The sequence below is a fragment of the Microcaecilia unicolor genome, chromosome 4 (genome assembly GCF_901765095.1).
Source record: "Microcaecilia unicolor chromosome 4, aMicUni1.1, whole genome shotgun sequence".
In the NCBI taxonomy this organism is placed as follows: domain Eukaryota; kingdom Metazoa; phylum Chordata; class Amphibia; order Gymnophiona; family Siphonopidae; genus Microcaecilia; species Microcaecilia unicolor.
In genome coordinates, this window is record NC_044034.1 from 5,038,691 (window position 1) to 5,168,542 (window position 129,852).

The following is a 129,852-nucleotide window of genomic DNA, read 5'->3' on the forward strand; positions in this document are numbered from 1 at the left end:
GGCAATGGAGGAATAGGCTGCATGGCTTGCTTCTGTTGGAATTACAGTATGCACGTTTGACGTTTAAACGAGGGAAATTGTTCCTGGAAGTATGGGATAAATATATCCAATCCCTGCCCCACAGAGCCCGCAGCCTTGTGTTGAACTCCTTTTCAGGATGAAGACGGAGATAATACTATGGATATAATACAACTTCAGAGGTCTGGGATTAACACGCCCTGGGGGGGGGGTCGAGACTGTTCGTGCGCCTAGGACGCACAGAGTCAAGGAGGTGAAAAGGGGGGAGGGGGGCAAAAAGGAGGCTTGATTTATGATAAAGGATAATGAAAGTGTTGTCTACAAAACTGACAAGTTTAACGGCCAATTAGACGGACCAGTAACAAGGCAACAAAGAACACAAAAAAGAGGGGGGACTGGGGGGGGGGGGAAGGGGGGGCTCAAAGGGTAGAGACATCCCGGAATACAAGGGGGAGGGAAGGAGGGGAGGGGGGAAAAGGAAAAACCTATTGATGACTGTTTAGTGCATGATAATGTATGAACAACATTTGTACCACTACACATTTGGATATTGTATGGTTTGTTCTGTTTTATTACCTTCATCAATAAAATTGTTGAAACATAAGTGGGAGCCAGTGTAGTTTTTCTCATAGGGGTTTAGCGCTTTCATATTTTGTTTTTCCGAATATGAGTCTGGCTGCAGTGTTCTGGGCTGTCTGAAGTTTCTTGATTATTTGTTCTTTGCAGCCAGCATAGAGTGTGTTGCAATAGGCTAGATGGCTGAGCACCATTGACTGTACTAGGTTATGGAAGACGGTTTTTGGGAAGAAAGGTCTTACTCTTTTTAATTTCCACATTGAGTGAAACATCTTCTTGGTTGGGTTTTTTGCATGATTCTCAAGTGTGAGGTGTCGATCAATAGTGACTCCAATAATTTTTAGGGTGTTTGAAATTGGAAGGTTCAGATTTGGTGTGTTAATGATGGTGAATTTGTGTTGTATTGAGAGGCGAGTACTAGGCACTGGGTTTTTTCTGCATTAAGTTTCAGCTTAAATGCATCCGCCCATGAATGCATGATATGGAGGCTTTGGTTAATGTCATTGGAAATTTCCTTTAAATCTTGTTTGAATGGGATGTAGATCGTTACATCGTCTGCATATATGTATGGGTTGAGGTTTTGGTTTGATAGTAGTTTGGCTAAGGGTATCATCATTAAGTTGAATAGAGTCGATGAGAGGGGGGATCCCTGTGGCACTCCGCATTCAAGTATCCATGTGGTTGAAGTAGTCGAGTTAGATGTCACTTGGTATGATCATGTGGTTAGGAAACCCTTAAACCAATTAAGAACGTTACCTCCAATTCTGAAGTACTCAAGGATATGTAGTAATATTCCATGATTAACCATGTCGAAGGCGCTCGACATGTTGAATTGTAGGAGTAGTATGTTTTTTCCAGTTGCAATCGTTTGTTTGAATTTAGTCATAAATGTAGTTAGTACTGTTTCAGTACTATGGTTAGACCTAAATCCTGACTGGGAGTCGTGGAGTATTGAGAATTTATTTAAATAGTTTGTGAGTTGTTTGGTCACCATTCCTTCCTTTAGTTTGGTTAATAAGGGAATGGATGCTACTGGTCTGTAGTTGGTTAGTTCACTGGCGTTTTTCTTTGGGTCTTTGGGTATGGGGGTGAGTAGAATGTTTCCTTTCTCCTTCGGGAAGATTCCATTTTGTAACATCTAATTCAGGTGTTTCGTTATGTCTATTATAAATTGTTGGGGAGCAGATGTCATAAGGTTGTTTGGACATATGTCTAGTTTGCAATGAGATTTGGCAAATCTTTTGAGCGTTTGAGAGATGATATCCTCTGATAGTGCTTCGAAGTTAGTCCATGTTCTGTCTGCTGGGTATATGCCAGGGTCTGGGTCTAGACAGTCAAGGAGTTCAGCATAGTCAATACTACTGGCAGGTATCTTAAGTCGCAATTGTACGATTTTCTCATTGAAGTATTTCGCAAGATTGTCTGCTCCTGGTGTGTCTTTGCTGTTAGTTGTGATTGGTGTAATATCTATTAGTTTATTCACAAGCTGGAAGAGTTTATGTGTGTCCTTGTAGTTTGGTCCAATTACAGATTTGTAATATAGTCTTTTAGTTTGTCTTATGGTATATTTGTATTTCCTTTGGAGTTGTTTCCAGGTGTTAAGTGTGGGTTCATCTTTCTTTTTATTCCATGCACGTTCTAACCTTCTGACTTGTGTTTTAAGTTTTTTCAGTTCTTCATTGAACCATGGTATTGAATTCTTTCTGTGTGAGGTTCTAGTTTGGGTTGGAGCAATATTGTCTAATATGGATCTGCATCTCTCATCCCATTCTAGGAGGAATTGGTTTGTATCTGTTTTTATTGTCCATCCGTTATAGTAGATCTGTTGCCAGAATATTACTGGGTCTATTTTTCCTCTCATGCTATAGGTTTTTCGTTCTAGTTTGTTCGTTGAGTTTTTCGTTCGCCATTGGAGGGAAATGTTTGCTTTGTAGTGGTCAGACCACGGTGCGGGTGTCCATTTTGTGTCTGTTAGTGTAAGGTTTGAATTGAGATCGAATTTGTATGTGACTATGTCTAGTGTGTGTCCTTTGATGTGAGTTGGTTCCGTGTTTGTCCTGTGAAGATCCCATAGTTGTAGGAACTCTTATTCCTAATTCTAACATTTCTTTAACCTGTTTAATAATTTCTACTACTACTACTACTACTTAACATTTCTAGAGCGCTACTAGGGTTACGCAGCGCTGTACAAATTAACAAATAAGGACGGTCCCTGCTCAGAAGAGCTTACAATCTAAAGGACGAAATGTCAAGTTGGGGTAGTTGAGATTTCCTGAGAAGAGGTGTAGTGATTAGGTGCCGAAGGCGACATTGAAGAGGTGGGCTTTGAGCAATGATTTGAAGATGGGTAGGGAGGGGGCCCGGCGTATGGGCTCAGGGAGTTTGTTCTAAGCATGGGGTGAGGCGAGGCAGAAAGGGCGAAGCCTAGAGTTGGCGGTGGTGGAGAAGGGTACTGAAAGGAGGGATTTGTCTTGAGAGCGGAGGTTACGGGTAGGGACGTAAGGGGAGATGAGGGTAGAGAGGTAAGGAGGGGCTGCAGATCGAGTGCATTTGTAGGTGAGTAGGAGAAGCTTCAACTGTATTCGGTATCTGACCGGAAGCCAGTGAAGTGATTTGAGGAGAGGGGTGATATGAGTATATTGGTTAAGGCGGAAGATAAGACGTGCGGCAGAGTTCTGAATGGACTGAAGGGGGGATAGATGGCTAAGTGGGAGGCCGGTGAGGAGTAGGTTGCAGTAGTCAAGGCGAGAGGTAATGAGAGAGTGGATGAGAGTTCGGGTGGTGTGCTTGGAGAGGAAGGGGCGAATTTTGCTAATGTTATAGAGGAAGAAGCGACAGGTCTTGGCTATCTGCTGGATATGCGCAGAGAAGGAGAGGGAGGAGTCGAAGATGACACCGAGGTTGCGGGCAGATGAAACGGGGTATCCTCACTGGTATCCGGTAGGGCTGTTGCCTGACTCTTTTCCCTGGCTCAGTAAGAATGTCGTGGGTGAATATATGTGTTTCCCCGGGCCTAGGGTTTAGGACATGCGGGAACTCCTCTAGTAAGCGCTCTACCAACCTCCTCTGCTCAGGCCTTAGGTCCTTCCCAATCACTGGTCGCCCTACCTCTAGTACCTCACTCACCTGGGGTCCCAACTCTTCCTCCAGGGTTACTGTCAGCCCCTTCCGTTCTATCCACGGACGCAGAACGCTTATATGGTAGGTCTGTACCCTCCCATTCTCGTGTTTCACTCTATATGACCAAGGACAGTGGTGTGCTGGAGCCGGCTCGCACCGGCTCGCAAGAGCCGCTTGTTAAATTTTGACAGCTCTTGTGAGCCGTTTGTTGTTGGGGGCGAGCCGGCTCCATTGCGGGAGGTAAGCATGGCAGGAGGGCGCCATCACAGGCCATGCTTACCTCCCCTGCCGCTCCGAAGCATGTACAACCATGTCCTTCGCCCCCACCCTCCCCTCCCGCTCCCCTCCGTCTTTTTTTAATTACCTCCGTCGAAGCGCCGCCATTTAAAGCCCTGCTGCGTGCTGGCCGTCTCCAGGCTTCCCCTGCTTGCTTCGGATGATGTTCATGCCTTAGTCCCGCCTTCATTCTGACGTCATTTCCTTTTTTCGCGAAGGCGGGACTAAGGCACGAACATCATCCGAAGCAAGCAGGGGAAGCCTGGAGACGGCGAGCACGCAGCAGGGCTTTAAATGGCGCGCGCTTCGACGGAGGTAATTAAAAAAGACGGAGGGGATGGTGGGAGCGAAGGACATCTTTGGACATGCTTCAGAGCGGCAGGGGAGGGAGGAGAATCGCTGGATGAGTAGAGGGGGGGCAGGGGAGAGACCTGCTGGGCATGGGTGGGTAGAGGGGGGCAGGGGAGAGACTTGCTGAGCATGGGTGGGTAGAGGGGGGCAGGGAAGAGGCCTGCTGGGCATGGGTGGGTACAGGGGGCAGGGGAGAGGCCTGCTGGGCATGGGTGCGTAGAGGGGGGCAGGGGAGAGACCTGCTGGGCATGGGTGGGTAGAGGGAGGCAGGGGAGAGAACTGCTGGGCATGGATGGGCAGAGGGGGGCAGGGGAGAAAACTGCTGGGCATGGATGGGCAGAGGGAGGCAAGGGAGGAGAACAGCTGGGCATGGATGGGCAGAGGGAGGTAGGGGAGAGAATTGCTGGCCATGGATGGGCAGAGGGAAGCAGGGGAGAGAATTGCTGGGCATGGATGGGCAGAGGAGAGAATTGTTGGGCAGAGTGGGCAGGGGAGAGAAGAGAATTGCTGGGTATGGATGGATAGAGAGGGGCAGGGGAGAGAGGAGAGTTTCAGGACATGGATGGCGGGGAGAGCAAGAGAAATTCTGGACATGGATGGAGGGGAGGGAAGGTAGAGAGAAGAAATGCTGGACATGGAGGGAAGATAGAGGAAGGAGATTAGATGAGGGAAAAGGAAGTGAGGAGAGAAACTGCACATGGATGGAGAAAATAGGCAGAAGCTGGATCCACTGTACAGTCAAGTATGCGGAGGACCAGAAATGAAGAAAGGAAGAAAGAAAAGAAATAAATGGAAAGGAAGCCCTGGAAACAGAGTCAAGGGAACAGATAGAGAGCAGCAGAATCAGATACTGGACCTGCATGATCACAGAAACAAAGTCACCAGACAACAAAGGTAGAAAAAAAATAATTTTATTTTCATTATAGTGTTTGGAATATGTCCACTTTGAGAATCAGGTGCTGAACGTTAAAAGTTTATGTTTATTTACTTATTTATGGCATTTTATCCCATATTAAACATGAATTAGATTGGAACTTGGGATCATTTAATTTTTTTTTCCTGGAGAGAGTAATGTGTTGCCCCCCCCCCCCCCCCCCCCCGGGTATAGCCAGCTCTGCAATTTTTTTTTTTTTTGGGGGTGGGGCGCAGGGGTGGACGGGGGCGCAGAGGTGGATGGGGGGGCGCCGAGGTGGACGGGGGGGGGGGGGGGGGGGGGGCGCTGAGGTGGACCGGGGAGAGAGCCTGTTAAAAATTTACCAGCACACCACTGACCAAGGACCCACCTTACCTATGATTTCACAGGGTCCCTTCCACTGGGAGGAGAATTTATGAGGATCTGAGGGCATGTTTGAAAATATAAGTGAGATTAAATAAAAATGCCACCAAGAATAAAGAATGACAAGGAGGATGCAGCAGCTCATATTTGCTTTGTTTTGAGAGTACAAGGTTGATGGCTGAGTGGGGGAAGGGAAACAGATTAACCTAATTGGCTTCAATGTTTTGACGTCATCCCATGTCCTGAGTCAAATCTATGAGGCAGGAAGGTGATAATAGCCAATAGCAGAGCTCTTTGTCATAGAAAAAGTGATTGACTGAAGAACCAGCAAATGAGGATTAGAGGCAGGAGCAGCCAATGAAGGTTAGAGCTGGGTATGTGAGGAGCCAATGAGGGTTAGCGGTGGGTGTGTGATAAGCTAATGAGATGTCTTTGCTCATGTTTATTAATGTGTCTCCTCTCTGCAGTAAATGTGACTCTGGATCCTGAAACTGCTGATTCTATTCTCGTTCTGTCTGAAGATGGGAAAAGTGTCAGATGGAGAAACACAGGACAGATTGTGCCGGACACTCCTCAGAGATTTGATTATGATCCCTGTGTGCTGGGGAGTGAGGGCTTCACCTCAGGGAGACATTACTGGGAGGTGGAGGTGGGGGGTGTGAGTTACTGGATATTGGGAGTGTGTAAAGACTCTGTGAGGAGGAAGGGGAAGATCAAACTGTCACCTGGGGAAGGATTCTGGACAGTGGGGCTGTGGTATGAACAGAGATGCTGGGCCCTCACCTCCCCTCAGACCCAGCTCCCCCTGAGTGAGTTCCCCCGGGCAGTGGGGATTCTGCTGGACTATGAGGCAGGAAAGGTCTCATTTTATGATGCAGATAATAAATCTCATCTCTTCACCTTCACTGACTCCTTCACAGGGAAACTCCGACCTCTCTTCAGAACTATTTCTGAAATTCCTTTGAGAATCCGCCAGGTACCAGCCTGGAATTAAACAGCAGGACTCAGGATTAACATTCCCAGACTCGCTCTCTCTCTCTGCTGCTCTTCCTTATGATTTCATAAAATCTAGCTTCTGTCCTGATTTATTTCCTGAGGGCCCCTTTTTACTAAGCTGCGTAAGCGTCTACGCACGCACTACGTGCACCAAAATGGACTTACCACCCAACTACCGTGTGGCGCTTGCAGTAATTTCATTTTTGGCATGCAGCAGTTTTGATTTTTTTCTTCTTGCGCAGATTAGTAAAAGGACCCCTTAATCTGAAGTCTCTGGCAGGATTGTGAGAGGTGGAAGATTTCTCAGATTTGTGTTAAACATGTTCAAATCGATCACTGCCACAGAAATATTAAAGTTTGAGGATTTCTTTCTTTCCTGTAACGGTGGAAACCAGAAAACTTTCACAGTTTAAAACATGAAATTACCTATATAATAATTTGTACCTCAAGATTCTCTGGCTATCTGGGTTCGTAACATCCTGACATTAGCTCTCCTCCAGCGTTCCCTTCCCTCTCACGGTCCCACCCTTGCACAAAGACAAAATGACATCAGAGGAGGGTGGGACACTAAGAGGGAACGCTGAAGGCGAGCTAACGTCAGGATGTTACGAACCCAAGTGAAGGCAACAGAACGCTGGAGGCGACATGAGCCCAACCTGCCTGCAGGGAACGCTGGAGGCGACACGAAACCAACCTGCCTGCCGCCGCTGCGATCTGAGGTAAGATGGACGGCTTACAGGCAGGGCAGCAGGAAGGACAGAGTCACTGGATATGCAGGGGAGGGCAGGGTAGAAGCGAATCGCTGGATATCAATGGGATGGGAGGCGAGGGGAGAATCACGTGGGAGGGGAGGGCAGGGGAGAGGAGATTCACTGGACATGGAGGGGAGGCCAAAATCACAGGACACGGAGAGGAGGGCAGGGCAGAGGAGAGTCGCTGCACATAGATGGGAGGGGAGGGAAGAATTGCTGGATATGGAGGGAAGGGCAGGGGAGAGAGGAGAAGAAGAGGGACAGTCCAATGCACTGTACATCACAAGCGATGAGAGGACAGGGCAGAGGCAAATCGCTGGATATCGATGAGATGGCAGGCAAGGGGAGAATCACGGATGGGAGGTCAGGGCAGAGGAGAATCACTGGACACAGATGGGATGGGAAGGGAGGGAAAAATCACTGGATATGCAGGGGAGGACAGGGGACAGATGAGAAGCAGAGGGACACTCCAACGTACTGTACATCACAAAAAAAAAACCCACTTCCAACACCATAGAGAAAACAATCCACATCCCCTACCCACACATCATATTCCTCATTCTACACCATTCCCAATTATTCCTTATCATCATAACACATTTGTCCTAACGGTTCCCTTAAAAACATAATCGCCATTACATGATAACCTTGCTAGTGCCCGTTTCATTTTTATGAAACGAGCTTTGTTGCACTAGTAGTATAATATGAGGGACAGAGATTGGATCAGAACCTGTGAATGTGAGGTTTCAATTTAACAGTGAGAGTGACAGAGATGGGATTAGAGCTCATGAATGCGAGAAGAGACCTCAGTGGCACAGTGAGAGTGACAGAGATGGGATTAGAGCTCATGAATGCGAGGAGAGACCTCAGTGGCACAGTGAGACTGGCAGAGATGGGTTTAGAGCCTATAAATGTAAAGAGGGGTTTCAGTGACATAGTGAAAGCAACAGATGGAATAAGTTACTGTGAATAAATAGTGAATAACATGAAAACCTACAGCTGGGGAATCAATAATCATGAGGTATATTAAGTAAGACAGTAAGCTACTACTACTACTACTATTTAGCATTTCTATAGCGCTACAAGGCGTACGTAGCGCTGCACAAACATATAGTAGGTATTTGGTGGGTTTTGGAGTGATCACACTTTCCACAACAACAGAGGGATATGGGCCTGGGTCCCCTTCTCTACTCCTGTTCTAATAGGACTGGCCATAACATCTGTCATAGAGGCTGGTATGTACTGTTTCTTTCACATCTTTGTGGGATGGGATGGGAGGGGGTCAGTTGCCACTGGGGGAGTAAGAGGGGGTGTCATTCCTTTATTCCTTCTTCACATCTTTGTGGGATGGGAGAGGATCAGTTGCCACTGGGAGAGTAAGGGGGGGGGGGGTCATTCCTTTATTCCTCCAGTGGTAATCTGGTCATTTAGGGGACTTTTTTGTGGCTTGTTCATTCTAAAAACAGGTCTAGCTCCAAACATCTTAGTCCTGGAGGTTTTTGTTTTGTTCCATTATGGCTGAAAAACATCCAAGTCTTAGGGAAAGCTCAAATCCCGCCCCTAACACCCCCCCCCCCCCAATACGCCCACTTGAGATTTTGACACACTTCAGGTGAACAGCATAGGAAAACGTCTGGAAAATGCGTTTTGAAAATACTGATTTGGATATTTTTATGAGAAAAACATCTAAATGCTGCTTTATGGCATTTTTTAGATGTTTTTTTTTTTTTTTTTAAATGAGCCCCAAAGTGTCCATCTCAAAGCACATGTTCCAGTGCATTTTCACCCTTCCTCTGCCCATGGCAATGGTGGGGCCAGATAAAATGACCGGTATTGTACCTTTTAGAGCATGGGAACCTTTACTCACAAGAAGGTCAATTTTTATCCTTGTAAAATCTTTTGAAAACGGATCCCTTAGGGACTACAGATACCAGAACCTACCGAGGACTCACTGAGGCCAGCGTTGTAATCTGTAAATGCCGACCTGTCACCATTATCCCTTGTGCTTCCTCATAATCCACAGAACCTGTGACCTCTCCCACCCTATTCAGACCAGTCTCTTCTCCACATGCACAGAAACAAAATGATTGAAATTCCCCTTTACTAGACACAGTAGAGGATTTGCTGAATTCTGGGGGTGCTCAAGAATCCACTGCACCCACAGTTGGCACCTATGAAGCAATGCAGCTCTACCCCCCCCCCCCCCACCCCCAGTACCTGCCTGAGACCCTTCCTATAAATGCCATTGTCAAAAACTTATTTTTTGTGTCACCATCACCACCTCAAACCAACACCCACATAGCCCCCGATGTGCCCCTTGCTAGCCACGGTCATAAGCTGTAGCACAGTGGTAATTTTATTTATATAAAAATGTACCGGGGAGGGACAGCAGTGACTTCCATCTCCCACTACAGCTGCATTGTTGGGGAAAAGGAAAGAAGTTAAAAAAAATCCAGGTTGATGTAACTTGCCATAACCTGGCAGAAATCACCACTGCTGAAATGGTCTCTGTGGCACCCCCCTCTCCCCCCCCCATCTCATGCCATCCTATAGAATTCCCTCTGTTATTTGAATCTGCCACATCGTGACACAGCCTAACTCTGCACAGACTTGATCTTCCCAGGGCCAGTGCAAGAGTACCAGGTGCCCGAGACAAACCTTCAGCCTTGTGTCCTCTTCAATTAGCTTTAAGCTTCTTACCCCTGTCCCCCAAGAACAATCATGACATTGGCATTTCAGCCCCTTCTCCAGCTCACACACCTAAGTGCCCTCCTCACACATATTGGATCCAGAGGCGTAGCCAGGTTTTGATCCCAGGGGGAGCAGACTTTTATAAAATAGGCACCATTTGGTATCAGCTAGACAGCAGTGTCTGTGTTGTTGTTCAGGGGCTGTAGCAGGCAATGATTAATAAATTTTGTTTGATTAGAACTCCATAGAAAATAATGGCAAATTACAATTTCCCCAAAATTTTACTATCAAAACTTTAACCAAACAAGACCAAATTTTCCATGTGCTCCCAAGACTGTTTTCAGATTTTAAAATTCCTATATTTAAACAGCGTAATTTAATGTTTCTCAAATAAACTCAATTTAAAATCCCAAACTTTCCCAAAATCTTTACAGAAAATTAAAGCACATTTTCCCCGAACACATTCTATCAAATATATTAAAAATAGACCATCCCAGACCCTCAAAATCCCCTAAAACATGAACTTTTGGTTTCACTACTTTAAACATTTTTTTTAAAACAAAATCACCCCCCCCCCCCAGCTCACCTAAAGAGGTTCTCAGGACCCCATAACCAAAAATAGAATTTAAATTAAATTAACCCCTTAGGTCCCAGCGAAAACACTCCAAAAAGCATAATTTAAAAACAAGCAAACCATTATTTAAGATCAGCAAATCCCTTACCTATGTCCTCAGAGGCTCCCCATGCGGCGACCACCTTTTGTCCGTGTTATAAATAGCCCCCAGATAACCTGAGAACTTATACAAAAAGAACTCATGAAACCAGATTTGGTGAAACAAGTCTTAATTAATTTATTATTTCAAAATACTACTACTACTTAACATTTCTAAAGCGCTACTAGGGTTACGCAGCGCTGTACAGTTTAACAGAGAAGGACAGTCCCTGCTCAAGGAGCTTACAATCTAAAGGACAAGTGTACAGTCAGTCAAGTAGGGGCAGTCTAGATTTCCTGAATAGTAGAGGCATAAGGGTTAGGTGCCGAAGGCGACATTGAAGAGGTGGGCTTTGAGCAAAGATTTGAAGATGGGTGTTTCTAGAAGCAATAGGCATATCCCTCCTTAATGTTTACAGGTTTTATACCCTTTCTTTTTGGTTACATTAAGTATCTGCCCCTAAGTTTCTCATTGGATATTGATCACATTTACCAACCCCTAATACATCATTGTTAATTATCATATGACAGTCCTCTAAAAATTTTCCATCAGGCAAGCAGCTGAGCCTCTATCCATTGTTAGTTCTGGTTGGTTTGCATTTTCTTATCTTTAAACCTTTATGTGAGAGCTTTGCATGTTTCACCTCCCCCTTTGTCAATAGTTTCACAGTTTCATGGTCTCAAGCTTAGATACATTGTTGTTTCAGCTCTTTGGGCTTCTTACCCCCTTTCTTCTCTCTCTCCCTGTCTCAGCACTTTTATCACTTTGCACACATTACTTTAAACCAACAGAGGTCCTTTTGTTAATGATTTGAGAAAGCTATAATATGGTGATTTCTGTTAGAAAGGGCCTACGGTAGTTATACTTCCATCCCTAAAGAGTTCCTTTCTACCAGGTCATAAGTTATTTTTGCAATTATGTTAAATGAAAAAGCCATATACCTGTATTTACACCTTTCTCACAGTCCGGTTCCGAACGGACCCCCGACGACTCGAAACAGCCCAAAACTCCTAGAACTCTAGCTGGGCAGCTAAAAAATCAAGTTCCCGGCTTTGTTTGGGCCTACTTTTGCTGGCTCCGCTGGTATTTTGCGTGTGAGAGGTGGAAGATTTTACAGATTTGTGATAAACGTGTTCAAAGAAATCATTCTTACAGAAATATTAAACTTTTAGGATTTCTTTCTTTGCTTTATAGAAATGAAGCTTATTTCTTTCTATCCCAGTGGATTAATATAGAAGCCAAAACACTTTCACAGTTTCAAACATGAGAGTATAATACAGTGGCGTACCTAGGGTAGTTGACACCCGGGGCCGGTCATTTTTTAACCCCCCCCCCCCCCCCCAAATCCAGTACTAGGCATGCCGAGAATACAAAACACTCAGGACCTATAGAGCAATTCTACCATACCATAAGCAGTCATTTCTATGAGTTACACAAGGAAAAGGAAAGCATCTTAAACACTACAGTGAGCACTAGAAGATCAATTCACCTATTGTAAAACGAAACCAGACAGAATAGTACAGATCGTAGATCCTGCACAGTCAATGCCAACTGAAAGCCATGTCTTTTTCACAAACACAGATACACCCTAATCCACTATAGAACAAGTAATCATAAACTTTCTATTTAGACAAAAACTGAACCCCCGATGCCAGACTCTGCAGACAATGCAACACCACAGAAACAGAAACTGTCCCCTAGTACTGTGCAAAATATAAAGATAGCAGATGTAAATTTGAAAAAAACTAACAAGTACCAATCACCACTTTACAAATTAACAAATAGAAATAAAACAAATACAGAAAATAAAATAATACCATTGTATTGGACTAATACATTTAGCTTTCAGAGGCCAAAACCTCCGTCCTCGGGTCAGTACAGTACAGTGCTGTTACAGTATCCTATCCTGACCTGAGGAAGGGGGTTTTGTTCTCCGAAAGTTAGTCAAAATGTATTAAAATTAGTCCAATAAAAAGATTACCTTATTTACATGTTCTATTATAAACATTTAACATATCTACAATACTTTATCCTAAAGCAAAAAAAATAAAAAAATATATTTTATTTACAGTTTGTTGTCTCTGGTTTCTGCTTTCCTCATCTTCTTTCCATCCAGCATCTGTCTTCACTCTCTCTCTCTCTCTCTGCCATCCAGTGTCTGCCCTCTCTGCCGTCCCTTCCATCCACCATTTGCCCTCCCTCTCCCATCCATCCAGGGTCTGCCCTCCCTCTCGCTCCCCCTTCCATCTAGGATCTGTCCCCTCTCTCTCTCTGCCCCTTTTTTCAGCCCCCAGTTCCAGTCCCCTTCTCCCCTCCCCTTCTCCTGTCTGAGACCCCCACCACAGTCCCCTTCTCCCCTCCCCTGTCTGAGACCCCCACCCCAGTCCCCTTCTCCCCTCTGAACACCCCTACCTGAGTCCCTTTTGCCCCTCTCCTTCCCCACCTCAGTTCCGTTAAAACCGGCGAAGCAGCGTCGCAGGCAGCGCCTCGTGCCCTGCTTGTAAAAAAAAAAACAAATCTCCTTCCTTCTCCTCGTCTTGACGTCGACTCGGGCCTTCCAATCAAATTGATTGGAAGGCCTGAGTCGACGTCAAGACGAGGAGGAGAAGGAGGGGAAGGAGATTTGATTTTTTTTTTACAAGCAGGGCACGAGGCGCTGCCTGCGACGCTGCTTCGCCGGTTTTTTAAATGTGCGGCGCCGTGGGAACGGCCACGGGAGGCGGCGGGAGCGGAGCACCCCCACCCACTGGCACCCGGGGCGGACTGCCCCCACCGCCCCCCCCCTTGGTACGCCACTGGTATAATATGAGGAACAGAGATGGAGTCAGAGTCTGTGAATGTGAGGAGAGGTCTCAGTTTAACAGTGATAAAAGTAAAGGAGCCTTCAAAAGCGGGACAAATCCTTTAAGTGTCTTGTACATCAATCTTTTTTTTGTTGTTGTTGTTGTTACATTTGTACCCCGCGGTTTCCCACTCATAGTAGGTTCTATGCGGCTTACATATTATATACAGGTACTTATTTGTACTTGGGGCAATGGAGGGTTAAGTGACTTGACCAGAGTCACAAGGAGCTGCCTGTGCCTGCAGTGGGAATCGAACCCAGTTCCCCAAGACCAAGGTCCACCACTCTAACCACTAGGCCACTCAATGTGGCCACGCAGGCTTCTGTTTCTGTGAGTCTGATGTCCTGCACGTATGTGCAGGACGTCAGACTCACAGAAACAGAAGCCTACGCAGCTGATCTGCAAGGGCAGGCTTCTACATGGAATGTTGCTAGTGGAATGTCAAATAGTAGCAACAGAATCTCCAATAGTAGCAACATTCCATGTTGTTGTTACATTTGTAACCTGCACTTTCCCACCCAGTTCCCCAGGACCAAAGTCCACCACACTAACCACTAGGCCACTCCCGACATGGGCCGTGTTTCGGCGTAAAGCTCCTGCGTCAGGGGTTGTTCAATTGTGACTGAAGTCCTGAGGTCACCCGCTAACAATCCCCCAGCTTTCCTTTTAAATAATAACAATCAAAGGACCCCTGACGCAGGCGTTTTGTGCTGAAACATGGCCCGTGTTGGGTCAGTGGTACAGGATTGATGTACAAGACACTTGTCATGCAATTAAAGGGTTTGTCCCGCTTGTGAAGGCTCCTAGTACTTTTTCTGCTTTTCGGACTTTGATTTGTGCTTTGAATCCTCTCTTTGTTGAGCCTATGACGGTAAAGAGGGGTTTCAGTGTCGTGGAGGGGCATAATCAAACGTGGGCGGCCATTTCTAAGGGCGACCATCTCTAACGACGGTGCCGCATATTATCGAAACAAGACGGGCAGTCTCAGTTTTTGGCGATAATGAAAACCGAGTAGGCCCATCTCAAAATCGACCAAATCCAAGGCATTTGGTCATAGGAGGAGCCAACATTCGTAGTGCTCTGGTCCACCTCACATGCCAGGACACCAACTGGGCACCCTAGGGGGTACTGCAGTACATAAGTAAGTACATAAGTAATGCCATACTGGGAAAAGACCAATGGTCCATCGAGCCCAGCATCCTGTCCACGACAGTGGCCAATCCAGGCCAAGGGCACCTGGCAAGCTTCCCAAACGTACAAACATTCTATACATGTTATTCCTGGAATTTTGGAGTTTTCCAAGTCGGTTTAGTAGCGGTTTATGGACTTGTCCTTTAGGAAACCGTCCAACCCCTTTTTAAACTCTGCTAAGCTAACCGCCTTCACCACTTTCTCCGGCAACGAATTCCAGAGTTTAATTACACGTTGGGTGAAGAAAAATTTTCTCCGATTTGTTTTAAATTTACTACACAGTAGTTTCATCGCATGCCCCCTAGTCCTAGTATTTTTGGAAAGCGTGAACAGACGCTTCACATCCACCTGTTCCACTCCACTCATTATTTTATATACCTCTATCATGTCTCCCCTCAGCCGTCTCTTCTCCAAGCTGTATAGCCCTAGCCTCCTTAGTCTTTCTTCATAGGGAAGTCGTCCCATCCCCGCTATCATTTTAGTCGCCCTTCGCTGCACCTTTTCCAATTCTACTATATCTTTCTTGAGATGCGGCGACCAGAATTGAACACAATACTCAAGGTGCGGTCGCACCATGGAGCGATACAACGGCATTATAACATCCTCACACCTGTGGACTTCAAAAATTGCTCCCAAGTCCATAGCTCCCTTCCCTTGTGTGCTGAGCTTCCCCAAACCCCCCAAAACCCACTCCCCCCACAACTGTACAACACTACCATAGCCCTTATGGGTGAAGGGGGGCACCTACATGTGGGTACAGTAGGTTTTGGGGGAGTTTGGAGGCCTCAACATTTACCACCACAAGTGTAACAGGTAGGGGGGATGGGGATGGGCCTGGGTCTGCCTGCCTGAAGTCCACTGCACCCACTAAAAACTGCTCCAGGGACCTGCATATTGCTGTGATAGAGCTGGGTATGACATTTGAGGCTGGCAAAAAATGTTTTTAAACTTTTCTTTTTCGGTGGGAGGGGGATGGTGACCACTGGGGGAGTAAGGGGAGGTGATCCTCGATTCCCTCCGGTGGTGAAAAGATTGACCTCTTATTCCCCAGAGTGCTTACGACAATAATCAGAAGGAGACTGCGAGTATGAGAAATCAGCTCTCAATCTTTATTGATACTCACCAAAAGCAGTTCTTACAAGATTATCGAGAAGCGCATTCAAAGGACTGGAGTCATTTCATTTCTCATAGGGAGGTCAGTCAGTGTTCTAAACAGATGTCACTGTTACTGAGATCTCTGAAAGACTGTCCTAAGCTTGCCAGTGTTTTATAACCCTTTATGGAACATTAATATCTGTTACTCTTGTCATTTCTTAGATACATGCAGTTTCGGCCCACAATTAGCAAATGCATCTAGCAGTTATTAGTTTCGACCACAATGACAATTCTTGTCCTTAAAGCTTTGGCCAGCCCCTTCCATAGTTCTGTTTTTCTGCACCCGGTCGGTCAACTGTTGATCTATCTTTTGCAAAACATCTCTGACCGCAGGTTCTCTTCATGGCCCTGTCCAGCTGTTATTTCTACACCAGCTCAGCTACTTTTTGCACCCATGCCAAGTTTCACTTGCAAGCTGTCACAATTTCTGTGTTGTTGCAATTCTGTGAAATTCTGGGTCAGAGTTAGTTTTATGATTTTAGAGGCCTAGTTGTCAGCTATGAGCCTCTTGACCTGTATTTCACTGAAGGCAAGTGATAGCAGTCATCTGGTCAGTTCGGAACTTCGGGCACCTTTTTGAGGCTTGGTCCTGAAAATAAATGGACCAAGTAAAATCAGCCAAATGCTCGTCAGGGCCGCCCTTCGCTGTCTTCGCACTATTTAACTGGCCAGGAGCCCTTCTTGGCTCCTTAAATAGCACTTTCATGTCAGCCAGACTGTCTTTTATGATCTGTCGTAAATACTACATATAGTGAATTACATGTAAGTCTACAGCTCTAAACTCTGGAGAAGCTTTAACCATGAGGTATATTAAATGAGACTGTAAGCTCAGTAGGGCAGGGACTCATTATGCTTCTAAGTAATTTCTGTTAAATCTCATAAGCACATAAGCACCGCCACGCTGGGAAAAGACCAAAGGTCCATCAAGCCCAGCACTCTGTCTCTGACAGCGGCCAATCCAGGCCCCAAGAACCTGGCAAAAAAACCCAAAATGTAATAACGATCAATGGACTTTTCTTTCAGAAATCTGTCCAGACCCCCTTTAAACTCAGCAAGGCCAGCTGCCATCACTGTCGTTTATTATTATTATTTATTTATTATTATTTATTGCATTTGTACCCCACATTATCCCACCTTTTTGCAGGCTCAATATGGCTTACAGAGTGAGGTTATGTTAAAATCAATACATGTTTTAAATACAGTTGATCATAAGCTGATGTAAAAGAGGTAGTAGATGGGCGGATGTTGGGTAGGTTGTGTGCGAAGTATTTTAGGTGTGTTCAGGTGATTTGGGAATGAATTGTATCATTGAGGGTGACTTTTGTAGGCTTTGTTAAACAGGTGTGTTTTCAGAGCTTTGCGGAAGCTGGTTAGATTGGGTAGCGCATTCCAGAACTGTGTGCTTTTGTATGCAAAGGTCGTAGCATAAGCCTGTTTGTATTTCACTCCTTTGCAGCTGGGGAAATTCAGATTAAGGAATTTGCGGGCTGATCTTACATTCTTAAACAGTGACAATATGAATATTCAAAATAAAAGCTATTTTCCATTTGATTTTCTGTTTGCCGCTTTTTTATACTTCCACAGATTTTTCCTGGGAGTTCATCCCACAGTTTAGAGCGACTGAATATCGGGCAGATAGATTTTAAGCTCTTTTGGTCAGGGATTGATTGTACTTTTGGAGGTAACTTCTATGGGGTCTGCAAGCTAACTTTCAAAAGAAAACTTCTGATAGACTTTCCATATTCATCAACAGGCCTCCCAGTGCCCAGGAAGTCCAAGTGAGGGGAGCAGGGTTGGCTTTGGTGGGATCTGGGAACTAATCTGATGATGCAGCCAGCCTGCCTGTGTCCCCCCTCCCCCCAGGGTCGGTGGGATAAACACTGTCTTTTACCTTCCTCTTCCCCACAGCCAGATGAGAAAGAGATCACTGCAGAGCACAAAGTTTATTGAATGCCCGGATGCCCCTGCCTACGACCATCTTCATTTTCCACTCTATCAAACTTAGTTTAATAATAAGTTATCATCTATTAATCTGAAATCAGACCATAAACTATTCTCAAAAGGAGCCGAATCAGCAATCAACTAATGTGATACTTTGAAGCAGGCAACCTGCACCTTTCATGCAAAGTAATTGGCTAAGAAAACCAGCCTAAACAAGGCATCACTACCCATCGTAGAAGGATCTTGGGCCAGATCTTGTACAATGCTAAAATGTTCATGTGAGCGGTTTATAGAATTTAGCAGCCACTGGGAATAAAACAGCTTTCCCTTGCCTCCAGAAAGAATAATAGGAGCAAGTCATAGAACTTCTCAAGACCACACTGATAATGACTCAATAATCGGAGAATCCTTCAACTCTGGTATTATAAACACAAGATCTGATGTCTGGCTCGTCTCATGACTTGGGACCTGGACAGTTTGATGGAACCCTAATAAGGACAACGCAAATAGGAAACAGCCTGTTTTTCCATGTGGGACATATTATAAACCGCTTCGAATTTCAATGAGAAATTGTACTAATTTAGTTATCAAAGTTATATAAAACAACATTTAATTATCTTGAGCTATGTTGATGTTACTAACATTTTAGCGTTACTACCTAGCGATTTTTGCAAGTTAAAAATGTTTGAGATAAAACACAGTAAACAATACAAATACATTCAAACAATAGAATTAACGGTCTGTCAGAATTTTGCAGTCAGATTGACATATTTTCTTCACAGTGCTGAGCTTCTGGTTCTTGAGATGATTCGCAGCCATTATCGCCTTTGCCCTGAAGCTTAGTTCACACAGAGGGGCATAATCGAAAGGGACGCCCAAGTTTTCCTGGGGACATCCTCACAGGAAGGGGTGGGGAAACCCGTATTATCAATATTTATTTATTTTATTTATTTCATTTGTATCCCACATTTTCCCACCTTTTTGCGGGTTCAGTGTGGCTTACAATATGATATAAATGATGGAAATACAATTTGTTACAACTTGGTTATGGATTACATTGTGTAGAGTTAAGCGAGACAGTCGAAGTAGCGTTAAGGAATATAACAATGGAACACAGACATTGAAACATTGGAAGGGGACAATGGGAGTCTTAAAGGGCAATATTAAGGCATGAAGACATATGGTATACTTATTTCTCTGAGTGGAGGTATGAGTGATGTGAGATTACGGGGGTAAGATTGTAGAATTGGATGTATGATGCATTAGTGAACAGTGAGTATGGACTTTATGTGTTTTGGCTCTTTCCGTATATTTTTTCAAAAAGATGGGTCTTCAATAATTTGCGGAAGGAAGCTTGTTCGTGGATCATTCTTAAGTTGCGCGGCAGTGTATTCCAAAACTGCGTGCTTATGTGAGAGAAGGTTGACGTGTGTAGCGTCTTGTATTTCAGGCCCTTGCAGTTGGGGAAGTGAAGGTTGAGGAAAGTTCGAGATGATCTTTTGGTGTTCCTGGGTGGTAGGTCTATTAGCTCAGACATGTAGGCTGGGGCTTCGCCGTGAATGATTTTGTGGACTAATGTGCATACTTTGAAAGTGACGCGTTCCTTGAGTGGTAGCCAGTGTAGTTTCTCTCTTAATGGCTTTGCACTTTCATATTTTGGTTTTCCGAAGATGAGTCTGGCTGCTGTATTCTGGGCTGCTTGAAGTTTCCTCAGTATTTGCTCTTTGCAACCTGCGTATAGTGAGTTGCAGTAATCCAGACGGCTGATTACGAGGGATTGCACTAGGCTGCGAAAGACGGATCTTGGGAAGAATGGTCTTATCCTTTTCAATTTCCACATGCAGTAGAACATCTTTTTAGTTATGTTGTTTGTGTGAATTTCGAGTGTTAGGTGGCGGTTGATAGTGACTCCCAAAGATGGGCGTCCATCTTTCGTTTCAATAATATGGTCGGGGATGCCCAAATCTTGAAATTTAGGTCGACCTTAGAGATGGTCGTCCCTAGACTTGGTCATTTCTGATTTTCGGCAATAATGGAAACAGAGGGCACCCATCTCAGAAACGACCAAATCCAAGCCATTTGGTTGTGGGAGGAGCCAGCATTTGTAGTGCACTGGTCCCCCTGACATGCCAGGACACCAACCGGGCACCCTAGGGGGCACTGCAGTGGACTTCACAAATTACTCCCAAGTGCATAGCTCCCTTACCTTGTGTGCTGAGCCCCCTAAAACCCACTCCCCACAGCTGTACACCACTACCATAGTACAGTGGGTTTCTGGTGGGGTTTGGAGTGTAACAGGTAGGGGGGATGGGCCTGGGTCCGTCTTCCTGAAGTGCACTGCACCCACTAAAACTGCTCCAGGGACCTGCATACTGCTGTGATGGACCTGAGTATGACATTTGAGGCTGGCACAAAATATTTTTAAAGTTGTTTTTTGAGGGTGGGAGGGGGTTAGTGACCATTGGGGGAGTAAGGGGAGGTCATCCCTGATTCCCTCTGGTGGTCATCTGGTCAGTTCAGGCACCTTTTTGAGGCTTGGTCGTAAGAAAAAAGGGACCAAGTAAAGTCGGCCAAGTGCTCGTCAGGGACGCCCTTCTTTTTTTCCATTATGGGTCGAGGATGCCCATGTGTTAGGCACGCCCAAGTCCCGCCTTCGCTATGCCTCCGACACGCCCCCAGGATCTTTGGTCGTCCCCGCGACGGAAAGCAGTTGGGGACGCCCAAAATCAGCTTTCGATTATGCCGATTTAGGGAACCCTGTGAGAATGATGCCCATCTTCCGATTTGTGTCAAAAGATGGGCGCCTTTCTCTTTCGAAAATAAGCCTCACAGTGTCTGGATTCTCATTTTGTCCGCTACCGACACCTTGCCTGTGATTGCCAATCTGAAATGTTTTTAAAGAAATTATCTGTAACTTATCTTATTATCAAATATAAATTATTCAAATTCAAAAATACAAATTATTCAAATTTAAATGATTGTTTACAAAATTGTACAGCACTATGATATCATTAACAGTAAGCTGGTACCCTGGGGGAGGGGGTTTCCAAATAAAGCGAGGTTACTAACCTGTAGCAGGTATTCTCCGAGGACAGCAGGCTGATTGTTCTCACGATTGGGTGATGTCCACGGCAGCCCCAGGATCGGAAGATCTTCCTAGCAACAGAAGTTTGCTAGCTCTCGCATGTCCCGCGCGAATTGTGCATGCGCGACCGTCTTCCCGCCAGTAACACGAGCGTGCTCCTCAGTCAAGTAGAAAGCAAAGACAAGGGAAGACACAACTCCAAAGGGGAGGTGGGCGGGTTTGTGAGAACAATCAGCCTGTTCTCCTCGGAGAATACCTGCTACAGGTTAGTAACCTCGCTTTCTCTGAGGACAAGCAGGCTGCTTGTTCTCACGATTGGGGTATCCCTAGCCCCCAGGCTTACTCAAAACAACAAACATTGGTCAATTGGGCCTCGCAACGGCGAGGACATAACTGAGATTGACCTAAACAAGTACAAGTAACTGAGAGTGCAGCCTGGAACAGAATAAAAATAGGCCTAGGGGGGGTGGAGTTGGATTCTAAACCCCAAACAGATTCTGCAGCACTGACTGCCCGAACCGACTATCATGTCGGGTGTCCTGCTGTAGGCAGTAATGAGATGTGAATGTGTGGACTGATGACCACGTTGCAGCCTTGCAAATCTCCTCAATAGTGGCTGACTTCGTGGGCCACTGACGCTGCCATGTCTCGAACACTATGAGCCGTGACATGGCCCTCAAGAGTCAGCCCAGCTTGGGCAAAAGTGAAGGAAATGCAATCTGCTAGCCAATTTGAGATGGTACGTTTCCCGACAGCCACTCCCCTTCTATTGGGGTCAAAAGAAACAAACAATTGGGCGGACTGTCTGTGTGGGCTTGTCCGTGGAATCTTTCCTGGAAGCAAGCAAGACTCGGGAGACACCCTGAGAAAGACCCAAGGAGGCAAAGACTACGCTCTCAACATCCAGGCCGTGAGAGCCAGGGACTGGAGGTTGGGATGCAGAAGCGCCCCCTCATTCTGAGTGATGAGGGTTGGAAAACACTCCAATCTCCATGGCTCTTCGGAGGACAACTCCAGAAGAAGAGGGAACCAGATCTGGCGCGATCAGAATGGAACGATCAGAATCATGTTTCCACGGTCCTGCTTGAGTTTCAGCAAAGTCCTCCCTACCAAGGGTATGGGAGGATACGCATACAGGAGGCCATTCCCCCAATGTAGGAGAAAGGCATCCAACGCTAGTCTACAGTGGGTCTGAAGTCTGGGACAGAACTGAGGGACCTTGTGATTGGTTTGAGTGGCAAAAAGATCTATCAAGGGGGTGCCCCACGCTTGGAAGATCTTGCGGACAACCCTCGAGTTGAGGGACCACTCGTGAGGTTGCATAATCCTGCTTAACCTGTCGGCCAGACTGTTGTTTACGCCTGCCAGATACGTGGCTTGGTACCGAAGAGGACGACGTGGAATCCAGATGTCTCCTCGGGGCCGGGTCCGAAGGTGGTCGGTCCCAGGGGGGGGGGGGTCTGTACCGCAGGAGCCCTTGAGGCAGGTGGAGACCCACTCAATGGCTCACTGCTACCAGCATGGGACCTCTGGACAGCCATCACCTGTGCTCCGGACGTCGATGCACCCTCTGATGCCGACATCGATACCGGCAATGACCTCGGTACGCTGGCTCCGTCGACATCTAAGGACCGGACGAGGCTCCGAATAGAATGTTCCACTGAGCCAATCTCGCTGCCTGGGTCCTCTTCTTGAGCTGGAGGCACAAAGTACAGGCGTTAGGGCGATGACCCGCCCCGAGACACTGAAGACACGAAACGTGCTTTTCAGTGAGTGAGATTGTCCGGTTGCACCGTGTGCACTTGTTGAAGCCGCTGGAAGGCTTCGATGACATGGGCGGAAAAATCGCGCCGGCGAGGTCAAACATGATGATGCCGAAAAAAGGGCACCAAAAAGGGGGAAAAGACCTGTACGGGCGGCGAAAAAGCCGCTCACGCCAAAGAAAGGAAACTTACGGGAAACTTCTACGAAAGTAAACGGAAACAAACAAAAACTTTCTTTTTTTAAAGAAACACACAAGAGTGAGAAGAAACAAGCTGAAAAGGCGAAAAAACACAGCGAAGAACGCAGCGAGGGCCTCTCTGAACCGCAGAAAAAGAGAGACTGAGGAGCACGCTCGTGTTACGGGTGGGAAGACGGTCGCGCATGCGTGATTTGCACAGGACATGCAAGAGCTAGCAAACTTCTGTTGCTAGGAAGATCTTCCGATCCTGGGGCTGCCGTGGACGTCACCTAATCGTGAGAACAAGCAACCTGCTTGTCCTCGGAGAATGGTAGTTTTACAGTGCAAACATTGTTGAATGCAGGAAGGGAGGTGGGGAGAAAGAGAGAGGAGGACATGAAATAATGCTGGGATCTGCGAGGAAAGGAGGAAGAAAAAGATATAGTGAACCTATGAGATGCGAGGTCGGGGGCAGGAGAGAGAGGGACCTTTGCTGAATTTCTGGGGAGGAAGGCATGAGGAAGAGGCAAAAGAAGGAGAGATGCTGAACATGAGGAGGGATAGAGACACAGAGGGATGATGTGGGCAGGTGGAGGTAGGGGGATAGGGATACAAAGGGATGATGAGGCGATTGGGATACAGAAGGGTGATACTGGGTAGGGCAAGAATACAGACACAGAGAAGAGGAATACTTAACATGGTGGGGGCAGGGCCGTGCCAAGGGTCTGTGTCGCCCCCCTGCAAGGGATCGGGTGGCGCCCCCCCCCCCCCCGCAGGGGATCGGGTGCCGCGCCCCCCCCCTCATGAAGATGATCGCTGCCCTCTTCTCCCCCCAACAAAATCTCTTTTAAATTTACCTCTGTCCGGCTGGCAGGGCAGCGAAGGCGCAGCGTCAGTGAAGGAGACGGTGCTCCCGACGTCTCTACTAGTCTTCCCTTCGCTCAATGTCCCGCCTTCTTCTGACATCAAAGAAGAGGACGGGCAGTTGGGACATGGGAGCGGGAGGGCGAGGCAAGCATGGCGCGGCCCCCCCTGCCACGCTTACCTCGCTTACCGCATTGGCACGGCCCTGGGTGGGAGGATAGGAGCAGGGACACAGGGGAAATAGTAGACAGGGCGATAGTGACACAGAAGAAAGATGGATGGAGACATCGAGAGAGAAGAAATGCCAAATGGACCCAAGAGGCCTTGAGAAGAGAGTTCAGAGAAGACAGAGGAAAGCAGAAACCAGAGACTGGGACCAGCATGATGAGAAAAATGAAATGACCAGACAACAAAGGTAGAAAAAAAGAATTTTATTTTCTATTTCTTGTTTATATTTAATCTTGGTTTGTTGATTCTTTCCTAAGTCCCAATACATCCATTCATCCAAACAGTAATCACACAATAACAGAACACATTATATCAAAATCCTAAAGACACCGTTTTTTTTTTATCCAGTTGATTGCATAATGTTAAATAACTTGGTGTATCTTCCTTTAGAGTATTAATGTTAAAGTTAGAAGAAATACAATGTTTTAATTGGATCCACTGTATATATATATAGTCAGAGTAAATTGACCTTTTGTTAACTGTTATTGTCATTGGTACTAATTTACAATATGTTACAAAATCAATAAAAACTGATTGAACAAAAAAAAAAAAATCCTAAAGACACTGTGTCTACCCAACATTCTTAAATTTGTAGCTAGTATTTATATATCGAAATATTCATATATTAATGAGATGGAGTCAATAGTCCAGCAGCGAGAGGGGTGCTACCCAGTCTTTTGCACAGAGTGTCGCATGTATGATTATCTCCCAGTTGGTGTGAAGTCATATGTGTGTGCCCGGTGCAAAGAGCTCCTAGCTCTCAGAGAACAGGTCCGTTCTCTCGAGGCTAGAGTACAAGACTTGGTAGAGTTGAGGGAGATAGAACAGTACATAGATGAGACCTACAGGGATGTTGTAGAGAGGTCCCACCTCCAGTCAGGTAGCCCCTGTGCTACTTTGGAGGAGAGAGGTCTCCTAGAAGGAGAGCATTGCCCTGGTGAAGTAGGAAGTACTCCTGTAGCCAGGACCTGCCCACCAGAGAATGTATTATTCTCTCGCACTGAGGATATGTCTCCGATTACAGCCCACAGGGGAAAAGATAGGACTGCTGTTGTAGTTGGCGACTCAATCATTAGGCATGTAGATAGCTGGGTGGCTGGTGGACGTGAGGATCGCCTGGTGACTTGCCTGCCTGGTGCGAAGGTGGCGGACCTTAGGCGGCACCTAGACAAGATTATAGATAGTGCTGGGGAGGAGCCGGCCGTCTTGGTATACGTGGGTACCAACGATGTAGGAAAATGTGGGAGAGACATTCTGGAAGCTAAATTTAGGCTTTTAGGAAGGAAGCTCAAAGCCAGATCCTCTAGGGTAGCATTTTCTGAAATACTACCTGTTCCACGCACAGGGCCCAAGCGACAGGCAGAGATCCGGAGTCTCAATGCGTGGATGAGCTGATGGTGTGGGGAGGAGGGTTTTGGATTTGTCAGGAACTGGTCAGCATTCTGGGGAAGGGAGAGCCTATTCCGATCTGATGGGCTTCACCTTAACCAGGGTGGGACCAGGCTGCTGGCATCAACTTTTAAAAAGGAAATAGAGCAGCTTTTAAACTAGAAACGGGGGGGGGGGGGGGGGGGGGGGGGGGGGGGGGGAGAGAGGCCGACAGCTGCTCAAAAGCGCATGGTTCGGAAGAAGGTATCTTTTGAGGATATCACCCAGATAGGGAAGAAAGAGTTACTTGTGAGTAAGGACGACAAAGAAATCATATAGGATCAGATGGACTTAAATAAAATTAATAATGACCAGACGGAAGACAACATATTAATAATGCCATCTATTAAACGTAATAAAAATCAGAACAACAAGCATACATTGAAATGTCTATACGCAAATGCCAGGAGCCTGAGGCATAAGATGTGAGAGCTGGAGTACATTGCACACAATGAAAAACTGGATATTATAGGCATCTCTGAGACCTGGTGGAAGGAAGATAACCAATGGGACACAGTCATACAGGGCTACAAATTATATCGCAGCAATAAGGTGGATAGGATTGGAGGAGGGGTAGCACTGTATGTAAATGAGAACCTTGACTCAGATAGGCTGCAAATATTGCAGGAGACAAAACCCCAATTGGAATCCTTGTGGATCAAAATTCCACGTGAAAAGAGAAAAGGGATGGTGATAGGAGTGTACTACCGTCCGCCTGGCCAAGACGAGCAGACGGACGCAGCAATGTCAAGGGAAATTAGGGAAGCGAATAAAAAGGGCAATGTAATATTAATGGGTGACTTAAATTATCCGGATATAGACTGGGTGAATGAAGCATCGGTACACGCAAGGGAGGTGAAATTTCTTGATGAAATCAAGGACGGCTTCATGGAACAGCTGGTTCAGGAGCCGACGAGAGAAGGGAAAATACTAGACTTAATCATTAGTGGGGCTCATGATCTAGTTCGGGGGGTAACGGTGCAAGGGCCGCTTGATAACAGTGATCATAATATGATCGGTTTTGATATTGGCTACGAAGTAAGTGAACTCAGGAAATCAAATACACTAGCGTTTAACTTTAAAAAAGGAGACTATGATAAAATGAGGAGAATGGTGAAAAAAAGACTGAAGGGAGTGGCTGAAAGGGTAAAAAAAATTGAATCAGGCGTGGATGCTGTTCAAAAACACCATCCTAGAAGTACAGGACAAATATATTCCGCGTATTAGAAAAAAAGGAAAAAAGACCAAACGTCAGTCGGCATGGCTAAATGGTAAGGTAAAGGAAGCTATTAGAGCCAAAAAAACAATCCTTCAGAAAATGGAGAAGGGAACCGACTGAAGACAATAAGGTAAAGCATAAGGAATGTCAAGCCAAATGCAAAAAGGAGATAAGGAGGGCTAAGGAGGACTTTGAAAAAAAGTTAGCGTTAGAAGCAAAAACACATAGCAAAAATTTTTTTAGGTATATTAAAAGCAGAAAGCCGGCTAACGAATCGGTAGGGCCGCTGGACGACGGTGGTGTTAAAGGGGCGATCAGGGAAGACAAAGCTGTAGCAGAGAAATTAAATGAATTCTTTGCTTCGGTCTTCACCGAGGAGGATTTGGGAGGAATACCGGTGCCGGAAAAGGTATTTGAAGCGGACGAGTCAGAAAGACTAAATGATTTCTCTGTAAACTTGGAGGATGTAATGGGGCAGTTCTGCAAACTAAAAAGTAGTAAATCACCGGGACCGGATGGTATTCATCCCAGAGTATTAATAGAGCTGAAAAATGAACTTGTGGAGCTGCTGTTAGTAATATGCAATTTATCCCTAAAATCAGGTGTGGTACCGGAAGATTGGAGGGTGGCCAATGTAACGCCGATTTTTTTAAAGGGTTCCAGAGGAGATCCGGGAAATTATAGACCGGTGAGTCTGACGTCGGTGCCGGGAAAAATGGTGGAGGCTATTATTAAGAATAAAATTACAGAGCACATACAAAAGCATGGGCTACTGAGACAAAGTCAGCACGGATTTAGTGAAGGGAAGTCTTGCCTCAAATCTACTGCATTTTTTCGACGGGGTGAACAAACGTGGACAAAGGGGAGCCGGTGGATATTGTATATCTAGATTTTCAGAAGGCGTTTGACAAAGTGCCTCATGAAAGACTCCAAAGGAAACTGGAGAGTCATGGGATCAGAGGCAGTGTATTATTATGGATTAAGAGCTGGTTAAAAGATAGGAAGCAGAGAGTAGGGTTGAATGGTCATTATTCTCGATGGAGAAGGGTAGTTAGTGGGGTCTCTCAGGGGTCTGTGCTGGGACTGCTGCTTTTTAACATATTTATAAATGACCTTGAGATGGGAGTAACTAGTGAGGTAATTAAATTCGCAGATTACACAAAGTTATCCAGGGTCGTCTCGTCGCAGGAGGAGTATGAAAGATTATAAGATGTCGCGTTCTCGAGGGCCTTGGCATACTGTCAGGTCCTCAAGACAGCACTGGGAATCGTGAGTACTTGGGCCCCTGCCGCGGAGCGGCAGAGGCAGGCAAGACCGTCTTGGAACTGGACGTCCGGAAGGACCGGACCGGAAACTCTGGACTGGAAGTAGGCAACTGAACCGGCAGAACAGGAACCGCTTCACCTGTACTTAGCCACCTTTCCGCTAGAGTTGAGCTCTAGCGTGCAGGCGGCTGACAGGACTTGTAGGGCAAGGCCGGAACTGAAGATCCAGAGGACCCACCTCGGGTCTAGGAAACACAGGGGAACAATACTAGACTGCACTAAGCGCTGCACGCAGCCGCTAAGCCAGGCACACCAGACAGACTAGACAGACAGAAGCTTATCAGGAGCAGGGACTAGGGCAGACATGCAAGCAAGGAAAAAGGGGAGACTGGGAATACCCCCTGGGCAAACCCACTAGCTAGGTCGAGGCAGGTAACAGGATAAATCCCCCAGAAGATACACGCTAGCTAGACAGATACAGGAATCAGGATACATAAGCAGGGATCCGGATAAGCACACAGGATATACAAGCAAGGTACAAAAGGTAGACACATGGGACAGAAGGTAGCTAGGCAGAGCGGGAAACCGGATAACACTAGCTAGCCAAAACCAGGACTCAGGATGAACAAGCAGGGACCAGGATGTGCACACAGGATATACAAGGTTCAGGATGTGCACACAGAATATACAAGCAAGGAGTGGGTCAGGCTGCCAACACAGACGGGGAAACCAGGGCTGAACAGCAGGCTCTAAACACAGACTAAAGGCAGAAGGCTAGCAGCCAGGATGTGCACACAGGATATACAAGGTTCAAGATGTGCACACAGAATATACAAGCAAGGAGTGGGTCAGGCTGCCAACACAGACGGGGAAACCAGGGCTGAACAGCAGGCTCTAAACACAGACTAAAGGCAGAAGGGCTAGCAGCCAGGATGTGCAGACAGGATATACAAGGTTCAGGATGTACACACAGAATATACAAGCAAGGAGTAGGGCCGGCTGTAAACACAGACGGGGAAACCAGGGCTGAACAGCAGGCTCTAAACACAGACTAAAGGCAGAAGGCTAGCAGCCCACGCAGAAGGGCAAGCAGCCCACAGGTACTGGGAACCGAAGGGCACTAGCCCACACAGAAGGGCAAAAAGCCCACAGGTACTAAGCAGAAGGGCAAGCCCACACAGAAGGGCAAGAAGCCCACAGGTACTAAGCAGAAGGGCAAGCCCACACAGAAGGGCAAAAGCCCACACAGAAGACAGGCTTAGAAGCAGCGCAGCAACACACTAACTAACCTGTCGGCCTCTGGGCATGACACCAGACAATGACACCATGCGAAGGCCCTGACTGCAAGCACAGGCCTTCCTTATAAAGGAACTCACTGATGAGTCACCACCAGCAGGACAGAAGCAGGAAGTTCCTTGCCTCCAAACAGAGGCTTGACACACAGAGGAAGTGAGCCCACAGGAAGGACAAGCAGGAGCCAACTTGGATACTGGCATAGAGGAGGAGGCGGCAGCCATCTTGGAAGAGGCATAGCCCACACAGGTGAGGTCCAGTAAGGCAATCAGCACACAGAGCCAGAGAGAAACTAAGACAGACACAGACACAGAGACAAGCAGAAGCCAGCACAGCCACTGACTCCCAGAAACAGGGTAAGTCTGAGGGTGGTCACGGCCACAGACGTGACACAAGAGGACCTCGTGAGACTGGGGGATTGGGCGTCCAAATGGCAGATTTATTTATTTTAGTTTATTTTATTGCATTTGTAACCCACATTATCCCACCTCTTTGCAGGCTCAATGTGGCTTACAATTCATTGTGGATATTGGAAATAGAAAATAGAAAATATACATTTGGTTTATAGAGAGTTTGGGTTACATGGTGGTGAAGTACATGGTTGTATTACAGCAAAATACTTTATAAGACATTCCTATCTATATTAGAGATTGTGCAGTTACACGTGTTGATCTTAGTGATATATCTTTTCGAAGAGATAGGTTTTCAGTAGTTTGCGGAAATTGGCCAGTTCATGGACCGTTTTCAGGTTGCGTAGTAGGGCGTTCCATAGCTGCGTGCCCATATAGGAGAAGGTGGATGCATGCAACAATTTGTATTTCAAACCTTTACAATTGGGAGGATGAAGATTGAGGAATGTGCGAGAAGATTTTATTGCGTTCTTGTGAGGCAGGTCTATTAGGTCTGACATGTAGGCTGGGGCTTCTCCATGGATAATCTTGTGGACTAGGGTACAAAATTTGAACGTGATGCGTTCTTTGAGTGGGAGCCAGTGTAGTTTTTCTCGTAGTGGTGTCGCGCATTCATATATTGGTTTACCGAATATTAATCTGGCTGCTGTGTTCTGGGCTGTCTGGAGTTTTTAAAGTATTTGCTCTTTGCAACCAGCGTATAATGAATTACAGTAGTCCAGATGACTGAGTGATTGTACCAGATTGCGGAAGACGGACCTTGGAAAAAATAGTTTAATTCTTTTTAGCTTCCACATTGAGTGAAACATCTTCTTGGTTATGTTTGTAGCATGATTCTCAAGTGTTAGGTGTCGATCTATGGTGACTCCAAGAATTTTTAGGGTGTCCGATACTGGTAGGTTTAGATCAGTTGTGTTGATGGTGGTGAATTTATTCTTATTGTGTTGCGAAGTGAGTACAAGGCATTGGGTTTTTTCTGCGTTAAGTTTCAGCTGGAATGCATCTGCCCAGGAGTTCATGATGTGTAGGCTTTGCTTGATTTCCTTGGAGATTTCCCTTAGATCTTGTTTGAATGGGATGAAGATTGTTACATCATCAGCATATATATATGTGGGTTCAAGTTCTGATTAGATAGTAGTCTGGCCAAGGGTGTCATCATAAGGTTGAATATGGTTGGCGAGAGAGGGGATCCTTGTGGAACACCACATTCGGGTGTCCATGTAGCTGATGTAGCCGAATTTGAAGTCACTTGATAAGAGCGTGTAGTTAGGAACCCCTTAAACCAGTTGAGAACGTTGCCTCCAATGCCGAAGTATTCGAGGATGTCTAATAAAATAAGATGAAGTTCATCGTTGACAAGTGCAAAGTGATGCACGTGGGAAGGAGAAACTCGAATTACGGCTATGTCATGCAAGGTTCTGCTTTAGGAGTTACGGACCAAGAAAGGGATCTGGGAGTCATTGTGGATAGGACGTTGAAATCTTCCACTCAATGTGCTGTGGCGGCTAAGAAGGCGAACAGAATGTTGAATATTATTAGAAAAGGGATGGAAAACAAGCATGAGGATGTTATAATGCCATTATATCACTCCATGGTGCGACCGCACCTGGAGTATAGTGTTCAGTTCTGGTCGCCTCATCTCAAAAAAGATACAAAGGAATTGGAGAAGGTGCAGAGAAGGGCGACGAAAATTATAAAAGGGATGGGACGACTACCTTATGAGGAGAGGTTAAGAAGGCTAGGACTCTTTAGCCTGGAGAAAAGGCGGCTGAGGGGTGATATGATAGAGGTCTACAAAATAATGAGTGGGGTAGAGCGGACAGATGTGAAGCGTTTATTTATGCTTTCTAACAATAATAGAACTAGGGGACACAAGATTAAATTAGAATGTGGTAGGTTTAAAACAAATTGGAGAAAGTTTTTCTTTACTCAGCGCGTGGTTAGACTCTGGAACTCATTGCCGGAGAAGGTAGTGACGGCAGCTGGCCTTGCTGAGTTTAAAGGGGGTCTGGACAGATTCCTGAAGGAAAAGTCCATTGATCGTTATTAAATTTTGGGTTTTTGCCAGGTTCTTGGGACCTGGATTGGCCGTTGTCGGAGACGGAGTACTGGCCTTGATGGACCTTTGGTCTTTTCCCAGCGTGGCAGTGCTTATGTACTTATGTATCATCAATGGAATTCTTTTCAATGTTCTACTTGTCCAGAAAGGGGGGGGGGGGGGGGGTAGGGAAAAGAGGTTGCACTCTTCTGCCCTCATTTACAGTCCCTATCTTAATTTCCCAACAAATATACTCCCCCAAGGTGTTAAATCCAGAAATATATTATGTATCCACCCCCCTCTACAATATTTGCAGAGAAGAACCAGGACATTACCCGAAAGAGCCAGTTCCAGAAACCCACAATGCTGAAGCCCAGAGAGCGACTGGAATTCAATTTCTGGGCATAACACCAGCACCAGTCAGCAAAAGGCTGAGAGGAGTCGACTGAATATTGACCCCCCTTGTTTCTTCCTTTGTTTTCTGACCATTTTATTTCTCTGGTTGTGTTGGATCGAGATTGTGGTTTCTGGTTTCATTTGTCTTCTCTTAACTATCTTTCCAGAGTCACTTCTCTTCCAACCTTTACTTCCTCCCCCACTTCCATTTCTAGTATTGATCTTTTCCTTTCAGTTTTCTATCATTCATTTTCTGCTTCTTTCTTCAGATTTCACTCCTCATTCTTACCAAGCGGTCCTCAGTCTCCTTTTTTTCCCAACAACTCCTCTCTCTCCTCCCTCCCTGGGTCCAGCACCACCTTTCTCTTTCTGCCCTATCATCCAATGTCTTACGTCCAACAAACCCCTCTTTGTCTCCCATGTTAAGCATCCTCCCTCCTGTCTCTCTAGTCCTCCAGCATTTCTCATCTGTTTCCCTGTTACTTGTGGTCCAATATTGCCCCTACCTGTGTCCTTTTTCTACCTCCATCCAACCCTATCATGTCGAGCATCTTCCATTTATGACCCTAGTCCCCTTTCCCCAGGTGTTTCCCTATTCTCCATCCTATAGCCCTACTATGCTCAGCATACCACTTCCAAATCCTCACCTTCCTCTCAAGTCCAACATCTAACCATCTGTGTCCTTTTCACAGCCCCATCATGTCCAGCATATTTCCCTAACCCCTAAAGTCCAAGATATCTCCATCTATGTTCCCATTCCCCCTGACAAGTTCAATATCTCCCCTAATGGTTCCATCATGACCAGCATTGCCCCCTTCCTTAAGTCCATCATGTCCTTTGCTATAACCTCACTCACTCTTCTCCCTTATGGTCCAGAACTTCACCCCATCTTCATGAATCCTTCTCTATGGACCATCTCCTCACCTCCTGTTCATATTTTCACTTTCCCTGAACACTCCCTCCCCGCCATCTTGTATCTCACTATCTCTTCATAACCCCTCAAGGTCACCTCCACCTCATCTTCTCTTCACACTCCTATTATCCTGCACCTCACCCTCATTTCACATCCTCCCTCCACATGGTCCAGACCCTCACTCTCTTTTCATACCACTCCCTCTGTGCTCCAGCCCCTCATCCTCTCTTCCCACCCTCCCATAGGTGTAGGGAATGGAAGATGCAACAAGTCGTGGTGATAGTAAAATGCTGCTATGACTGCAGAAGTTTGGCAGCGTCAGCAGTGGCTGAAGAAGGTGGATGATGGAATTTGGCAGAAAACGAAGCTTCTCATCTTTCCCCCTAAGCCTACCTCTTCTCTCCCCCCCTTTCTCTATTTCTGTGGATGGCACTCTCATTCTCCCTGTCTCATCAGCTCGTAACCTTGGGGTCATCTTCGACTCCTCTCTCTCTCCATCTCTGCTCATATTCAGCAGATTGCCAAAACCTGTCGCTTCTTTCTCTATAACATCAGCAAAATCTGTCCCTTCCTCTCTGAGCACTCTACCAAAACCCTTATCCACACTCTTATCACCTCTCGCCTAGACTATCTAGATTGTAAGCTGTTTGAGCAGGGACTGTCTTTTCATGTATAGTGTACAGCGCTGCGTATGCCTTGTAGCGCTATAGAAGTGATAAGTAGTAGTAGTAAAATCAACACTAGCATTGGCTGGTTGACAACCCTACGGATATTATGTTTTCTCTGATAGAGGGTTAACACTCTCGCTACATTTTTAACACATCACTTGCTTTTTTGACAGTGTTTGGTATTATAATCCCTCCGAAGGGACTTTAATGCTTTACTCACATCCTCCCTAGGTCTGGTGCCTCTGTTCACACTGAAAGGGGTAGGGATTAAATGGGTCTCAGGGTAATTGCCCTTCCTCTGCCCCACTTTTGCAAAAGCTGCCTTCAGGCTCCAGGTTACACACAGGAAACGTCATGGGAAGAGGTCACTGCTGTTGTCCCTGCAGCTCCCAGACCCCTGGGTCTCTGTAGCTGGCAAAAAAAGGGAGGAACTAGGAGACAGGAAGGAGGGCAGACATGCATACCTCCTACCCACCCTCCCACCCTGTCAGACTGTCAAAGTAATGCTTGGATGTCTCACTTATATATACTATCTGCTACCACATTTGCTTATTTCCGATCTGACGAAGAAGGGCAACCTTCAAAAGCTAATCAAGAAATGTATTAAGTTACTAGTAAAAAAGCCCCGTTTCTGATGCAAATGAAACGGGGGCTAGCAATGTTTTCTTCTGTGTGTATGTGGGAGTGTGTGTGTCCGTGCCCTCTGGCCTCTCTCCCCTCCCCCCTCTGAGTCCTTCACTGTTACAGAGCCAGCGATTTGATTTCGTGCTCTGCTGTTTTCCTTCACTGACTGTGTTACAGAGAGGGCGGGGCAGACACTCATAGGGAAACCGGATATCTCGCCCCCTTCACACTTCCGGCTGGAGGCTTCATAGTGAGGCAGCCATGGAAATAATTATATATAAGAAATCATATTAAGTGTTAAGTCTGTTAAAATCTGGGGTTTAAAAGTGGTGTTTGAATTCCTATTTCAAAATCAGCTTTTTACCTTGCAAGCAGAGCAAAGGAATGCCAGATGGTTTATATTATTTGAAAGTCTTGCCGGGCTGGGTCAGAAAGGTCAGAAAGACCCTTGTGATTGACGGATTGTTAAATGCTGGCACAGCTGTAAACTATTATGAATGAACAAAGGAATGAGCCGGCAAGCAGGCAGTTTGTTTAGGATTAAATTGAACATTGCTTAGAAGGAAATAGTTAGAGTCTAAATAATTCTAGATATAAATGAGTTAGAATTTAGAAGTTCTTGATATGTAGAATATGTTTTATAAGAATGCTTACTTTAGAATATGTTGTATTCTGTGTAAATTAATAAGTTTTGTGTCTGTGTAGAATGTCTTTCTAAATTCTGTATTACTCTTTGTCTGCTGTGAAGGGGGGCCAACATGTGTTTTGACTTATCTGCAGTTCTGGCTGGTTCAATGTATAAGCTGATAGGTGAAAAAGGTCAGGGCTAGTCAGCTCTCTTCTCCTTGATTAATTATAGCTAAGTGTAGGACTGGCCTCCTGAAAGTAATAACCTGATATGTATGCTATTAAGTAAGACTGGCCTTTGACCTCTTTAATGAATGCCAGAGTTTAGTTAGCAGTTAGTACTAGGAATATGAGAAATCAATCATAATAACATGTAAGAGACTGGAGCCCAAATGTCTGGCTTGAGGGGCCCCAGGTTAGAGGTCAGTTTAGGATGTCTGGAACCTATGTAACTGATATTTGTATGGAGCTGATTGGTTGAGGCAAGGTAGCCAATCAATGTCTTAACCAATTGGGAGTAAAGGGGGCTAGGCTAGGAGGAGGGCTTAGGACCCTATTTAAGTAGGAGCAGAAGCAGTTTACGTCAGAAGAAAGGAAGGAGCTCAGAAGAAAGAGAAGGACAGAAGGAACAGACAGAAGAAGGAGAAAGACACAGAGAGCTGAGACAAAAGCCATAATATACAGAGAGCTGAGACAGAGGAGAAGAGAGCTAGAACTGATGTCCTGCTTTGTTTGCTGGCAAATAAAGAAGATTACTCTCTCATTCTGGTGTGTGCTGTCTGACTCCTGAAGTATCACAAATTCCTATCTCAATTCCTGCAACAATTCTTGGTGGCAGCGGTGGGATAAATCCTGCATTAATCCCAGCACCCAACTGACTGGAGAACATTCGCCGGGTATGTATTTTGTATTCTGTATTCTGTATTGTAATCCTAGCTAGGAAGTTGTAAACCAGCCCCTCAAGAAGGAGGGAAGGAGAATCTGATCAATTCTCAGCGAAGGCCCTAGTACCTTCTAGTCGCGGGGACTAGAAGCGAAAACGCTTGAGCTTATCTGTATCTGAGAAATCTGAAATTGTTGGGTGGGATTTTCTGTATGGAATGTGTGATGCTTGAATGTTAAAAGAGTGGAGACTCCTTACTGCATTCTCAAAAATTCCCTCCCTTTTTGTGTGTTGTAACTGTAAGCATTATGGGTGGGACATCATCTAGACAAATTGCTACCCCCCTAGACTGTATGCTTAAGAACTTTAAAAAAGGATTTTTAATTAATGACTATGGACAGACTTTAAGCTCAAGTACTTTAAGAACCTTGTGTGAAGTTGAGTGGCCATCTATGGGAGTGGGGTGGCCCCCTAGTGGCAGCTTAGATATTGAAGTAATCCGGAAGGTCTACAGCATAGTAGTAGGAGAATCAGAATATTCTGAACAACTCCCTTATATAGATTCCTGGGACAGCCTTGTGACTGACCCTCCCTCTTGGTTGAAAACTTATATGGGATCCCCAGTAAAATTCATGTTAGGCCGTGTTCAAAGAAAGATTAGAAAATCTAAACTAGAAGAGGGAAAGAGCCCTAGGAAGCCTACCACCCAATCGGTGGCTTCCGCCCCTACCCTGTCTGAGAAACCCATACTCTCTGATGACCCCTCAGATCTTGAGCCACCACCTTATGGCCCATTGTTGGGGTTCCGTGCCGCCCCTAGAGATCCACGCCGCCCAGCTCAAGCCTCTCCAGTACAGGCTTCTCCGGATAGTTCTTCCCCTCCTGTGCAGACCCCACCACATCCTAGGTTGGACTTTTCACCTGGCCTCTACCCTTCTGTGCCAAATCCTCTCCTGTTAACCTCTGAAGACCCGTTTTGGGTTCCACTCCCTGACTCCTCAACTCCCGACAGCCCAGCCTCTCCTTCTAATACCCCTACCCACTCATTAGGGGCCCGGCATCCCTTTCAATGGACTGACTCACCTGTGACCACCTCTCAGTCTATGAGTACCCCTCCCCATCCCTCAGGATTTCAACCTACCTCCACTGAATGGGTTAGACCCGCTGCAATCACTTTTGAGCATGATAGGAGGGTAGCTCCTAGCTCTACCTCAGGTTCCATTCCCACCTCCTCGAGAGTTCTGCCACTTCGTCAGGTAACTACCACTCGACCGGATCCTAATAATCAGGGTCAGGTTATACAGGCACAGGCCTATCAGTATGTACCCTTCACAACCACTGATCTCCTGAATTGGAAGACGCATTACCCCTCTTATACTGAAAAGCCTCAGGCAGTGGTGGACCTAGTGACTAGCATTATGGCCACCCATAACCCAACCTGGACTGATTGTCAACAACTTCTCCTGACCCTCTTCACAACTGAGGAGAGGCGGAAGATTTTGCAAAATGCTGAGGCCATCACGCGAGAGCGTGTCCCCGGGGGGACACAGGACCCAGAGGGATGGGTTAGAGCTCGGTTTCCTCGCGCAGCTCCAGCTTGGGATCCAAATGATGGGCAGCACTATGAACTGTTGTCTGGCTATTGCCGGGACTTGCTGGAAGGTATGAGGAAAGGCATAAAGAGGCCCATTAATCTGGCAAAGGTCTCTGAAATTCTCCAAGGGGCAACTGAATCCCCTGGGGCCTTTCTAGAGCGACTAATTGAAGCCTACAGAACATACACCCCATTTGACCCTGAAGCCCAAGAAAACCAGAGAATGGTGAATAGCGCATTGGTGGCCCAGAGTATGCCAGATATCCGGAAGAAGTTGCAGCGTCAGGAGGGATTCGCAGGGATGAATACCACCCAGCTAATTGAGATCGCAACCAAGGTTTTCATTAATAGAGATCAGGAGGTGCGCCGAGAGGCTGACCGGAAGATGCAGAAGAAGGCCGACCTTTTAGCGGCAGCCATTACTAATTCCACCCTTAATCGAGGTCGACCTCTAGCTAATGGGAAGCCAAAGTGGGACCCCGGACCACCAGCCAGGCCCCGAGATTCCTTCAATCAATCCCGGCCAAGGGGGGAGAATCCCAGACCAAGATTGGAGAGGGACCAGTGTGCCTATTGTAAGGAAAGAGGGCACTGGAAAGATGAATGCCCCCAGAGGCGCCAGGGACTGAGAAGGGGACCAGGAGATCGAGGAAGCCGAGGCCGAGTTCGAGAGGGAAGATATGAGCCTGCTGAATCTGACATCATCGGGATAGCCGAGATGGCAGAATGGGACGAATAGGACAGACCGGGTTCCTACAAACTGGGCTCCCAGGAACCTATGGTCAAGCTAACTATAGGGAGCCGCTCAATTCCATTCATGATTGATACAGGAGCTGAACATTCTGTTGTGACAGAGCGATTAGCGCCTGTGTCTGGAAAAACTGTCCGAGTGGTGGGAGCCACGGGGGTGCAGAACCGGAGGCCTTCCCTGACAACCCGTAGATGCCAATTAGGCTCACACATAGTCACTCATGAATTCTTGTATATGCCAGACTGTCCAATCCCTTTGTTAGGTCGAGACCTGCTGTCCAAGCTTAGGGCCCAAATTTCCTTTGACTCTGATGGCCAGACTTCAGTCTCCTTTCGGCCCCCAGCATCCAGCCCTAAGGGTATATTGAGTTTCTGCTGCCCTCTTGAAGAAGAATGGCGGCTGCATCAGTCGCATGGCCAAGTTGACCTACCCCTGGCAGACAGCTTTCAGGTCAGTGGGGTATGGGCAGAAGATAATCCCCCAGGGTTGGCCCGAAATATTCCTCCTGTCCATGTAGATTTACTTCCAAGTGCCCGGCCAATCCATCTTCGTCAATACCCAATTCCCAGAAAGGCTCTGGAAGGGATTCAAGCACATTTGAATCGTCTGTTATCCCATGGAATTATTCGTCCTTGCCAGTCTCCATGGAATACGCCACTATTGCCAGTTCAGAAGCCAGGGACTGAGGATTACCGGCCAGTCCAAGACTTACGAGTGGTCAACAAATCCACTATCTCATTACACCCTGTAGTGCCTAATCCATATGTCCTGTTAGGATTGATACCTTCTGGAGCTACCCATTTCACGACCCTAGACCTAAAAGATGCCTTCTTTTGTATTCGGGTGGCCCCAGCCAGTCAATTGCTTTTTGCCTTTCAATGGGAAAACCCAGTAACAGGAAGGAAGCTTCAGTATACATGGACCCGCCTGCCACAGGGGTTCAAGAATTCCCCCACTATTTTTGGGACAGCCCTAGGGCAAGACCTTAAGACTTTTAAATCTGAGCCTTCCAGGCGAGTTTTACTCCAGTATGTAGATGACCTCCTGATTGCAGCAGTGACTCAGGAAGAGTGTTTTGAGGCTACTAGAGAATTGCTGGAGCTACTCTTGGATGCAGGCTATAAGGTCTCACGCTCAAAGGCCCAACTCTGTCAGTCAGAAGTGAAGTATCTGGGCTTTTGCATTTCCCAGGGAAGTAGGAGACTGGATGCTAGTAGGAAGCAAGCGGTAGCTGCAATCCCCCAACCCAAGTCCAGAAGGGAAGTTAGGGAATTTCTGGGAGCAGCCGGATTTTGCAGAATTTGGATTCCAAATTTTGCATTGATGGCGAAACCCCTTTACCAAGCCACAAAGGGGGGTGAAAAGGAACCATTTGAATGGGGACCTACAGCTCAACAATCCTTCATTGCCATAAAGAAAGCCCTACTCCAAGCCCCTGCGTTAGGCCTTCCTGATGTGGAGAAACCTTTCTCATTGTATGTCCATGAGCGACAGGGGGTTGCTCTGGGTGTGCTGACCCAGATGATGGGATCCTGGCAGAGGCCTGTTGCATACCTGTCTAAACAGCTGGATGGAGTGGCTAAAGGATGGCCAGCCTGCATGAGGGCCATTGCAGCAACAGCCTTACTGGTCCAGGAAGCTGATAAGTTGACCTTGGGGCAAGAACTGGTTGTTAAAGTCCCCCACGCAGTTCTTACCCTCATGGAGTATAAGGGCAACCACTGGTTTACAAATAACCGCATGGTTAAGTACCAAGCTAGCTTGTGTGAGAATCCACGGATACACCTGGAAACAGTGGCTACATTCAATCCTGCCACTCTTTTGCCAGCATCTGAGGGACCACCGGATCATGACTGTATCCAAACCATGGATGAAGTGTACTCTAGTCGACCAGATCTTAAAGATGTTCCATGGAGGGACCCAGATGTAATTTATTTCACAGATGGAAGCAGTTATGTGGAGAACTCCAAGCGATTGGCAGGCTATGCTGTGGTGACAGAGGACAAGGTGATAGAAGCAAGAGCCCTGCCCCAAGGAACTTCAGCCCAGAAAGCAGAACTTGTGGCCCTCATACGAGCTCTGGAGTTAGCAGCAGGACTGGTGACCAACATTTATACTGATTCCAAGTATGCCTTCACAATTCTACATGCTCATGGAGCTTTGTATAAGGAAAAGGGACTCATAAATGCTGCAGGCCAACCTGTTAAGTATGGACCTGAAATACTTCAGCTGCTAGAGGCTGTGTGGGCCCCTAAGAAGGTAGCTGTCATTCACTGTAGGGGACACCAAAGAATAGATACTCCAGTGGCCCGAGGGAATCGCCATGCTGATCGGGTGGCCAAGGAAGCTGCTCGAGGACCCCCAGCAAGTACTGTGACTCCCCTGTTCCAAATCCGACTGCAAGAATGGACACCTATGTATACCCAAATGGAAGAGAAATGGGCTCAAGAAGAAGGTGCAGTAAGGAGACCTGATGGCTGGTTACATCTCCCTGATACCAGAGTTCTGGTGCCACGCCACCTAGCTTGGCCTGTAGTGTCTCAAGCTCATGACCTATCACACTTAGGGAAAACAGCACTAGCCCGTCTACTCAATCGAGTAGTGGTGCTGGAAGGATTGGATAGTCTGGTTGCCACTGCCTCTGCCCGATGTACTCTCTGTGCCCAGAATAATGCTCGTCAGGGACCCCGTATTCCACCAGGAGTTCAGTCTAGAGGACTAACACCCTTTGAGTCCCTAGTTATAGACTTCACAGAAATGCCCAGGAGCGGTAGGTTCCGATACCTCTTAGTTATGGTCTGTACCTTTTCTGGGTGGGTGGAAGCATATCCTACAGTCACTGAGAAAGCCACAGAAGTAGCTCGAGCCCTCCTTAGGGATGTCATCCCCAGGTATGGACTGCCCCTTGCCATAGGTTCAGATAATGGTCCCGCCTTTGTTGAAGCTACACTTCAGGCCCTGTCCCGCGCATTGCGCATTACCTGGAAATTGCATTGTGCCTATCGTCCCCAGAGTTCAGGGCAGGTTGAGCGAGCAAACAGAACCTTGAAAAATAGCCTAGCAAAGATTTGTCAGGAAACCCAACTGAAATGGCCACAGGCATTGCCACTAGCCCTCTTCCGCCTCCGATGTACCCCAACTAAAGGAACAGCCCTCTCTCCCTTTGAAATTGTGTATGGGAAGCCCCCAGCCATTTTACAGGGAATTAAGGGAGACATAGGGATTTTAGGGTCTGCCCAGGTGCAGGAGCAGGTAGCCCTCCTGGGTAAGATAATTTCTGAGCTTCAGTCTTATGTGAGAGAAATAAACCCTGTCCCCTTCCAGGCTCAGGTACATTCCTTCCTGCCAGGGGATAGAGTTTGGGTGAAAGACTGGAGGCTCCAGCCTTTGGGGCCCCGGTGGAAAGGACCTTTTACTGTTTTGCTTTCTACCCCTGCAGCTGTGAAGGTCGCAGGGATTACTCCATGGGTCCATTGGTCTCGAATTAAGTCTGCTGACCAGACTGAGCCCAGCACGGATCAGACGGAGCCTAGACAGTGGAGAGCAGAAAGTGATCCAGCGGAGCCATTGAAGTTGCGCCTGACCCGAACCAAAGAATCTACCAGCTGAAAAGAAGGGTCAACTGTATACTGCAGGAGCGGCTGAACTTCGGCTTCACACTGAGACTCTTTCTTGCCTGATTCTGGCTTTCCTGGAATTTGAGAGCTTGATCCTTGTCAGTTGAGGGTCTATCCCAACTGGTATAAGAACTGAAAGACTGAGAACACTATATGAGAGTAATCTGTGATTAGCACAGACTGTTGAAATATTATTGCTTAATTAGTTTGCTGTATTTGTTTTAGATTAGGAAGAAAGAAAATGTTAGTAGTTTGGATGCTTTTGTTGTTTTCTACTCCTTGCCTCCTTGTTCCTAATACCCCAACTCGCTCCAACCTCTGGTTACACTCTGTCCAGGAACTAATTAGCCAGGCAAAGATTACTTCCCCTTGTATTGTGTGTTCCCGATTTTCTCCTTATACCACAGATGTCCCATATGTTCCTGTGCAACTCCCAGCTCTTATACCTCCCTACTTTTCGAGTTCAGGTCCTTGGAGCCAGGATTATACTTGGTGGTCCTTTTATAATGCTACTTCCCCCTCTGAATCTTCTCTAAGGCCAGTTTTTACGTCTCCCTATCCAGCCTCTGGAGTGTTTTGTTTAACAAGAAGCATCTCAACTGTTCTTCCCATTCCCTGTAACTATACTAATGTTCTTCCAGAAAAAGGAGAATCTGTGTGGGTAGTTTCTCCAGGTACTCCTATGTGCCCTGCTACCATACCTGTAGATTATGACCCAGGTGATTATCTGGCTCCTAAGCGTACCACTGAGAAGACTATAGTGTCCAAGCTTATTTTCTACTTTCATAAGTCCCCGGGGTATGAAGAGTTACTAACAAATGAGCAGCCTGTCACAATTGGGGATTGGCGCCTATGGTGTGCAAAGTCTCCATTTCGTCTTCGTTCCCCCTGGGATAGGGGCTCGCATTATGGGCATCCTAAGTACCCTGTCCAGCCTGAGCCAACATTTATTGGGAACTTTCCTCACCCTCTCCTTGGTCATTACTGGCTCTGTGATAATGTCCTCCACATGATTCTTCCCTCCACATATGATTTTTGTGTATTGGTAACCTTGAATTATTTTCCTAAAGTTATTCCTCTCAAGCCACTATCCCCGCACCGCTCTAAGCGAGAGGCTTTGTCCTTACCTTCCTCCGTTGCCACAGAGGATGAGGCGATTGAATTAGCCCTCCAATATATCAATTCTACTTATCCTCTGACTAAAAAGAGACTTGTAGCCCTTTCTGCCACGGCCTGGATTCCAATTGGGGGCCCGGTAGTGGGTATTACTGAACTAGGTATGGCTACCCGGAGACTTCAGTCCCTACTCCATGTTTTAGTTCATGAGCTGAACGTGGTAGTCAATGCATTGCAGGATCAAATTAATGAATTAAGTATAGTTTCTAGATATAACCGTATGGGTCTTGACTATCTCTTTGCAGCCCAGGGTGGTCTCTGCACAGTGCTAAATTCTTCAGAGTGCTGTACTATTGTCATAAATAGGACGCATGTAGTTAGGCATGCCATGGATAAAGTCCTACAGTTGGCCAGCCTTAATGTGGAGGATTACCGAGGAGGATTAGACCTTACCTCCTGGTGGTGGTCATTGACCTCCTGGATACGTCCCTTGTTCATTTCCCTAATAGTCTTAGTTTTAGCAGGGTTGTTGTTTTGTTTCCTGGCCTCATGTGCTTCGGCAGTATGCCGTCGAACCTTAACAAGTAGGGTAATGGTGATTCACAAGTCTATTCCTAGTTAGGATCACTATAGTCTCCAGAGTTTGAGATGTGAGACTTATCTCTGCATAAGCTGATTTTAGTCTCAAAGGGGGGAATGAGGCAGCCATGGAAATAATTATATATAAGAAATCATATTAAGTGTTAAGTCTGTTAAAATCTGGGGTTTAAAAGTGGTGTTTGAATTCCTATTTCAAAATCAGCTTTTTACCTTGCAAGCAGAGCAAAGGAATGCCAGATGGTTTATATTATTTGAAAGTCTTGCCGGGCTGGGTCAGAAAGGTCAGAAAGACCCTTGTGATTGACGGATTGTTAAATGCTGGCACAGCTGTAAACTATTATGAATGAACAAAGGAATGAGCCGGCAAGCAGGCAGTTTGTTTAGGATTAAATTGAACATTGCTTAGAAGGAAATAGTTAGAGTCTAAATAATTCTAGATATAAATGAGTTAGAATTTAGAAGTTCTTGATATGTAGAATATGTTTTATAAGAATGCTTACTTTAGAATATGTTGTATTCTGTGTAAATTAATAAGTTTTGTGTCTGTGTAGAATGTCTTTCTAAATTCTGTATTACTCTTTGTCTGCTGTGAAGGGGGGCCAACATGTGTTTTGACTTATCTGCAGTTCTGGCTGGTTCAATGTATAAGCTGATAGGTGAAAAAGGTCAGGGCTAGTCAGCTCTCTTCTCCTTGATTAATTATAGCTAAGTGTAGGACTGGCCTCCTGAAAGTAATAACCTGATATGTATGCTATTAAGTAAGACTGGCCTTTGACCTCTTTAATGAATGCCAGAGTTTAGTTAGCAGTTAGTACTAGGAATATGAGAAATCAATCATAATAACATGTAAGAGACTGGAGCCCAAATGTCTGGCTTGAGGGGCCCCAGGTTAGAGGTCAGTTTAGGATGTCTGGAACCTATGTAACTGATATTTGTATGGAGCTGATTGGTTGAGGCAAGGTAGCCAATCAATGTCTTAACCAATTGGGAGTAAAGGGGGCTAGGCTAGGAGGAGGGCTTAGGACCCTATTTAAGTAGGAGCAGAAGCAGTTTACGTCAGAAGAAAGGAAGGAGCTCAGAAGAAAGAGAAGGACAGAAGGAACAGACAGAAGAAGGAGAAAGACACAGAGAGCTGAGACAAAAGCCATAATATACAGAGAGCTGAGACAGAGGAGAAGAGAGCTAGAACTGATGTCCTGCTTTGTTTGCTGGCAAATAAAGAAGATTACTCTCTCATTCTGGTGTGTGCTGTCTGACTCCTGAAGTATCACAAATTCCTATCTCAATTCCTGCAACAATAGAACGTTGGTGTTGCCTTTTATATAGAGAGATGTCCAATAAAAAAGGTATCATCTTATTTTCTTTTCCATGTTTTATTTTGTTTGATTTCTATTGATAACCTTTAAGACTGGACTAACACGGTTACCACACCTCTCTATTCAAATTACACAAAGCCCTTGACAAAGATCCTGTTCCACAGAGCCACTCCTTATTTTCAAACTTACTACAAGTTATAATGTGAAACAGAAACTGAATTCCATTTCCTGTAAGAAGCATGGCTGCTGCAAACCCTGCTGAGAGTCTGCGAGATTAAGCTTCTTGTTCTATCTGTCTGGATTATTTTACAGATCCAGTGACTACTGACTGTGGACACAACTTCTGTGGCTCCTGTATTACTCAGAGCTGGGAGGGGAGAGACACAGACTTCCTCTGTCCCCAGTGCAGAAAAAGATCCAGGCAGAGGAATCTCAGACCAAACAGGCAGCTGGCAAATATGACGGAGAAAAAGCGCAGTCAGACTTCAGCGAGAGCCAAAGAGGAGAATCTGTGTGAGGAACATGAAGAGAAACTGAAGCTGTTTTGTCAACAGGATCAGAAACTTATCTGCCTGATTTGTAGAGAGTCCAGAGATCACAAATCTCATACCGTGATCCCAATAAAGGAGGCTGTGCAGGAATACAAGGTCTGTATCAGTAGCTTTATTATCACAGTGTGACCTGGGGTCACAGATATCACTCTGTGATCCCCATAGTGGAGGAGTAAGATTTGTGCTGGCTATATTTGTGGCTTTTCCTACCCTAGAACTGTGGTTTTTTTTTTGCACATCTCTACCTACTATCCTTGTCTGTCTGTGTCCCTGCAGATATATTTTCCTAAAAAGATTAAAAAAAAAAAAAAAAAAAAAAAAAAGCCCTGTTTGATCTGATTGTATAATCTGACTGTGTTTCAAACTGGTTTATTGATATCTGTGAATCTGAAAACTAGATTTCTGATTTCAAACTGCCAGCAAGTATTAGAAATCTTTCTTTTGCCAAGTTTCTGAGCTCCTTCCTTCCCCCACCCCATCTATCTCAGTTCACCTTTTTTTTTTTTTTTTCTGCAGCCATTTTATGTTTCAACGTTTTTTATTGATGACATTTCAAACAGAAATCACATTCCATTACTGAGTATAGAAAGATACATTTCAATTCCAGTAAACATGTGAATCAGTATGTTACTAACAGTCGTCAAATTTTTTATTAATCATTTTATCTCCCCCCCTCCCCTCCCCTCCCTCTATGTGTATTGCAACTGTTTATTGAACAAGTGTTATTGAACATACATTAAAATAATGCAACCATTAACTCGTGTCTAGTGTTCAGTCTCCAAAGTTTCCCTTTATCTATAAGTACTATTTTTCATGGTATTGATGTTAGCACTGTCTATTACATTTATGATCCAGTTCAAAGCTCACACCTGCTTAGTGTTGCACTGCCTATAACGGTCCCAATCTGTTAAGCACTGCGCTCCTAGCCTTGTGGGAAATATGTTGTAAATAACTTGACCATATCTTAACAAATATTTTCCTTTTCTTCGGAGCGCTATATGCCTCTCTGGCTTCCCATAACATTAACTCATGTAATCTGCTTCTCCAGTGCCAAAAGGATGGGGGTTCAGCCTGCAACCAGTGTTTAAGTATACATTTTTTCCCCACTGCATAGGCCTTGCATAAAAATAGCTCCTGATCTTTATCAGAAATCCCAAACGCATTTCTTTTATTCAAAAGCACTCCCCTCCATGAGGGTAACAATCTATGTCCCAGGAGTTGTTCAAAGTATGTCTGTAACATTTTCCAAAAGTGTTGTATACTAGCACATTTCCAAAATGCATGGAAAAATGTGTTGTTGTCTTCATGACACTTTGGGCATTGTACCTCTGTTATCCATCCTGCTTTTACTGCTTGTGATTGCGATATGTATCCCCTGTAAATTACCCTGTATTGACTCTCTTGTAGTTCCGCCCCACCCACTTGCCCCGGGATATCTTTTATCAATTTTGCAAAATCTATTCCTGTCAACTCATATCCTAGATCTTTACTCCATGACTTTTCAAGTGACTCATATATACGGGGGGGGGGGGGGGGGGGGGGGGGGGGGGGGCTAAGGGTCTCCCACGCTTTATGCAAACTCGATACAGACACCTGCCCATGCTCATCCCCTTTCAAAAAATCACGAATCTTGGATCCCAGCTTTGTACCCAAAGCAGTTTGGTCCATGCTGAACCAATAGTGATGTAATTGCCTATATTTATAATGGTCTTTAGCGTTTAGAGATAATCTCTGCTTCTGCAGCCATTTTAAAAGCACAAGTGTGTTTTCTGTGGAGAGCTGTGTTGCTGGTCTCTGGCTGGGAGAAACTCAGATAAGACTTGTGTTGGCTATATTTGTGACTTTTCCTACCCTAGAACTGTGGTTTTTTTTTGCACATCTCTACCTACTATCCTTGTCTTCCCCTTGTCCCAATCAGCATTGTAGAAAAGAGGCTTAATACAGGCCTAAGATAGGTTTTACAGCAAACACATTCCACAAGTTTAGGTTTATACCCACCCACCCCAAGACTGACACTTCCTAAATCCCTATTCTAACTATACTACTTATCACAACTTAACTCCACCCGAATTACAACTCTCTCAAATTGCTGAGGAGTAAAGTTAATCTTGTATACTGTCAAGCCTCATCATAAAATACCTATTCATACCCATTCAACAAATCAACAGCACTTTTAGCTGACACTTTGGAATTTATAATCCCACCCCAAGATTTTCCACACATTTATAGACAAACCAAACCTCATTAACTTTACTCAATCATACACAGGCAGTCTTGCAGGCTGTTACTCCAACATAGTACACCTGTTCATACCCATTTCAACCAATCAGGATGACTTTTCTTCTCTGCAATAATTGTGATGCTTTAGTTTCAAGGCCATCTGGAGACTTAAAGCTTGTCCTATCTGTGTTCAGCTATCTACTTTAAAACAAGAGCTCTGTAAAGTAATGCAAGAATTAGAAGCAATTAAAGCAACTTATAGGACTGTGCAGAATCATAACTTCTCACCACTGCCTCAAAGAATAAAACCACATAAGAACAGATGGTTCACAGTAGGCTCGGGCAGACTTCATCATGTGACACAGAAGCATCCGCCCACACAAGTGTTGCCACTACAAAATTCTTTTGCTCCACTACAGCACTCTGATATTCCTGAAAATAAAACTGAAGCAGAAAAAGAAGAAAAAGCAAGGAAGGGGGAACAAAAATATGAGAAGGTACCCAAAGAGAAAACACCCTCACAAATCACTAAAACCAAAACACATACTAGGAAATGTACATGGAAAGCAATGACCACAAATGCTCACAGTCTAAGCAATAAAATTCATGACCTTCAAGCCCTGATTTTGGAGGCTGACTTGGACATAGTTGCAGTCACAGAGACATGGCTCAATGGTTCCCACGAATGGGATGTAAACATACCAGGCTATAATCTTTTTAGGAAGGATAGAGCGGGACGTATAGGTGGAGGAGTAGCTCTGTATGTGAGAAATGATATCGCAGCGACTGAAATGACAGGGAACTGGGGAAAGGAAGAAGCGATATGGATCACCTTAAAAAGAGAGGATAGAACCTTGGTCCACGTGGGTGTTGTCTATAGACCCCCGACACAATTGGAAGAACTAGATAAAGATCTGATCGCTGATATTCAAAAGTTGGGGAAGAAAAGAGAGGTGCTGTTGTTGGGAGATTTTAATCTGCCGGATGTAGATTGGAAGGTTCCGTCTGCAAAATCGGAAAGAAGTAGAGATATTGTGGATGCTTTCCAAAGTGCTCTGCTCAGACAAATGGTGAACGAACCCACGAGGGAGGGAGCCACGTTGGATCTGGTGCTCACGAATGGGGATAGTGTGTCAAATGTCCAAGTGGCTGCACACCTGGGAAACAGTGACCATCAAACGGTTTGTTTTGATGTAACGGCTCATGTGGATGGCGGCCACTCTAAACTCAAAGTCCTGGATTTCAAGCGAGCTGACTTTAACAAAATGGGAGAATACCTGAGGAAGGAGCTGATGGGCTGGGAGGACATACGAGAAGTGGAAGGACAGTGGTCCAGGCTAAAAGAAGTAATAAACAGGGCCACAGACCTTTATGTAAGGAGAGTAAATAAAAGCAAGAGAAAAAGGAAACCGATATGGTTCTCAAAGCAAGTGGCTGAGAAAATAAAGATTAAAGAGTTAGCGTTCCAGAAATATAGAAAATCTCAAGAGGAGGAACATGGGGAGGAATACCGGATGAAACTGAAAGAAGCCAAGAGAGAGGTACGTCTGGCGAAGGCGCAAGCGGAAGAACAAATGGCTAGAAATGTAAGGAGGGGAGACAAAAACTTCTTCAGGTATATTAGTGAAAGGAGAAAGACTATAAAGGGAATTGTGAGACTAAAAGATACAACAAAACGCTATGTAGAAAATGATGAAGAAAAAGCCAATTTGCTAAATAGATACTTTTGTTCTGTTTTCACTAAAGAAAACCCTGGGGAAGGACCGAGAGGGACTAGCAAAAGTACACCTGAGAATGAGGTGGATAGAGCGCCGTTCACAGAAGAGTGTGTATCAACAACTTGGAAAGCTAAAGGTGGACAAAGCCATGGGGCCAGACGGGATCCACCCCAGAATACTGAGGGAGCTCAGAGAGGTTCTGGCGGGTCCTCTTAAAGACTTGTTTAATAAATCCTTGGAGACGGGAGAGGTTCAGAGGGATTGGAGAACGGCGGAGGTGGTCCCTCTTCACAAAAGTGGGGATAGGGAAGAAGCTGGAAACTACAGGCCAGTAAGCCTCACTTCGGTTATTGGAAAAGTAATGGAAGCCATGCTGAAGGAAAGGATAGTGAATTTCCTGGAAGCCAATAAGTTGCAAGATCCGAGACAACATGGTTTCACCAAAGGGAAATCGTGCCAAATGAATCTCATTGAATTCTTTGACTGGGTGACAGGAGAATTAAATCAAGGACGTGCTATGGACGTCATCTGCTTAGATTTCAGCAAGGCTTTCGACACGGTTCCCCACAGGAGGCTCTTAAATAAACTAGATGGCCTGAAGATAGGACCCGAAGTGGTGAACTGGATTAGGAACTGGTTGACGGACAGACGCCAGAGGGTGGTGGTGAATGGAGTTCGCTCGGAGGAGGGAAAGGTGAGTAGTGGAGTGCCTCAGGGATCGGTGCTGGGGCCGATTCTGTTCAATATATTTGTGAGTGACATTGCCGAAGGGTTACAAGGTAAAGTTTGCCTTTTTGCGGATGACACCAATATTTCCAACAGAGTGGACACCCCGGAGGGTGTGGAAAACATGAAAAAAGATCTGAAGAAGCTAGAAGAATGGTCTAACGTTGGCAATTAAAATTCAATGCGAAGAAATGCAAAGTGATGCACTTAGGGAGTAGAAATCCAAGGGAGACGTATGTGTTAGGCGGGGAGAGTCTGATAGGCACTGGACGGGGAGAGGGATCTTGGGGTGATAGTATCTGAGGACCTGAAGGCGACGAAACAGTGCGACAAGGCGGTGGCAGTAGCTAGAAGATTGCTAGGCTGTATAGAGAGAGGAGTGACCAGCAGAAGAAAGGAGGTTTTAATGTCCCTTTATAAGACGTTGGTGAGGCCCCACCTGGAGTATTGTGTTCAGTTTTGGAGGCCGTATCTTGCGAAGGATGTTAAAAAAATGGAAGCGGTGCAAAGAAAAGCTACGAGGATGGTATGGGATTTACGTTCCAAGACGTATGAAGAGAGGCTTGCTGACCTGAACATGTACACCCTGGAGGAAAGGAGGAACAGGGGTGATATGATACAGACGTTCAAATATTTGAAAGGTATTAAGCCGCAAACGAATCTTTTCCGGAGATGGGAAGGCGGTAGAACGAGAGGACATGAAATGAGATTGAAGGGGGGCAGACTCAGGAAAGATGTCAGGAAGTATTTTTTCACGGAGAGGGTGGTGGACGCTTGGAATGCCCTCCCGCGGGAGGTGGTGGAGATGAAAACGGTAACGGAGTTCAAACATGCGTGGGATATGCATAGAGGAATCCTGTGCAGAAGGAATGGATCCTCAGAAGCTTAGCTGAAATTGGGTGGCGGAGCAGTTGGGGGGAAGAGGGGGTGGTGGTTGGGAGGCGAGGATAGGGGAGGGCAGACTTATACGGTCTGTACCAGAGCCGCTGATGGGAGGCGGGACTGGTGGTTGGGAGGCGGGAAACACTGCTGGGCAGACTTATATGGTCTGTGCCCTGAAAAGGACAGGTACAAATTCAAGGTAAGGTATACACCTATGAGTTTGTCTTGGGCAGACTAGATGGACCATGCAGGTCTTTTTCTGCCGTCATCTACTATGTTACTATGAGTAGCCTAGTGGTTAGTGTTGCGGACTTTGATCCTGCGGAATTGGGTTTGATTCCCATTGCAGCTCTGTGACCCTGGGCAAGTCACCTAACCCTCATTGATGAATTTTAATTAGGATGGTTAGATGTTATTAGCACGGTATATTATTATTATTTATTGCATTTGTATCCCACCTTTTTCCCACCTATTTGCAGGCTCAAAGTGGCTTGCATAGTTTTGTTAGCACAATTGTTCTTGGATGTCAGGTACAATTATTGTTGTACAGAGATTAGTTAAGGGAAGAAGTAGAGAGTAGAAGGGAGACATTTATTAGGTATAGTGAACGGTAGGTTCTCAGCAGTGGATTAGTAAGGTTCTAGGTTTTCATTGTATGATTTGTTGAAGAGATATGTCTTGAGGGATTTACGAAAGATAGTTGTTTCGTTGATTGTTTTCAGGTTTCTAGGTAATGCGTTCCACAACTTTGTGCCCATGTATGAGAAGGTGGTATCATGCATCAGCTTGTATTTTAGTCCTTTGCAGCTGGGGAAGTACAGGTCGAGAAATTTTCGAGATGATTTTGTGGCGTTTCTGGGAGGTAGGTCCACAAGGTTTGACATGTAAGTTGGGGAGTCTGCATGGATGATTTTGTGTACCAGTGTGCAGATCTTAAATGTAATACGTTCCTTAAGTGGGAGCCAGTGGAGTTTCTCTCTTAAGGGTTTTGCACTTTCATATTTAGGTTTTCCAAATATGAGTCTGGCTGCAGTACTCTGGGCAGTTTGGAGTTTCTTGATGTTTCCCCTCTTTGCAGCCTGCGTACAGTGCATTGCAGTAATCAATATGACTTATTACCATTGACTGTACCAGGGAACGGAATACGTATCTCGGGAAGAAAGGTTGAAAGGTTTTACTCTTTTGAGTTTCCACATGGAGTAGAACATCTTTTTTGTCGTGTTTTTCACGTGGTCGTCGAGAGTAAGGTTTCGATCAATGGTGACTCTTAGAATCTTCAAGTTTTGGGAGACAGGCAGAGAACAGTATGGTGTGGTTATGGTGGAGACGTTTTTTGTGTTATGTTTTGAGGTGAGAACAAGACATTGTGTTTTTTCTGCGTTTAGTTTCAGCTGGAATGCATCTGCCCAGGAGTGCATTATTTCGAGGCTTTGGTTGATCTCGTTGGTGATTTCCTTTAAGTCATGTCTGAACGGGATAGAAATTGTGACGTCATCTGCATATATGTAGGGGTTGAGGTTTTGAGTTGCTAGTAGTTTAGCCAAAGGTATCATCATCAAGTAGAATAAAGTTGGTGAGAGGGGGGATCCGGTGTCCATGGGGGTGATCTGTCCACGTTCATTGTTACTTGGTACGATCTTGTGGTCAGGAATCCTTTGAACCATTTGAGAACTGTGCCTCCTATTCCGAAGTATTCTAGTATATGTAATAGTATTTCATGGTCTCCCATGTTAAAGGTGCTGGACATATTGAATTGTAAGAGGAGTACGTTGTTGCCCGTTGCAATTGCTTGTTTAAATGAGTTCATTGCAGACACTAGAACAGTTTCGGTGCTGTGATTTGATCAAAATCCTGATTGAGATTCGTGGAGAATTGAGTGTTTATTTAGGTATTCAGTAAGTTGTTTCGTCACTATGCCTTCCATGAGTTTGGTTATGAGTGGGATAGATGCTACTGGTCGATAGTTGGTTAGATCCATTGTGCTTTTTTTAGCATCTTTCGGTAACGGAGTAAGTAGGATGTTTCCTCTGTCCGTGGGAAAGAGTCCATTTTGAAGTCTGTGATTTACGTGATTCGTGATGTCTTTTTTGAATTGCTTGGGTGCTGATCTTATTAAACTGCTAGGGCAAATGTCTAATTTACATTGCGATTTGGCGTATTTTCCAAGCCAATGTGAGATTTCATTTGATGAGAGTGTGTCGAAGTCGGTCCATGATCGATCTGCTGGGTATTCCCCTGGTTTTGGGTCTAGACATTCAAGGACATTTGTGTAGTTTGTTTTATGGTGGGTATCATGAGTCGAAGCTTTATGATTTTTTCCTTGAAGTAGTTTGCAAGGTTAGTTGCTGATGGGGTGTCTGTATTGTTAGAGGTGACCGTAGTAGTATTTAGGAGGTGGTTTACGAGTGTAAATAGTTTGTGTGTATCCTTATAGTTGGGCCCTATTTTGGTTTTGTAATACATCCTTTTGGTTTGTCTGATAGTATATTTGTATTTCCGTTGTAGTTGTTTCCAGTCTTTGAGTGCGTTTTCATCTTTTTTTCTTGTTCCATGCTCTTTCTAATCTTCTGACCTGTGTTTTTAATTCTTTTAGTTCTTCGTTGAACCATGGAATTGAGTTCTTTCTATGTGAGATTCTGGTTTGAAGTGGTGCTATGTTGTCTAATACTGTTCTGCATCTGTTATCCCATTCTTGGAGGAATTGGGGTGAGTCAGTGGGTATTGTCCATTCATCGGTGTATAGTTGTTGCCAAAATATTAGTGGGTCTATTTTGCCTCTCGTAGTGTAGGTTTGTTGTTTTTGTTGTATCTTTTTTGTTCTCCAGTGAAGGGAAAGGTTTGCACTGTAGTGGTCGGACCATGGCTTGGGTGTCCATTTTGTGTCAATTAGTGTGAGGTTTGATTCTGATGAGAATTTGTGAGTGATGATGTCTAGTGTATGTCCTTTTTTATGTGTGGGTTGTGTATTTGGCCAGTGTAGTTCCCATAGTTGGAGGAAGTCTTTGCATTCACGTACATTGTTTGAATTAGTGTCTTCAAGGTGAAGGTTGATGTCTCCTGCTATAAGAAGGTTCTGGGCGGACACACAAGTATTCGATATGAAGGCCAGGAAGTGCGATTGTGAATCTTGCCAATTACCCGGGGGTCTGTAAAATAGGATTAGGTTCAAATGATCATGTAAGTTGGGGTGATTAATTCTGACTGAGGCTATCTCAAGTTGGGGAAGAATAGATTCTGCTATTGTTGTGACTGTGAATTGAGATTTATAGATTATTGCTATGCCTCCTCCTCTTTTTCCTTCTCTTGTCCAGTGAGTAATTTTGTAACCTGGAGGACAGAGATCTAGAATAATTGGATCTTTGGGATCATGTATCCAGGTTTCGTTAGTAAGTAGGAGGTCGAGATTGTCAGTTGTAATCCAATCTGTCAGAATCGTGGTTTTGCTGACTGCCGATCTGGTGTTGATGTATCCTATTTGTATCTTTTGGTGGTGTTCAGTTAAGTTTGATGGCTGTGTTTTGAGTGAACGGCGACGGCTGAGCGGGGGAGTGGAAACAGAGATTCATCAAATGTCTTCCTTATTTACAGTGGACTAGATAGAGAGTGGAGTGGAAGTGAGCCTATTTACCGAAGTCGCAGCAACAAACCGGCGGGCGGTGGCAGTAAAGGCAGCAAGTAGGCAGGTTCAGCTCCGTCCTTCGCTTCCCTGCCCTCTCAGCGTCCCGCCCGCCCGCACGGAAAGGAAATGACATCAGAAGAAGGCGGGATGCTGAGAGGGCAGGGAAGCGAAGGACAGAGGCGAGCCTGCCTGCCTGCTTGCTGCCTTTACTGCCGCCAGTTCGCTGCTGCGACTTCGGTAAATAGAATATTTTGTAGGGGCAGAACGGAATGTAGGGGAGCTGCCGGCCCTCAGAAAAAAAGGTGCCCGTATGCCGTACCGGTGCGTACCGGCACAAAAAAAGCACTGGTTATATCACTTTTAATTTTAACCTCTCAGAATTCAATTATCTTAAAGAAATGATCTAAAGTGGAAGGAACATCTCACATTTACTGTTGAGTCTGAAATTGTGGTTATAAAATAATCACATGCTAATCAAGGATGCTTTAATACTCACAGGAAAAGCTTAAAATGCACCTGAAGCCTGTGAAAAAGAATCTGGAAAATCTGGAGAAGTTTAAATCTACTGAAGAGAAGAAAGCTGAAAAGCTGAGGGTGAGTGTCTGTATCTCCTTCTGAGCCAGTTTCTGCAGGGGTTTTGTTCCTGTCACTACATCAATCCCCTGAATCACCTGAATAAGAGAATAATAGAATTCAATCTGCCTCGTTACTAATAGTATGTTTTCAGCCAATAAGGAACAAAAAAATAGTTTCCATATAGCGAATGCTACATACCTGTAGAAGGTATTCTCCGAGGACAGCAGGCTGATTGTTCTCACTGATGGGGTGACGTCCACGGCAGCCCCTCCAATCGGAAACTTCACTAGCAAAGTCCTTTGCTAGCCCTCGCGCGCCCGCGCGCACCGCGCATGCGCGGCCGTCTTCCCGCCCGAAACCGGCTCGAGCCGGCCAGTCCAGTATGTAGCAAGACAATACACTTCAAGGGAAGACACAACTCCAAAGGGGAGGCGGGCGGGTTTGTGAGAACAATCAGCCTGCTGTCCTCGGAGAATACCTTCTACAGGTATGTAGCATTCGCTTTCTCCGAGGACAAGCAGGCTGCTTGTTCTCACTGATGGGGTATCCCTAGCCCCCAGGCTCACTCAAAACAACAACATTGGTCAATTGGGCCTCGCAACGGCGAGGACATAACTGAGATTGACCTAAAAAATTTACCAACTAACTGAGAGTGTAGCCTGGAACAGAACAAACAGGGCCCTCGGGGGTGGAGTTGGATCCTAAAGCCCAAACAGGTTCTGAAGAACTGACTGCCCGAACCGACTGTCACGTCGGGTATCCTGCTGCAGGCAGTAATGAGATGTGAATGTGTGGACAGATGACCACGTCGCAGCTTTGCAAATTTCCTCCATGGTGGCTGACTTCAAGTGGGCTACCGACGCTGCCATGGCTCTAACATTATGAGCCGTGACATGACCCTCAAGAGCCAGCCCAGCCTGGGCGTAAGTGAAGGAAATGCAATCTGCTAGCCAATTGGATATGGTGCGTTTCCCTACAGCCACTCCCCTCTTGTTGGGATCAAAAGAAACAAACAATTGGGCGGACTGTCTGTGGGGCTGTGTCCGCTCCAGATAGAAGGCCAATGCTCTCTTGCAGTCCAATGTGTGCAGCTGACGTTCAGCAGGGCAGGAATGAGGACGGGGAAAGAATGTTGGCAAGACAATTGACTGGTTCAGATGGAACTCCGACACAACCTTTGGCAGAAACTTAGGGTGAGTGCGGAGGACTACTCTGTTGTGATGAAATTTGGTGTAAGGGGCCTGGGCTACCAGGGCCTGAAGCTCACTGACTCTACGAGCCGAGGTAACTGCCACCAAGAAAATGACCTTCCAGGTCAAGTACTTCGGATGGCAGGAATTCAGTGGCTCGAAAGGAGGTTTCATCAGCTGGGTGAGAACGACATTGAGATCCCATGACACTGTAGGAGGCTTGACAGGGGGCTTTGACAAAAGCAAACCTCTCATGAAGCGAACAACTAAAGGCTGTCCTGAGATCGGCTTACCTTCCACTTGGTAATGGTATGCACTGATTGCACTAAGGTGAACCCTTACGGAGTTGGTCTTCAGACCAGACTCCGACAAGTGGAGAAGGTATTCAAGCAGGGTCTGTGTAGGACAAGAGCGAGGATCTAGGGCCTTGCTGTCACACCAGACGGCAAACCTCCTCCAATGAAAGAAGTAACTTCTCTTAGTGGAGTCTTTCCTGGAAGCAAGCAAGATGCGGGAGACACCCTCTGGCAGACCCAAAGAGGCAAAGTCTACGCCCTCAACATCCAGGCCGTGAGAGCCAGGGACTGGAGGTTGGGATGCAGCAGAGCCCCTTCGTCCTGCGTGATGAGGGTCGGAAAACACTCCAATCTCCACGGTTCTTCGGAGGATAACTCCAGAAGAAGAGGGAACCAGATCTGACGCGGCCAAAAGGGAGCAATCAGAATCATGGTGCCTCGGTCTTGCTTGAGTTTCAACAAAGTCTTCCCCACCAGAGGAATGGGAGGATAAGCATACAGCAGACCTTCCCCCCAATCCAGGAGGAAGGCATCCGACGCCAGTCTGCCGTGGGCCTGAAGCCTGGAACAGAACTGAGGGACCTTGTGGTTCACTTGAGATGCGAAGAGATCTACCAGGGGGTGCCCCACGCCCGGAAGATCTGTCGCACCACACGGGAATTGAGCGACCACTCGTGAGGTTGCATAATCCTGCTCAACCTGTCGGCCAGACTGTTGTTTACGCCTGCCAGATATGTGGCTTGGAGCACCATGCCTTGACGGCGAGCCCAGAGCCACATGCTGACGGCTTCCTGACACAGGGGGCGAGATCCGGTGCCCCCCTGCTTGTTGACATAGTACATGGCAACCTGATTGTCTGTCTGAATTTGGATAATTTGGTGGGACAGCCGATCTCTGAAAGCCTTCAGAGCGTTCCAGATCGCTCGCAACTCCAGAAGATTGATCTGTAGATCGCTTTCTTGGAGGGACCACCTTCCTTGGGTGTGAAGCCCATCGACATGAGCTCCCCATCCCAGGAGAGACGCATCCGTGGTCAGCACTTTTTGAGGCTGAGGAATTTGGAAGGGACGTCCCAGAGTCAAATTGGAGCAAATCGTCCACCAATACAGGGATTCGAGAAAACTCGTGGACAGGTGGATCACGTCCTCTAGACCCCCGGCGGCCTGATACCACTGGGAGGCTAGGGTCCATTGAGCAGATCTCATGTGAAGGCGGGCCATGGGAGTCACATGAACTGTGGAAGCCATGTGGCCCAGCAATCTCAACATCTGCCGAGCTGTGATCTGCTGGGACGCTCGCACCCGCGAGACGAGGGACAACAAGTTGTTGGCCCTCGCCTCTGGGAGATAGGCGCGAGCCGTCCGAGAATCCAGCAGGGCTCCGATGAATTCGAGTTTCTGCACTGGGAGAAGATGGGACTTTGGGTAATTTATCACAAACCCCAGTAGCTCCAGGAGGCGAATAGTCATCTGCATGGACTGCAGGGCTCCTGCCTCGGATGTGTTCTTCACCAGCCAATCGTCGAGATATGGGAACACGTGCACCCCCAGCCTGCGAAGCGCCGCTGCTACCACAGCTAGGCACTTTGTGAACACCCTGGGCGCAGAGGCGAGCCCAAAGGGTAGCACACAGTACTGGAAGTGGCGTGCGCCCAGCTGAAATCGCAGATACTGTCTGTGAGCTGGCAGTATCGGGATGTGTGTGTAGGCATCCTTCAAGTCCAGAGAGCATAGCCAATCGTTTTGCTGAATCATGGGGAGAAGGGTGCCCAGGGAAAGCATCCTGAACTTTTCTTTTACGAGATATTTGTTCAGGGCCCTTAGGTCTAGGATGGGACGCATCCCCCCTGTTTTCTTTTCCACAAGGAAGTACCTGGAATAGAACCCCAGCCCTTCTTGCCCGGATGGCACGGGCTCGACCGCATTGGCGCTGAGAAGGGCGGAGAGTTCCTCTGCAAGTACCTGCTTGTGCTGGAAGCTGTAGGACTGAGCTCCCGGTGGACAATTTGGAGGTTGAGAGGCCAAATTGAGGGTGTATCCTTGCCGGACTATTTGGAGAACCCACTGATCGGAGGTTATAAGAGGCCACCTTTGGTGAAAAGCTTTCAACCTCCCTCCGACAGGCAGGTCGCCCGGCACTGACACTTGGATGTCGGCTATGCTCTGCTGGAGCCAGTCAAAAGCTCGCCCCTTGCTTTTGCTGGGGAGCCGCGGGGCCTTGCTGATTCGCACGCTGCTGACGAGAGCGAGCGCGCTGGGGCTTAGCCTGGGCCGCAGGCTGTCGGGAAGGAGGATTGTACCTACGCTTGCCAGAAGTATAGGGAACAGTCTTCCTTCCCCCGAAAAATCGTCTACCTGTAGAGGTAGAAGCTGAAGGCTGCCGGCGGGCGAACTTGTCGAATGCGGTGTCCCGCTGGTGGAGAGACTCTACCACCTGCTCGACTTTTTCGCCAAAAATGTTATCCGCACGGCAAGGCAAGTCCGTAATCCGCTGCTGGACTCTATTCTCCAGGTCGGCGGCACGCAGCCATGAGAGCCTGCGCATCACCACACCTTGAGCAGCGGCCATGGACGCAACATCAAAAGTGTCATAAACTCCTCTGGCCAGGAATTTTCTGCACGCCTTCAGCTGCCTGACCACCTCCTGAAAAGGCTTGGCTTGCTCAGGGGGAAGAGCATCAACCAAGCCCGCCAACTGCCGCACATTATTCCGCATGTGTATGCTCGTGTAGAGCTGGTAAGACTGGATCTTGGACACGAGCATAGAGGAATGGTAGGCCTTCCTCCCAAAGGAGTCTAAGGTTCTAGCGTCCTTGCCCGGGGGCGCCGAAGCATGTTCCCTAGAACTCTTAGCCTTCTTTAGGGCCAAATCCACAACTCCAGAGTCATGAGGCAACTGAGTGCGCATCAGCTCTGGGTCCCCATGGATCCGGTACTGGGACTCGATCTTCTTGGGAATGTGGGGATTAGTTAATGGTTTGGTCCAGTTCGCAAGCAATGTCTTCTTCAGGACATGGTGCAAGGGAACAGTGGACGCTTCCTTAGGTGGAGAAGGATAGTCCAGGAGCTCAAACATTTCAGCCCTGGGCTCGTCCTCCACAACCACCGGGAAGGGGATGGCCGTAGACATCTCCCGGACAAAGGAGGCAAAAGACAGACTCTCGGGAGGAGAAAGCTGTCTCTCAGGAGAGGGAGTGGGATCAGACGGAAGACCCCCAGACTCCTCGTCAGAGAAATATCTGGGATCTTCCTCTTCCTCCCACGAGGCCTCACCCTCGGTGTCAGACACAAGTTCACGGACCTGTGTCTGCAACCTCGCCCTGCTCGACTCCGTGGAACCCTGTCCACGATGGGGGCGTCGAGAGGTAGACTCCCTCGCCCGCATCGGCGAAGCTCCCTCCGCCGACGTAGTCGGGGAGCCTTCCTGGGAGGTGGCCGCGGTCGGTACCGCACGCGGTACCGACGTCGGGGACCTCAACCTGGGCGATGGGCCAGCCGGCGCCACGCTCGACGGTACCGGTGGCGCAAGCACCGCCGGTACCGGAGGGGTAGGGCGCAACAGCTCTCCCAGAATCTCTGGAAGAACGGCCCGGAGGCTCTCGTTTAGAGCGGCTGCAGAGAAAGGCTGAGAGGTCGATGCAGGCGTCGACGTCAGTACCTGTTCCGGGCGTGGAGGCTGTTCCGGGCTGTCCAGAGCGGAGCGCATCGACACCTCCTGAACAGAGGGTGAGCGGTCCTCTCGGTGCCGATGCCTGCTGGGTGCCGAATCCCTCGGCGACCCAGAGCTCTCGGTGCCGACACGGGGAGGAGACCGGTGTCGATGCTTCTTCGATTTCTTCCGAAGCATGTCACCGGAGCTCCCCGGCACCGACGAGGAGGACGTCGAATCCACCCGTCGCTTCCTCGGGGCCGAGACTGAAGAAGGTCGATCTCGGGGGGGCTGTACCGCAGGAGCCCTCAGGGTAGGCGGAGACCCACCCGAGGGCTCACCGCCACCAGCAGGGGAATGGACAGCCCTCACCTGCACTCCACCCGATGCACCACCGTCCGACGACATCAGCAGACGAGGTCCTGGTACCACCGACGTCGATGCAGCTATCCGATGTCTCGGCGCCGATGCAGAGGCCCGATGCCTCGATGCACTCGATGCAGGGGCGGCCGAGGAAGATGGTCTGGACGCTGACGACGTCGATGCACTCGAAGATCCCGGTGCCGATGCCGACGAAGAGCCCGAGAACAACACGTTCCACTGGGCTAGTCTCGCTACCTGAGTCCGCCTTTGAAGCAGGGAACACAGACTGCAGTTCTGAGGGCGGTGCTCGGCCCCCAGACACTGAAGACACGACGAGTGTCGATCAGTGAGCGAGATAACCCGGGCGCACTGGGTGCACTTCTTGAAGCCGCTGGAAGGCTTCGATGTCATGGGCGGAAAAATCACGCCGGCGAAATCAAAAGCCGAAATGGCGAAATTCGAAGCACCAAATTTAGAGGGAGAAAAAATCTCGACCGAGGCCGAAAAAAGGCCTACCCCGACGACGAAAGAAAACTTACCGGGGCAAAAAAGCTGGAAGTACGGGGAGGATTTACACGAAACCCGGCGGGGGGTTTCCGGAGCACTTCCCGACTAGGACAAAGCTTTCCCGAAGGAAAAAAACACGTTCAAACAAATTGGACGCGCGAGGTCGACTTTCCGGGGCTCGACACGGCGAAAACACGACCGTACCGAGTGCGGACAAAAGAAGACTGGCCGGCTCGAGCCGGTTTCGGGCGGGAAGACGGCCGCGCATGCGCGGTGCGCGCGGGCGCGCGAGGGCTAGCAAAGGACTTTGCTAGTGAAGTTTCCGATTGGAGGGGCTGCCGTGGACGTCACCCCATCAGTGAGAACAAGCAGCCTGCTTGTCCTCGGAGAATATAAGTATCGCTACCTTATTCGCTGAGAACAGGCAGATTCTGAATCCGTATGTGGAACAAAGGAAAATTGTAACATTGCATTTCTTGCAGAGAGGTAGTGTTTTGTGGGCTGCAAAATGGGAAAGGAGAACTGGGCTCAGGCTTGATCCAGTCCAGCAGTGTAGAGTGGGGGTCTTTGGGGCTGTTGTGGTGCCAGGAAGGATGGCTGCAGGGCTGAGTGCACCAGGGCCTGTTAGGGGGCAGGAATTGGAGCAGTAGCATGGTCGTGAGAACTGGACGAGTCTCTGGTGTGGGGAAGCAAAGCGAGACGTAGGCAGGAGCCTGAAAAAGAGTTCTAGGCCCACTGGGGAAAATATTGTCCCGATTCAGGGCTGTGCTGGGCTCCAAAGTGTGGCAGCTGGCTGGCCATGTTGGAGTGAGCCTGGGAAACCAACTTGAGCACCAGTGGGCCCAAAGCAGGAGCCCTGACAAACCCAGAAGTGTGATGCATACATATTCATGGGATCACAGGTCCACACAGAGCCCATAAGGAAAGTGGAGCTTGGTGTGGAACAGAACTAGGACTCAGTGGGGAGGTGAGAAGTGAGAGTGGAGGAAGAGAGGAGCAACAGCGGAGGTCTTTTAATGATTCTGAGTTGGTCAGTGAAGGAAGGTTGTGAGAGCTGAGTTATCCTCCACCCGATAATACTTCAAAAAGTTAAAGATGAGTATTTTATATACATTTATGTAAAAAAAAATTTAAAAGACAGTTAAAGGTGTTAGTTAAAGATGTTATATTAGTGCTTTTGAATATTTTGTCCTACAGTAGAGTTTTGCCAGGTGTGACGTGAAATTTTCAGACTTTTCAGCTGCTGGAGTTGTTGCCCTCAAAGCCCACTCCAGCCCATCTAGATCTGTCTTTCTGTAATTCAGACAGAGATCGTAGAAATTGGCCCTATTTTGTCATATTTGGGACACAGACCATAGAAGTCTGCCTAGCACTGGCCTTCCTTCCCTACTACTGGATTTGCTGTCTAAGCATTGCTAAGTTTTGTTTTTATGTCATCCTTTTTCCATACAGTGATCTTTTTGTGTTTATCCCATCACCATGTTTGTCTCCACCACCTCTCCCAGAAGGTTGCTCCAGGAATCCCCCACCCTCTTTGTGATAAAGTACTTCTTAACGTTACTCCTAAGTCAACCACCTTGTAACCTCAATTCATGTCGTCTAAGTCTACCACTTCTCCGTCTCTGGAAAAGATTTGTTTGCATATTAATACCTTTCAAGAATTTAAATGTCTGTATTATATCTCCTCTCTCCTCTCTCCCTCCTTTCCTCTAAGGTAAACTTATTTAGTTCATCAGAACTAGAGTAAATGAATTGAGGTTACAGGGTGTTCGACTTAGGAGTAACATCAGGAAGTACTTTTTCACAGCAGGGGCGCAGCCAGACACCCAATTTTGGGTGGGCCTGGGCCCAAAATGGGTGGGCAGAAGAACCTCGCCTCGTCCCACAGGTGATTTGGTCTCTCCTTCTCTCGCCTGCATGCCATATGGTCTCTCAAACATCCCCCCTGTCCCGTATACCTTTTAAATAGCAGATTTTCACCAGCAGCAAGCAGCAACTAATACACACTGCTCATGTTGGCTCCACACCCTTCCCTCTGATGCAACTTCCTGTTTCCACCTAGGCAGAATTACAACAGAGGGGCCGGTGCGAGCAGTATGCATCAGTCGCTGCTCGCTGCAGGCAAAGATCTGCTACTTACAAGGTATGCAGGAGGGACACTTGTTGGGAGTTTTCGGCTGGTGGGGCTTGGGGATCCCTGCCAGCCACATCATAGGTATGCTGCTACTGGGTGAGCCTGAGCCCAAAGTGGGTGGGCCTGGGCCCACCCAAGCCCACCCTTGGCTACGCCACTGATTCACAGTGAGGGTGGCGGAGACAAAAAAATGGTAATAAACTAAAAAGAGTTGAGTTAGGATCTCAACGATATCAAATCAGTTATAAACACTCAAAATGTAAATAGTCTTTCAACACTGAGTCATAATGAAGTATGTTTCAGTGTCTTGTTCAAGACTCTTCCCTGATGGAGTCTATCAAAACACTGACCACTGTCGGAAATTCGTTTGATGCATCTGCACCGCTAAGATAAGTGTTGACACACAGACACACACGATATAGATAAAAATTCCTTTTTTAGTGTATGGCAAGTATTCTGAGGCTTATTACTTCCTTTTTATCTTGGAGCTATTACATTTTGAGAGGGTATAATTGATAGGAGTCAAAAATGGTGACTAGAATTCAAAAATGGAGGCTGCTTGTGGTAAGGGGTAAGAATAGCAAAGGAGGGAGACGTCTCTTCTGCTCACTTAGAAACAATATGGGGACAACAGTGGTACTGGGATAGGTACATTGCACATGGGGAGAGAGGCAGAGGGAGTTGCTGGGCAGGGGATGAAGGAGATTGTGAAAGGGGGATATGCTTCTGAGTATGGTGAGAGAGGAAGGCTGGGAAAAGAGTGGGTGGTGAGAGGATGAAGGCTGTGCTGGAGTCACCACTGTTAAATGAGGAAGTGCTGTACCAGAGCCACCATTTATAAGAGGGTAATGGAGACACTGGAACTCTGGAATATGGGTTTGAGTGGGAGAAGGTACAAGTCTTGATTAATCTAGGGTGCTCAGTACACTTTTACTGGCCCTGCTGACAACAAAAGAGATTTCTTATTCATTGAAAGACTGAATCCAGAGCTCTGTGCAACAAAATCACTCTAGTGTTACTGAGAATTATCTCTCCATGTTTAATCCAGAGTGACACAGAGAGGAAAAGAGAAATAGTTGAGTCCGAGTTTGAAGAGTTGCACCAGTTTCTGAATAAGAAGAAGCAGGTCCTTCTCTCGAGACTGGAGGAGGAAGAGAAGAAGATTCTCCAGATAATCACGGAAAATGTGACCCAGCTAGAAAAGCAAAGTTCCTCCCTCATGCAGCTGATCTCCGAAATAGAGGAGAAGAGTCAGCAGCCAGCCAACGAGTTACTGAAGGTGAGATTAGCAAATATATTTCTAAGGAAGATACAGATCTGCCAGGAGGAATCATGGAATTTAAGTTGCAGATCAAAATATCTTAAAATAATGAGGGCTGATTTTTCAAAGCTGCACATACCACATCAGAGTGTCATGATTGTGGTCGTGACCCTTGTTTGACTCACCTTATTTCCAGATGGTCAGCTTCTGAGCTGGCTCCTGTCTGTTCTTTCCCATTTGCTGTATGTTCCAAGCCTCACTTTGTTGTTCAGTGTATTTCCTGCCTGTGTCCTGTAGTGTTTTCCACTTCCTGTGTGTTTCAAGTCTCACTTTGGTGTTCAGTGTATTTCCTGCCTCTGTCCTGTAGTTGTGACATCATTAGTGAGGGCCTTTATAAGGAAGTGGTGGACTTTCATTCAGGGCCTTTGCAGTGCCAAAGGTCTCCAGGTTAGTTTATGTGCAGTGTGGCACTTCTGCCTTGTTCATAGTCTGTGTGCCTGTGGGCACTTCTGTCTTGATTTCTTGTTGCCTTGTTCATAGTCTGTGTGCCTGTGGGCACTTGTCTTGATTTCTTGTTGCTTTAGTCATAGCCTGTGTGTGCTCGTGGGCACTTCTGTTTTGATTCCTTGTTTAGGGTGCCTGTGGGCACTTCTGCTTCTGTTCTTCTCGGTCTGTTTGTGTGCTAGGTTCAGCCTTCAGCCATAGTTCTGTTGTTTGTGTGGCAAACAAAAAAAGCAAACACTGGGCCTTCAGGATTGAGAAAAATGTAGTCCTTTAATATCACAAAGACCCGACATGTGCCGTGTTTTGGGCTTACAACCGCCTGCATCAGGGGTCTGACATGAAGACACATAAAAATAAATTAAAACCATAAATTAATTAAACAATATCAGTAAACCATAATTTCAGTCATATGCACATAATTATCACAACTTAAAACCATATGCATATACACATATATTCACTACACTGTATATACACCACGCACAGATATATACCGTATTTTTCGGACTATAAGACGCACCGGACCATAAGACGCACCTAGGTTTTAGAGGAGGGAAAGAGGAAAAAAAAAAATTTCCTCTTTCCCTCCTCTAAAACCTAGGTGCTCCGGTGCGTCTTGTCCGAATTTTTGACCTCCGTTTTGTACTTACAGGATTCCGTGTTCCCTGGTGGTCTAGTGACGTCGGGGCAGGAAAGAGCCCCCTCTTTCCTGCCCATCGCGCTGCTCTCCCTGCTTCTCAATGGTTTCCGACGGTCTCGGCGAGATTCAAAATGGCCGCCGAGAATCTCGGCGGCCATTTTGAATATCGCCGAGACCGCCGGAAATCATTGAGAAGCAGGGAGAGCAGCGCGATGGGCAGGAAAGAGGGGGCTCTTTCCTGCCCCGACGTCACTAGACCACCAGGGAACACGGAATCCTGTAAGTACAAAACGGAGGTCAAAAACCGCTACCTTCGGACTATAAGACGCACCCCCCATTTTCCTCCCAAATTTTGGGGGAAAAAAGTGCGTCTTATAGTCCGAAAAATACGGTATGTGTAGATATTAAAAAACTTTTAAACATTTAAAAACATATATTTCTAGATGATACCTATACAGTGGTGGAAATAAGTATTTGATCCCTTGCTGATTTTGTAAGTTTGCCCACTGACAAAGACATGAGCAGCCCATAATTGAAGGGTAGGTTATTGGTAACAGTGAGAGATAGCACATCACAAATTAAATCCGGAAAATCACATTGTGGAAAGTATATGAATTTATTTGCATTCTGCAGAGGGAAATAAGTATTTGATCCCCCACCAACCAGTAAGAGATCTGGCCCCTACAGACCAGGTAGATGCTCCAAATCAACTCGTTACCTGCATGACAGACAGCTGTCGGCAATGGTCACCTGTATGAAAGACACCTGTCCACAGACTCAGTGAATCAGTCAGACTCTAACCTCTACAAAATGGCCAAGAGCAAGGAGCTGTCTAAGGATGTCAGGGACAAGATCATACACCTGCACAAGGCTGGAATGGGCTACAAAACCATCAGTAAGACGCTGGGCGAGAAGGAGACAACTGTTGGTGCCATAGTAAGAAAATGGAAGAAGTACAAAATGACTGTCAATCGACAAAGATCTGGGGCTCCACGCAATATCTCACCTCGTGGGGTATCCTTGATCATGAGGAAGGTTAGAAATCAGCCTACAACTACAAGGGGGGAACTTGTCAATGATCTCAAGGCAGCTGGGACCACTGTCACCACGAAAACCATTGGTAACACATTACGACATAACGGATTGCAATCCTGCAGTGCCCGCAAGGTCCCCCTGCTCCGGAAGGCACATGTGACGGCCCGTCTGAAGTTTGCCAGTGAACACCTGGATGATGCCGAGAGTGATTGGGAGAAGGTGCTGTGGTCAGATGAGACAAAAATTGAGCTCTTTGGCATGAACTCAACTCGCCGTGTTTGGAGGAAGAGAAATGCTGCCTATGACCCAAAGAACACCGTCCCCACTGTCAAGCATGGAGGTGGAAATGTTATGTTTTGGGGGTGTTTCTCTGCTAAGGGCACAGGACTACTTCACCGCATCAATGGGAGAATGGATGGGGCCATGTACCGTACAATTCTGAGTGACAACCTCCTTCCCTCCGCCAGGGCCTTAAAAATGGGTCGTGGCTGGGTCTTCCAGCACGACAATGACCCAAAACATACAGCCAAGGCAACAAAGGAGTGGCTCAGGAAGAAGCACATTAGGGTCATGGAGTGGCCTACCCAGTCACCAGACCTTAATCCCATTGAAAACTTATGGAGGGAGCTGAAGCTGCGAGTTGCCAAGCGACAGCCCAGAACTCTTAATGATTTAGAGATGATCTGCAAAGAGGAGTGGACCAAAATTCCTCCTGACATGTGTGCAAACCTCATCATCAACTACAGAAGACGTCTGACCGCTGTGCTTGCCAACAAGGGTTTTGCCACCAAGTATTAGGTCTTGTTTGCCAGAGGGATCAAATACTTATTTCCCTCTGCAGAATGCAAATAAATTCATATACTTTCCACAATGTGATTTTCCGGATTTAATTTGTGATGTGCTATCTCTCACTGTTACCAATAACCTACCCTTCAATTATGGGCTGCTCATGTCTTTGTCAGTGGGCAAACTTACAAAATCAGCAAGGGATCAAATACTTATTTCCACCACTGTATATGCCCACCAATACATACATCTATAAGCACACATATCCACACACACATATATATATGTGTATATTTTCTTAAATAAACCCTTACATATACATATATGTAAATTCACACACACAGTCATACCATATCACGTATTTCTAAATAAAGCATTACCAGAGCATACTAAATACTATAAAATCCCTCGAGGGGAGGCAAAGCAGTCCCTATTGGGGTTTAATATAGAGAATACTGTTCAATCGGCAGCTGCATATAAGCATTTGTAATTTGAAGGCTTTTAGGGCTCTTTCGATTTAGAGATGCTGAATATGGCCTCATCATAATGAATTTTAGCTAATATACTGTTTATGAAGTAAGGGGTTTTTTTTTTTTTTACGAAATAGGGGGCGTCGTCTTCATTGCTTGAAGTACTTATTGCTTATTATGTGGCCACCATTAGATGATTGATTATGAACATCCTATTCTTGCTTTCTCATATTAGGAGTTCTACCCCGATTGTTTCACTTACTTCTTGCGCCATAGTTTGCAAGTTGACCGATAGGAGTTTATTGGTAAGACATGGTTATTCAATATTTGTGATTTTATAGTGTTTAGTATGCTCTGGTAATGCTTTATTTAGAAATACGTGACATGGTATGACTGTATGTGTGAATTTACATCTATGTATATGTAAGGGTTTATTTAAGAAAATATACACACATATATATATATGTGTGTGTGGATATGTGTGCTTATAGATGTATGTATTGGTGGGCATATATAGGTATCATCTAGAAATATATGTTTTTAAATGTTGTTTAAAAGTTTTTTAATATCTATACATATATATCTGTGCGTGGTGTATATACAGTGTAGTGAATATATGTGTACAGTGGGGGAAATAAGTATTTGATCCCTTGCTGATTTTGTAAGTTTGCCCACTGACAAAGACATGAGCAGCCCATAATTGAAGGGTAGGTTATTGGTAACAGTGAGAGATAGCACATCACAAATTAAATCCGGAAAATCACATTGTGGAAAGTATATGAATTTATTTGCATTCTGCAGAGGGAAATAAGTATTTAATCCCTCTGGCAAACAAGACCTAATACTTGGTGGCAAAACCCTTGTTGGCAAGCACAGCGGTCAGACGTCTTCTGTAGTTGATGATGAGGTTTGCACACATGTCAGGAGGAATTTTGGTCCACTCCTCTTTGCAGATCATCTCTAAATCATTAAGAGTTCTGGGCTGTCGCTTGGCAACTCGCAGCTTCAGCTCCCTCCATAAGTTTTCAATGGCATTAAGGTCTGGTGACTGGCTAGGCCACTCCATGACCCTAATGTGCTTCTTCCTGAGCCACTCCTTTGTTGCCTTGGCTGTATGTTTTGGGTCATTGTCGTGCTGGAAGACCCAGCCACGACCCATTTTTAAGGCCCTGGCGGAGGGAAGGAGGTTGTCACTCAGAATTGTACGGTACATGGCCCCATCCATTCTCCCATTGATGCGGTGAAGTAGTCCTGTGCCCTTAGCAGAGAAACACCCCCAAAACATAACATTTCCACCTCCATGCTTGACAGTGGGGACGGTGTTCTTTGGGTCATAGGCAGCATTTCTCTTCCTCCAAACACGGCGAGTTGAGTTCATGCCAAAGAGCTCAATTTTTGTCTCATCTGACCACAGCACCTTCTCCCAATCACTCTCGGCATCATCCAGGTGTTCACTGGCAAACTTCAGACGGGCCGTCACATATGCCTTCCGGAGCAGGGGGACCTTGCGGGCACTGCAGGATTGCAATCCGTTATGTCGTAATGTGTTACCAATGGTTTTCGTGGTGACAGTGGTCCCAGCTGCCTTGAGATCATTGACAAGTTCCCCCCTTGTAGTTGTAGGCTGATTTCTAACCTTCCTCATGATCAAGGATACCCCACGAGGTGAGATTTTGCGTGGAGCCCCAGATCTTTGTCGATTGACAGTCATTTTGTACTTCTTCCATTTTCTTACTATGGCACCAACAGTTGTCTCCTTCTCGCCCAGCGTCTTACTGATGGTTTTGTAGCCCATTCCAGCCTTGTGCAGGTGTATGATCTTGTCCCTGACATCCTTAGACAGCTCCTTGCTCTTGGCCATTTTGTAGAGGTTAGAGTCTGACTGATTCACTGAGTCTGTGGACAGGTGTCTTTCATACAGGTGACCATTGCCGACAGCTGTCTGTCATGCAGGTAACGAGTTGATTTGGAGCATCTACCTGGTCTGTAGGGGCCAGATCTCTTACTGGTTGGTGGGGGATCAAATACTTATTTCCCTCTGCAGAATGCAAATAAATTCATATACTTTCCACAATGTGATTTTCCGGATTTAATTTGTGATGTGCTATCTCTCACTGTTACCAATAACCTACCCTTCAATTATGGGCTGCTCATGTCTTTGTCAGTGGGCAAACTTACAAAATCAGCAAGGGATCAAATACTTATTTCCCCCACTGTATATGCATATGGTTTTAAGTTGTGATAATTATGTGCATATGACTGAAATTATGGTTTACTGATATTGTTTAATTAATTTATGGTTTTAATTTATTTTTATGTGTCTTCATGTCAGACCCCTGATGCAGGCGGTTGTACGCCGAAACACGGCCCGTGTCGGGTCTTTGTGATATTAAAGGACTACATTTTTCTCAATCCTGAAGGCCCAGTGTTTGCTTTTTTTTGTTTGTCTATTTGTATGCTGTTTTCCCTCTCTTTTGTGACTGTTTGTCTGTGTGGGTCAGCTTTGTATCCTTCTTGTGTCTGCCCTGTTTGTCTTCAGCTCCATTTCTCGTCCTGCTTGTGTCTGCCCTGTTTGCTTTTAGCTTCCATTCCAGCCTAGCTTGTTTGAGAATCCTGAATCCTGTTCCAGTCAAGCTTGTTTTATTTATTTATTTATAGTTTCAATAAATTTACAAGAAATACTTGTACAGAAAAGGAGTATTATCATAGTATTCAGGAAAATATTTTATAAACAATATCTATTAAATGATAATCACTGCTAAAGTCCACAGTGTAGGCAAGGCACTATTCAAAAAATTGGTTAACATAGGAAAACATGAGAACTTATTCCCACTTATCCTATTATGGAGTAGATACTAATGGAGGAAGCGCCAGAGAGTTTACGGCCGGCTCTTGTCTGGAGTCCAGGAATTTTACTAATTGGAGTGGAGGAGTGGCCTAGTGGTTAGGGTGGTGGACTTTGGTCCTGGGGAACTGAGGAACTGAGTTGATTCTAACTGAAGCTATTTCAAGTTGGGGAAGTATAGATTCGGCTGTCGTTGTGACGGTGAATTGGGATTTATAGATTATAGCTATGTCTCCTCATCTTTTTCCATTCCTTGTCCAGTGGGTGATTTTGTAACCTGGAGGGCATAGTTTTAAAATTATGGGATCTTTAAGGTCATGGATCCAGGTTTCACTAATAAGTAGGAAATCAAGGTTGTCTGTTGTGATCCAATCGGTTAATGTCGTAGTTTTATTAACTGTGGATCTGGCATTTAGATAGCCCAATTGTATTAGTTGGTGGGTTTCAGTTGGGTTTGAAGTTGTGATGATTTTGTGTCTGTCCTCTTGGTATTTGAGTTTGTTGTGTCCTTTCTTTCCTTTCTGTTGGTTGTGTTCGAAGGAGATAGGTTTTCCATTCCATTTTTTCATCTTTTGGGTGGGTGAGTTGTTTTTGGGTTGTGTGGATGGTTTAAGTACTGTGGGTAAATTATTGTGTGTGCTAGGGGTTGTTTGTGTGTGGAGGGTTAGGGAGAGACAGTAGATGATTAGGAGTAGTTTGTTAGTGTTCATGTTGGTGATAATTCATGTAATGTGTCTGGAGCGGGTGTGAGTTAGTATTCAGCTGTGCCAAACAACGGTGATTGACTATAAATTTATAATCAGTCGTGTGGTTCATTGTATGTATTTACAGTCCGTGGTGCAGTTCAGTGTGTTGCAGAATGGAGTAGCTGAGGTAGTTAGGGTCTGTTCTAGCTGCTTACAATTCCATACAGTATAATGCTATGAGGTGCCTGACTAGCATTTAAAAAGTAAGTCAAACAGTTAAAGTCATCAAACAGTTCAGTGATACAGTAGGTCAACGATTGTACCCTACAAAAATTAGAAAAAATACTGGGCTAGAAAATATTGAATTAGAAAGTCATCAAATAGTTCAGTGATAGAGTAAATCAACGATTGTACCCTACATAAATTAGAAAAAATACTGAGCTGAAAACATATCTCAAGTAGTCAGTCAGCATGCAGCAAAGCAAAGGAGTTAACTTGTATAGCGATTTTAATTACCCTCCAAAGTTAGGTTTAGTCGGCGCTTAGCTGGAACGCTTTCGGTTCCCGTCCTTGTTTTTCTCAACAGTTCAGCTCAAGCGCATACAGTAGGCTGAGTGCCCAGCCTGCGTGGTCATAAGTACATAAGTAATGCCACACTGGGAAAAGACCAAGGGTCCATCAAGCACAGCATCCTGTCCATAACAGCGGCCAATCCAGCCGAAGGGCACCTGGCAAGCTTCCCACACGTACAAACATTCTATACATGTTATTCCCGGAATTGTGGATTTTTCCCAAGTCCATTTAGTAGCAGTTTATGGACTTGTCCTTTAGGAAACCGTCTGGCAGCGTGATCAGCCTGGTTGAGAGTGGCGTCGTGTCTCGGTGTCGGTATTCCTGCTGGGGAGGATCTCCGAAATCTCAACCAGTCTGGCACATTTAGGTTCCCAAGTCAATTGAAGATATGGTTAAATAACCTCTGAGAAAGGACCCCTAATGCAGGATCCTCAACGTTGCCATGTTGGTTTTCTCCTTGTGCTTTGCTCGTTTTCAGCGTTGTCGGCTATCCCCATTTACTGTGCGGGGCTGTCAGCACCGTAGGCGGCAGCCCATGCATGGTCCGTCTTTGTCTCTGGTCAGTTTCAGTTGTCCTCGGCGGTGGCACGGGCTGTTTTCTTCCACTGTCCTCCGCGCGCTGTGCGGGGCAGTGCCGTCTGGACACGAGCCAAGACAACCGGCTCCCCAGCACTATCTAAAATCCGATCTAGGTGACGCGTGAGGGTCTGTAGTGTGTGGGAGGGGGCAGCAATTTCAGCGGTGGGGGGCTATGATGTGCATGAGGGAGGTGGTGGGAGCAGTGGCTGGGGGTGCCCTGATGACCCTTACTACCCAGGGATCTCGACCACTGTCAGTCTGCCCTTCTCCTATTAATTCCAAATTAACAGGGGATTTCATAAATAACAGACATGAAGGCTATAAATATTTGGAGGATTAAATTGGGCAACTTTCATTTTCGAATGTTTTGTAGGGTCAGTAGAGAGGGACTATGCAACTTTTTCACAACGTTGATGTTTCATGTTCTACAGCCTAAAAACTGTGAGGTATGTGATTTCTGGGGTTAATTACTTTTTTTTAATTGATAAACATTTCTCATTTTTTAAAGATGTAGTTAGTCCATGCCTGAGGTTAAAATTTTGCAGGATTATACAGTTGATATCCCTCTGTTAGAAATAAGTCACTTACCCCACTTTTCACTCAGTGGTTCACAACTCCACCTCTGCCCAAACCAGGCCCTTGAGAATGTCTACCTGCAGATCATAGATCAGAGCCACTAAGGAGGTTTCAGTACTGTTCCCCATCCAAAAGTCTGATTCATTGCCATGAAAGGACGTGTGTTTTATCTAAATTCTTGAAAAGTTGCCCAAGTATCAATTTCTCTACAACTTAGGAGAAAAATGGCAGGTTTGAAACAGGCTGATACACTGGACAACATGATTTTTATTTCCATAATGAGACTGGGCGTTTCTTATAGATTTTTGGATTCTGATCATAGAAATGGCATCAAAATTTTGTAGCTGTTATGTGATTGAGCAGAGCTGTGAGTAGAGTATGCTAATGTATAATGTGTTCTCATAAACTGTGAAATCTAACTAGAAATATTCTCTTTCTCATTTCCCTCTAGGATGTGAAGGAAGCCCTGAGCAGGTACAAGTTAGTTTTCTGCCCTTTTCTATGTGGCTGGATGGATTTTGAGTGAGGAAAAGGGAATTAATCGATTGGTGAGAATTGAGATTGAGAATGGGAGAGAGGGAGGTGGGATTGAGTGAGGAGAGGGAGAGTTAAGGTGTGGAGGGAGGAAGCACTGAGAAATGAAGGGGAAAAGATGGAGGACGGGAGGAGAATTACAGACCTACCCTCCCTTCCCCCTGACTCTCCCTTTTTCATCTCTACTGCCAGAACTTCTCTCCCACCAACCTTCCTGATATCTCCTCTCTTCCTGTCCTCACCTATTTGGCTCTCCCAGAATCCTCTCTTCATTCCCCACCAATGAATCTTCTTTCCACCTCTACCCTGTCAGTTGTGCTGCCCCTCAACCCTAGTGCAGAAGGAGGTGCTGGTGAAAGTCTCTCCTCTGACACTGTCCATAAGAGAGTAATTCTATAAAAATGTGTTTATATTTCTTTGAAGGGTGAATAAACACGTGGATAACAGTTTCTATTGTTTATCTGGATTTTCAGAAGACATTTGATAAAGTACCCCAGTATCCCTTGAATTTCTCCTGAAGAAACTGAAAAGTCATGGGATTGGAGACAGTGTCTGATTGTGGATTAATAACTGGTTAAACGATGGAAAACAGAGTAGGGTTAAATGGTCAATATTCTCAATGGAGAAGGGTAATTAATGGGGTTCCTCAGGGTCTGTGCTGGGATCGCTACTTTTTAACTTAGTCACAAATGATTTAGAAATGGGACTAATGAGTGAGGTGATTAAATTTTTGCTGAGGACATAAGTTATTCAAAGTTCTTAAAACACAAGAGGAGACTTCTGGTTGGGTCATGGAGGAGTGAGGACGTGAGGGTTCACCACTCCTGAGTGACCGCTATAATCTACATTGTAGAGCCTTTTTCCATCCCGGGATTTGACAAACCACAGCTGTCGGGTGAGTCGGAGACAGACTAGAGTGCTCTGGGGCCAACTACGAGGCACAGATGACGACTAAAAGTGCAAGGAGAGAGGTTAAAGAGAAAAGCTGAACACATGAGACAAAGATGGCGGACACAGGCATACCGCCTTCTCCGAAGCCGTTGCCAAGCTCGGTATGGACAGCAGAAATCACAGCCGAAGTGACAACGGCTGTGGAATACTTGATAGGAAGCTGCAGTTAATTTTAGATCAAGCTGGATGGCATGGAAGAACGTTATATGACCTTGGCGGCAGAGTTACAGACAGTCCAGCATAGGGTGGAGAACATCGAGGGCACCATTCAGCAGGTATGGGTGGAGCAACCGTGGCTCATAACGCACATTTCAGAGCTCAAAATGAAAGTAGAAGACCTAGAGAATAGGTCTCGCCGCAATAATCTGCGCTTGGTCGGGCTCCCCAAAACCCTCCCTGAAAGAGACCTGCGCACATTTTTGGAATCGTGGCTTCCACAAGTGCTGCAGCTGAAAGACCAGGATGGTCCCCTTCGGGTGGAGAGAGCCCATAGAATGGGGCAACGAAAGAAGGGGATACTAGGCCCCGAGTAGTAATCTTTAAAGTGTTAAACTATGTGCATAAGGTGGCGATACTGCAGGCCCTGAGAGCGGGAACGCAGATGGAGTATCAGGGCCCGCGAGTATTGTGTTTCCAGGACTATTCCGCTAAGGTGTCGGGGGCCCGCAGAGCATTTGCCCCGCTGTGCTCCAAGCCGTTTGGTATGAAAATTTGTTTCAGCCTCCTCTACCCAGCTAAACTTAAAATCGTGGACAATGGGCAAGTTCGTCTGTTTAACACAGTTGCTGAAGTTCGGCCATATGTGGAAGGATTACAAGCAGCTTTAAGGAAGCGTAGACCTCCAGTTCTTGCAAATGGTTCATATGTGGCTTAGTGCGTAGTTTGGAATTACTCTCTGGTTAAGCCTGGTTTGTTATCAATGAGTTGGGAAGAGCACGTGGAGTAGTGCGTTTCACCCGTAGGTGAAGCCATGGAAGACTTGCCCAGCAGCAGCATAATAATTTATTATTTTTTTCTCTCTAATATTTACTCGGGACTGCTGGATCGTATGCTTGATTGACTGTGATAGTCCAGACAAGGAGGGGCAGTATATGTATATTAAGAGTATTGTTGTTGAGATCTTCTGGAAAAGCAGCTGCCAGGCTGGTGGGCTTGTGGAGGATGTTTACACAATCTATCCCTGGTGGCTTGTGGGCTCCCAGGGGTTTGGGCAGCTGCACAATTGCCTGCAGCCTGGTGGTGCGAGAATGAATGAGACTTAAGGTGGGAGGTGTTGCGCATGGAGAGACGGGTATCCTCTCTTCGTCAGCAATATGGGAGAAGTCACTCCGTAAGAGTAAGGAAATTATTGTTCGAGGGCCAACAGGCATTAAACGAGTTATCGCATAGGCGAGCAGTGAAGTCCCAAGAACACTACAAATACAAATTGTATAGATTCGCAAACAAAAGTGGTAGACTCTTGACCAGGTTGGTCCATGGGAATTCGGGGTCAGGCAAGATAGCTGCATTGCGAGATGCGGCAGGAAGCCTGGTGCATAGTGATGATAAGATTAATGCAGTTTTGAAGGAGCTTTTTGGTCATCTCTATGGGCCGCAGATGTCAGTGCCTCTGGAGGGGGAGGTTTATTTGTCAAGCCTGGATCTACCAGGGGTGACGGCTCAGAATTTGGCAGAGCTTAATGCACCTATTACGGCGGAGGAGGTGGAGTGGGTGATTGGTCAGAGACCTTTGGGAAAGGCGCCAGGGCCTGATGGGTGGCGTAATGAGTTTTATAAGCTTTTACATCTTGAAGTGGGGCTGATACTGGTGGAAGTGTTCATTGACTCCATACAGAAAGGACAGTTGCCCAGACATATAAATACGGCCCAAATTATTGTCATTCCTAAGCTGGGTAAGCCGCTGGATCAGGCGGATTCATACCGTCCTATATCCTTGTTGAACACGTAAGCTAAATATATGGCCAAGATTCTGGCGAATAGGCTGGCGAGGGTGTTGCCATCGCTGATCCTGGAGCCGCAGGTAGGGTTCACCTGTGGGAGAATGGTGGTGAACAACATGAGGCGAATTTTAGCTGCGCTAGAAAGGGTGCGTTCGGAGGATATCCCCGCTCTTTTGATCAGTTTTGATGCCAAAAAGGCTTTTGATCATGTGGAGTGGGGATATCTCTTCGATGTGCTGAGAGCATATGGGATCAGCGGTTTTTTTTAGTAGGCCGTCCAAATATTGTGTTGGGATCCAAGAGCGCAAGTGTTTGCAAATGAGGTTTCCTCTGACTGGTTCCCAATCACTAGGGGAACCAGGCAGGGATGCCCCTTGTCTCCGTTGTTGTTTGTGTTGTCTTTGGACCCGTTGCTTAGGGAGATACAAGGTAACGCAGGAATTAGGGGAGTGAAGATTGGAGAGCAGATGATCAAATCACAGCATTTGCAGATCTTTTGCTGCTTATTTTGGATCCGGAGTGCTCATTACCCCACCTAATGGAAAGCTTGGAGGAATATGGTGACTTCTCTGGTTTCAGGATTAACCTAGCCAAGTCAGAGGCACAGACCAGTTTGGAGAAGGTCAGGCGACTCTGGGGTAATACCTTCCCATTGAGATGGGCCCAGGACTTGTTCAGATACTTGGGTATACAGCTTTCAATGAATCCAAAGCACCTATATGACCTTAATATTACCAAATTACTGGAGGATACTAGGCAGAGGCTGGCTCTTTGGATGACACTTCCCCTGACCCTCATGGGCAGGATTCAGCTCTATCGCATGATAATCTTCCCCAAATGGCTGTATGTGCTACAGTCTCTCCCTATTCGTGTTTTGCGTCGGGAATTGGATTCCTTCTGGAAAATATTGTTGAAATTTTGCTTGGGGGGGGGGAGGGGTGGAAGCCCAAACTGCAATGGAGATTCTTAGTGGGTCTGCAGACTCAAGGAGGATTGGGTATCCCAGATATGGGTAGATACAACCAGGCTTGTCTATTGAGGCACCTGCGAGACTGGCGCTTGGGTACTAACACATACACAGATGTGGACTTAGAGAGAGCTTATTTCCACCCCTGGCATTTGAATTATCTGCTCCATACCCCTCGTGGTCGCCTGCCCAAGGAGGCTGGGGGAAGCATACTGTTGATGCCATTGTGGTCTCTTTGGCGTTCAGTACTTGCCTTGTGGAGGCAGGAGCCCACTAGTAGCGTATTTTTGCCATTGGGGGGGGAACACAGAGTTCTTGCCAGGCAGTGAGAGTCGGATTCTGTGAAACTTGAAAGCGAAAGGGGTGCTATTCCTAAAAGACGTAGTTAGGGAGGATGGGACCCTGAAATCTGCCCAAGAACTTTTTCCTCTGGAGGAGAGGGGTCCTGCGGTGGTTCTGGCCTATTTTCAGCCATCGCACTATGTGAGAGCCTTACCAGGCAGTCGGCAGCCTGTCAGCAGGTTTTGGCCAATAGCGAGGGGGATGCGCAGGATCAGGTTTCGGTATCTTGGCTTTGTAAAGAATTGGGAAATCATTCATGTACGACGAGCTTGCAGATGATGGCTGACCAGTGGGAGCAGGTTGTGGGTAGGTCAGTTGAGGCAAAGTTATTGTTGGCAACTCTGAAAGTGGGCCCACGACTGGTGCATAGCGCAGAACTGCAAGAGTGCCAGTTTCGTACACTACATAGAGCATACTTCTCTCCTCAGCAGGCTAGCCATGCGGGGGTAGTGGATACGGGACAATGTCGGAAATGTGGAACGATAGGGGCTTCTTTATATCATGGACTGTGGCAGTGTGGATACATAAGAGCATTTTGGTCAGCTACACCGGGATTCTTATGTTTGGTATTTGGACGTAGGGTGTGCCTCATATTCGAAAAAGCGATTTTCTGGTTAGGCTGGTGGGGGTCAGGAAAGTTGGGTGATAAGTTATTTCTAGGCAAAGCTTGTATTCTGGGCAAGAAATGTATTTTTAACTATTGGATCCAGGATCATCCCCCCTCTGTATGGTATTGGAGGAATAAATTACATCAATTCATGATATGGGAATCTGAGGATGCCCATTTGTCTCTGGCGATCTGGGGGGGCTTATTTGACTAGAGTTTCTCCTGCAGCTTGGAGTCAAATTTTGAACAGATTTTCGCTGGGCCATTGAGGGCGGCTGGGTGGAGGGACCAAGCATCACAGGGATGGGTTAGGGGGTTGGAGATTAGGGGATAGAGAATATAGGTCGGACTAGAAGGGCAAAGGTCAAGCCTACACATGTGGAACCACTGTTCGTGGGTAGGGTTAGTGGAAGGAGGGATTTGGGGAGTGGGTTGGGGGGATAGGAGGTATAGGGAGAGATGTGAGGACACGGGGGTATAATGGTCTTTTGGAGGTAATTGTTGTTGATATGTTGGGATGCTTAGGATCTGTTTTCAGAGTCTATGCAGGAGTATGTTATTTGCTCTTGAGAAGTTTTTTCAATTAGACTGTTTCTAGTTAAACACACAGAATATAACACAATAGGGACAGAAGCTTTATGTAGTAGGAGACTTACCTGCTTATTTTCGAAGGAGAAGGGCGGCCATCTTCCAACACAAATCGGGAGATGGGCGCCCTTCTCCTAATGGCGGCCAAGTCGGTATAATCAAAAGCCGATTTTGGCCGCCCTCAACTGCTTTCCGTCGCAGGGACGGCCAAAGTTCAAGGGGGCGTGTCAGCAGTGTACCGAAGGTGGGACGGGGGCGTGGTTAAGAGATGGCCGGCCTTGGCCGATAATGGAAAAAAGAAGGCCGGCCCTGATGAGCACTTGGCCGAGTTTACTTGGTCCATTTATTTTCAGGACCAAGCCTCAAAAAGGTGCCCAAACTGACTGGAGGGAATCGGGGATGACCTCCCCATACTCCCTCAGTGGTCACCAACCCCCTCCCACCCAAAAAAAAAAACTTTTAAAATATTTTTTTGCCAGCCTCTATGCCAGCTTCAAATGTCATACACAGCTCCATCACAGCAGTATGCAGGTCCCTGGAGCAGTTTTTAGTGGGTGCAGTGCACTTCAGGCAGGCAGACCCAGGTCCATCCCCCCCTACCTGTTACACTTGTGGTGGTAAATGGGAGCCCTCCAAGACCCACCCGAAACCCACTGTATATGGGCTATGGTAGTGGTGTACAGTTGTGGGGAGTGGGCTTTGGGGGGATTTGGGGGGGCTCAGCACCCAAGGGAAGGGAGCTTTGTACCTGTGAGCAATTTATGAAGTCCACTGCAGTGGCCCCTAGGGTGACCGGTTGGTGTCCTGGCATGTAAGGGGGACCAGTGCACTACAAATGCTGGCTCCTCCCATGACCCAATTGCTTGCATTTGGCCGGGTTTGAGATGGCCGGCCTCGGTTTCCATTATTGGCGAAAGCCAATGCCGGCCATCTCTAAGGGCGGCTATCTCTGGGGTCGACCCAAATGTTGAGATTTGGCCGGCCCCGACCGTATTATCGAAACGAAAGATGGCCGCCCATCTTGTTTCGCTAATATGGTCGGGGACGCCTCTTTACGGTGCCGGCCTTAGAGATGGCCGCCCTTATAGATGGGCGCCCCCGTTCGATTATGCCCCGGAAGGTTTAAAGTTCCTTAATTAAGTTCTCTGTAGCTGGGAATTGATGAGGGTCTGTGTTTAGTGTTATATATAGCATAAAGGTGCAGGGTGGGGATGCACTGTTTAACAAAAAAGAAAGAAAGGGGAAAGAAAAAAAGGAAAAAAAAAAAAAAAAGAAATTTGAAGGACTGTAATAGCTTTTGACTCGTAACCACTTGTAACCACTCGCCTCCACCTACCCTCCTCTCTTCCTTCCCGTTCACATTAATTGATTTGATTTGCTTACTTTATTTTTTGTCTATTAGATTGTAAGCTCTTTGAGCAGGGACTGTCTTTCTTCTATGTTTGTACAGCGCTGCGTACGCCTTGTAGCGCTATAGAAATGCTAAATAGCAGTAGTAGTAGTCTCTTGTAACCAGAGCTAATATTGTGATGTCATAATGCCTCAGTCCACCAATAAGAGCCAACCTCATCAGTGATGTCACAATGGCTTGATTGTCCTATACTTGGCTCACTTTTATTACATAGCTCTGAGCAGGGACTGTCTTTCTTCTATGTTTGTACAGCGCTGCGTACGCTTTGTAGCGCTATAGAAATGCTAAATAGTAGTAGTAGTAGTAGTAGCTTGCCCAGACTACGTACTTCTTGTTACTTAAGTCTGTATGTAATGCTACTGTGGGCGTGTCTCTTCTGTATTGACCTCAATTAAAAATTGGTGAATATAAAGGGGGTTTGGGAAGGTGGAGGGGGGGGGGGGTAGAAATGATGAAAATTTGATGACGGACTTTGCGATACATGAGCGCTTACCACGAGACCATTCTGCATGTGTGCTAGGCGCTTTCTCTACTGAACTACACTCAGACTTTATATGCTGTTCCATGTTTGGTAAGTTCAGCTGTAGTTATAAACACACATGGCTGTTAACTACGGCTTTTGACCATCGGGCCACCTCTAACGCTGCTTTTGACTCCTAACCACTACTCACTTGCCCTGTACCCTTTTATCCCCACCTCTTTAATTCCCTTACCTCTTAGTTGTTCTGTCTGTCTACCTGTCCTATTTAGATTGTAAGCTCTTTGAGCAGGGACTGTCTTTTCATGTATGGTGTACAGCGCTGTGTATGCCTTGTAGCGCTATAGAAGTGATAAGTAGTAGTAGTAGTAGATTCTGTTGCTACTATTTAAGGTTCTACATGGAATGTTGCTACTATTTGAGATTCTACATGGAATGTTGCTACTATTGAGATTCTAAAAGCCCACCTCTTTAACGCTGCTTTTGACTCCTAACCACTACTCACTTGCCCTGTACCCTTTTATCCCCACCTCTTTAATTCCCTTACCTCTTAGTTGTTCTGTCTGTCTACCTGTCCTATTTAGATTGTAAGCTCTTTGAGCAGGGACTGTCTTTTCATGTATGGTGTACAGCGCTGCGTATGCCTTGTAGCGCTATAGAAGTGATAAGTAGTAGTAGTAGTAGTAGTAGTAGATTCTGTTGCTACTATTTAAGGTTCTACATGGAATGTTGCTACTATTTGAGATTCTACATGGAATGTTGCTACTATTGAGATTCTAAAAGCCCACCTCTTTAACGCTGCTTTTGACTCCTAACCACTACTCACTTGCCCTGTACCCTTTTATCCCCACCTCTTTAATTCCCTTACCTCTTAGTTGTTCTGTCTGTCTACCTGTCCTATTTAGATTGTAAGCTCTTTAAGCAGGGACTGTCTTTTCATGTATGGTGTACAGCGCTGCGTATGCCTTGTAGGGCTATAGAAGTGATAAGTAGTAGTAGTAGTAGTATCTTTAGCCCTGGACATTTTTGTTTTGTTTTATTGTGGCAGAAAAGCATCTGAGAGTTAGGAATGCCTCAGTCCTGCCCTTATCAAACCCCCTTGTGATTTGAATGTAGTGCCGATGAACTGCATAGCAAAATCTTTAAAAAAATGGGTTTCAAAATAGTGATTTAGGCATTTTGGCAAGCAAAATGTCCAAATGCCACTTTGTGCCGTTTTTTTGAATGTTTTCCTGTTTCAAAAATGAGTCCCATAATCACAGAGTCCCATATTTTTTTCCTTCCACTGTTCACATCTCTGTCCCCTGGGTGTGAACATCTCCCAGAATAATCACTGTTACTCTCTAACTCATAGGTGTCAGAAAATGAAGTTTCCAGTACCAGAGGCTGTTTCCACTGATCTGAAAATGGGTTTTCAATTGAGCTTCCCTCAGCAGCTGAAGAAATGGATTACAAAATTTGAAGGTGAGGAATTGATCTCTTTAATTTGGTTTGTCTTCTTTACACCGGGAGGCCATTCCACGCCTCCGCCACCCTTTCTGTGAAATAATACTTCCTTAGGTTACTCCTAAGCCTATTCCCTCTCAACATTGTCATATGCCCCCTCATTCCAGAGCTCTCATTCATTTGAAAAAGGCTCTCTTCCTGTACATAAATGCCCTTGAGATATTTAAACGTTTCTATCATGTCTCCTCTCTCCCTCCTCTCGTCCAGCATATACATGTTGAGGTTCATAAGTCTGTCCCTATAATTTTTGCATTCAAGACAGCTTACTAATTTCATAGCCGCCCTCTGGACCGACTCCATCCTGTTTATATCTTTCCGTAGGTGCAGTCTCCAGAACTGTAGGCAGTACTCCAGATGAGGCCTCACCAGACACTTATACAACGGCACTATCACCTCCTTTTTCCTGCTGGTCATGCCTCTCTTTATGCACCCAAGCATCCTTCTGGCTTTGGCCGTCGTTTTTTCTACCTGTTTGAAAGCTTTAAGGTCATCAGACACTATCACCCCCAAGTCCCGCTCTTCCTTCGCACACTGAAGCACTTCACCCCCTATACCGTACCGTTCCCTCGGATTTTTCCGACCCAAGTGCATGACCCTGCATTTTTTGGGATTAAACCTTAGTTGGCAAATATCGGTCCATTCCTCCAGCTTCACTAGGTCCTTCCTCATGTCATTCACACCCTCCAGGGTGTCCACCCTGCTGCAGAGTTTAGTATCATCCGCAAAGAGACAAACCTTACCAGACAGCCCTTCCGCAATATTGCTCACAAAGAGGTTAAAAAGAGTCGGCCCTAGGACAGATCCCTGCGGTACTCCACTGACTACATCCTTTTCTTCAGATCAAGCTCCATTTACCACCACCCTCTGTCTCCTACCATTCAACCAATTTTTAACCTAATCTGTTACTCTAGGTCCCATACCAAGGGCACTTAATTTATTTATCAGTCGCCTGTGCGGAACCATGTCAAAGGCTTTGCTGAAATCCAAGTATATCACATCAAGTGCCCCTCCCACATCCAACTGTTTGGTCACCCAGTCGAAGAAGACAGTCAGATTCGTCTGACACGACCTGCCACTAGTGAAACCATGCTGCCTCGGGTCCTGTATTCCATGTAGTGCAAGAAAACTCACAGTCCTCCTCTTTAGAAGCATTTCCATTAGCTTATTCACCACCGAGGTCAAACTGATAGGTCTGTAATTCCCAACCTCCTCTTTTCTTCCACTCTTGTGCAAAGGAACCACATCCGCCTTTCTCCAGTCCACCAGGATCACTCCAGTTTCTAAGGAAGCATTGAAGAGGTCCGTCAGCGGAGCCAACAGAACTTCTCCGAGTTCCTTAAGCACCCTCGGGTGTATCCCATCAGGCCCCATCGCTCTGTCTATTTTTAGTTTGGCAAGCTCCTCACAAACACATTCCTCCGTAATAAAAGATAAAAACAAACTTTGATGCATTTTTTGAATTGGACAATGATAATGTCTTGCAAACAAAAACACCTAAAATATATATAAGGCACATATATAGAAATAAAAAGAGCATCTAAATACCTCTTGTATCAAATAAGATCATTCACTTGAAATATCTAATCAGAAGATATGACAAAAGTCTGATTTGTGAGAGAGTAATTGTCCTAATATATATGGGGTAATTTTCCTAAAGAAACTCTGAAGTGTCTCTTGAACGTAATGACATTTTGTGAACAGGCAACAGATGAAAGGAAAACAGTATATACTGCATCAATAAAATATAAACCTAAATGAAAATTGTACATAAACTATTATGTGGATTTCGGAAGAACCTACTGAAAAAGGCATACTGTAAATTTGTAGGAGTATCTTTTAACGGAGGGTTTCTGTATAACAAAATAATAATGCTTAGTCTGCTTGTATACACATCTATCTCTCCTACTGTCATCCCGTTTATCTGTCATATCCTCAATCTTTCATTGTCCACTGTGACTGTTCCCGATGCCTTCAAACATGCCGTAGTCACACCACTCCTTAAAAAACCTTCATTGGACCCTACCTGTCCTTCCAACTATCGCCCCATCTCCCTCCTCCCTTTCCTATCCAAGATAATTGAATGTGCTGTTCACTGCCGTTGCCTTGACTTTCTTTCATCTCAAGCTATTCTTGATCCACTTCAATCTGGCTTTCGCTCCCTTCATTCAACTGAAACAGCGCTTGCTAAAGTCTCCAATGATCTGTTCCTAGCCAGATCCAAAGGTCTCTATTCTATCCTCACCCTTCTCGATCTATCTGCTGCTTTTGACACTGTTGATCACAGCCTACTCTTGCATACGCTGTCCTCACTTGGATTTCAGGGCTCTGTTCTTTCCTGGTTTTCTTCTTATCTCTCCCAGCATAGTTTTAGTGTATACTCTAGTGGATCCTCTTCTACTTCTATCCCACTGTCAGTTGGTGTACCTCAGGGATCTGTCCTGGGACCTCTTCTCTTTTCCATCTATATTCCTTCCCTTGGTACTCTGATCTTATCCCATGGTTTTCAGTATCATCTTTACGCTGATGACTCCCAGATCTACCTCTCCACACCAGAAATCTCAGTCGAAATCCAGGCCAAAGTATCAGCCTGCCTGTCTGACATTGCTGCCTGGATGTCTCAGCGCCATCTGAAACTAAACATGACCAAGACTGAGCTTCTTATCTTTCCCCCTAAATCAACCTCTCTTCCTCCCCCATTTTCTATTTCTGTGGATAACACTCTCATCCACGCTCTTATCACTTCTCACTTAGACTATTGCAACTTGCTTCTCACAGGTCTCCCACTTAGCCATCTCTCTCCTCTTCAATATGTTCAAAATTCTGCTGCACGACTAATATTCCGCCAGGGTCGTTATACTCATATTAGCCCTCTCCTCAAGTCACTTCACTGGCTTCCTATCCGTTTCCACATACAGTTCAAACTGCTCTTATTGACCTATAAGTGCATTCACTCTGCAGCTCCTCAGTACCTCTCCACTCTCATCTCTCCCTACATTCCTCCCCGGGAACTCCGTTCACTGGGTAAATCCCTCTTATCTGCACCCTTCTCCTCCACTGCTAACTCCAGACTCCGTTCCTTTTATCTTGCTGCACCATATGCCTGGAATAGACTTCCTGAGCCGGTACGTCAAGCTCCATCTCTGACTGTCTTCAAATCTAAGCTAAAAGCCTACCTTTTTGATGCTTCTTTTAACTCCTAACCCTTGTTCACTTGTTCAGAACTCTTATTTTATCATCCTCACTTTAATATTCCCTTATCTGTTGTTTGTCCTATTTGTCTGTCCTAATTAGATTGTAAGTTCTGTCGAGCAGGGACTGTCTCTTCATGTTCAAGTGTACAGCGCTGCATACGTATAGTAGCGCTATAGAAATGATAAGTAGTGGTAGACTGTCTCTCTCTATGTTGGATGTTCAGCGCTGTGTGCGTCTGGTAGCGCTATACAAATATTAATAATAATAATAATAATAACTTAAAGGGTCTATCCCCAACACAGCTCAGGTCTGCCTTCAACTGCTGCTTGTGCTCTACACTAGCACCCTCCTCCCACCAACTGGGTCACAACCTTCTCTGGGTGAGTCTCCCGCTCTCAGGGTATCCCTAGTGATTTATAGGTTACTTGGGGCCACACTCCCAGAAAGCACTCACAGACCCAACACACAAACCACTAGTAGCACTCACAGACCGAACACACAAACCACTAGTATTCTTTATCAGTCTAGACAAACAGGGCAAACAAACAATTATGTTTATTCTCTTTAAAATATTGAACAGTAGAACAAAATAGTGCAAATAGCAAACAATAACAGGCAACTGAATATGGATCAATTATAACACTAACTAAACATTTGTATAGTGCGTAGGACATATAATTCACTGCCTCAGCAAAGAGGCCTGTCTCTCTTTTCTCTTGGGCTAAGACTAAAGCAACAGCGAGCAACAACTGCTGGGTAATTTCAAACTCCAGGCCAATCAGAGCCCAGTCAACAAGTTTGAAAAGTATACTGTTGCTTGCTTCTGGCTTGTGTTAAAGAAAAAGAATATTAATTTCCCTATAACAGCTTTACAGCAAAGATACACCACCTGCTGGCCAAAGCTAACAAATAGAAACAAATATGCCCATTGTATATAACAACTTAAATAAAACAATAAATTGGTGTCTTGTCCCACCAATTTGAGCACCGAGTGGAAATAAGTATAAAGTGTGTATAAATAAATAAAATGCACTACCTGAGCAACATCATTAGTAATATCAACACAGCCAACGGCTTATAAAAACTAAGCAGACTATCACGTGAACTACATAAAAAGAGGAATGAAAAACAAAACGAAAAATAAATGGAATGTAAAACAATTCAAAAATTACACCAAAAGAAAACATACTCTCCCTCCAACACTTAAACTAGAAAGGAACATCTGGGAAGGGAACGCTGCTATTTTGAAAAAAAATGGACAAATGGGAAAAGAGCAGCACCCGTCACGTAATAAATAATGCGTAAGGCTGATGTCACATAATGAACAAAATATTGCATATAAAAATACAAAAAACTAGCGTATTTTCCAGTCAATATCACACTAATTATGCAGTCTTTTTCTCATTATTATGGTAGCTTAAAGGGGGGGGGGGGGAGTGAAAAAGGGAATGGTTTGGGGTGGGAACATGGTTGTTGTTTATATGACTGGATTCATATGTTTTTGTGGATTTTGCATTAAAATTAATAAAAAATGATTTAAACATAAAAAATGCTGACTGCTGTGGGCTGAATATGGACTGAATGATGTCATGTTCTTACTTTATAGCAGCTGTACCATCAGTTCTGTCCAAAGCAACAATGAGTTTATCTTGTTGGGCAGACTGGATGGACCGTGCAGGTCTTTTTCTGCCGTCATCTACTACTACTACTACTTGACATTTCTAAAGCGCTACTAGGGTTACGCAGCGCTGTACAATTTAACATAGAAGGACAGTCCCTGCTCAAAGGAGCTTACAATCTAAAGGACAAATGTACAGTCAATAAATAGGGGCAGTCTAGATTTCCTGAAAGGTATAAAGGTTAGGTGCCGAAAGCAACATTGAAGAGGGGGGCTTTGAGCAAAGATTTGAAGATGGGTAGGGAGGGGGCTTGGCGTAAGGGCTCAGGAAGTTTATTCCAAGCATAGGGTGAGGCGAGGCAGAATGAGCAGAGCCTGGAGTTGGCGGTGGTGGAGAAGGGTACTGAGAGGAGGGATCTGTCCTGTGAGCGGAGGTTACGGGCGGGAATGTAAGGGGAAATGAGGGTAGAGAGGTAATGAGGGGCTGCATCTACTATGCATCTACTATGTTACTCACGTTACTATGACCTTGCATTGTCTATTGTCACTCCTATTTGAGTGTAACCTGAAGAAGGAATGGGTGATAAGGCAAAGCTTGTTTTATTTTGTTGCATTACAACCTGGAAGTCATGTGTTTACTATGTCATAAGCTTATTCCTGGGATAAGCGGCAGAAAATGTGTTTTATTCTTTTGGGATCTTGCCAGGTACTTGTGACCTGGATTCACCACTGTTGGAAACAGGATACTAGGCTTGATGGACCTTTAGTCTTTCCCTGGATGGCAGTTCTTATGTATGAATGTAATTATAAGATCATTGAAGGACATTTTGATAATTCAGAATCTCTAACATTTCTCTCTCTTCTTATTGTTTTATTCAGTTAGAAACATATATATTTTAGGGGTGGGCAATTAACACATACCATGTTTTGTGATGCTGACCTACCCCTCCCCCACGCTTACTTCTACAGCAGGACTCAGGATTTTTTCTCCTTCCTCGGAGCTGCCTCAAACTTCCTTCTCTCCCCCTACATAGTGCAGAAAGTTGGGGAAGGTCTCTTGAGACTTGAAACCGCGAGACTTCCTCAACTTCCTGCACTGTGTGACTCGTATCTGCAGAGCCCGATCGCTGTGCAGGGGGAGACAAGGAGTTTCAGGTAATGCTGAGCACGAGCCCTGTACAAGTAAATGCAGGTTGTGGTGAAAACTGTTTCAAACCTTATTCTTTAATGATTAAGAGCACTTAATTGCATGATTACAATTTTGAATCACATGATTAATCGCAATTAAAATTTTTAATCACTGTCCATCCCTAATATATTTTTTATATCATTGTACTTATTTCTCTTCTCTGAGATCTGATCATTGTTCATCTTTATTTTAATGCAGATTGGTGGATGGAATTTGGCAGATATACAGGTAACTGAATCTGATATATAACTAATTATACCAAACCATCAAATCCACTAATGTGTCCTTTGACTGTGATTTTGCTATACAGACACCTACAGCCAGTGTTAGGGATCATTTTTACCCTGTGATAGAGAAGACAATGTGTGTTTCCCCTGATCAGGGTCAGGGAGTGATCCCTCGGGTTCAGACCTGGCAAGTTTCCCACATTCATTGGGGAGACTCTCGTTTTCTCAGGTCATCTCTGAAACTTCCACAAGGGAGTGAATGACTCCCACTCAGCAGTCTGTGACAGTCCCAGGACTTTTCACCAAATAATACAGTACAGTTTGCTTCTGGAACAGGCTCATTTTCGAAAGAGATGGATGTCCAAAAAGTGGCGTCAATTGGCACTTGGATGTCCTTCTCACAGAGATGTCCAAATCGGTATAGTCGAAACCTGATTTTGGATGTCTTTGTCAGAAATCCGTCGCAAGGATGTCCAAATCTCAAGGGGGCGTATCGGAGGCTTGTTCAAGGCGGGACTTGGGCATTCCTAAGACTTGGATGTTTTCATCCGGACCTGTTTTTTTTTACGAATAAGGCACAAAAAGGTGCCCGAAATGACCTGATGACCACTGGAGGGAATCGGGGATGACCTCCCCTTACTCCCCCAGTGGTCACTAACCCCCTCTCACCCTCAAAACACATCTTTAAAAATATTACTTGCCAGTCTCTATGCCAGCCTCAGATGTCATACTGAGGTCCATGACAGCGCATGCAGGTCCCTGGAGAAGTTCATTAGTAGGTGCAGTGCACTTCAGACAGGTGGACCCAGGCCCATACCACCCCCCCCCCCCCACACACCTGTTATTTTTATGGAGGAAACAGCGAGCCCTCCAAAACCCACCAGAAACCCTCTGTACCCACATATAGGTGCCCCCATTCACCCGTAAGGGCTATGGTAGTGGTGTACAATTGGGGGTAGTGGGTTTTGGGGGGGCTCAACACACAAGGTAAGGGAGCTGTGTATCTGGGAGCATTTTATGACGTCCACTGCAGTGTCCCCTGGGATGCCCGATTGCTGTCCTAGCATGTCAGGGGGACCAGTGTACTAGAAATGCTGGCTGCTCTCATGTCCAAATGACTTGACTTTGAACGTTTTAGACTTGGATGTCTTTGCGTTCGAAAATTACCGAGAATCAAAGATGTCCAAATCGAAGGACGTCCATGGTATTTTCGAAACCAAAGATGGACGTCCATCATTTTTAGAAAAAGACCTTTTCCCTGTATCTGAATTTGGACGTTTTACAAAGGTGTTCATATTCCAACATAGACGCTTCTTTAGAAAATGCCCCTCCAAGTGTCCTAGTGCGACCAAGAGGGTAGGCGCGTTAGCATTTTTAACACATGTTAACTATGTACGCGTGTTAACCGTGTACGCACCTACAATATCCTTATAGGTGCCTACACGGTTAGTGCACATGCTAATTGTGGGCGTGTTAAAATGGTAATGCACCTTAGTAAACAGGGCCATTAATCTGATGACCAGATTAAGACAAGAACAGTTTCCATCTGAATGATATAGTATAATTTGCTTCTGGAAATGGCCACCAAGGATTCAGGGGTGAGTTACAAGCTACATGTACCAATCGTAAGAGAAAGAAACATGTGTGTTAGATAAGCTTCATTCCGGCATGTCTGTTTCACCCATTGGCCGCGAGTTAAAGTTTAATGAATCAACAATCATCCATCCAGTAAAAAAAGGAAGAGATTCAGTGGTCTGTTCGTGAAGCAGAACAGAAAATTCCAAAACTACATCTGTGCTTCGTGTTGAGTCAATAGAAAAGATGGAAAAGTGGTTAAATTTGTGGATAATACAAATGGTGGATTAAAGCATAAATCACTGTGGACAACATTCCTGTGGGAATGAAAGCCAAACAGATTTATAAATGCGTCACCCAGGACCAGGAAAAAATAAAACCCTTTTCTGCTAGTTCTGGCTTTAAAATGTAAGCCTTTGTTGTGAAATGTGACAAAGCAGATCGATATAAGACAAACAATAGTTTATTATTGTACATCTAATGTACAGATCAGCCCGACACAGGGCCTGTTTCGCCCAACAGGGCTGCTTCAGGGGCTACACAATGATTTTTTACTGCCAAAATATGGAGTGGTAACATGAATGCCGTTCAAACACTGCTGACATAGACATCACATGAACAATACTGGTGCCAGTAGGGTTCCCACCCCTGTTGGTCAGCATTTTACAGGACCAGGACACTGTACCAGTGACTTCACAGTGAGAATCCTGAAAGGTAACTTTAAAACCATACAAGAACGTAAGACCTTTGAAGTCAGAATGATTGAATATTTTAACACCCAACAGAAAGGACTTAACAAGGATCTGGGGTTCCTAGCCCATTATAAACCATAAAGCTGTATTTCTCTGTTGATCACCCTACCCCTCACCTATCCACACCCATCCTGTTAGAATATCAATGATATGCTTTGATGTCTCCATGCATACCTCCGACCCACCCCCATCCTCCCACCCTGTCAGACTGTCATAGTAATGCTTGAATGTTTTCACTTATATACACTGTCAGCCAGCACATTTGCTTATTTCCGATCTGACGAAGAAGGGCAACCTTCGAAAGCTAATCAAGAAATGTATTAAGTTATGTCCAATAAAAAAGGTATCATCTTATTTTCTTTTCCATGTTTTATTTTGTTTGATTTCTATTGATAACCTTTAAGAATGGACTAACACGGCTACCACACTCCTCTACTTATAAAATATTAAGAAATCAGTGTAAATTTCTTTTAACGCTGACATTTTCCATTCACTAAATTCAAAATAACATTCTTTTCTACCTTTGCTATCTGGTTGTTTTGTTTCTTTCTTATCATGTTTGTCAAAAAATACAAGCAGTGGGAATCAAGTATCAAAAAAACCTCCCCAAAAGTCAAACAAGTACTAAAATACAACGAAGCAGTTTTAAACTTAAAATAAGTATAATGATAGTAGATTCAAAAAACTAAAACAAAAAAAAAAATCAAAATATCACATCATATCACAACATCAAAAAATGGTAAACGCCAGATTCAATCAGTACACCAAACCCTAGTGAAACAAGTCCACTTAATAACGTTGAAAAACAAATCCTAGAAAAAGACTTATCTGTATTCCAGGAATCGAGTGCTAAATCTTCAGTACGGAGGACAAGTTTCCAAAATAGTGTCTAGGGTTTGCTGTAGTCAGTTCACAGCTGGTCGGTCATGCATTAGAAGAGTGTCATAAAACCCCGCCTCCGCCCCCGCCCCCTGATGTCACCTCTGGCGTCGTTAGCCCCACCCCTGACATCACCTCTGATGTCATTAACCCTGCCCCTGTCAACCCTACCCCGGAAAAGCTTCTATTGGACCAAATTGGACCAATACAAGCCCCCCAAAAAAGTGCAAACCCCGCACAGCTGCAACGAAAAAGAAGCCTAATTTCCCGCAGCCCGCAGCCTTCGAAAATTTCCAGCATTCTGGCTTAAAAACCAGCCCAATTGGGTGGGAAACCCACCCATCTGGCAACGCATTAGAAGAGTGTCATAAATCCATGCTCATAAAACACAGTCCACAAGAACTGGCAATCTGGCATTTCTCATCTCCGCAGCAATGTAGCATTTTTTTCCCACCTCCACCTCCTCAGTCCGGTTTCTCTTTCCCTTTCCTTCTCCTCACAGTCCAATGTCATTTTCCTTGCTTTTTCACTTTGCTCCCTGCCCCCTCCTTCTGCTGCAGTTCTCAGATCTTCTACCAGCATTAACTCTCCTCTCAATGCAGCCTCGCTCTTTGCCGGCCCCAAAAGCTCTCTCACTGCACAGTACAACTTCCTGTTCCCGCGTAGGCGGGATGCTGCGGAAAGCTTCCAGAGCAAGCAAGAGGCGAGGGTGAGGCTGCCGGAAGTTCGGAGGACTACAGTGGTGGCACAGTGCAAGTGAAATAGACGTCAAACCGCAGGGAGGAGAGAAGGGTGCAACTTGCAAGACACCAGACCGCACAGGATGTGAGGTGGGGGGATGCCAGATAATCATAGGCACGGACACTGCTTGGGGGCCTGAGCCAAGAATGGGGGGGGGGGGGGGCCCAGTGACTTCGGCCCTGCCTGTGGGAGGAGGGAGAGAGGAGGAGAAAAAAAAAACAGATGCTTGTGTACTGGCTGCCTGACTCCAACAACCGGCTCGCAAAAATCAGTAAAATTTAACAACAGGCTCTTGCGAGCCGGTGCGAGCCGGCTCCAGCACGCCACTGTGTGAGGGGGACCAGTGCACTACAAATGTTGGCTCCTCCCATGACCAAATGCCTTGGATTTCGCCAGGTTTGAGATGGCCGGCATTTTTTTCCATTATCGCTGAAAAACAAAACCAGCAATCTCAAACCCGGCGAACTTTGGCATTTGGCCGGGCTAAACCGTATTATCGAAAGAAAAGATGGCCGGCCATCTGTAGCGCCGCCGCCACAATAGATCGCCAGCGAACTATTTGGCCGGCAACGTTCGATTTTGCCCCTCTATGGGGCTCATTTTCAAAAGAGAAACGCATCCAAAATGTTTTTCTCACAAAAACATCCAACTTGGTATTTTCAAAACCAATTTTTAGACGTTTTTCTATGAAATCCGTCAGAAGTGCATTCAGATCACAAGGGGGCGTGTTATGGGCATGTTAAGAGCACGATTTGGGCGTTCCTAACGCATGGACAATTTTCTGCTATAATGGAACAAAACAAAAATGTCCAGGGCTATAATTTTGACGTTTTGGTCTAGACCTGTTTATTAATGAATAAGCTAAAAAAAAAAAGTGCCCTAAATGACTACTAGCCTGCTTATTTTCGAAAGAGAAGGGTGGCCATCTTCTGACACAAATCGGGAGATGGCTGCCCATCTCACAAGGCCGGTGAAATCGGCATATTCGAAAGCCGATTTTCGCCGGCCTCTACTGCAGTTTGTCGCAGGGGCAGCTAAAGTGTAAGGGGGCATGTTGGAGGTGTAGCGAAGGCGGGACGGGGGCGTGCGTAACACATGGCCGCCCTCGGCCGATAATGGAAAATAAAAGGTCGGCTCTGACGAGCATTTGGCCGACTTTACTTGGTCCATTTATTTTTAGGACCAAGTCACAAAAAGGTGCCCTAAATGACCAGATGACCACCGGAGGGAATCGGGGATGACCTCCCTGTACTCCCCCAGAGGTAACTAACCCCCTCCCACCCTAAAAAAAACCCAAACACATTTTTTCCCAGCCTGTATGCCAGCCTCACATGTCATACCTAGCTCCCTGACAGCAGTATGCAGGTCCCTGGAACAGTTTTAGGGGGTACTGCAGTGCACTTCAGGCAGGCGGACCCAGGCCCATCCCCCCCACGTGTTACACTTGTGGTGGAAAATTGGAGCCCTGCAAAACCCACCTGAAACCCACTATACCCACATGTAGGTGCCCCCCTTCACCCATAAGGGCTATGGTAGTGGTGTACAGTTGTGGGGAGTGGGTTTTGAGGGGGATTTGGGGGGCTCAGCACCCAAGAGAAGGGAGCTATGTACCTGGGAGCAGTTAATGAAGTCCACTGCAGTGCCCCCTAGGATGCCCGGTTGGTGTCCTGGCATGTCAGGGGGGGTCAGTGCACTACGAATGCTGGCCCCTTCCACACCAAAAGCCTTGGATTTGGCTGGGTTTGAGATGGCTGCTCTCGGTTTCCGTTATCGCTGAAAACCAATGCCGGCCATCTCAAACCCGGCCAAATCTAATGCATTTTGCTGGCCCCAACCGTATTATCGAAACAAAAGATGGCCGCTCTTTACGGCGCCTGCCAAATAGATGGCCGCCCATATAGATGGCCGGCGCCGTTCGATTATGCCCCTCCACATGACCTCTGCAGGAATAAAGGGATGAAACCTCCTTTCCCCTCAGTGATCATTGACCTCCTCCCATCCCCCAAAGATGTAAATGAAGCAGTATATACCAACCTCTATGACAGCTTTAGATGTTATGGCCAGTCCTATTACAACAGAGCAGCAAGATATTTTCTTCCTGGTTTGAAAATGGCCATTTTCACTACTTGATTTTTAGATGTTTTCAGTAAAACTTCCAAAGTTGGATTCAGACGTCATATCAAAACTGCCCCTCTGTGTTTCTCTGATTTTTGTTATGTGTTCTCCAATGCAGGGACCAAATCCTGTATTTCCTATAGGGACATGTATTCAGTTTTCATGGTTTTTGAGGAAAAATTGGTATAGCTGGAACCTAACCCCAATTTCCCATAAGTGCAAAACCATCGCGAATGCTGAGAATGGATTGTACATCCAAATTTAAAGCAAAATAAATTTTGCTGGTCTCAGCCTCCATCTTCTGGAAAATTCTGAAACTTTGAAACACCTGGTGCCGTGGGCTGTGTCTCTTCTGGAATGGGATAACAACACTGGACCTGGGGGGCGGGGAGAAGAAGATGTGCTGGACCTGGGGTGAGGGAGATGGAGATATCATTAGGGTTACCATATGGCTCCAGAAAAAGGAGGTCAGATTGAGCCAGTCTGGGTTTTACTTCCATTTCTTTCAGTGAATGGAAGAAGTTCTTTTATTACTTAGATTTTTGTTTTCAAAACACTCAGGGGTTGATATTCAAAGCAATTTAACCGGCCAAACATGGCTCCTGGCCAGTTAAATCATTTGTTTGTGCTAACCACTAATTTTCAGAAGTATCCGCCTGAGGCGGAGAACTCAAACGCCCCACGGAAAATCAGTTGAACGGTTGAAATAGGTGGTCTTTAAAAAGACCCTTGTTCAAAAATACGTGCTTGCCAGTAAAGTTGGTTTTGAGCGTAAGCTCAACCTTTCATAACAAAAGACTGCACATTACCACACGTACAACGTCAACGCATCAGATGTTCCCTGTCCATAAAGAGTCTTTTTTATCAATAAACGTTGATTAGAAGTGTTCATCTCTCTGGTCTTTGGTATCCGTGGTCAACCTCCCACTCTTTCTCTAACCACTAATTTTCAGCAGTGCTAGGGTGTACCTAAAACCAGCCCCTCCAAATGACACACTAATTACAATTCATAACAAATTACTAGTCTGCCCATCTCCGTTATTATACATCCTCTGTGTACATCCAGATGCTGCACAAGACGGCATATTTGAAAATGTAAGTGAGATCAAATGAAAATGGCACCAACAATAAAGAACGACAAGGAGGATGCATCAGCTCATTGTTTGCTTTGAGAGTACGGGGTTGACAGCTGAGTGGGGGAGGGGAAACAGAGATTAACCTAATTGGCTTTAATTTTTTGACCTCATCCCATGTCCTGAGTCAAATCTATGAGACAGGAAGGTGATAATAGCCAATACCAGAGTTCCTGTCATAGAAAAAGTGATTGACTGAAGAACCAGTAAATGAGGGTTAGAGATAGGTGCAAGAGCAGCCAATGACTACTACTACTACTACTATTTAGCATTTCTATAGCGCTACAAGGCGTACGCAGTGCTGCGCAAACATAGAAGAAAGACAGTCCCTGCTCAAAGAGCTTACAATCTAATAGACAAAAAATAAAGTAATCAAATCAATTAATGTGAACGGGAAGGAAGAGAGGAGGGTAGGTGGAGGCGAGTGGTTACAAGTGGTTACGAGTCAAAAGCAATGTTAAAGAGGTGGGCTTTCAGTCTAGATTTAAAGGTGGCCAAGGATGGGGCAAGACGTAGGGGCTCAGGAAGTTTATTCCAGGCGTAGGGTGCAGCGAGACAGAAGGCGCGAAGTCTGGAGTTGGCAGTAGTGGAGAAGGGAACAGATAAGAAGGATTTATCCATGGAGCGGAGTGCACGGGAAGGGGTGTAGGGAAGGACGAGTGTGGAGAGATACTGGGGAGCAGCAGAGTGAGTACATTTATAGGTTAGTAGAAGAAGTTTGAACAGGATGCGAAAACGGATAGGGAGCCTGTGAAGGGTCTTGAGGAGAGGGGTAGTATGAGTAAAGCGACCCTGGCGGATGACGAGACGGAAGATTAGAGCTGGGAGTGTGAGGAGCCAATGAGGGTTAGCAGTGGGTGTGTGATAAGCTAATGAGAAGTGTTTGCTCATGTTTATTAATATGTCTCCTCTCCGCAGTAAATGTGACCCTGGATCCTGAAACTGCTGGTCCTGATCTCGTCCTGTTTGAAGATGGGAAAAGTGTCAGAAAGGGAAACACAGAACAGAATGTACCGGACACTCCTGAGAGATTCGATGATTATCCCTATGTACTGGGGAGTGAGGGCTTCACCTCAGGGAGACATTACTGGGAGGTGGACGTGGGAAGTGTGAGGGAATGTATATTGGGAGTGTGTAAAGACTCTGTGAGGAGGAAGGGGGACATCACACTGTCACCTGGGGAGGGATTCTGGACAGTGGCGCTGAAGAATGAACAGGAATTCTGGGCCCTCACCTCCCCCTTTACCGAGGTCCCCCTGAGTGAGTTCCCCCGGGCAGTGGGGATTCTGTTGAACTATGAGGCAGGAGAGGTCTTGTTTTATGATGCAAATAATAAATCTCATCTCTTCACCTTCACCAACACCTTCACAGGGAAACTCCGACCTTTCTTCGGGACTGGTTCTGAATTTCCTCTGAGAATCCGCCAGGTACCAGCCTGGAATTAAACAACAGGACTCAGGATTAACATTTCCAGAGTCTCTCTCTCTCTCTCTCGCTTATGATTTCATAAAATCCAGCTTCTTTCCTTTCCTTAATCTCAAGTCTCTGGTAGGATTAGGTGGAAGATTTTACAGATTTGTGTTAAACATGTTCAAACCAATCACTGCTACAGAAATATTATAGTTTGAGGATTTCTTTCTTTCCTGTACAGAGCCTATAAATGTAAAGAGAGGTTTCAATGACATAGTGAAAGCAACAGATGCTATAACATATTGTGAATAAATAGTGAATAACAGAAAAATCTACTGATCTATCAATAACCATGAGGTATATTAAGTGAGACAGTAAGCTCAGCAGGGCAGGGACTCATTGTACTTCTATGTAATTTGTGTTAAATCTCAGTGTCCTTTATGATCCTTCATAAATACTACAATGACAATAAAAATATTAGAAATAATTGGGAGGAGGAACAGCCTAATGGTTGGTGTAGCAGGTTGCAGACCTGGGGAACCAGGTTTGATTCCAGTGGGTTCAGATCCTAAGGAAACAGGTTCAATTCCCTCTGCAGCTCCCTGTTACCCTGGTAAGTCATCTAGCCGTAAATGCTGAGAAGTGTGTCAGCATTTGTCATATGCTAAATCTGTTAGCTGCCTTAGTAAAAGGGGCCCTTAATGTGGTGAAGTTAACCATGTGCCAGTCTGAATATCGGTCGGCACCCAATTAGCATCTGAATATTCAGTGCCAGGGTCAGGACAACACATAGCTTAGAGCGACTCAGATACAGTTTACCACCACCAGCTGAATATCGGGCAGATAAATTTTAAGCTCTTTTAGTCAGGGATTCATCGTACTCTTGAAGGACACTTCTATGGGGCCTGCAAGCTATATTTCAAAAGAAAACCTGATAAACGTTCCACCTTTGCCAGTGGCCAGGAAGTTCAGGGAAGGGGAGTGACACTTAACAATGTGTCAGCTAAGTGCTGTTATCAAGGGAATTGTCTAGCTGAATGGACCAAAATGGTACAGTCTGATCAAAGCTCCACCTATGCAATGTAAATACAACAAAAGCTGATGGGGGAGGGGAGGGGCTCTATGGACACACACTATGGAGTCTTTTGACTAGTTGTAAAGTTTTGGTATGAGGAATTCTAAGATACAGAGTTTATTTGGCTTTAGTTCACTCCTTTGTCAGTAGTTGTTTTAGATGAGTTACATTCTGGTACAATATAGAAAAATGAAGGCAGATGTCTACTATCCCTTCCTCTCTCCTAGAGACCTTATGTACCTGTCCCAAGCTTTCTGGAATTACAATACTGTTTTCCTATCCACCATTTCCACTGGGAGGCCGTTTCACAAATTCACTGCCCCTTCCGTGAAGAAGTATTTCCTCGGGTTATTTCCCCTTTCACCTTCATCCTCTGTTTCCTCGTTCCACAGCTTCCTTTCAATTGAAAGAGACTCACCTCCTGTGCATTTATTTCTCATAGGTATTCAAATGTCTGTCATATCTCCCCTCTACCCCTCTCTTCCAAAGTATGCATATTGTGGGGCCCTTTTACAAAGGCACTTGCCCAAATGAAACTACCCCAGGCTACCGCACCCCCCCGACGGTAATTTCAGATTTGGCACTCGCCCATAATGCCTGGACGATTTATTTATTTCCTCCTACGCATTCCGTTTACGGCTGTAATCAGCTGTTGGCATGCGCTGACCAGCTAGATCAATGGGTGGTGTTAAGGGCTCAGGCCGGTTTTAGAATTCAGTTTTACCACCTGCCCTTTTCCCGTCCCATTTAAAAAAGCCCTTTTTTTTAGCAGACGTGCATGCCTAATATATTCCGATCCTCTTTGGTGTACAAAAGTTCTTCGCCCCCTAAACTGTACCGTTCCCTTGGGTTTTTGCAAAGACTAGGGGACACTCAATGAAATGGAGTGGAGGAGTGGCCTAGTGGTTAGGGTGGTGGACTTTGGTCCTGGGGAACTGAGGAACTGAGTTTGATTCCTGGCACAGGCAGCTCCTTGTGACTCTGGGCAAGTCACTTAACCCTCCGTTGCCTGCCACATTGAGCCTGCCATGAGTGGGAAAGCGCAGGGTACAAATGTAACAAAAATAAAATAAATTACATGGAAATACTTTTTTTTTTAATTCTTTATTTATAGATTCTAACATTTATATCAGCTAACATAAATGCACTGAAATATCAGAAATATAATAAAGCAATATGTTAGGGAAATTAATGGGTTAATCATTTTTACATATACAGTTTCTAGACAAGAAGCACTGTAGTTTGTCTTAGTCATGCTTTTGGCTCACTATAAAACATGTTATTCTAGCTTAGATACAGCTGAATGTAAATAAAAGTACAAGAATGTGTTAATTGTCTGGGTCATGAAGTTTGTCCAAAAGTAGTTAAAGAATAATGACCCAGGTGCAGAATGAGGTAAGGCCTGGAGAAAAGTAATTGGGAAACTGAGTAGCTAGACCATATAAGGGAATAGATAATTGGACAAGCAGGATAATGAATTAGTTTCTAGGAACTGATCTAATGGTGTAAGAAAGATATATAAGAACAGAAGGATTTTGTGAACTTCCTATATGCATGCTGAATTTGTCTCTCTTGCAAGAAATAAAAAGCTTAAAGCCTGACTTGGTCTTGTGCTGTTTGCATAGGCGCCCGGTATAAGAGGCTTGGGGAGGCTAAGCCTCCCCAGCCAGCAGGAAAGAGTTAGGCCTCGGGCGAGCGAGCGAGTGGCGCCGTGAATCTCCCCTTTCCCTCCCCTTGTTTACTATCGGCCCCGCGTCATCTTTAATTTACTTGCGTTCCAGCGTCGGCCCGCCGCGTCATTTCAAAGCCCGCCCTGCTGCCTATCTCTATTCTTCCCTCCCTTCGCGATGTGTTCGTTCGGCAGAGTCCCGCCCTCGAGGAAATGATGTCAGAAGGCAGGACTCTGCCGAACGAATCACATCGCGAAGGGAGGGAAGAATAGAGACAGGCAGCAGGGCGGGCTTTGAAATAACGCGGCGGGCCTACGCTGGAACGCAGGTAAATTAAAATGGCGCGGGGCAGATAGTAAACAAGAGGAGGGAAAGGGGAGAGGAGAATCGCGCTGCTGGGTATGGATGGAGGGGGAGCAGGGGACAGAAGGGAATTCGCTGGATATGCATAGAGGGCAGGGGAGAGGAGGGTTGCTGGAATGGGTGGATAGAGGGGATGGCAGAGGAGAGAGGAGGGTTGCTGGAATGGGTGGATAGAGGGGATGGCAGGGGAGAGAGGAGGGTTGCTGGAATGGGTGGATAGGGGATGGCAGGGGAGAGAGGAGGGTTGCTGGAATGGGTGGATAGAGGAGATGGCAGGGGAGAGAGGAGGGTTGCTGGACATGGGTGGAGGGGAGGTCAGGGGAGAGGAGATTTGCTGGACATGGGTGGGTGGCTAGAGGGGAGAAGAGGGTTGCTGGACATGGATGGCGAGACGGGAAGACAGGAAGGAGATGCACATGAATGAAGGGGAGAAATTCTGGACATGCATGGAGGGGAGGGAAGACAGAGGAAGGAGATGAGATGAGGGAAAAGGGAGAAAACCTGCACATCGATGGAGAAAATAGGCAGAAGCTGGATCCACTGGACAGTCAAGTCTGCAGAGGACCCAGCTTTTACTTACGGATGTAAGGCAAGAAATGAAGAAGAAAGCAGAAAGTAAAGAAATAAATGGAAAGGAAGCCCTGGAACCGGAGTTAAGAGGACAGATAGCAGCAGAATCGGATACTTGGCCAGCATGATCAGAAAAACAAAGTCACCAGACAACAAAGGTAGAAAAGATTATTTTATTTTCATTATAGTGTTTGGAATATGTCCACTTTGAGAATCAGGTGCTCAACGTTAAAAGTTTATATTTATTTACTTATGGCATTTTATCCCACATTAAACATGAATTAGGATGTTTTGTGGCTCTACATGAGAATTGTGATATTATAATCCTTGTTTCATATTGTTGACGGTCTGCATTTTCCGTATGGGTGGTATATTGGTGTATTAGGTTCTGCCCAGTGTAATATTTATGGTACAGTAAGGTTCTGAGTATGTTTTTGCACAAAGTTGTGCATAGTGTTTTGCAGTTGAGCGATTGTGGTTAGTATATGCTTTGAGCAACCACTTTATTCTTTGACATATGATACATAGCTAATATCTAAATTTAATAAAAAGGTATTAATTGTGACTTTTATTTTTATTTTTTCTGTGTGTTATCAGACAATTATGGATTTAAGCTCCACCCCTGGCCCCACCCCTAACCCCGCCCCCTTTAGCCTCCCCAAACAGTTGGGCCACCGACCGCCTATGGCTGTTTGTGAGTATAAATGGTTAAATTTCAATGACAAGAAATGAAATAAAAGTGGGAGGGCGACCAAGGATTCCAAAGACTGAAAGGATATATAATAATAAAGATGTTTATTGAGGTATAAAGACTCGACACAACGTCGTGTTTCGGCCGTTAGGCCTGCATCAGGAGTCTTAATGCCGAATGCTTTTGAGAACTATTTGATGAAGGCAAATCCTCAACAAAGGGAGGTCTTTAGAAAGACCGTTGTGAAGGTGAGCGTGCTTCGTTGTCTCCTCTGACACAACGCTTGTATAGAATGCTTAATGCCGAATGCTTTTGAGAACTATTTGATGAAGGCCAATCCTCAACAAAGGGAGGTCTTTAGAAAGACCGTTGTGAAGGTGAGCGTGCTTCGTTGTCTCCTCTGACACAACGCTTGTATAGAATGCTTAATGCCGAATGCTTTTGAGAACTATTTGATGAAGGCCAATCCTCAACAAAGGGAGATCTTTAGAAAGAAGACCTTTGTTGAGGATTTGCCTTCATCAAATAGTTCTCAAAAGCATTCGGCATTAAGACTCCTGATGCAGGCCTGAAACACGACATTGTGTCGAGTCTTTATACCTCAATAAACATCTTTATTATTATATATCCTTTCAGTCTTTGGAATCCTTGGTCGCCCTCCCACTTTTATTTCATTTCTTGTTGTTGTCCGTGGGGCGTCTAGAGTTCTCCGCCTTCTGGCGGATATTTTTTCTCTAAATTTCAATGACACAATATAATGTGGAGGGGAATAATCGAACGGCACCGGCGAAATACATGGCCGGCGATGTATTTTGGCGGTGCCGCAAACAGCTGGCCAGACCTGTATTTTCGAAAAAGATGGCCGGCCATCTTTTGTTTCGATAATACGGTTCCGGCCAGCCAAATGCCTTGGATTTGGCCGGGGTTTGAGATGGCCGGCGTCGTTTTTTTAGCGATAATGGAAAGTTATGTCGGCCATCTCAAACCCCGGCCAAATCCAAGGCATTTGGCCGTGGGAGGAGCCAGCATTTTTAGTGCACTGGCCCCCCTGACATGGCAGGACACCAACCTGGCTCCCTAGAGGTCACTGCAGTGGCCTTCAGAAAGCTCCCACGTGCATAGCTCCCTTACTTTGGGAGCTGAGCCCCCCAATCCCCCCCCCCCCCAAAACCCACTACCCACAAATGTACTGCACCCACTAAAACTGCTCCAGGGACCTGCATACAGCCACCAGTTGACACCTGAAGACTAATCTCTTTGAAAAAGTCCTTTATTTGCATAAGCATGTTTACTCACAGTTAACTGCAGATCAGAGGTTGTGCTCTACTGGCAAAGAGTCTCCTGGTACTAAGATAAGCAGTAGGTCAGAGCTGGCACAATGGTGTACAGTGCCCTCTTTCAGCACCATTCAAGGTAAGAACTACGTTCTCTAACGTGGGTAACACAGGAAAGGGAACTAAAACTGGCTTACAAAAATGGCCACTACCGCATGGACTACAACAGGAAACAAAACAGGGCATACTCTGACCCAGTAAGCAGGGGGAAAGCACCAGGGGAGTACAGCCTACCAACTACCAATACCTACAAACACCACAATGCATTGCTGATGTGACTCTGCAGAAAATAACAGAAAAGGTGTCACACTCACCCCAGAGCCACATCACAAGCAGGAAAAGGCTGTCGGAGGACAGAACACATTCTGCTGTCATGGAGGTGGGTACGGCATTTGAGGCTGGCATACAGGCTGGAAAAAAAAGTGTTTAAAGTGGGGTTTTTTGGGTGGGAGGGGGTTAGTGACCACTGGGGGAGTACGGGGAGGTCATCTCCACTTCCTTCCGGTGGTCATGTGGTCAGTTTGGGTACCTTTTTGAGGCTTGGTCGTGAAAATAAAAGGACCAAGTAAACCCGGCGAAATACTGCTTAACGCTGTATTTTTTTTCCCATTATCGGCGAAAGCCGGCTATATGGTAGCCACGCCCATACCCGCCTTCACTTCACCGCCGACACGCCCCTTTGAACTTTCACCGGTGAGGCGACGGGAAAGCGGCGATGCTGTCAAAAAAAGCAGCTTTCTATTATACCGATTTCGCCACTTTTCCCAGATCGCCGGCCATCTCCCAATTTGTGTCGGGAAATGGCCGGCGATCACTTTTGATTATGAGCTGGATAGTGCATATCACAATGGTATAATACAAGAAAATGTTTCTTACTTTTGTCCACATTATACATGGAAATACTTTTAATACGAACAGAAAGAAATATTTTTTTACTCAAAGAATAGTTAAGCTCTGTAACTCTTTGACGGAGGATGTATTAACAGTGGTTAGCCTATCTGGGTTTAAAAAAGGTTTGGACAAGCTCCTGGAGGAAAAGTCGATAGTCTGCTATTGAGACAGACACGGGGAAGCCGTAACTTGCCCTGGGACTGGTAGCATGAAATGTTGCTGCTATTTGGGTTTCTGCCAGGTACTTGTGACCTGGATTGGCCACTGTTGGAAGCAGGACACTGGGCTAGAGGGACCATTGGTCTAACCCAGTATGGCTATTTTTATGACCCTGTATTAGAGACCCTATAATAATGCGAAATAGAATCTCTTAGGGCCCCTTTTCTATTAGCGTGGGACTTCCAAAAAATTAAGATGGGAGAACGTAACACCTCTGAAATAGGAGATGGTAAGTGTTCCTGTGTAAACTCAGCTTTACTCCACGTAAGATTGAGATATGAAAAGACCAAAGTTCAGACTGAAAGAATTCCAAAGGTCTAATCTATAAATGAACAGTAAAGCAGTCTCTCAACACCACTTTGAAAGAATTGATTCTCTCAAGAGGAAAAGGACCTCAGAAACCAAACAGACCAACACCTTCTATAGTTTGAGTCTGTATCTCTAGGTTCCAGTTCTATCATAGGTCCAAAAACCTCTATTACTTTAAAATTTTTACAAAATGCAAATATTAATAGTTTTACCTCATTATTTTACATATTTGTCATTATTCTATCATTTCCAAAAGCAGCCTCTCATAATCCATCAAACAAATTCAAAAAGTAACAATTAGCTTTACCTACCTGACGAGACCCATTTCCATAGGCGGTCGGTGGCCCAACTGTTTGGGGAGGCTAAAGGGGGCGGGATTAGGGGTGGGGCCAGGGGCGGAGCTTCCCTCCATAATTGTCTGACAACACAGAAAAAAATAAGTAAAAATAAAAGTCACAGTTAATACCTTTTATTAAATTTAGATATTAGATATGTATCATATGTCAAAGAATAAAGTGGTTGCTCAAAGCATATACTAACCACAATCGCTCAACTGCAAAACACTATGCACAACTTTGTGCAAAAACACACTCAGAACCTTACTGTACCATTAATATTACACTGGGCAGACCCTAATACACCAATATACCACCCATAGGGAAAATGTAGACCGTCAACAATATGAAACAAGGGATCATAATATCACAATTCTCATGTAGAGCCACAAAACACCCTTTTAGGGTGGAAAGTGTTCACAATGAGCTCCTTTTATTAACGACCATATGTAGATCCTTCAAGAGGTAGTGTGTCATGATTTAGGCTCTAAAACCCTTTCTGATGTTTTGGTGCCACCTCAGTAAGCACAACACACAATCTCTCCACTGCAAAACACTATACACAAACTTGTGCAAAAACACACTCAGAACCTTACTGTACCATAAATATTACACTGGGAAGACCCTAATACACCAATATACCACCCATACAGAAAATGCAGACTGTCAACAATATGAAACAAGGGATCATATCATCACAATTCTCATTTAGAGCCACAAGACACCCTTTTAGGGTGGATAGTGTTCACAATGAGCTCCTTTTATTAACGACCATATGTAGATCCTTCAAGAGTTAGTGTGTCATGATTTAGGCTCTACACCCTTTCTGATGTTTTGGTGCCACCTCAGTAAGCCCAACACACAATCTCTCCACTGCAAAACACTATACACAAACTTGCGCAAAAACACACTCATAACCTTACCAAATCATAACAGCACTAATTCCAAGGACAGGACGAGCTACAACCTTTATGTGTGGAAAGGCAGCACTATAATTACACCGGGCTCTAAAACACCAGTACACAACCTAGTGAAACAAAAACAAAACAAAAAGGGCTGCAAATACTACACGCGAGCAGAACACTGCATCTTGATCAGACATGAAAAAATTTGGAGAAAGATCTTAAATTCCTCACTGGAATACACTATAAGCAACTAAGGGTCATGTTTACTAAGGTACACTAGCGTTTTTAGTGCACACTAAACATTAGCATGCGCTAACACTAAAGGCACTCATAAGAATATATAGGTGTCTCTAGCATTAGTGCACTCTAATTTTTAGCACGCACTAAAACCTACAGCATGGCTTAATAAACAGGGCCTTAAGTATTATGGCCTCCACAAGCTGCTTGGTAAACTAGGAAAAACCTTAAACTGAACTCTGGCAGGCACTGGCAGCTAATGTAGGCTCCATAATGATGGGGTGACATAATCCCACCTGTTTTTCTTCAGGGGCCTCCTTGCCATATTCTGGACAAGTTACTATCATTTTAGGTTAGCTTGGGAAAGGCTAAGAAACGAAGAGTTATGGTAATCTAACCTACTGAGCACAACGCGGGGCCAGTGACGGGGGAGGCGGGGCCGATGACGGCGGGGGTGACGACGCGGGGGTGGGGGTGTCAGGGGCGGGGTTTGAGTTTGGGCGGGTTTTGGGCAGTGTTGCCAGGTGGGCGGTTTTACCGCCCAATTGGGCGGTTTTCTGCGACCCGCCGCGGGAAATTTTTGCCCGCGGCGGGTTGCGATTTTTTGGGTGGCTTTTTCGGCCGTGGGGGGCGGGGTTAGTGACGTTTTTGGGCGGGGTTAGTGACGTTTTGGGCGGGGTCGATGACGGGGGAGGCGGGGCCGGTGACAGCGGGGGCGGGGTTGATGACGGCGGGGGCGGGGGTGATGACGCGGGGGTGGGGGTGTCAGGGGCGGGGTTTGAGTTTGGGCGGGTTTTGGGCGGTTTTTGTGCTGGATTGGGTGGGAAAAAAATTTTCCACCTGGCAACAGTGAGCACAAGCGTAACCACATTTTTTGTAGTCAGAGCTGATTACAACAAGCCCTCCTCTCTATTTGTTACATTTGTATCCCACATTTTCCCACCTATTTGCAGGCTTAATGTGGCTTACATAGTACCGTAACGGCGTTCGCCAATTCCGGTATGAACAAATAACAAAGTGATGTTGTGGTTGACAAAAGAAGCATAAAAACTAGCAGCCAAATGTAATCTCAAGATAATAAATACTCATCTCTGGTCACATGTTCTACAAGGAAGATACCCAATGTAGTCACCATGATTCCAGGTTTTTGTTTATTAAAATGAGTCCACAAGAACCACAAAAATAATCTATGGTCACAGATTTCATTGACAAATGGCCAAAAAGTACACTAAGACCAAGCTGCAGGGGTCTGATCTCCAAATCAAGCTATGTTTTTATAACCAATACCTTAGCAGTAGAGACTGCAATTTTTCTCCTTACAATGATAAAACATATAAACATAATTTTATGATAAACAATCCGATTTTAACGGATTGCTGTTTTCCAAATAATTTATTTACATTTTTGATCTGTAAGCTGCCCCCCCCCCAACCCCCAACCCTTTCACTCTCCGTGGCAGCGCTTTTGCCAGGTAGCTCTCCCTCCCTCCCTCCCTTCCTTCCTTCCCGATCTCGGCTCCCCGATCGGCAGCCCCCCGCGCGTTTTAACCTTTACTTTTTCCGTGGCAGCGACGTCAATCAATGAAGACAAAGGCACTACAGGCTCGCTCGTTTCCAGCTCAACTTCTCTCTCTTCACACAGTGTCCCGCCTTCGCGGAAACAGGAAATGCATCATCGCTGAAGGCGGGACACTGTGTGAAGAGAGAGAAGTTGTTGAGCTGGAAACGAGCGAGCCTGTAGTGCCTTAGTGTTGCCAGGTGGGCGGTTTTACCGCCCAATTGGGCGGTTTTCCGCGACCCGCCGTGGGAAATTTTTGCCCGCGGCGGGTCGCGGTTTTTTGGGCTTCTTTTTTTTTCTTTTCCGCGGTTTTCGGGCGGTTTTTTCGGCCGCGGGGGCGGGGTTAGTGACGTTTTGGGCGGGGTTAGTGACGGGGAGGCGGGGCCGATGACGGGGGAGGCGGGGGTGATGACGCGGGGGTGGGGTGTCAGGGGCGGGGTTTGAGTTTGGGCGGGTTTTGGGCTGTTTTTAGGCTGGATTGGGTGGGAAAAAAATTTTCCACCTGGCAACAGTGAGCACAAGCGTAACCACATTTTTTGTAGTCAGAGCTGATTACAACAAGCCCTCCTCTCTATTTGTTACATTTGTATCCCACATTTTCCCACCTATTTGCAGGCTTAATGTGGCTTACATAGTACCGTAACGGCGTTCGCCAATTCCGGTATGAACAAATAACAAAGTGATGTTGTGGTTGACAAAAGAAGCATAAAACCTAGCAGGCAAATGTAATCTCAAGATAATAAATACTCATCTCTGGTCACATGTTCTACAAGGAAGATACCCAATGTAGTCACCATGATTCCAGGTTTTTGTTTATTAAAATGAGTCCACAAGAACCACAAAAATAATCTATGGTCACAGATTTCATTGACAAATGGCCAAAAAGGACACTAAGACCAAGCTGCAGGGGTCTGATCTCCAAATCAAGCTATGTTTTTATAACCAATACCTTAGCAGTAGAGACTGCAATTTTTCTCCTTACAATGATAAAACATATAAACGTAATTTTATGATAAACAATCCGATTTTAACAGCCTAAGGATTGCTGTTTTCCAAATAATTTATTTACATTTTTGATCTGTAAGCTGCCCCCCAACCCCCAACCCTTTCACTCTCCGTGGCAGCGCTTTTGCCAGGTAGCTCTCCCTCCCTCCCTTCCTTCCTTCCCGATCTCGGCTCCCCTATCGGCAGCACCCCCCCCCCCCCCCCCGCGCGTTTTAACCTTTACTTTTTCCGTGGCAGCGACGTCAATCAATGAAGACAAAGGCACTACAGGCTCTCTCTCTTCACACAGTTTCCCGCCTTCGCGGAAACAGGAAATGCATCATCGCTGAAGGCGGGACAACTGTGTGAAGAGAGAGAGTAGTTACTTACCTGTAACAGGTGTTCTCCGAAGACAGCAGGCTGCATATTCTCACAAGTGGGTGACGCCACGTCGGCCCCGGAGGATTTTAAAGCAAAATCTCAAAATCTCTTTACGGCGTTCCGTCGCGCGAGCGATCGTACTGCGCATGTGCGCACACCTATTCCCGCTCGCCGAGCGGACACGCCCCTCAGTTATATCCAAAAGATGGAGGAGACAACTCCAAAAGGGGAAGGTGGGAGGGTTTGTGAGAATATGCAGCCTGCTGTCTTCGGAGAACACCTGTTACAGGTAAGTAACTACTCTTTCTCCAAAGACAAGCAGGCTGATATTCTCACAAGTGGGGTATCCCAAGCTTTCAGGCTTACACAACAAACAGTGGTCAATAGAGTCTCGCAACGGCGAGGCCAGAATATAAATTGACCTGAAAAGAAGAAACATCTAAATGAGTGTAGCCTGGAACAGAACAAACATGGGCTTAGGAGGGTTGGAGTTGGATTCTAAACCCCAAAGAAGTTCTGCAGCCCCGACTGCCCAAAACCGACTGACGCGTCGGCTATTCTGCTGAAGGCAGTAGTGAGATGTGAATGTGTGGACTGATGACCACGCCGCAGCTTTGCAGATCCCTTCAATAGTGACTGATTTTAGATTAGTCACCGATTCAGCCATGGCTCTAATTTTGTGAGCCGTGACATGGCCCTCTAGAGTCAGTCCAGCTTGGACAAAAATGAAGAAGATGCAATCTGCCAGTTAAGAAGAAATGATGCGGTTTCCGACAGCAACTGGCATTAAAAGAAATAAACAACTGGGCGGACCTTCCGAGGGAGCTCGTCTGCTCCACGCAAAAAGTGCGCAGCTTGCTTTCGCCAGGGCTTGTAAGATGAGAAAGCATGTTGGCAAGACAGTTGACTGGATCAGATGGTACTCTGATACCAGCGCCAGTAAGAACCTTGGCTGCATGCGGAGAACTACTCTGTTAAGATGAGAAGTAAGGTAAGGAGCTTGAGCTACTAGAGTCTGAAGCTCACCGACCTTTCGAGTTGAAGGAACAGCCACCAAGGAAAATGACCTTCCAGGTCCAATACTTCAGATGACAGGAATCCAGTGGCCCGAATTGAGCTTGCAGCAGCTGGATGAAAACGACATTGAGACCCCAAGATACTGAATAAGGAGTGATAGGGGCTCTGACCGAAGCATAAGAGCCAACTGTAAAAATTATTGGGGGTGCTAAGCCCAACAGAAATAATCCCCCCTAGACACATACAAGGAATTCTCTCAATACTGTGGGAGAAGTAAACGTCATGAAGTGGACAGCTAAAGGCTGACCTTTTACACGTTGATGATAAGCTCTTATTGCACGAAGATGAATACTGACCGAGTTGGTCTTGAGACCAGATTCAGACAGGTGTAGAAAGAACTCAAGCAAGGTCTGTATAAGACTAGAGGCAGGATCTAGGGCCTCGCTGTCACACCAGACAGCAAACCTCTTCCATGAAAAGAATAACACCTCTTTGTGAAATCTTTTCTGGAAGCAGGCAAGAGTCGGGAGACACTCTTCTGGAAAAGTCAACGAAACCTACACTCTCAACATCCAGACCGTGTGAGCCATAGATTGGAGGTTGGGATGTAGAAGTGCCCCCTCGTTCTGCGTAATGAGAGCTGGAAAACATTCCAACTCCAGAAGAAGAGGGAATCGTATCTGACGTAGCTAGAAAGGAGCAATCAGAATCATGGCTCCACAATCTTGCTTGAGAATCAGCAAAGTCTTTTCCACCAGATGTATGGTAGGATACGCATACAGAAAACTTGTCCCCCAAAGAAGGAGAAAGGCATCCGATGGTAGCCTGCCGTGAACCTGCAGCCTGGAACAGAACTGAGGGACTTTGCGATTGAACTAAGTTGCTCAGCCTGTCGGCCAGACTGCTGTTTACGCCAATTAGATAAATGGCTTGGAGAAAACAAGCCGCGTTGGCGAGCCCACCGCTACATCTGCATGGCATCTTGACTCAGAGGACAAGATCCAGTACTCCTTTGTTATCGAGTACATCACAACCCGATTGTGTGGTTGATTAAAATAATTAGGTTGGATAGCCAGGAGGGATGCAACCTTCGTCAGCAGCTTTTGACTGAGTAAGGTGGACTGGACACCTCAGAATCAAAATGGAGAGAATTAACCACCACTGAGGGGAATTCCGAAGACTGGCGAACAGTTGGGTTACATCCTCTAGATGTGCAAAAGTGTCACGGAAGTGACGTGAACTGTGGAAGCCATGTGTCTAGAAGTCTCAATATTACTGTGCTGTAATCTGTTGAGACGGGCAATCAACGTGTTAAGGGAACACTTGCACTCCCAGTCCATGAAGATACGCTGCAACAACAGCTAGGCACTAGGAAAAACATACTCTGGACGCAAAGTGAGTAGAAGTATCTTGTAAGTCCAGAGAGCATAACCATTCGTTTTCCTGAAGTATGGGAAGAAGGATGCCCAGGGAAATCATCCTGAACGAAATCTGTTGAGGCCCCTTATGTCTATGATGGGACGGAACCCACAAGGAAGGACCTGGGATAGAAACTCAATCCTTCTTACCCTTGTGGAACAGGCTCGACTGCATTGGTACTGAGAAAGGCAGAGAGTTCCTCTGCAAATACTCACTGTTGATGGAAGCTAAAGGATTAAACTTCCAATGAACAATGTGGAGGGTTTGATTCCAGATTGAGAATGTATCCTAACCGGACTATTTGAAAAAACCCCCCGGTTGGAGGATATAGAAGTCACCTGTGGTGGAGAAAATTTGAACTTCCCCCCGACAGGCAGATTGGCCGGTACGGACATTTGTTGTTTTTTTTTTTTTTTTTTTTTATATATAGTGGCTATGCTGAATTGGAGCCACTCCAAAACCCCTCTCTGGTTCCTGCGGAATAGCTGCAGGAGCCTGATTAGGTGCACGCCGCTGACTAGAACGAGCGTGCTGATCTCTTTAAAGAAGTTCCGAGATGAGGAAGTGTATGCACAGCATATCAACAATTTTCTGCTGAGTCTCCTCCTCCAGGTGAGAGGCACACAGTCATGAGAGTCTGCGCATCACCATACCTAGAGCAGAAATCTAGGTGTTACCATACAAGTGATGAAAACGCCATTGGACAGGAACTTGCGACACTTGGAAAAAAGATGTAGCCTACTCCGGTGGGAATGCTCATAAAGATCTGGCAGGACTTGGTCTTGGACGCGATCATGCCAGCCTGGTACGCCATTCTCCAAAGGAGGCTAAGGATGTATGCTCTGGCCTCGGGGGCGCCGAAGCAAGTTCTTAGAACTGCTATCAGTTCTGAGTTGAAGATGGTAGTCCAGGACCTCGAGCATCTGGCATTGGGCTGATTGACAATCTCCATTGTAATGTGTCAAGACAAATAGAGGATCTAGAGGATTCTCAGCAGAGAAAACCCCATGACCTTCATGTTCATCAGATGAACCATCATTGAACCGAGCCAACTACTCAAACAGAGCAGCTCAGATGCAAACATTGACCAGTATAGTGCAACTGTCATACATACAATTCTACAGAACAGCTATGGAAAAATATGTTCTCCTGTAGCAAAATGGCTGTTCTTAACATGCATTTCTGGGCCTGGAAGCCAAGATATGGAGGCGCGGTAAGTTCTACGAGCGAACACCCATACCAGAGGCAGCATCGGTGAAGGAGACCAGTTGAAAAGCTAGATGCCGCGGGAGGCGGTAGCATCCATGGCATCCAATGGTACCCATGGTCTCGAAGCCAAGGACAACATCTGGCAATGCAAGGGAATCGAAACCAGACTGCCAGATGACTTCCATAACAGAGATGTGACCGATGGTACTGATAGTACCCATGGCACCGACGGTGCCTATGATACACATGGTACCGATGACCCCCGGTACCAATGGAACCCATGGTACTTGGTACCGATGATAGTCATGATATCTGGTATCGATGGTACCCATGATACCCTAGTACCGAAGGGACCCTTGACATGTGGTACCGATGGTACCCATGATATTCGGCACCAACAGCACCGACGGTACCTATGGAACACATGGTATCGACGGTGCTCAAGACACCTGGTACCAATGGCACCCATGGTACCGATGGTACCTGGTCATGATATTTGGTATCGACGGTACTCATGTACCGACGGTATCCATGATACCTATCCATGGTACCGACGATACCCGATACCGATGGTACTCGTGATACTCGGTACCGATGGGCGATGATACCTGTGATCGATGGTGCCCATGATACCTGATGCCGATGGTGATACCTGGTGCCGACGGTGCCCATGCACCGAAGACACTCGGCACCGATGGTACCCATGGCGATGGAATCCATGGTACCGATGGTACCGGTACCGACGGGACCCATGGCACCGACCATGGTACCAATGTTCCCGGTACCGATACTCCTCGGTACCGACGCACCGGTGACATTCGGCACCGACGGCACCCATGGTACCGATGATACCCAGTACCGACGGCACCCATGGTACCGATGATACTCGGTACCGACGGTACCCATGACACCCGGTACCGATGATACTCGGCACCGACGGTACCCATGACACCCGGTACCGATGATACTCGGTACCGACGGTACCCATGACACCCGGTACCGATGATACTCGGTACCGACGGTACCCATGACACCCGGTACCAATGATACTCGGTACCGACGGTACCGACGATGCGGTGTATCGACGTCCAATGCCAGGATACCTCCATAATAGAGGGAGCAACGCTCTCGGCACCGACTGATGTCTGAAGCCCGAATACCTCCATAACAGAGGGAGCAAAGCTCTGGGCACCGATGGTACCGACACCCGCTGATGCGCCCGAATGACCTGCCAAGCAGGAGGCGCCGAGGCAGGTGGAGACCTACTTGATGCATAACTATACCCAGCGTGCATCGGTCTCTGTCGGACTCCAGAAACTCCTTTGGGCATCCCTGACAAGTAGCATAAGTCTCGTCTTTGAGACACTACTTGCGCTTCACAGGGAGATGATCCGGTCCTTTGGGCATCCCTGGCAGAGTAGAATACGTCTCGGTACTTTGAGACACTACTTGCGCTTCACAGGGAGATGATCCGGTCCTTTGGGCATCCCTGGCAGAGTAGAATACGTCTCGGTACTTTGAGACACTACTTGCGCTTCACAGGGAGATGATCCGGCCCAAGACACTTCCGCCTATGCGTCCGAATGACCTGCAGAGCAGGAGACGCCGAGACGGGTGGAGACTCACTTCAAAGGTTACACCACTGATATTGTGTCACCAGGCTGCCCATTCAGTGGCTGACCAGGGATGCACCTGCTTAGGTTCCTGGTTTTTCCTGTGACATACACCTTCACCACTTGTGAGGCTTAAAGACAGTAGTGTGCTGAAGCAGGCTCTCACAGTTCTCGAGAGCAATTGTTTAAGTTTTAATAAATGGATCAAAAAATGTGGGCTTGTTTTATTTGCTGGCTAGAGAGAGCCCACAGATAACAAAATACCAGCACTTTCAAGAAAAAAGAAAAAGAGAAGCTTATATGCTTCGTTGAGGCACAGCCCCTTGTGACTCTGGCAATTACTTATTTTTTCTTGCCTCAGGTACAAAAAATACCTGTATATATAAGCCACAATGAGCCTGCCATAAAAAGTACAAATGAAAAAATAAAAAAGAGATTTACTCCGAAGACCTGAAGAAAACACGAAGCCCTAACGAACTCCGTGTCTCCTCAGACGCGGAAAAAGAAAAACTGAGGGGCGTGTCCGCTCGGCGAGCGGGAATAGGTGTGCGCACATGCGCAGTACGATCGCTCGCGCGACGGAACACCGTAAAGAGATTTTGCTTTAAAATCCTCCGGGGCCGACGTGGCGTCACCCACTTGTGAGAATATCAGCCTGCTTGTCTTTGGAGAAAGAGTCTCTCTCTTCACACAGTTTCCCGCCTTCGCGGAAACAGGAAATGCATCATCGCTGAAGGCGGGACAACTGTGTGAAGAGAGAGAGTCTGTAGTGCCTTTGTCTTCATTGATTGACGTCGCTGCCACGGAAAAAGTAAAGGTTAAAACACACACGCGCGCGCGCGCGGGGGGGGCTGCCGATCGGAGAGTTGAAAGCGGGAACCAACCAAGGAAGGAGGAAGAGCCAGTGCCTGTCCAGAGCTGCAAAAAGCGCTGCGCCAAGGGAAGTCGGAAGCCCATTAAGCCTCCCCAAGCCTCCTATACGGGGCGCCTATGCCCATTTCACTGATCTATGCGGCTTCATTAGGAGCCTCAATTCAATAGGGGCATCGTTGCAGTCTTTTGCAATCTGCGACAGAAAACACTCTATTGTCATTGCTGCAAATGAACAGTTAACTACTTATAGCCATCTTACTTACTAATTCAAAGGACTGAATTCAGCTCTGTTTTTGCTGCGTTCCAAAATGGCGCTGCTATTTAAGCTAAACGCCCACACATGCGCTATGACCATTACTTCCTTATTTATGAGGTTGCATATCTTGACATCATAAGAAACGTCATTCAAAAGAGGAAAATGTTCTGATTATCATATCAAATACAATTTCTCACAGCTACCCCCAGTCATAAAAAGGCAATCCATTCAATTTGATTGAGTCCCAAAGGCTTCAGTGATTTTTTTTTATACAATATTTGCTGACCCGCACAATCCCACACAAAAATTATATCATGACAAAATCAACAGATATCAACATAAAAACAAACCAATCTTCCTGGATCCTAAAGCTGAGGATAAAAACACGTTTTAGCTGTTTAAATAAATGATCTGGGATAAAACTGCAATTCTAATACACCATAAGCCTGCAGGTATAAAACAGTTTTAAGTACCTTTTTAAAAACAGTTAAACTCAACACAGATCTTAGGATCTCTGAAGGCCATTTCACATAAATGGGCCCTGCTACTCTCAATATTGCCCTGCAATATTCTAGTAATCTCACTTCACGTGTAGGGTCCATCTGTACAGCACATGTTTTATAAGATTGAGACTGTTATACATGAGATATGATAAGAGACTTTTAAATACCTCTGTGGCCTGCGGCAGTGCGAACGCATCTTTTAGTCGCAGCAAAATAAAAACCAGTGCGCGTCCATTTTCTCCCTGAGACCTTACTGCCACCCATTGACTTAGCGGTAAGGTCTGACGCGCTACCCAGGCGTTAGGCATGCAGCGTACACCCACTGCCAGTTACTGCTGGGTAAGCGCCACACGGATTTGGAAAAGATAGTAGACGAAATGGAAGGGCAGACTTCCATCTGTAGTACCGATCTTTTCCTTTCAGTTTTCTAGCATTCATTTTTTTTACTTCTTTATTCAAATTTCTCTCCTCATTCTTACCAACCGGTCCTCAGTCTCCTTTATTTATTTAATTATTTTTTCCCCTACATCTATTGATTTCCACGTCTTTCATTTACCTCACACTCCCAGTCCCCATTGCTCTCTCCTTCCACAGTCTCTGTCTGACTCCACGTTCTCTCTCCATCCGCCTGTTCCCTTCCCCTATGCCCAGCACCAGCTCCCTCTCCTTCACCCTGGTTCCAGCACCCCCTCTCTGCCCCCTCACCCAGTGTCTTAAATCCAGCATCCCCATGTCATGCATCCCTCTTCCTGTCTCTCTAATCCTCCCAGCAATTCTCATCAGTTTCCCTCTCACTTGTGGTCCAACATTGCCCCTACTGGTGTTGATTTTCTACCTCCCTTCAACCCTATCATGTCTAGCATCTCCCATCTTTGACCCTATTCCCTCTTTCCTACGTGTGCCCCTATTCTCCATCCCATAACCTTATTATGCTCAGCAGACCCCCACCCCCTCCAACCTCTCCCCTTCCTCTCAAGTCCAACATTTCATCATCTGTGTCCAGCATGCTTCTCCAACCCCCAAAGCCCAGGATCTCTCCATCTATGACCCCATCATAGGCGTAGTTTGACTGTTTCATTTGGAGGGGGCAAAGGAAGGGGCGGAGCATATTAGCATATTCATTTGCATATATGCATATGCAAATGATGCTAATATGGAGGAAGGAAGGAAGGGAGGGAGCAAGAGCTGGCTTTTTTTTGGGGAATATATGTATATCTCATACATATACATTATGGTCGTTCCCAAAAAAGCCAGCTCTTTCTCCCTCCCTCCCTCCCTCCCTTCCTTCCTTCTTTCCTCCTTACCCAGCACTCCCTCTTCCTCTCCAGTAGTATTTCCCCACCCCTTCCCATACCACAGATGCACATTTCCAAAAGCTGACATATTCCAATTAATAAATTCTGAATAAAATACTTTTTTCTACCTTTGTTGTCTGATCGTTTAGTTTTTCTATTCGCTTTGGTCCCAGTGTCTTCTTTCCATTTGATATTTTTTCAATCACCATGTCCACCATCCTCCTGTGTCCTTATGCGTCCTGTCTACCATCTGTATCCCTGTCCCTATCCTTCCTCCAATTTCAGTATCTGCCCTCAAAGTGATCCGATCCAGCACTTAAATGCATCAGTTTCTTCTCCATCCATATTCAACATTTCTCCTCCAGCAACTCTCCATTCTCCCCTGCCCTCTCCTACTACTACTACTACTATTACTACTATTTAGCATTTCTATAGCGCTACAAGGCATACGCAGCAAATTTCCTCTCTCCCCTTTTCCCTCCATCTATCCATGTCCAGCAATTCTCCTCCTTCCGCTGCTGCCCTCTGCTCCGTCCAGCAACTCTCCATTCTCCCCTGCCCTCTCCTCCATCTCCAGCAAATTTCCTCTCTCCCCTTTTCCCTCCATCTATCAATGTCCAGCAATTCTTTCCCTGCCCTCCGCTCCGTCCAGCAACTCTCCATTCTCCCCTGCCCTCTCCTCCATCCATCTCCAGCAAATTTCCTCTCTCCCCTGTCCCTTCCATCAATCCGTGTTGTCCAGCAATTCTCTTCCCTCCCCTGCCCATCCTGTTTCTGTTCATCCCCTCCCCCTTCTATCCAGCGTCTCCCCCCCCTCTCTCCCCCTTCGCAGCATCTGTAAAACGACAACGTGGATGCAGCACCTCACAGGTTTGCTTGCTGTATTAAGTGAATGGCGATGCTGCGCTGGGAGTGGAAACAGTGATATCTTCCTTACTTACAGTGGACGAGATAGGCTGGCTCACTTCCATTCCACTCCCGACGAGTCGCAGCGACGAACAGGCAGGCAGCGCTGCAGTAGTAAAAGCAACAACGAGGCAGGTTCGACTCCGCCCTTCACTTCCCATCCCTGCCCTCTGCGTCCCGCCTTCCTCTGATGTCATTTCCTTTCGGGCGGGCGGGACGCTGAGAGGGCAGGGAAGTGAAGGGCGGAGTCGAACCTGCCTCGTTCTTGCTTTTACTTACTACCGCAGCGCTGCCTGCCCGTTCATCGCTGCGACTTCAGGTAAAAAAGTCGCCGTTCCAGTCGTCGTCGTTTGGGGGGGGAGGCAATGCCCCCCTCACCCCCCCCAGTCTACGCCCATGGACCCCATTCCCCCTCCCAAGTTCAATATCACCTCCCATGGCCCCATCATGTCCACCATTTCATTTATTACCATTTATATACCGCCCTTATCCAGAGCGGTGTACACATCAAACATACATAATAAAAAGTTACAAAAAACATCTAATCCAACACAAACTCAATAAGGACCTGACAAATAACCAGATCACAACATTGTGCCCATCGGCTGCCCAGATCACTGTCTAGCCTGTACCAACAAGTGCTGTTTCAGCAGTTTCTTAAGTAGCCCTGAATTCTTCTGTGTCCTGAGAGTTCCAGGCAATTTGTTCCACTCCGTCAGTCCGGCGACAGAAAAGATGCGCCTCCTTATCTCTTCCAACAGACACGTACTGTCCTAACGGAGCACCCGCTGTCGTCAACATGGATGAAGACAGTCTGATAAATACTGGAATGAGTCATGATACACAGAGTAATGAACCATCATCAGCAACTTGTATTTCATTCTATCTTGCATAGTTAATCAGTTTAATTTCTGATAACATGTTTATATTTTGACAGCCCATACAACAAACGTACGGTCGAATTCAGCACTACCTGCAATGCCTGTATACGTACAACAGTCTCACGTATCAAACACTGCAGTAATCCAAGCCAGACAAAACCAAACTCTAATGTCCTACGAAAGTCATTCTGAGAAATTAACGGACTTAAGTCTAGCAAGGCCCTTACCCTTTCTTCTCCCTTGTGGCCTAGAAGCTCATCCTGTCTTCATGCAGCTTTCCCTCTGGACCAGCTCCTCAACTCCTGTTCACATTCTCATTTTCTCTTCAGCCCACTCCCACATGGTCTTGCACCTCACCCTCATGTCATATTCCCCCCCTCCACATATTCCAGACCCTCACTCTCTTTTCATACCACCAGTGGCGTACCTAGGGTAGTTGACACCCGGGGCCAGTCATTTTTTAACACCCCCCCTCCAAAATCTAGTACTAGGCATGCCGAGAATACAAACACTCAGGACCTATAGAGCAATTCTAGCATACCATAAGCAGTAATTTCTACAAGTGACACAAGGAAAAGGAAAGCATCTTAAACACTACAGTGAGCACTAGAACATCAATTCACCTACTGTAAAACGAAACCAGGCAGAATAACACAGATCGTCCATCTTACACAGTCAATGCCAACCGAAAGCCATGTCTTTTTCACAAACACAGATACACCCTAATCCACTATAGAATAAGCAATAACCACCTTTCTATTTAGACAAAAATTAAACTGAACCCCCAAGATGCCAGACTCTGCATACAATGCAACACCACAGAAACAGAAAATGTCCCCTAGTACTGTGCAAAATATGAAGACAGCAGATGTAAATTTGAAAAAACTAACAAGTACCAATCACCACTTTACAAATTAACAAATAGAAATAAAACAAATACAGAAAATAAAATAATACCATTTTACTGGACTAATACATTTAGCTTTCAGAGGCCAAAACATCCTTCCTCAGGTCAATACAGTATAGTGCTGTTACAATATCCTATCCGGACCTGAGGAAGGGGGTTTTGTTCTCCGAAAGTCAGCCAAAATGTATTAAAATTAGTCCAATAAAAAGATTACCTTGTTTACATGTTTTATTATAAACATTAACACAGATACAATACTACTTTATCCTAAAGCAAAAAAAAAATAAAAATATATATTTTATTTACAGTTTGTTGTCTGTGGTTTCTGCTTTCCTCATCTTCTTTTCACTGTCTTCCTTCCATCCAGCATCTGTCTTTGTTCTCTCTCTGCCATCCAGTGTCTGCCCTCTCTGCTGTCCCCTCCATCCAATGTCTGCCCTCTCTCCCTGCCCCTTTCATCTACATCTGCCCTCTATCTCTGCCCCTTCCATCCACCATCTGCCCCTGTCTGCCCTCTCTCTCTCCCCCTTCCATTCACTGTCTGCCCTTTCTCTCTGCCCCTTCAATCCATCATTTGCCCTCCCTCTCCCTTCCATCCAGGATCTGTCCCTCTCTCTGCCTCTTTTTTTCAGCCCCCAGTTCCAGCCCCACTATCCCACCAGTCCCCAGTTTCAGCCCCAGTCCTTTTCTCCCACCAGTCCCGAGCTTCAGCCCCCAGCCACTTCTCCCTGTCCTCTTTTTATCCCCCAGTTTCAACCCCAGCCCTTTTCTCTCACCAGTCCTGAGCTTCAGCCGTAGCCACGTCTCCTTTTCAGCCCCCAGTCCCCACAATTTCAGCCCCTGCCGCCTTTCAGCCCCCAGTCCCAGTATTAGCCCCCTTATCCCACCTACCTGCCTTCCAGCCCCCTTCATCCACATGCCTTGCCCCCCTTTTCAGCCCAACCCATTCTCCCACCTGACCCAGGCATGCCCCATTTTCCGTCATGACCCCTTCTCAGACCCCAGTTCTAGCCCCCTTCTCCCATTTGAGAACCCCCATCCCAGTCCTCCCATCTAAGAATCCCCACAACACCCCTCTCCCATCTGAGAACCCCCTCTCCACCCCAGTCCCCTTCTCCCATATAAAAACCCCCTCCCCTCCCCATGTGAGAACCCCCACAACACCCCTCTCCCATCTGAGAGCCCCCTCCCCACTCCAGTCCCCTTCTCCCATATGAGAACCCCCACAACACCCCTCTCCCATCTGAGAACCCCCTCCCCACTCAGTCCCCTTCTCCCATATGAAAACCCCCTCCCCTCCCCATGTGAGAACCCCCACAACACCCCTCTCCCATCTGAGAGCCCCCTCCCCACTCCAGTCCCCTTCTCCCATATGAGAACCCCCACAACACCCCTCTCCCATCTGAGAGCCCCCTCCCACTCCAGTCCCCTTCTCCCATATGAGAACCCCCACAACACCCCTCTCCCATCTGAGAACCCCCTCCCCACTCAGTCCCCTTCTCCCATATGAAAACCCCCTCCCCTCCCCATGTGGAACCCCCACAACACCCCTCTCCCATCTGAGAGCCCCCTCCCCACTCCAGTCCCCTTCTCCCATATGAGAACCCCCTCAACACCCCCTCCCATCTGAGAACCCCCTCCCCCTCCAGTCCCCTTCTCCCATATGAGAACCCCCACAACACCCCTCTCCCATCTGAGAACCCCCCCCCCTCAGTCCCCTTCTCCCTATGAAAACCCCCTCCCCTCCCCATGTGAGAACCCCCACAACACCCCTCTCCCATCTGAGAGCCCCCTCCCCACTCCAGTCCCCTTCTCCCATATGAAACCCCCCTCAACACCCCTCTCCCATCTGAGAACCCCCTCCCCACTCAGTCCCCTTCTCCCATATGAAAACCCCCTCCCCTCCCCATGTGAGAACCCCCACAACACCCTTCTCCCATCTGAGAGCCCCCTCCCCACTCCAGTCCCCTTCTCCCATATGAAAAACCCCCTCAACACCCCTCTCCCATCTGAGAACCCCCTCCCCACTCAGTCCCCTTCTCCCATATGAAAACCCCCTCCCCTCCCCATGTGAGAACCCCCACAACACCCCTCTCCCATCTGAGAGCCCCCTCCCCACTCCAGTCCCCTTCTCCCATATGAGAACCCCCACAACACCCCTCTCCCATCTGAGAGCCCCCTCCCCACTCCAGTCCCCTTCTCCCATATGAGAACCCCCCTCCCCTCCCCATGTGAGAACCCCCACAACACCCCTCTCCCATCTGAGAGCCCCCTCCCCACTCCAGTCCCCTCCCATATGAGAACCCCCACAACACCCCCCTCCCCATGTGAGAACCCCCACAACACCCCTCTCCCATCTGAGAGCCCCCTCCCCACTCCAGTCCCCTTCTCCCATATGAGAACCCCCACAACACCCCTCTCCCATCTGAGAACCCCCTCCCCACTCAGTCCCCTTCTCCCATATGAAAACCCCCTCCCCTCCCCATGTGAGAACCCCCACAACACCCCTCTCCCATCTGAGAGCCCCCTCCCCACTCCAGTCCCCTTCTCCCATATGAGAACCCCCTCAACACCCCTCTCCCATCTGAGAACCCCCTCCCCACTCCAGTCCCCTTCTCCCATATGAGAACCCCCACAACACCCCTCTCCCATCTGAGAGCCCCCTCCCCACTCCAGTCCCCTTCTCCCATATGAGAACCCCCACAACACCCCTCTCCCATCTGAGAACCCCCTCCCCACTCAGTCCCCTTCTCCCATATGAAAACCCCCTCCCCTCCCCATGTGACAACCCCCACAACACCCCTCTCCCATCTGAGAGCCCCCTCCCCACTCCAGTCCCCTTCTCCCATATGAAAACCCCCTCCCCTCCCCATGTGAGAACCCCCACAACACCCCTCTCCCATCTGAGAGCCCCCTCCCCACTCCAGTCCCCTTCTCCCATATGAAAACCCCCTCAACACCCCTCTCCCATCTGAGAACCCCCTCCCCACTCAGTCCCCTTCTCCCATATGAAAACCCCCTCCCCTCCCCATGTGAGAACCCCCACAACACCCCTCTCCCATCTGAGAGCCCCCTCCCCCATATGAGAAACCCCACAACACCCCTCTCCCATCTGAGAGCCCCCTCCCCACTCCAGTCCCCTTCTCCCATATGAAAACCCCCTCCCCTCCCCATATGAGAAACCCCACAACACCCCTCTCCCATCTGAGAACCCCCTCCCCACAGTCCCCTTCTCCCATATGAAAACCCCCTCCCCTCCCCATGTGAGAGCCCCCACAACACCCCTCTCCCATCTGAGAGCCCCCTCCCCACTCCAGTCCCCTTCTCCCATATGAGAACCCCCACAACACCCCCTCCCCATGTGAGAACCCCCACAACACCCCTCTCCCATCTGAGAGCCCCCTCCCCACTCCAGTCCCCTTCTCCCATATGAGAACCCCCACAACACCCCTCTCCCATCTGAGAACCCCCTCCCCACTCAGTCCCCTTCTCCCATATGAAAACCCCCTCCCCTCCCCATGTGAGAACCCCCACAACACCCCTCTCCCATCTGAGAGCCCCCTCCCCACTCCAGTCCCCTTCTCCCATATGAGAACCCCCACAACACCCCCCTCCCCATGTGAGAACCCCCACAACACCCCTCTCCCATCTGAGAGCCCCCTCCCCACTCCAGTCCCCTTCTCCCATATGAAAACCCCCTCCCCTCCCCATATGAGAACCCCCACAACACCCCTCTCCCATCTGAGGAGCCCACCCCGACCCGACCCGACTCGACTCTCCTACTCCCACCCTACCTTTAAAAAAAATGTTTTTGAAGCAACAAATTGTGGTGGTAGGAAAATGCAGAAATTTGGTAGCATCGGCAGTGGCTGAAGAAGGTGGATGACGGAAGTTGGCAGAAAACTGGCAGCAGCATTGACTGCCCAGCCAAGCCAAATGACTATTGGTTGGCAACCCTACATATATTATGTTTACTCTGATAGAGGGTTAACACATCACCTGCTTTTCTAACAGAGTCTCACTTAGACTATTGCAACTTGCTTCTCACAGGTCTCCCACTTAGCCATCTCTCTCCTCTTCAATCTGTTCAAAATTCTGCTGCACGACTAATATTCCGCCAGTGTCGTTATGCTCATATTAGCCCTCTCCTCAAGTCACTTCACTGGCTTCCTATCCGTTTCCGCATACAGTTCAAACTCCTCTTACTGAAAGTGCATTCACTCTGCAGCTCTTCAGTACCTCTCCACTCTTCCTACATTCCTCTCCTGGAACTCCATTCACTGGGTAAATCTCTCTTATCTGCACCCTTCTCCTCCACTGCTAACTCCAGACTCCGTTCCTTTTATCTTGCTGCACCATATGCCTGGAATAGACATCCTGAGCCGGTACATCAAGCTCCATCTCTGGCCGTCTTCAAATCTAAGCCAAAACACCACCTTTTTGATGCTGCTTTTAACTCCTAACCCTTGTTCACTTGTTCAGAACACTTATTTTATCATCCTCACTTAATATTCCCTTATCTCTTGTTTGTCTGTCCTAATTAGATTGTAAGCTCTGTCGAGCAGGGACTGTCTCTTCATGTTCAAGTGTACAGCGCTGTGTATGTCTAGTAGTGCTAGAGAAAAGATAAGTAGTAGTAGTGTTTGGTATTATAATCCTCCTAAGGGACGTTGATGCTTTATTCACCTCCTCCCCAGGTTTACCAAAGCCAAGTAGTGCCTCTGATCACACTAAAAGGGGGTAGGGATTAAATGGGTCCCAGGGTAATTGCCCTTCCTCTGCCCCACTTTTGTAAAAGCTGCCCCCTTCCTGACACCTTTGCATGCTACACAGCTCGGCTGTGTCCCTGCCCCAAGATCCATCTTACACGCAGGGAAACTGTTTGGGGACAGGTCACTGCTGCCCTCCCTGTAGCTCCCAGACCCCTGGATCTCTGTGGCTGGGGAAAAAAAAAAGGAAGGACGTGGCGGCTAGGAGACAGGAAGAAGGGCACATGGCACTGGGGTCTTAAAATTGCAAAAAGTCAATGCCAAACATCCGTTCCACACAGACACTTCCTTGGTTTTAAAATGTGAAACAGGAACTGAATTTTTACTCTCATTTCCTGTAAGAATCATGGCTGCTGCTGCAAACTCTGTTGATGGTCTGCGACATGAAGCTTCGTGTTCTATCTGTCTGGATTATTTCACAGGTCCAGTGACCACAGACTGTGGACACAACTTCTGCCGCTTCTGTATCACTCAGACCTGGGAGGGGAGAGACACAAACTTCCCCTGTCCCCAGTGCAGGGAAACATCTCAGCAGAGGAACCTCAGATCTAACAGGTAGCTGGCAAATATGACGGAAATAGCGAAAAAGCTCAGTCAGACTTCGGAGAGGCCGAAAGAGGAGAATCTGTGTGAGAAGCATGAAGAGAAACTGAAGCTGTTTTGTCAAGAGGATCACAGAGCAATCTGTGTGGTGTGTGACAAATCCCAGGATCACAGATCTCACACCGTGATCCCTATAGAGGAGGCTGCGCAGGAATACAAGGTGCGTGTATTTAATGAAATTACTGAAAATTGACATTTTCAATCTCATAAAACTAGGAGTTGAATTAGCAGAGTTTGAAACGTGAGCAGTAAGTTCAATCATCAAAACTTGAACCCTGGCTGCTGTCTATCTGAGCATCTTCCATCTACATTCAGGGGTCAATACTCAGCTTGTCAGTTGTGGTTCCTGGAAGGAATACAGGTATTGCCTGCAATCTTCGTTTAGACTACTGCAATCTGCTTCTTGCTGGCCTCCCACTTAGTCACCTTCCCCTCTCCAGTCGGTTCAAAACTCTGCTGCCCGTCTCGTCTTCCGCCAGGGTCGCTTTACTCATACTACCCCTCTCCTCAAGTCGCTTCACTGGCTCCCTATCCGTTTTCGCATCCTGTTCGAACTTCTTCTACTAACCTATAAATGTACTCACTCCGCTGCTCCCCAGTATCTCTCCACACTCGTCCATCCCTACACCCCTTCCCGTGCACTCCGCTCCATGGATAAATCCTTCTTATCTGTTCCCTTCTCCACTACTGCCAACTCCAGACTTCGCGCCTTCTGTCTCGCTGCACCCTACGCCTGGAATAAACTTCCTGAGCCCCTACGTCTTGCCCCATCCTTGGCCACCTTTAAATCTAGACTGAAAGCCCACCTCTTTAACATTGCTTTTGACTCGTAACCACTTGTAACCACTCGCCTCCACCTACCCTCCTCTCTTCCTTCCCGTTCACATTAATTGATTTGATTTGCTTACTTTATTTATTTTTTGTCTATTAGATTGTAAGCTCTTTGAGTAGGGACTGTCTTTCTTCTATGTTTGTGCAGCGCTGCGTACGCCTTGTAGTGCTATAGAAATGCTAAATAGTAGTAGTAGTAGTAAATCAGACCATAAGCTATTCTCAAAAGGATCCGAATCAGCAATCAAGTAATGTGATACTTTGAAGCAGGCAACCTGCACCTTTCATGCAAAGTAATTGGCTTCCAGAACAAGCCTAAAGAAGGCATCATGGGAGGAGGTTGCTGTTCTCCCTGGAGCTCCCAGACCCCTGGGTCTCTGCAGTGGCGTACCAAGGGGGGGGGGGGGGCGGTGGGGGTGGTCCGCTCCGGGTGCACGCCGCTGGGGGGTGCCGCGGCGCGCCCCTGCTCCTCCGAGTTCGCTAAACTTCGTTCGTTCGCTGCAGCTCCCTCTGCCCCGGAATGAACGAAGTTTAGCGAACTCGGAGGAACAGGCGCGCGCCGCGGCACCCCACCCTCGCCAGCGGCGTGCACCTGGGGGGGGGGTCATTTCGCCGGAGGGGGGAAGGTGTCATCTAGCGGGGCGGGTGCACTGCACCCGGGGAGGGCGCATCGGCGCTCCGCCCCGGGTGACATCCAGGCCAGGAACGCCACTGGGTCTCTGTTACTGGGACAAAAAGGGAGGAACTAGGAGACAGCCCTGGTGTCCAATCAAATTACACAAAGATCCTGTTCCACAGAGCCACTCCTTATTTTCAAACTGAATTCCTGCTCCTGACCTGCTCTCATAATCATTTCGTGTAAGAATCATGGCTGCTGCAAACCCTGCTCAGAGTCTGCGAGATGAAGCTTCTTGTTCTATCTGTCTGGATTATTTCACAGATCCGGTGATGACAGACTGTGGACACAACTTCTGCCGCTCCTGTATCACTCAGCACTGGGAGGAGAGAGACACAAACTTCCCCTGTCCCCAGTGCAGGGCAATGTCTCAGCAGAGGAACCTCAGACCTAACAGGCAGCTGGCAAATGTGACAGAAATGGTGAAAAAGCTCAGTCAGATTCCAGTGAGACCCAAAGAGGCGAATCTGAGTGAGGAGGCTGTGCAGGAATGCAAGGTCTGTATCAGTAGCATTATGTAACCCGGTGGGTTATATTTATTTATTTTTTTCTTTTTACCTGGGTTCCCAGAGATTGTTGGTGGTCAGTGCTGTGACTCCAGAAGCAGTTCTGGACTTCCTGCATGGAGCTGCGCTGTCTGCGGCTTGCCCCAATGCTCTGAGTGTTGGAGAAAAGTCTGTAAATGTATTTAGATGTGTGTTTAAACATGTGAAAGGCGCACTGTGTGTGTGTGTGTGTGTGTGTGTGTGGTTTGATGGCACCAATGATTGTGGGATGTTTTGATCTGATTGTATAGAAATTTTATGGGGTTTTGTCTGAAATGGAGATTGTGAACAAATGTTAATTAGTGTCCATGAGGCAAACACCCTGTGTTCTGACACCTTATTGGCCAGCAGAGGTCAGCTGGTGATTCGGAGACCCAGTGTCCCTTGGCATCAGCTTGCCAGGAGGTGGAGGAGGGGCTCGAAGACCCTGATGTGTTTGGGAGAGCTGTGGATGCATGACTGGATTTCTAGCTGATTACAAGTCTTCTAAAAGCACATTTCTTCAGTTTGACCTTTCTGAATACAAAGAACTCTATTTGAATTTTACCCACACCCTTTTCTTAATCTCCTTTCCCACCTAGTCCTGCCTAATTATTATCTCACTTATCCACCCTTAATTATTTGTTTGCCCTTGAGATAGTCTAAATCCCTGGTTAGGGCACCTTGTTCATGGTTCAGTTTTCCTGGTTAGATACGGGGCACTGGAACTGAATATTACTGGTGCCTGCATATCGCTCAGTTCCACCCTGACTCTGCCCCCGTTTCACCCCTCCCTCCACTGCCTGGACGGAACTTTTGCCAATATTCAGCGGCACCATTCGGTTAAGTGCTGTTTAATATTGGCTCATGGCCAGTTCAGCACGATTTAACCAGGCAGGAGCCTATCCTGCCTGGTTATATCACTTTGAATATTGACCCATCAGAATTCAGTTATTTCAAAGAAACGATCTAAATTGGAAGGGACATCTCACATTTACTGTCAAGTCTATCAATAGAAATCAAACAAAATAAAACATGGAAAAGAAAATAAGATGATACCTTTTTTATTGGACATAACTTAATACATTTCTTGATTAGCTTTCGAAGGTTGCCCTTCTTCCTCAGATCGGAAATAAGCAAATGTGCTAGCTGACAGTGTATATAAGTGAAAACATTCAAGCATTACTATGACAGTAAAATAGATACCATTGGAGATTCTACATGGAATGTTGCTACTATTGGAGATTCTACGTGGAATGTTGCTACTATTGGACATTCTACATGGAATGTTGCTATTCCACTAGCAACATTCCTGCGCAGGCTTCTGTTTCTGTGAGTCTGACGTCCTGCACGTATGTGCAGGACGTCAGACTCACAGAAGCAGAAGCCTGGCGCGGCCACATTGGTGATCTGCAAGGGCCGACTTCTACATGGAATGTCGCTAGTGGAATAGCAACATTCCATGTAGAATCTATAGAAATCAAACAAATAAACATGGAAAAGAAAATAAATGATACCTTTTTATTGGACATAACTAAATACATTTCTTGATTAGCTTTCGAAGGTCGCCCTTCTTCCTCAGATTGGAAAAAAAGTCTGAAATTGTGGTTATAAAAATAATCACATGCTAATCAAGGAGTTTCAATATTCACAGAAAAAGCTTAAAATGTACCTGGAGCATCTGAGAAAGGGTCTGGAAAACCATCTGAAGTTTAAATCTACTGAAGAGAAGAAAGCTGAAGAGCTGAAGGTGGGTGTCTGTGTCTCCTTCTGAGCCAGTTTCTGCAGGGTTTTGGTTATTCTCACTACATCAATCCCCTGAATCACCTGAATAAGAGAATAATATCATCATCATTATTATTATTATTAGCATTTGTATAGCGCTACCAGACGCACGCAGCGCTGAAACACCCTGACACAAAGAGACAGTCCCTGCCCAAAAGAGCTTACAATCTAAATAATACAGACAGACAAGACAGTTACGGGTGTAGGGAAGTGATGGTGAGAAGGAAGGAAGGAAGGGACAAGGGGAGGGCAATTGAATAATAATAAATAATAGATTGAATAATAATAAATTGGATAATAGAATTCAATCTGCCTTGTTACTGCATGGAAACTATTTTTGGTTGCTTATTGGCTGAGAACAGGCGATTCTGAATCTGTAAGTGGAACAAAGGAAAATTGTAACATTGTATTTCTTGCAGAGAGTTAGTGTGGTGTGGGCTGCAAAATGGAAAAGGAGCACTGGGCTCAGGCTTGAGGCAAGTCCAGCAGTTAGGGTGGGGGGCCTCTGGGGCTGTTGTGGTGCCAGGAAGGATGGCTGCAGGGCTAAGTGCACCAGGACCTGTTTAGGGGGCAGGAATTGGAGCAGTAGCATGGTCGTGAGAACTGGACGAGTCTCTGGTGTGGGGAAGCAGGGTGAACGTCGAAGGACAGTGGGCCTAAAATTTGTGCTAATTTGATTTCTGAGAGAGATGAAAGTCTGAAAAATTATTTAAAGGGATATTATATTGGAAAAACATTAAATTCTGAAGTTTGTGAGAATGCTAAACAATGTAGATTCAAGTATCAGTGAATTTAATATTTACACAGTAAATGTTCCGTCTATAAGCCGTGGAGCCGGGACCCGCTCCACCCCATCAACCCCCCCCCCCCCCCACACCTTCACCAAGTCCCCTGTAAATAACTCTCAGGATAACCGTTATGGTATAACATAGGCTGCAGCTTACTTTA

At 46.3% G+C, this 129,852-nt stretch overlaps 3 protein-coding genes across 7 annotated transcripts in view; all 3 read left to right on the top strand.

Annotated features, from left to right (window-relative positions):
• The window catches only part of LOC115468248 (E3 ubiquitin-protein ligase TRIM39-like), an 85,426-nt gene extending 78,754 nt beyond the window's left edge, over positions 1–6,672 (top strand). For 4 of the 5 annotated variants that reach the window (XM_030199794.1, XM_030199793.1, XM_030199792.1 and 1 more), the window contains one exon: positions 6,085–6,671. In XM_030199794.1, coding sequence (XP_030055654.1) covers positions 6,085–6,611 — 527 coding nt within the window. In that variant the 3' untranslated portion in view covers positions 6,612–6,671. Of the gene's footprint in view, positions 1–6,084 lie in introns of all 5 variants that reach the window. The other variant, XM_030199796.1, reaches the window with a different exon arrangement.
• Positions 6,673–45,234: 38,562 nt separating this feature from the next.
• Positions 45,235–97,351, top strand: LOC115468183 (E3 ubiquitin-protein ligase TRIM39-like). The gene is made up of 6 exons (XM_030199721.1): positions 45,235–45,423; positions 54,991–55,086; positions 64,255–64,485; positions 73,613–73,635; positions 82,334–82,443; positions 96,825–97,351. The coding sequence occupies exons 1-6, from the start codon at positions 45,235–45,237 to the stop codon at positions 97,349–97,351; spliced, it is 1,176 nt and encodes a 391-aa protein (XP_030055581.1).
• A 29,420-nt stretch (positions 97,352–126,771) lies between these two features.
• Positions 126,772–128,893, top strand: LOC115468184 (E3 ubiquitin-protein ligase TRIM17-like). Its single transcript, XM_030199722.1, has 2 exons — positions 126,772–127,092; positions 128,774–128,893. Exons 1-2 carry the CDS (start codon positions 126,787–126,789, stop codon positions 128,891–128,893), a joined length of 426 nt encoding a protein of 141 aa, XP_030055582.1. The 5' UTR covers positions 126,772–126,786.
• Positions 128,894–129,852: the final 959 nt, after the last annotated feature.

What these genes read in the sequence shown, in the direction of transcription:
- LOC115468184 (XM_030199722.1), top strand. Translation starts at nt 126,787, where the DNA reads ATGGCTGCTGCAAACCCTGCTCAGAGTCTGCGAGATGAAGCTTCTTGT. An exon ending in AGGCTGTGCAGGAATGCAAG is followed by an intron (nt 127,093 to 128,773) that starts GTCTGTATCAGT and finishes CAATATTCACAG; the next exon opens with AAAAAGCTTAAAATGTACCT.
- LOC115468183 (XM_030199721.1), top strand. Translation starts at nt 45,235, where the DNA reads ATGACGGAGAAAAAGCGCAGTCAGACTTCAGCGAGAGCCAAAGAGGAG. An exon ending in AGGCTGTGCAGGAATACAAG is followed by an intron (nt 45,424 to 54,990) that starts GTCTGTATCAGT and finishes TAATACTCACAG; the next exon opens with GAAAAGCTTAAAATGCACCT. An exon ending in AGAAAGCTGAAAAGCTGAGG is followed by an intron (nt 55,087 to 64,254) that starts GTGAGTGTCTGT and finishes TGTTTAATCCAG; the next exon opens with AGTGACACAGAGAGGAAAAG.